General features: G+C 44.2%; 1 protein-coding gene across 7 annotated transcripts; it reads left to right on the top strand.

The window, feature by feature from the left end:
- Window positions 1-55,010: 55,010 nt before the first annotated feature.
- On the top strand, window positions 55,011-142,548 carry VILL (villin like). 7 transcript variants are annotated; one of them, XM_056519686.1, is made up of 20 exons: window positions 55,011-55,138; window positions 86,183-86,252; window positions 89,547-89,621; window positions 98,781-98,977; window positions 100,632-100,740; window positions 107,658-107,768; window positions 109,621-109,820; window positions 111,215-111,293; window positions 115,151-115,249; window positions 117,948-118,101; window positions 118,825-118,925; window positions 120,544-120,681; window positions 124,493-124,651; window positions 126,751-126,930; window positions 127,053-127,198; window positions 129,315-129,459; window positions 131,819-132,007; window positions 135,613-135,678; window positions 137,323-137,607; window positions 142,404-142,548. In XM_056519686.1, the coding sequence occupies exons 2-20, from the start codon at window positions 86,190-86,192 to the stop codon at window positions 142,515-142,517; spliced, it is 2,610 nt and encodes an 869-aa protein (XP_056375661.1). In that variant the 5' UTR covers window positions 55,011-55,138; window positions 86,183-86,189; the 3' UTR covers window positions 142,518-142,548. The 7 variants fall into 7 exon arrangements, with proteins under 7 accessions (XP_056375661.1, XP_056375663.1, XP_056375662.1 ...); XM_056519688.1 differs by lacking the exon at window positions 55,011-55,138 and adding an exon at window positions 77,979-78,090; XM_056519687.1 differs by lacking the exon at window positions 55,011-55,138 and adding an exon at window positions 86,033-86,056.
- Window positions 142,549-144,179: the final 1,631 nt, after the last annotated feature.

The following is a 144,179-nucleotide window of genomic DNA, read 5'->3' as shown; positions in this document are numbered from 1 at the left end:
CCCCCAACTCTTGATCTCCCCAGTGGACCAATCCAGGGTTGGGGAATGAAGTTGAAGCCAGGGAAGTCCAAGGAGAATTTCCGAGGTGCAATTGGGGAGGACCAAAAGTTCAATCCTCTCGTGATGAGATCCGATGCTCATTAGAAGGGGCTCCGTGCGGAAGCGTATGGTACAGTCCAATCTTTCATTGTTTACACAATTGATGTAAAGGGGTCTGGCGAGACTGGTCACTGGGATGTTGAACCTGTTGACGAGAGAGGCCAAAATAACATTTCCTGCAGATCCAGAGTCCAAGAAGGCCACGGTAGAGAAGGAGAAGGCAGAGGCAGACATCCGCACAGGCACAGTAAGACGTGGAGAAGCAGAGTAGACATCAAGGACTGTCTCTCCTTTGTGCGGAGTCAGCGGACGTCTTTCCAGGCGGGGAGGACGGATAGGACAATCCCTCAGGAAGTGTTCGGTACTAGCACAGTACAGGCAGAGGTTCTCCATGCGGCGTCGTGTCCTCTCTTGAGGTGTCAGGCGAGACCGGTCGACCTGCATAGCCTCCACGGCGGGAGGCACAGGAACAGATTGCAGGGGACCAGAGGAGAGGGGAGCCGAGGAGAAGAAACGCCTCGTGCGAACAGAGTCTATATCTTGGCGGAGCTCCTGACGCCTTTCGGAAAAACGCATGTCAATGCGAGTGGCTAGGTGAATAAGTTCATGTAGATTAGCAGGAATTTCTCGTGCGGCCAGAACATCTTTAATGTTGCTGGATAGGCCTTTTTTAAAGGTCGCGCAGAGGGCCTCATTATTCCAGGACAATTCTGAAGTAAGAGTACGGAATTGTACGGCATACTCGCCAACGGAAGAATTACCCTGGACCAGGTTCAACAGGGCAGTCTCAGCAGAAGAGGCTCGGGCAGGTTCCTCAAAGACACTTCGGACTTCCGAGAAGAAGGAGTGTACAGAGGCAGTGACAGGGTCATTGCGGTCCCAGAGCGGTGTGGCCCATGACAGGGCTTTTCCGGACAGAAGGCTGACTACGAAAGCCACCTTAGACCTTTCAGTGGGAAACAGGTCCGACATCATCTCCAGATGCAGGGAACATTGGGAAAGAAAGCCACGGCAAAACTTAGAGTCCCCATCAAATTTATCCGGCAAGGATAGGCGTAGCCCAGGAGCGGCCACTCGCTGCGGAGGAGGTGCAGGAGCTGGCGGAGGAGATGACTGCTGAAGCTGTGGTAGTAACTGTTGTAGCATAACGGTCAGTTGAGACAGCTGTTGGCCTTGTTGCGCTATCTGTTGTGACTGCTGGGCGACCACCATGGTGAGGTCAGAGACAACTGGCAGAGGAACTTCAGCGGGATCCATGGCCGGATCTACTGTCACGATGCCGGCTGGCGGGTAGTGGATCCTCTGTGCCAGAGAGGGATTGGCGTGGACCGTGCTAGTGGATCGGTTCTAAGTCACTACTGGTTTTCACCAGAGCCCGCCGCAAAGCGGGATGGTCTTGCTGCGGCGGTAGTGACCAGGTCGTATCCACTAGCAACGGCTCAACCTCTCTGGCTGCTGAAGATAGGCGCGGTACAAGGGAGTAGACAGAAGCAAGGTCGGACGTAGCAGAAGGTCGGGGCAGGCAGCAAGGATCGTAGTCAGGGGCAACGGCAGGAGGTCTGGAACACAGGCTAGGAACATACAAGGAACGCTTTCACTGGCACAATGGCAACAAGATCCGGCAGGGAAGTGCAGGGGAAGTGAGGTGATATAGGGAAGTGCACAGGTGAAGACACTAATTGGAATCACTGCGCCAATCAGCGGCGCAGTGGCCCTTTAAATCGCAAAGACCCGGCGCGCGCGCGCCCTAGGGAGCGGGGCCGCGCGCGCCGGGACAGGACCGAGGGAGAGCGAGTCAGGTACGGGAGCCGGGGTGCGCATCGCGAGCGGGCGCTACCCGCATCGCGAATCGCATCCCGGCTGGCAGCAGAATCGCAGCGCCCCGGGTCAGTGGATCTGACCGGAGCGCTGCAGCGGAGAGAGTGTAGCGAGCGCTCCGGGGAGGAGCGGGGACCCGGAGCGCTCGGCGTAACAATGTCCACTTTTTGTTGGCATCATAAAATGGACATATTTAAACTTTTTGAAATAATTAGAGGAGTTCAAAGTAGAAGAACAAATTTACAAAAATGTCATGAAAATTGCTAAATCTGAAGGGACAGATGTTACAGAACTACAACTGCCAGCATGCCTGGGCAGTCCAGGCATGCTGAGAGTTGTAGTTTGGCAACATCTGGAGGGCTACCGTTTGGGCACCACTGTAACAGTGGTCTCCAAACTGTGACCCTCCAGATGTTGCAAAACTACAACTCCCAGCATGCCCAGACAGCCTTTGGGTGTCTGGGCATGCTGGGAGTTGCAGTTTGGCACCCACTAGGAAGGGCAGCAGTAAATATCGCTTACTGCCCCCTTCCTTCCCCCCCCCCACGTCGTTTCCCTACCTGCACCTGTCTCCAGCGACGATCTGCGGTCCCCACGCCATCTTCTTCTCAGGTACCGGCCTCCATCTTCTCCCCCCGTTCTGCCCGACATGCAGGGGTGGGTAGAACGGGGGGGTTGCCATGGCAACCCACTGTCCTGCGCTGCCATTGGTCAGAATCGGTTCTTACCAATGGCAGGGGATAGGAGGAGATCGCAGCACTGCAACCTCGCTCCTATCCTTCAGGATGATCGGGGCTGTCACTGACAGTTCCGATCATCCCTATTTTCCGGGTGATCGGGTCACCAGAGACCCAATCAGCCCGGAATAGCAGAAAATCTCATGTCTGAATTGACATGCGATTTTCTGCGATCGCCGACATGGGGGGTCTCAGGACCCCCCTCGGCGATGTGCCGGGATGCCTGCTGAATGATTCCAGCAGGCATCCCGGTCCAGTCCCCAACCGGCTAGCGGTAAAAATAAATATTGGGGTGAAAATCACACAATTCTGAGAAAATCGTCACACACAGGTACAGACAATATATTATGAACTACACTAACTTTACAACCCCTGTAGCATAGTCAAATAAAAAAAATTCCTGCAATACCACTTTAACTTCTTATTAGATCAGTTCTGTCTTGATCAGTTTTCTTTCATAGGTTATTTCATAATCCTTCAGAGTAAAAAAGCGAGGCAAACCCATTTACATATACAGTAGTATGTGAACTTTACACAGATATTTAATTAGAAAACTATCTAAAACAAACAAGTGAATTATAACCCTAGATATGTTAAAAAAACATACTGTGCTTGATGTTCACAGTCATAAATGATAGAAACTGTGACAGAGTCACACATCATTAGAGTCATTGATTTCTGTAAAGGTCATGGCACAAATGAGTGTAAACTACAAGTGATAATATTCTTTATAGTATATGAGGGATATATACACTGCTCAAAAAAATAAAGAGAACACTTAACACAATGTAACTCCAAGTCAATGACACTTCTGTGTAACCACACTGTCCACTCAGGAAGCAACACTGATTGACAATCAATTTCACACGCTGTTGTGCAAATGGAACAGACAACAGGTGTAAATTGTAGGCAATTAGCAAGACACCCCCAATAAAGGAGTGGTTCTGCAGGTGGTTACCACAGACCACTTCTCAGTTTCTATGCTTCCTGGCTGATGTTTTGGTCACTTTTGAATGCTGGCGGTGCTTTCACTCTAGTGGCAGCATGAGACGGAGTCTACAACCCACACAAGTGCTCAGGTAGTGCAGCTCATCCAGGATGGCACATCAATGCGAGCTGTGGCAAGAAGGTTTGCTGTGTCTGTCAGTGTAGTGTCCAGAGCATGGAGGCGCTACAAGGAGGCAGGCCAGTACATCAGGAGACATGGAGGAGGCCGTAGGAGGGCAACAACCCAGCAGCAGGATCGCTACCTCCGCCTTCGTGCAAGGAGGAGCAGGAGGAGCATTGCCAGAGCCCTGCAAAATGACCTCCAGCAGATCACAAATGTACATGTGTCCACTCAAACGGTCAGAAACAGACTCCATGAGGGTGGTATGAGGGCCCAATGTCCACAGGTGGGGGTTGTGCTTACAGCCCAACCCCATGCAGGACGTCTGGCATTTGCCAGAGAACACCAAGATTGGCAAATTTGCCACTGGAACCCTGTGCTCTTCATAGATCAAAAAAGGTTCACACTGAGCACATGTGACAGGCGTGACAGAGTCTGGAGACACCATGGAGAACGTTCTGCTTCCTGCAACATCCTCCACCATGACCTGTTTGGCAGTGGGTAAGTATTGGTGTGGGGTGGAATTTCTTTGGGGGGCCGCACAGCCCTCCATGTGCTTGCCAGAGGTAGCCTGACTGCCATTAGGTACCGAGATGAGATCCTCAGACCCCTTGTGAGACCATATGCTGGTGTGGTTGGCACTTGGTTCCTCCTAATGCAAGACAATGCTAGACCTCATGTGGCTGGAGTGTGTCAGCAGTTCCTGCAAGAGGAAGGCATTGATGCTATGGACTGGCCCGCCTGTTCCCCAGAATCCGATTGTAGGGAGGTCATATGGGCACGTAGAGACCACTACTGAGCCTCATTGTGACTTGTTTTAAGGACATTACATAAAAGTTGAATCTGCCTGTAGTGTGGTTTTCCATTTTGATTTTGAGTGCGACTCCATATCAAGATCTCCATGGGTTGATTTCCATTGATATTTTTTGTGTGATTTTGTTGTCAGCACATTCAACTATGTAAAGATGAAAGTATTTCATACAATTAGTTTATTCATTCAGATCTAGGATGTGTCATCTTAGTGTCCCCTTAATTTTTTTGAGCAGTGTAGATGGGACAAATATATACAATAGTAGAAGAAAGTAGGGAGAGCACTCCTATTAACACACTAAGTCTAGGTTCAGACTATGGAATCTCCGGGCAGAAAATTTCCACCCGGAGATTCCGAGTGCGGCCAGCGCTGACTGAATCAGTCGGCGCTACGACTGCGTGGACACTGCAGTCTCCAATAGACTGCAATGTGTTCCGCGCGGATTTATGCCTGAAGAAAGAGCTATGCCATTCTTCAGGCGGGAATTTCCAAGCGGATTTTCCGTTCACAAATTCCACTTCACAAATTCCGAAGTGTGAATTTGTGAACGGAAACCCATTCACTATACAGTACATTTTAGCAAGCGGAATTTCTGCCTGCAATTTCAAAGCGGAATTGCAGGCGGAAATTCCGTAGTCTGAACCTAGCCTTATACTATGAAGCCAGTAAGGAGGATAGGTACGTCGTGCAGCACAGAGATACAGTATGGAAGTGACACCTGCGGGGTGCATGTAATCAAGGTAAAGCATAAAAATGTAATACTATGAAGAAACGATAGCATGCACTTACAGCAAGACTAGTGTCTAGACGTCCGGAGATCCGGGATCATGGGACAATATATCAGGTCTCGCCGAAGCGCACAGAGGCTCTGTGCGCACTTCTTCCGGCCTCTCCAACTACGTCATCGCGCTGAGTCCTTTATGTCATGTTACTGTGAAGGTAACCATGGCAGCATATAAACAATGATGCTCGACTAATGCGCAGAAATATTGGTAGTGAGTAGAAATAAACCAAGAAAAAGTGTGAACCGTAGTAGCATAGCAAGACTCCACTGAGCTGAATAAATAGAATATATAAACTGGGCAATCATATTTTACTTAAGAATGGAGACAGATCAATGTGATCGTTGAAACCAGCGGGACCCTGGACATTACATTTTAAAATCCATCAAGTCTCTCTCTGCAATAGCAGGGCATGCCTATCTCCCCCTTCATTTAGATGTGTCACTCGTCCTAAGGATAGGAAATAAGTTTCAGATCGCGGGGGGTTAGACCGCTGGGGCCCACCGCGATCTCTTGTACAGGGCCCCGACAGCCCGCGGGAAGGGGGCGTGTTGACCATCGCACGAAGCGGCGGCTGACACGCCGCCTCAATACAACTCTACGGCAGAGCCGGAGACTGCCGAAGGCAGCGCTCCGGCTCTGCAATAGAGTTGTATTGAGGGGGGTTCTCAGCTGCAGCTTCGTGCAGTGGTCAACATGCCCCCTTCCCGCGGGCTGTCGGGGCCCCTATACAGGAGATCGCGGAGGGCCCCAGCAGTCTGACCCTCCGCGATCTGAAACTTATCCCCTAACCTTCGGATAGGGCATACATTTTTCACCAATGGATATCTCCTTTAATGGGTGATATTGTATGGGCAAAACTAAGTGCCAAATGTGTACACGTTTTCGAGAACATCTTTATGCCTTAAGGTTTGGGAAGGGTATCCCAAGATTAGCTGAACATCTAGCTATATGTCATGTTGCAGAGAGGCTCGATGGATTTTAAAATGTAATGTCCAGGGTCCTGCTGGTTTCAACGATCACATTGATCTGTCTCTATTCTTAAGTAAAATATGATTGCCCAGTTCATATATTCTATTTATACAGCTCAGTAGTGTCTTGCTATGCTACTACTGTTTTTAATTCACACCTTTCTTGGTTTCTGTCTTCTCACTATCAATATTTCTGCGCATTAGCCGAGCGTCATTGTTGATATGCTGCCATCTTCACAGTCACATGACATAAAGGACGCAGCGCGATGACATACAGGGTGGGCCATTTATATGGATACACCTTAATAAAATGGGAATGGTTGGTGATATTAACTTCCTGTTAGTGGCACATTAGTATATGTGAGGGGGGAAACTTTTCAAGATGGGTGGCGACCATGGTGGCCATTTTGAAGTTGGCCATTTTGAATCCAACTTTTGTTTTTTCAATAGGAAGAAGGTCATGTGACACATCAAACTTATTGGGAATTTCACAAGAAAACCAATGATGTGCTTGGTTTTACCTTAACTTCATTCTTACATGAGTTATTTACAAGTTTCTGACCACTTATAAAATGTGTTCAATGTGCTGCCCATTGTGTTGGATTGTCAATGCAACATTCTTCTCCCACTCTTCACAATTGCCTTCAGATGACGCAAAGATCAAAGTCTAAGGGGGTCAGATCGGGAGACCTTGGAGGCTATTCAACTGGCCCATGATGACCAATCCACTTGATGTGTTTTTCCCTCTTTATGCACTGAAGCTGGCACGTTCCCTGAGTTTTTACAGCAAGATGGTGCACCACCACATAATGGGTGTCAGGTCCGAGCATTCCTAGATGAACAGTTTCCTGGAAAGTGGATTAGTCGTCGTGGGCCAGTTGAATGGCCCCCAAGGTCTCCCGATCTGACCCCTTTAGACTTTTATCTTTGGGGTCATCTGAAGGCAATTGTCTATGCTGTGAAGATACGAGATGTGCAGCACCTGAAACTACGGATACTGGAATCCTGTGCTAGCATTTCTCCTGCGGTGTTGCTATCAATGTGTGTAGAATGGGAGAAGAGGGTTTCATTGAAAATCCAACATAATGGGCAGCACATTGAACACATTTTATAAGTGGTCAGAAACTTGTAAATAACTCATGAAAGAATAAAGTTACGTTCAAACCAAGCACATCATTGTTTTTCTTGTGAAATTCCCAATAAGTTTGATGTGTCACATGACCCTCTTCCTAGTGAAAAAACAAAAGTTGGATTCAAATTGGCTGACTTCAAAATGGCCGCCATGGTCACCACCCATCTTGAAAAGTTTCCCCCCTCACATATACTAATGTGCTACAAAAAGGAAGTTAATATCATCAACCATTCCCATTTTATTAAGGTGTATCCATATAAATGGCCCACCCTGTAGTTGGAGAGACCTTTAGAAGCGCGCACTGTCACATGAAATGACCGGCGAAGTCTCTGAGCGCTTCGGCGAGACCTGATATACTGTCCCGTTATCCCGGACCTCCGGACACCTAGACACTAGCCTTGCAGTGAGTGTATGCTATCGTTTCTTCTTTCTCTATTTTTTTTTTTGCAATGAGATTACAAAACTATCCTGACTTCAGATATGAATCCCATGAATGTGCAATATTCTAATAAATATATTTGTTTTAGAAATACCAGTTATTACTAACCTGTAGGGCAGCGGCAGTTCAGTTGAGTTGATATTTTACAAGGCAGATCAGTTTTCTTGCCATAGAGGTTTAGCGTAAGATAGTAGTCAGACCTTCCCCAGTTCTAATAATACCCTGCGGTTGTACAGGGGACACATTGGGTTAACACAAATACAGGTAGTCTTTCTGCTTTTAGTTAATCCAGATAAAAGGCACGTCACACTCTTGTATAAGGCAGAAAATAAATCCAGTACTTTAGCTGTAGATAACCAAAGCAAGGGAATACTCTGAAATAAGGGTCCCTGCCTTCCTTCTGCTCAGTACCTTTATACGTTTAAGCAATTACTGTTCACCTACTTCATTCACACCGTATGGCTCCCAGCGGATATCCTCACACTTGTACGACTCCTGATGCTTTGCAATACCTACATCTGTGGGGTATAGGTCGTTCTGGTGTAGCTCACTCAGTTATTCTGATGACTATTCTGTATATTTATGCATTTACTTATGTGGGCACAGTATATTAATAAATGTACTTATGGGGCACAAAATATTAATAAAAGCATATACCAGGCACAGTATATTCATATATGGGGGTACAAAATATATGAAAAAACTCATATATTGGGCACAGTGTATAATTAATTCATATATGATGGCACAGTGTATAATTACTTTATGGAGGCACAGTACACTGTGTGGCAGGGTTATTTTCAGAGGTACACTGTGTGGCAGGGTTATATTCGGAGGTACACTGTGTGGTAGGGTTATATTCGGAGGTACACTGTGTGGTAGGGTTATATTCGGAGGTACACTGTGTGGCAGGGTTATATTCGGAGGTACAGTGTGTGGTAGGGTTATATTCGGAGGTACACTGTGTGGCAGGGTTATATTCGGAGGTACAGTGTGTGGTAGGGTTATATTCGGAGGTACACTGTGTGGCAAGGGTATATTCGGAGGTACACTGTGTGGTAGGGTTATATTCAGAGGGTACAGTGTGTGGCATTATTATATTTAATGGGGATAATGTATGGCAGTATTATATTCAGGGTTACAGTGTGTGCCTGAGTTATATTCAGAAGGTACAAAGTGAGACAGGCTTTTATTCAGAGGGTAAAGTGTGTGGCAAGGGTATATTTCGAGGGCACAGTGTCTGACAGTGTTATATTCAGAGGGTTCAGTGTGTGGCAGAGTTATATTTTATTTATAGAGTACTGTATGTAGCAGGGTAATATTCAGTGGGCATAGTGTGTGGCAGGGTTATATTCAGGGGGCACAGTGTGTAGAGGGTTATATTATGAAATGTCTTCATATAGAGGATAAGCCAATGGTATCTGGGCATCAAACTCTCTAGGGGGAAGATGTAGCTGGAAGAAGTCCTTTTTGTCTGGACCAGATGAAAAGGGAAAAAAATGACTGTAGAGAAGACGTCACCTTCTGTCTGGCTGTGTCCCATCACTGCTGTAGTCATGTGTAAGATATGCCCTGATAGGTGAAACCAGAACTCCGAGTGTGGTGTCCCAGTATGGGATGGTGTGGCCCCATACTTTCCTTCTGCACTGTCAGGCAGAGTCCCTGCATGTCCCCAGGGCTACTCTGCAGCCTATCCCCATTATATATATAGGTTTACCTCATTTAATGTACTGTTGCTTTAATGTTTGTACCACATGATTGTTACCCAGAGGGCTCCAGTGACCAGGTGACCCCCCCCCCCCCCAAGTTTCCTATGGGCTCCTTGCACAGCCCCCCTATATAAGAAGGGGAGGGGCTGCAATCTCTCTCTTAGCACATTGCTACTTCTGTTGAGGCCAAGTGCAGTCATCTCAGTGTCTGTGTCCAGAGCACTGGAGGCCTCAAGCCTAAAGTCCTGCAGCCACACGTCGGTCATCAGTAAGTCAAGTCATCTTATTTTCAGTCACCATCTCTGTCAAGTCAAGTCCATCTGTAGTCACCGTGGCCTGCACTAAAGTCAGTCTAACTACTGCAAGTCCCAGCAAGCCTGCGAGGTCCCCTGTGTCACTGGTCACCTCCCTGGGATATTTGGCTGTACTGCAAAGACTATATCACCTGTCTTGCCTCAGTAAAGCTACCGTTATCCTTAATCTGGTGTTGAAGTCTTCATTGCCCCTGCCCAGCCTAGGATCAGCGGTATTACCTTAGAGTGGTTAAGGCTAAACCACGCCCTGGTGTCACGACAAGAAGGGGTTAATACCATCTGCCCCTTGAGTCATAACATCTGCCCTGTATATACCCTGCGCCTCACACAGCACACCACACCAGCATATCCTTAGCACTGCTTAGATCATACTTTGGTAATTTCTGGGACATTCCAACCCTTGACCCCATCTTATGTATTTCTCACAGTCGGGAAGTGAAAAAATTGTGGCAGACACAGTAGCGGATCCAGAGTCTTATCGGGAGGGGCAATATCAGGCTATATTTGCACGGGGGAATGTCTGCATGCATGGAAAATCTTAGCAGTTTGAATAGTGGCAAGGAGGGCCCTCAGGGGGGTTGGGGGCCTCCTTGCCCTGTCCCTGGATTCACCATTGGGCAGAGCGTGAAACACAATCTTCCTACATGATATATAATTGCCGCGGATAGCAGAGACCTATAAGAGAGCAATGGCTACAGCATTCAAATTTACAATCTACAAGTTCTTATACATGTTGTGCAGTATACTACGCAACTTGTGTAGGAAAATGGTGTAGCGCTTCAACATCACCGCCACAGCTCCCTTAGATGTCTTGCTGGCTTGTCATTACACACAAGCTACTTATCTAACATATGATATTATTGATCCTTTAACCTCAGTAAATCCCATGAAATTTCAATGACAAATGCCAGTCACTCCTAGGTCAATGAGTGATATAAGGAAAGGTTAATGACGAGGGAATACTGCTTGGTGATCAATAATATATCACTGCTGAGGTGTTGTCACTATAATGAGATTTTTTTTCTATTACGTTGTTGCTTTGCAAACACATAATTTTTAGCTACTATATAAATACTACTATACTCTGTAAGTCATTTTCTGTGACTATGAATTTAAAGAGGGCATGTATGTTCTTCTAAGATGTCTGTTTTAGTAAATGCATGTATTCCCAATAAAATAATTCTGGAACACTTTTTCTTATAGCTCTGTGTTGCTCCCTCTTATCACTACTAGGGGTGACAGACTGTCATATGTTATGACTCCCCAGATCACGACACCAGCAGTTGGGGCAATGTGTTGCTCCACAGCAAAGGCAGCAATGAAGTGCACACTGCAAGGCTTTTATACTGTTCTCAGATGACATCAGATTTATTGCTAAAGACGAAACAGGCTTATATGAATCTACCACCATGTCTTGGTTAAAGTGTGCCTGTTTGCATACTGTTTATAACTGTTTATATAATGTAGAACATAGCATTATGTGTATATTTGTAATATATATTGGTAAAAAATATTTTTTTGTGTGATAAAATGTTGTCCCTGCAGCTATTGCCTGTGTGTCTCTGTGAGGAGACCAAATACAGGAAGTGTAAGCAGGACAAGAGGTGCTCTGTGCCGGCCCCTGGCTTGTCAATCATCCTGCTGTGTGAGCCAGAGATGTGAAAACGGTAGCATGTCACAGAGCCTCAGTGCACAGAGTCCGTCCTGTCCTCAGTGTACAGTGCCCCGCTTGTCCTCAGCGTACAGAGCCCCGCTTGTCCTCAGTGTACAGAGTCCTGCTTGTCGTCAGTGTGCAGAGCCCTGCTTGTCCTCGGTGTACAGAGCCCTGCTTGTCCTCAGTGCACAGAGCCCTGCTTGTCCACAGTGCACAGAGCTCTGCTTGTCCTCACTGCACAGAGCCCTGCTTGTGCTCGGTGTACAGAGCCCCGCTTGTCCTCAGTGTACAGAGCCCCGCTTGTCCTCTCTGTACAGAGCCCTGCTTGTCCTCAGTGTGCAGAGCCCTGCTTGTCCTCGGTGTGCAGAGCTACGCTTGTCCTCAGTGTACAGAGCCCCGCTTGTCCTCAGTGTACAGAGCCCTGCTTGTCCTCAGTGTGCAGAGCCCTGCTTGTCCTCGGTGTACAGAGCCCTGCTTGTCGTCAGTGTGCAGTGCCCCACTTGTCCTTGGTGTACAGAGCCCTGCGTGTCCTCAGTGCACAGAGCCCTGCTTGTCCACAGTGCACAGAGCTCTGTTTGTTCTCACTGCACAGAGCCCTGCTTGTCCTCGGTGTGCAGAGCCCCGCTTGTCCTCAGTGTACAGAACCCTGCTTGTCCTCAGTGTACAGAGCCCCGCTTGTCCTCAGTGTACAGAGCCCTGCGTGTCCTCAGTGTACAGAGCCCTGCTTGTCCTCAGTGTACAGAGCCCTGCTTGTCCTCTGTATGCAGAGCCCTGCTTCTCCTCAGTGTGCAGAGCCCCGCTTGTCCTCAGTGTACAGAGCCCTTCTTGTCCTCAGTGTACAGAGCCCTGCTTTTCCTCAGTGTACAGAGCCGTGCTTGTCCTCAATGTACAGAGCCCTGCTTGTCCTCAGTGTACAGAGCCCCGCTTGTCCTCGGTGTACAGAGCCCTGCTTGTCGTCAGTGTGCAGTGCCCCGCTTGTCCTTGGTGTACAGAGCCCTGCTTGTCCTCATTGTACAGAGCCCCGCTTGTCCTCAGTGTACAGAGCCCTGCTTGTCCTCAGTGTGCAGAGCCCTGCTTGTCCTCGGTGTACAGAGCCCTGCTTGTCATCAGTGTGCAATGCCCCACTTGTCCTTGGTGTACAGAGCCCTGCTTGTCCTCAGTGTGCAGAGCCCTGCTTGTCCTCGGTGTGCAGAGCTACGCTTGTCCTCAGTGTACAGAGCCCCGCTTGTCCTCAGTGTACAGAGCCCTGCTTGTCCTCAGTGTGCAGAGCCCTGCTTGTCCTCGGTGTACAGAGCCCTGCTTGTCCTCAGTGTGCAGTGCCCCACTTGTCCTTGGTGTACAGAGCCCTGCGTGTCCTCAGTGCACAGAGCCCTGCTTGTCCACAGTGCACAGAGCTCTGTTTGTTCTCACTGCACAGAGCCCTGCTTGTCCTCGGTGTGCAGAGCCCCGCTTGTCCTCAGTGTACAGAACCCTGCTTGTCCTCAGTGTACAGAGCCCTGCTTGTCCTCAGTGTACAGAGCCCTGCGTGTCCTCAGTGTACAGAGCCCTGCTTGTCCTCAGTGTACAGAGCCCTGCTTGTCCTCTGTATGCAGAGCCCTGCTTCTCCTCAGTGTGCAGAGCCCCGCTTGTCCTCAGTGTACAGAGCCCTTCTTGTCCTCAGTGTACAGAGCCCTGCTTTTCCTCAGTGTACAGAGCCGTGCTTGTCCTCAATGTACAGAGCCCTGCTTTTCCTCAGTGTACAGAGCCCCGCTTGTCCTTAGTGTACAGAGCCCCGCTTGTCCTCAGTGTACAGAGCCCCACTTGTCCTCAGTGAAAAGAGCCCTGCTTGTCCTCAGTGTACAGAGCCCTGCGTGTCCTCAGTACAAAGAGCCCTGCTTGTCCTCAGTGTACAGTGCCCTGCTTGTCCTCAGTGTACAGTGCCCTGCTTGTCCTCAGTGTACAGGGCCCTGCTTGTCCTCAGTGTACAGAGCTCTGCTTGTCCTCAGTGTATAGAGCCCTGCTTGTCCTCAGTGTACAGAGCCCTGCTTGTCCTCAGTGTACAGAGCCCTGCTTGCCCTCACTGTACAGAGCCCTGCTTGTCCTCAGTGTATAGAGCCATGCTTGTCCTCAGTGTACAGAGCCCTGCTTGTTCTCAGTGTACAGTGCCCTGCTTGTCCTCAGTGTACAGAGCCCTGCTTGTCCTCAGTTTACAGAGCCCTGCTTGTCCTCAGTGTATAGAGCCCTGCTTGTCCTCAGTGTACAGAGCCCTGCTTGTCCTCAGTGTACAGAGCCCTGCTTGTCCTCAGTTTACAGAGCCCAGCTTGTCCTCAGTGCACAGAGCCCTGCTTGTCCTCAGTGTACAGAGCCCTGATTGTCCTCAGTGTACAGAGCCCTGCTTGTTCCTTCAGCACTTTCTGTTTTCTGTCTCTGCACAGACACACAGACAATAGCTGCATTTTTTCACCCAAAAATGTACGCATTTTTTAATCATTGTATATTACAAATATACACATAGGAGGAGATTTATCAAAACCTGTGCAGAGTAAAAGTTGACCAGTTGCCCAGACCATCCAAGCAGATTGATGCTTTCATTCTTCAGAGGCCTATATAAAAAGGAAAGAAGTGATCTGATTGGTTGCTAAAGGCAACTGCACCGCTCTTCCTTTACACTTATTTTGATAAATCTCTTCCATAATGTTATTGTCTACATTATATCAAAAGTGTTTGCAAATGATAGGTACATTTTATTTAAATTAGCCTGTTCAACCTTCAGAGCTCTATCTTGCTCAGGATTTCACTCAATATTTACTTGAAAATAGAGCATCAAATAAAGTTCTTTGGAAAAAAAAGAATTCACAGACCTGATTAGCTTTTTTTCCTTTATATTCTTTAATTTCTTTGTTTTACCACGACACAGGTTTTTACTATAGTAATATGTTTACATGTAGTGAGAGCACATGCCTTAGGGTTATGGCCCCGAAACGTAGGGTCACACTCTAGTATGAAACAGCCGCTTTTACTGCAGCATCGTTCTGAGCATTATACCCTGTCCTTTTGGCTTTTACCTGCACAAAGAAAATAAAGTAACTGATGCACCAGATGCGGGAAGTGGACTCTTGTTATTCATCTTTCACGTTATTATAATACGAAAAACTTGAGTGGTGTGGAAACAAAGAAATAACAGAACAAATAGGAAGAACCTAATAAGGTCTGTAAGTTCCTTTTTTCTAAACAACTTAATTTGAATGAATTATACTCTATTTTCAAGTAAATATTAAAGACCACACTGTTCCCATCTGTATCAGTCCTAGTGTCCTTGACACCACTGAGAATGAAAAAACAAAGGTGGTGGAGGGAGGACTTCTAATTGAGGCCAGGACACCAAATTTCCTACTGCTAAGCACCTGTAAGGCTAGGTTCACAATGATGTTGCCTTCCGTCCCGCTCAGGGCCTGTTCAGCTCTTTTTTTTTTCTTGAGCAGAAAGGACCCTGAAACGGGTCGGAACACGACGGACACTGCTGGGTCCCAACGGACCACATTTACTTAAATGGGGTCTGTCGGGGATCCAGTAGTTTAGAAGAGAAAAAATTTGTGCTTGCACAGATGATCTTTCTGGGCAGTCCAAATTCTGTTGACCATAGGAATGTGTTCTCACGTAGCAATGCTCCACAGCTAATAGCCTGGCCTGAACGTTCTAGATGGTGGGCAGATCATCAAAATGAGCATCCTGCTTTTCTCAGACAAGCGATGTGCCCCCACTCAAAGTCGGCCAGCTGGAAACAAAATGAGGAGATTTATCAAAACCTGTGGAGAGAAAAAGTGGTGCTAGCAACTGATCAGATCACAACTTTCATTTTTCAGAGGCCATTTTAAAAAATGAAAGAAGAAATCTGATTGGTTGCTATGGGCAATTGCGCCACTCTTCCTCTACAATGGTTTTGATAAATTTCCCCCAATGTCTTTTTTGTTAGTAAGTCTTAGATGCATGTCTAGTAGTAAGAATGATCTCTCACCAAGAGGTACACTGCTCAAAAGTAGCCCAAATGTGAGCCTTTTATAGGGCAGTGGGAGGTAGCACTTTTATGCCATTTTTTGGCAATACCCAGTGTGTAATCATTGTCTAAAGTCAGAGTCAGATTTGCAGAATCCTAGACATAGTACTAGTTTATGTAGTACTATATTGCTATTGGGTTGAGATTTGCTGGTAGATCATACTAATAGGATAACATGAAAGAGAGTAAGAAGAAAGTTCCAAGTTACAATGTACTGGTGACGATAGTAAAGAAAATAAACACAGGCGGAATTATTTCAAGGAGCGGAGATTAGAAGAAACATCAGCTGACATTTAATCCCTTTCTGCATGTAATAATGATCTTTACATAATGGCTAAAATATGTCCCTGGGGCAACTGTATTGTGTTCCACAAGTTTCTCTATTTTAACTTGTACAGCAAGTCTCAACCCAAATCCATCACATAAGGGAGTAAATCTCCATATCATATTCTAACAGTAAAATCTGTACACATCTAGAGAATAGTTTATGGTTAGAGCAACACGGACCATCAACTGTAGCCCTACAACAGCACTTCGGTTGGGGCACAGGCCAAGCAAAAAGCCATTTTCTCAAGTAAGATAATAAACTGAATAATACAGTATGTCTGGGAAGATCTACCGGTAAGTCTAAGGATAGAGACTGTTTTTAAGCATCACAGGCTATTCACACACATGCTGCTTTTTAGGCTGGTGGCTATGGGGAACATTTATCATTGTTGGTCTGCGGTGGGCTTTTTTACCCTGTTTCTACTGGCCTATACTTTGCACTGTTGTGCAAAATTTATAATGTGAGAAGGCTCAAAAATAGTGATCCCAAGGATCGGCGACCCAAGTGAGGGGTGGACTAAACCTACGTTTATTATATACTGCTACTCAGCCCAGAATGGACTGAGTAAAAAAGTCCACTTTTTATACTGAAAGTTATTAAAACTTAATTTTTATTTAAACATAAATCGTGTAGAAAATGAGCTGTTATTGAATTAAAAACCCAGCATCATCAGCACTCTATTCAGTTTGTATGTACATGTCCAACAGGACTAGGATTCAACTTAATAAAACAGCACACCTGCAGAATGTGCTGTTAACGGTGCTGATGCTGTTATTAAAATTCACAATGCCCTCCCTAACATGTTTCATCATAGTTGTGACGTCTTCAGAGGTTAAGGGGCACTGACTGCACCAAGAACATGCACTTGTCTCAATTGCAGCTTAGTTAAGCTGATCATACTATGTCTATGGCCAACATTACTGAGCAGAAATTAATTTATACAGACATTTACTTACAACATACAGTACATTGTCATCCCACTTGCATTCATAGAAAAAATCTATAGGAATATAGATTAGGATTCAAAATGCAGTAATAGTGATTACTTGCAGCAGTTAAAGAAGCCCACTCCATTATAGAAGCTAATTTGAGCTTGTAGACATCCAGGAAACTTGAGAATGTTACTCTTGTGCAAAATATAGGCTGTAAATTAGGATTAAGACAAGATAATATAAGTAATGCAATGTATTTACAAAGTTTTACAATGCTTTATGTTGACTTTGGGGGGAATTTATCAACTGATTTCAGCTGGGACCCGCATCGCGAGAGTGTGCTCCCTTTATATACAGGATGTAAATGTATGTCATGGTGCACAAAATACCAGGGCATTAGGACATACATTTATGTCCATTGCCTGTAAATGGGCACTTTCAGATCTGAAAACTTTTTATATGTTGTTACTGATGAAAATTAATGACCTTTTGTAAAAAAAAACAAAAATCCCGCCACTAGGGGTTCTAATACCTACTGGGACCAGTACTGCAGCAGCATCATGCTTGTCCATGAGTCATGGACAAGAGATGACTCATGGACAAGGTTGTATAAGCAGACACACCAATCACCTCCCACCAGCACAAGGAGGGACATGACCCCTTCCCCTGAGAGGATTTTAAACACCTTGAGCTAATGAAAAGAGATATTTTTATAATAAATTTAGGTGAGAGAGGCATAAAAATGAGATGTACATGGTCAGAATTAGATATTGAGTTACATATTATATTTTTATTTGTGCGTGGGATCTGACAGGTACGCTTTAAAGGAGTAGTGTACAGAAAAGTATTCCCAGTCCAGTGTGCTCGTTCCCCCCTAGCTCTGCTACAGCTGTTTGGTCCTCCGGTCTGGTCTTCTTCCTTCTTCTATGTGCACGGATCATCATGTTGTGCTCAGCCTATCACTGGCCGCAGCGATGTCCCGCCTCGGCTGGTGATAGGCTGAGCACAGTGTGACGATCCGTGCACACAGAAGAAGGGTGGACTGGAGGATCAAACAGCTGTAGCAGCGCTACGGGGGAATGGAGGAAGGTGAGTTAAAGTTTCTTTTTTTTTTTTTTCATCCCGGGCACAACAGATATTTTTCTGTACGTTACTCCTTTAAGGGGTTAATAATCCTCTATGAAAGCAAAATGCAATATGTTTTGTATAGTATTTCCAAAAGCATGGTCAGCTTAAGTGTAATCTGATGTTTTTTCTACTCTCCAAGCATGTGTTACTTTCATGGTATTATTACCTTGCCTGTTAATTGATGTGTCTCATCCACTATGCGTTCTAAAAATCCAGTTTTATTTGATTCGGCATCTTTTGAATGAATGTTTATTAGCTAAGAGTAGATGTGACCTTGTTGTAAACCCCTGACTTTCATATACCATTGTGCAAATATGACTCGTGTATTTGTTTACCTGTCTACCATGGAAATGGGACTATTTTAACAGTATGCTTTATCATATTTTAATGGCTTAGAGCCTTCCATGGAAATACATTTAAGGGGTTGTCGCTCCTTGTTGTTTTCTGCTTTTCGGCTCCTCTGGCCTGTTTGTAGCTGTCAGAGGTGGTCGGCAAAGCCGAAAGCAGCTGAAGAGGGGAAGTTACGCAATTTGCATAACTCCCATTGACTTTAGCCCCGCGAGCCACACTGTTTATTTAACTCCCAAAGTTATGTAAACAGAGTAGTTGGCATGGCTACGCCATTTCCGCAACATTCATAGAAGCCAATTGCGTAACTTCCCTGCTTTGGCTGCTTTCAACTTTCCAGACCATCTGACAGCTACCAACAGGCCAGATGAGCCAGAAAAGCAGGAAGTAATGGGGAGGAACAACCCCTTTATATATAAGTTTTTAAATATAACTATATAAAATTCAATTTAATTCTATCAAGGGCGGAAGAATTGTCCCCTCACACATATTGAGGATAGGCTATCAGTTTAAAAAAGCATACCTTCCGATCCCTGAGCCGCTCTCCCCCCAAATCTCCACTGCCACCAGTATGGGAAAGAGTTCCAAGAGCGCCAGGTTTCTAACAAAACCCGCGGTCCTCCAAGACTCAGGCCAAGCCCCCATGCACCATGGTCCCTGCAAATAGGCACCAAAACCATGGCTACCCAACACGTCCGTATAAAGCTCCAAATCCATTAGACACTTGCTGCCCCATGATGTCCAACCTACCATTGTAGCAGTCCAAGAATTCCACCCACACAGCCAAGTCAGCCGTCAAGCGCACATAATGCCTCATCCGACTCACTCCTGCCATCGCCAACCGCCGACAAAACACCTGCCCCATTGGCATGATCCGACAGGCAAAGTTAAGGTGACCTAACAAGGACTGCAGGTCTTAACTGCAACTTTTTTGCCCTGGACGTGGCCACCACTGCCCCCCGCAACTCCAACAACTAGTCCTCTGGTAGCCTACATTCCATGGCCATCGTATCAATGACGATGCCCAAGAACTTCAGCTGTGTAGCAGGCACCTCCTTTTCATCAGGCTCCAGTGGCACCCTAATGCAGGCCGCCACTTGCTCCATAGTCTGCAGCAGGACACACCGCCGAATCCCTCGGATCAATAAACAGAAAACCGTCTAAGTAATGCAGTACAGAGTCCACCTGAGACTCCGACCGCACCACCCAATCAAAAAAGGTGCTGAAACACTCAAACAGTGAACAAGAAATAGAGCACCCCATGGGCAGACAACAGTCCACAAAAAAATCACCCTCCCAACAACACCCAAAAAAAAACAACTATCCGGGTGTACTGGCAGAAGCCTAAAAGCCGCTTCAATGTCAGTCTTTACCCAGGCGAAATGTAAGACAAAGCACACAGGGCCAGGTCTATGCCATCATTCACCGACCCCCCCCAATGGATAGGAAAGGTGATGAATGAGCCGAAAATTATTCGGCTCTTTCTTTGGCACCAAGCCCAGTGGAGATAACTGCAAGTCCGGCAGGGGCAAAGCCGAGAATGGGCCCACCATCCGGCCCAGACCCACCTCCTTCAGCAGCTTCTCATGTACAACCTCCAGATAACGGAATGCAGAACCCCAATTCCGCGCCTCACCTCAAGGGCAAACATTGGTATAAGGGATATTAAAACCAAATGTAAAACCATCCCGTAATAAAGCCACGTCCCACCTATTTGGATACTGTTTGAGGAACGGCACCATCCTTGCCACTGTCACTGGCATCTCCCCTCTTCTGGTCAGTCTCTGATCCGCGATCCTTTCCTTTTTTTAAACACCGGGACAAGCTATGAGCGTCCCCGCAACCAGAGCACTCGTGCTTAAAGCGGCACCCATTGCCAAATCGGCACTGCCCTTCATTAAATTGCAAACAGCAACCTTTTCCTGCCCCCACTGAAAGGCGGTTCGGACGAACCGGCGCCGTCCTGAAAGGACTGCCCACCCCCCTGCGGAGGGGCCATCAGCCGCATCCAAAGACCTATGTTTTTGTGGTCCCAGCGCAAAGAAGGCCGAACCGCCTTTCGCTGCCGAAATTGTTCATTGTACTGCAACCAAGCGGTAACCCCATAGACCTGGTAAGCTTCCCCCACAGAGTAACAAAAAAGGCCCAAGAAATTCTTGTGTGCCTTTTTCCTAATGACGCTGGCCAATATGGCAAAAGCCTGCAGCCAATTGGCAAACGTCTGCGCTATCAGCCGATATCTTCTGTGCTCCTCCTCCTTTTTTGATTTGTCACCCTATCAAGGTTGAAATTTTTCAGCGGCAACAAGGAGAAGATCTCTACGTACTCATCCTTCCAAATCTTTTCCCTGACCTCCACCTTCAAATGAGCACAAAGTGGGCCCTCGAAGCAAACATAAACCTCCCCCCTTGCCGAGTCCGACAAGCCCACATCCTCCAAGCCCTAACCAATGTCACAGGAGCCGCAGGCACTTCGGGCCCACCACCTGATGGTGCCACAGGCACCACCCCACTCCGCATAACCCCTGAATCCCAGACCGCCGCCGGGGACCCCCTACCAGCTGCTGCCCTATTCTGCAACAGCCCCTTCACATCCTGCAGTAAAACACCACGTAAGCCGTCCACAAAGCCTCCCCAACACCCCCCCCCCCACCCACACACACACCCATACTGGAACCAGTGGTCAACTCACCAAGACTCTCTGGCCCCTGCGAGCCAGCGGCTGTAGCTCCCTGCGATCCTGGACATCCCCGGATAGAAGATCTGGAAGTAGAATCCTGCTGTGAAGACCTGCCGTCCATGGCCTGGGCAGGCGGCCCCACAATCGACCTCAGACTGCAGGTGCCGACCACTGCTTGCCTCAGAAGAATGAGCTGACACCAGGGCAGGAGATCCAGAGCACCTCTCCCCGTCACTGGAGAGCTTACTGGAGCTTGCATCCGATGCACTGGAGGCGGGCCCAGCTCCCTCCCCATCCTTCAGCCTGCTTCTCCTCAGGCCCAGTCCCTGCACGCTCATGGGAGGACCGCCAGCTCTCTCTCCCCAGAGGAGCCGCGGCATTGGTAGAAGACCCGATCTGCCGACCGCAGGCCACAGCTGCAGGGTCACGTGCGCCCCGCCGGGCCACTGGAGAGACGCTCCGCCTTCGTTATAAGCACCGGTGCACTGACTCATCAGTGCAAGGCCCAGCTGTATCTTTGTGCTCCTTTCCGCAGACCCCTCCCCCCCCCCGCCTCAGAGATTCCTCCCCGCTCCCTTACCACCATCCTGGGGAAGAATGCCGGCAGAGGAAGCAGGAGGGTCTCGAGCAGGGCTCTCATGGTGGTGACGGTTGCTAGGTATGACCTCCGGACTTGCGGGTACTCGACCGCGGGACCCCCAATCCACTCGGGGCCCCGCTGACAGGAGAGCCCAGCAGCTGCTCCTCTAAGGACCCGGGCCCACGTACCAAGGCTTCCTCCAGGACCCGCTGCAGCAGCTCCTCCAACGCATCCGACATGCCAGGTCAGGAAATCTCCACAAAGCTGAAGCAAAACTTCTTATTCTGCTGGCTCTCCTCAGTACACTGAAACCCCCTTTCCTAGCCTACTCTTTATATCAACTCCCACCTGACCCCTCCCCTTGCCTTTCCTGACATATCCTTGACCCCATGTCCACCTGCATGCTTCTGATCCGACCCCTGTTATGCACCCCTCCATTTCCATACTGTCCACTCCAGGGTTTCCTTTATCTGTCTTTGCTCCCCCCCCCCCCCCCCTACTGTTAAGCTGAAGTATAGTATTAGCCACGAGGAGGCCTTTCTATGACATACACTATGAGCCTAGACCCGATAGACTACTTGGTCACCAGATTAGACCATTGTTCAGAACAGTTTCAAATGGGTGTGCTGTCTTGTCAACCCTCCAGTGTAGCATTAGAGAGAGTGTTCAGTGCGGCAGTCAGCATCACCCCATAGCGAACAAGATTGTCTTCCAGCAACTTGGAAAAGCTCACATTTGTCAAAATGAATCAGGCATGGATCAGTGAGGAATTTAAAACTCCAGTCCCAGATGGCACTTCTACCACCCCTGCTGTCCACTGGATACTACAATTCCCACAAGTCCAAAACTACCTGCTGTCCTGTCCGCTGGCTACTACAACTACTGCCAGTTCACCATCACCTTTGCTGCTGCTACTACCAGACAGGGCTACACATACCATGCCCATGATCCACAAAAAAGGGATATTTTTTTGGTTTTCATTCACAAATTCGGAGGGACCCCACCAGAGTCTCCCCCATAAAAGCCCTGTGAGGAGTCTCTTCTCCCTCTTAGTTCATGAGTCTTTGCTTAGGTGCAGTCGAGTCTAAGAGTGTGTCTGGAGTCATAGGAGGCCTCAAATCAAGTCTGCAGCCACAAGCTACAAGTCTACAAGTAAGCTAAAGTTACAGCTTAGTCTGTCTCCAGTAAAGTCAAGTCAGTCACTGTCATCTATTGTCAAGTCAGAGTGATCTGAACTAAATTGTCCAAAACCACCGCAAGTCACAGCAAGCCCTTAAAGGGGTACTCCGGCACTTAGACATCTTATCCCCTATCCAAAGGATAGGGAATAAGATGCCTGATCGCGGGGGTCCCGCCGCTGGGGACCCCCGTGATCTTGCACGCAGCACCCCAGTTAAAATCAGTCCCCGGAGCATGTTCGCTCCCGGTCTGTTTACCGGCGACCACAGGGCCGGCAGTGTGTGACGTCACGCCTCCGCCCCCTTGTGACCTTACGCTCCGCCCCTCAATGCAAGCCTATGGGAGGGGGCATGACAGATGTTACGCCCCCTCCCATAGGCTTGCATTGAGCGGGCGTAATGTGACGTCACATAGGGCGGAGCCTTGACATCACACTGCTCCGGCCCCGTGATCGACAGAAATCAGACCCGGAGCGAACACGCTCGGGGAACTGATTGTATATGAGGTGCTAGACCCCCAGCAGTGCGACCCCCCGCGATCAGGCATCTTGTCCCCTATCCTTTGCATAGGGGATAAGATGTCTAAGCGCTGGAGTACCCCTTTAAGGTCTCTGAAGTCACTGGTCTTCCCTGTGGGCCTGGCTACACTGTATAGACTGTACCATCTGTCACTCAGTAAAGCTACCATTGTCAGTAACTTGGCGTCAGAGTCATTAGTGCCCCCGTGCCTAGCCCAGGATCCAGCGGTATACCTTCGGGTGGAATTGAGGATACACCACGCCCTGGTGTCACGAATACAAGGGGTTAATGCCATCTGCCCCTAGGGTTATTCCATCTGCCCTGCATCACACCCCATACCACATTACTAACACATTGACCTTCATAGAAAACCAAAATCAATTGCTTATACATTTCAGTGATGTCAGAACTAAACTACACTACCAGCATTCCACTACCATATCATAACACTTTACACATCTATGATGTCTGCGATATGTCAGTTTTCTCCAGCCTTTCATTATATATTAATCCTACTTGAGTAATATTCTCCATTCTCACACTAAAAAATGCATGGAAATCTTATTTCTCCGAGTTATTTATGACACATACTAGATATTGTTCTGCTAAGTCTTGTTATGCCATTGTTAAGCCAGAACACATTAAAGGGGAACTCCGGTGGAAAACATTCTTTTTTAAATCAGAGGGTGACAGAAAGTTGAACAGACCTGTAAATTACTTCTGTTAAAAAAGCTTATTCCTTACAGTACTTATCAGCTGCTGTATAATGCAGAGGAAGTTCTTTTCTTTTTACATTTCTTTTCTGTCTGACCACAGTGCTCTCTGCTGACACCTCTGTCCATGTCAGGAACTGTCCAGAGCAGGGTAGGTTTGCTATGGGGAATTGTTCCTGCTCTGGACAGTTCCTGACATGGACAGAGGTGTCAGCAGAGAGCACCGTGGACAGACTGAAAAGAAATGAACTTCCTCTGTATTATACATCAGCTGATAAGTACTGGAAGGATTAAGATTTTTAAATAGAAGTATTTTAGAAATCTGTTTAACTTTCTGGCACCAGTTAATTGAAAAAAAAAAAAAATTTATGTTTTCCACAGGATTACCCATTTAACCCCTTAAGGACACATGACGTTCTCATACGTCTCCATTTCCGAGTCCTTAAGGACACATGACGTATGAGAACGTCATGTGTTTTACTGGCCCCCCGCAACCATCTGGAGCGGAGCCGGTGCCCGATGCCTGCTGAAATCGTTCAGCAGGCATCGGGGCATATCGCCCAGGGGGGTCATTATGACGCCCCATGTCGGCGATGGCCGCAGATCGCTGGACAATTCAGTCCAGCGATCTGCGGCGGATTCCGGGTCAATCGGGTCTCCAGTGACCTGGTGACCCGGAATTGTTGGCTGATCGGGGCTGTCTCTGACTCACCAGAGCCAGCAGGGGTGAGGTGGCACTGGTGCCACCTCACGATCGCCCTGATTCGTCGGCCGGATTACCGGCCGACCAATCAGGGCACCTGCTGCGGGTGTCACTCCCGCAACCCGCTCCGCCCCTCTTTCGGGGGACGTGAGCGGGTGCGGGACGTGCACCCCGGGTGCTGGGGACCCCGATCCCCGGCGCCCCTGTTGGGATCGGGGCCCCAGGAGCAGCGGCGGCGGCGGGACTGACCTCATGCGGCTGGATCGTTGGAGGTGAGTGACAGCCTCCTGCTGTTGCTTAGCAACAGCTCCCAGCATGCAAAAAGGGCATGCTGGGAGCTGTAGTTATGCAACAGCAGGAGGCAGACCACCACAACTCCCAGCATTCCCTTATGGGCATGCTGGGACTTGTAGTTTTGCAACAGCTGGAGGCACATTCTTTCTATGGAAAAGTGTACCTTCAGCTGTTGTATAACTACAACTCCCAGCTTGCACAATCAGCTAAAGTGCATGCTGGGAGTTGTAGTGGTGCATCTGGTGGTTGCATAACTACAACTCCCAGCATGCTCGTTGGCTGTCGGTGACTGCTGAGAGTTGTAGTTTTGCAACAGCTGAAGGCACACTGAGTTAAGTAGCAAACCAGTGTGTCTCCAGCTGTTGCATAACTACAATCCCCAGCATCCACAGCCAAAGTAGTATGCCTCCAGCTGTTGCATAACTATAACATCCAGCATGCCCTTCCGCTGTCCGTACATGCTGGGGGTTGTAGCTTTTGCAACAGCTGAAGGCACACTGGTTGCAAAACACTGAGTTTGTTACCAAACTCGGTGTTTCACAACCAGTGTGCCTCCAGCTGTTGCAAAACTACAACTCCCAGCATGCACTGATAGACCGTACATGCTGGGAGTTGTAGTTTTGCAACAGCTGGATGTCCCCCCCCCCCCAATGTGAATGTACAGGGTACACTGACATGGGCGGAGGATTACAGTAAGTATCCGGCTGCAAGTTTGAGCTGCGTCAAATTTTCTGCCGCAGCTCAAACTGCCAGCGAGAAACTACTGTGAACCCCCGCCCATGCGACTGTACCCTAAAAACACTACACTACACTAACACAAAATAAAATAAAAAGTAAAAAACACTACATATACACATACCCCTATACAACCCCCCTCCCCAATAAAAATGAAAAATGTCTGGTACGCCACTGTTTCCAAAACAGAGCCTCCAGCTGTTGCAAAACAACTACTCCCAGTATTGCCAGATAGCCGTTGACTGTCTAGGCATGCTGGGAGTTTTACAACAGCTGGAGGCACCCTGTTTGGGAATCACTGGCGTAGAATACCCCTATGTCCACCCCTATGCAAGTCCCTAATTTAGGCCTCAAATGCGCATGGCGCTCTCACTTTGGAGCCCTGTCGTATTTCAAGGCAACAGTTTAGGGCCACATATGGGGTATCGCTGTACTCGGGAGAAATTGCCTAACAAATTTTGGGGGGTATTTTCTGCTATTACCATTTTAAAAAATGTAAGATTTTTGGGAAAACAAGCATTTTAGGTAAAAAATATATATATTTTTTTACATATGCAAAAGTCGTGAAACACCTGTAGGGTATTAAGGTTCAAATTACCCCTTGTTACGTTCCCCGAGGGGTCTAGTTTCCAAAATGGTATGCCATGTGGTATTTTTTTTGCTGTCCTGGCACCATAGGTGCTTCCTAAATGCGGCATGCCCCCAGAGCAAAATTCGCTTTCAAAAAGCCAAATGTGACTCCTTCTCTTCTGAGACCTGTAGTGCACCAGCAGAGCACTTTTCACCCCCATATGGGGTGTTTTCTGAATCGGGAGAAATTGGACTTCAAATTTTGGGGGGTATTTTCTGCTATTACACTTTTTAAAAATGTAAACATATTTGGGAAAACAAGCATTTTAGGTAAAAAAAATATTTTTTTCTTACATATGCAAAAGTCATGAAACACCTGTAGGGCATTAAGGTTCAGGTTACCCCTTGTTACGTTCCCCGAGGGGTCTAGTTTCCAAAATGGTATGCCATGTGGTTTTTTTTTTGCTGTTCTGGCACCATAGGGGCTTCCTAAATGCGGCATACCCCCAGAGCAAAATTTGCTTTCAAAAAGCCAAATGTGACTTCTTCTCTTCTGAGACCTGTAGTGCGCCAGCAGAGCACTTTTCACCCCCATGCGAGGTGTTTTCTGTATCGGGAGAAATTGGGCTTCAAATTTTGGGGGGTATTTTCTGCTATTACCCTTTTTAAAAATGTAAAATTTTTGGGAAACCAAGCATTTTAGGTAAAAAATATATATATTTTTTTTACATATGCAAAAGTCGGGAATCACCTGTAGGGTATTAAGGTTCACTTCACCCCTTGTTATGTTCCCCGAGGGGTCTAGTTTCCAAAATGGTATGCCATGTGTTTTTTTTTGCTGTCCTGGCACCATAGGGGCTTCCTAAATGCGGCATGCCCCCCAAAAACCATTTGTCGCTCCTTCCCTTCTGAGCCCTCTACTGCGCCCGCCGAACAATTAACATAGACATATGAGGTATGTGCTTACTCAAGAGAAATTGGGCTACAAATAAAGTAAAAATTTTCTCCTTTTTACCCCTTGCAAAAATTCAAAAATTGGGTCTACAAGAACATGCGAGTGTAAAAAATGAAGATTTTGAATTTTCTCCTTCACTTTGCTGCTATTCCTGTGAAACACCTAAAGGGTTAATACACTTACTGAATGTCATTTTGAATACTTTGGGGGGTGTAGTTTTTATAATGGGGTCTTTTATGGGGTATTTCTAATATGAAGACCCTTCAAATCCACTTCAAAACTGAACTGGTCCCTGAAAAATAGTGAGTTTGAAAATTTTGTGAAAAATTTCAAAATTGCTGCTGAACTTTGAAGCCCTCTGGTGTCTTCCAAAAGTAAAAACTCATAAATTTTATGATGCAAACATAAAGTAGACATATTGTATATGTGAACCCAAAAAAAATATATTTTGAATATCCATTTTCCTTACAAGCAGAGAGCTTCAAAGTTAGAAAAATGCTAAATTTTCATTTTTTTCATCAAATTTCGGGATTTTTCACCAAGAAAGGATGCAAGTTACCATAAAATTTTACCACTAAGTTAAAGTAGAATATGTCACGAAAAAACAATCTCGGAATCAGAATGATAACTAAAAGCATTCCAGAGTTATTAATGTTTAAAGTGACAGTGGTCAGAATTGCAAAAAACGCTCCGGTCCTTAAGGTGTAAAATGGCCTGGTCCTTAAGGGATTAATGTCCAACCCTGAAAATATCATATTGTGAATATTCTGATCTATACCAGGTCATTCCTGCTCTCTATTGGCAAAGATAATGTTTCAAGAGGGAATAGTTCTTTCCAAGTCTATACATGATGACTAGTGTTGAGCGGCATAGGCCATATTCAAATTCGCGAATATTCGCGAATATATGGACGAATATTCGTCATATATTCGCGAATATTCGCATATTCGTAATATTCCCGTTTTATTTTCGCATATGCGAAAACTAACATATACGAAAATAAACATATACTAAAGTACCATATGTGAAAATGCGCATATGCGAAAAATAACATATGCGAAAATAAGCACATTCAAAAGTAGCACACGCATAAATTCGCATATGCGAAAAGTAGCATATGCGAAAATTAGCATATGCTAATTTTCGCATATACGAATTTTCGCACGCCAGTCTCACACAGTAGTATTAGGCTGGGTCCACACTACGTTTTGTCCCATACGGGAGCGCATACGGCAGGAGGGAGCTAAAAGCTCGCGCTCCCGTATGTGACCGTATGCGCTCCCGTATGTCATTCACTTCAATGAGCCGACCGGAGTGAAACGTTCGGTCCGGTCGGCTCATTTTTGCGCCGTATGCGCTTTTACAACCGGACCTAAAACCGTGGTCAACCACGGTTTTAGGTCCGGTTGTAAAAGCGCATACGGCGCAAAAATGAGCCGACCGGACCGAACGTTTCACTCCGGTCGGCTCATTGAAGTGAATGACATACGGGAGCGCATACGGTCACATACGGGAGCGCGAGGTTTTAGCTCCCTCCTGCCGTATGCGCTCCCGTATGGGAGAAAACGTAGTGTGGACCCAGCCTAAGAGCCTTCTTTACACCACACAAGCTGGAAGCAGAGTGGGGTGATCACTGTGATGTGTACTGTGAAGAAAAAAAAAACAAAAAAAAACCAATATTCGTAATTACGAATATATAGCGCTATATTCGCGAAATTCGCGAATTCGCGAATATGTGATATTCGCGAATAATATTCGAATTGCGAATATTCGCGAGCAACACTAATGATGACCAGGAAAACCTTGGAGAGGAAGGGAGGACCCTCTGGCTGACCAGGTGATAGCTTATATGGCTAATAGAAACTTTGCCATGTTTAGGACACAAAGGCCTTGTATTACTATTAGTGCTATGAAGATGTCTAGATCACACTGCAATAATACTATCTAGGGAGCTAAGCTAAGACTAGGCCCCATTAAAGGGGTACTCCGCACCTAAACATCTTATCCCCTCTCCAAAGAATGGGCTGGACAAAAGTATTGTCACCCTTTCAAAATTGTGGAAAAATAAGATTGTTTCAAGCATGTGATGCTCCTTTAAACTCACCTGGGGCAAGTAACAGGCCATATAAAAATCACATCTGAAAGCAGATAAAAAGGAGAGAAGTTCACTTAGTCTTTGCATTGTGTGTCTGTGTGTGCCACACTAAGCATGGACAACAGAAAGAGGAGAAGAGAACTGTCTGAGGACTTGAGAACCAAAATTGTGGAAAAATATCAACAATCTCAAGGTTACAAGTCCATCTCTAGAGATCTAGATTTGCCTTAGTTCACAGTGCGCAACATTATCAAGAAGTTTGCAACCCATGGGACTGTAGCTAATCTCCCTAGGCGTGGACAGAAGAGAAAAAATGATGAAAGGTGTCAACGCAGGATAGTCCAGATGGTGGATAAGCAGCCCCAAACAAGTTCCAAAGATATTCAAGCTGTCCTGCAGGCTCAAGGAGCATCAGTGTCAGTGCAAACTATCTGTCAACATTTAAATAAAATGAAACGCTATGGCAGGAGACCCAGAGGACCCCTTTGTGACACAGAGACATAAAAAAGCAAGACTACATTTTGCCAAAATGAACTTGAGTAAGCCAAATGTTATGGTTCACACTCCGGCCAGACTCGCTGGCCGTGAGCGCTCTCCTCCTATATCTGCATCTGCCAGCGGGGCTGGGATTTGCATCGTGGGACGCGCCCCAGCCCGTCACTCATCTCCGCTCATTTCTGCCTCCTTGTAGTGCCGGCGCGCATGCCCCCGTCCCCTAGCGCACGTGCCGGTGCTCTAAAATTTAAAGGGCCAGTGCTCCCTTAATTAGTACTTGCACCTGCACCTTTCTTTTAAGTTTCTGCACCTCCCCCACTCACTGCCGGATCTTTGTTGCCCTAGTGCCTTAGAGAAAGCATTCCTATATTCCTGCTTATCCGCATTCCAGACCCTTTGTTCCGTGACTTGATCTATTGACCTCCTGCTACGTTCTAGACTACGCTCCTGTGCTTCCTGCCCTGACCTACTGCTATCCAGACTACGAGTTGCTGTATCCCACCTGTGCCTAGAACCTCCTCAGCTGCCAGTGTAGTCGAATCGTGCCAGGGGTAGGGACCTAGGTGCCGCCTGCCACTGCAAGTACATCCCGCTTTGCGGCGGACTCTGGTGAAAACCAGCGGCAACTTAGACTCTGCTCCCTGGCACGGCCCATGTCATCTGCCACACAGGTCCAGTGGGTCCACTAATACTGTCTCTGTTCCAGCTTACTGCCATGAGTCTTTCACCAGAATCCTTCTGGGAAAATGTATTGTGGACAGATGAGACCAAGATAGAGCTTTTTGGTAAAACACATCATTCTACTGTTTAACAAAAATAAAATGAAGCCTACAAATTAAAGAACACAGTACCTACAGTGAAATATGGTGGAGGTTCAATTATGTTTTGGGGTAGTTTTGCTGCCTCTGGCACTTGGTGCCTTGAATGTGTGCAACAAAGTGCTGGAGAGTTCTGAAGTGGCCATCAATGAGTCCAGTTCTAAATCCCATTGAACACCTGTGGAGAGATCTTAAAATTGCTGTTGGGAAAAGGCGCCCTTCCAAGAGAGACCTGGAGCAGTTTGCAAAGGAAGAGTAGTCCAACATTCCGGCTGAGAGGTGTAAGAAGCTTATTGATGGTTATAGGAAGCGACTGATTTCAGTTATTTCTTCCTAAGGGTGCAAAGGGTGTGTAACCAAATATTAAGTTTAGGGTGCCAATAATTTTGTCCAGCCCATTTTTGGAGTTTGTTGTGACATTAAGTCTAACTTGCTTCTTTCCCTCCCTTTTTGGTTAAGTTCCAATGTACATAAACGTGTATAGCAAAACATGTGTTACTGCAATCCTTTTCTGTGAGAAATACTTCATTTTCTTAAAAATTTCGGGGGTAGCAACATTTAAGGCCATGACTGTAGATACCTCCATCTACTTTATTGGGCTGAACCTAGACTAATTGTGACTATTTTTCATCCATGTTGAGTTACACATAGAAACACGGAAGCAATGGATTAAACATAGTCACAATTAGACTATGTTCAGAACATTAAAGTCCGTGGAAACATTGGGAACAAAGTGATATAGACGTCAGCATCTTTTATTGACAGGTTGTATAGCTCAAGGGCAGGCAGAAAAAGAAATCTGAATGGGGCCTTACATACAACCTACTGGTTAATGCTGGCCAGAGTGGATAATCGGAGTAACCAGGAACCCAAAGACTTGAAAATACTGACATACTTTAGCATAGATATATAGTAAGTGCGACATTTGTACTGCCGTATTTGGTAATACTGTAAGTAACATACTGTATAGCTGGAGAATATACTGTTCAGAATCTTAAACCTGTAATACCGGTTTCTCTGTAGGAGTCAACAGTAAACACATTAAAAACCCTCATATTACTTTCCTTAGCCACACCTTGCTGTTGAGCACTACAAGCCTATGTAATTTCTTAGATCCTCGGTTTTCAATCTATGGTATGTATACATGTAGGAGAAGGTCATGTAGTTTAGTTTGTATAATATAAAGGAAGCAAGCTTAGAAAATGTAGTAAAGAATGTAGTACATCATAAAATGATAAATTCTTAACCAAGGTTACTCAAAGGGGTTACCCATCATAAGGCTGATTCTAGTACGTACCTGCCAGACAATAATTGACATGGCTATGTTGTGAGATTACCATAACACTGAGGCTATATTTTTGTGAACTGGTATTTCCTTTTGGAGTTCATTCCCTCAAACTACAAGCTTCATGATTCCTTGTTTGTAAGTGTGAGGTCACTTTTCTCCCTTCCCACACATCAGCCATTGAAACACATCTGTGATCCCTTCCATGCAATACACCAGTGTATTCTGACTAGGGTGTCTCCAGCTGTTGTAAAACTACAATTCTTGCAGAATGATCTTCTTCCCACCCAGCGGTGACTTTAACTATTGAAGCAAAGACAGGCTTCCTCTGAACACCTGACTAGTGATGTAATGTCTCGGGCCAAACTGCAATCATTTTGTATGCTGTTAAAAATAAACATTGGGGCAAAAATAACAAAAGAATTGCAAGACCACCATGAAAAACAGGTACAGACACTATATTATGGACTACACTAACTTTACAGCCCCTGTAGTATTTTCAAATAAAAAAAATCCTGGAATACCCCTTATAAAAAAAAAAGTTGAATAAAATGTCTGGCATGTAAACAATTTCTTTTTAATGGCTGTGTATTGAGTTGGTTATTGATTTTCATTGACACATCTGAAGAGATTGTGTTTTGATTCTTAGAAAAGCCACACCACTTAAACGTCCACCGTTAGTCAGCATCTAGGGTGAAGATGCCGGTTTATAACCAATCATATGTCACTCTCTATTTCCAAAGATAATGATTCAATCAAAAGTCAATCTGCACAATAAGAGCAAAGGCCACTTATCAAAGTCTGCATTTGATTGGCAGGAAGACTTGACAAAATGAACCCCCCGGGTGATCAGGTGACAACCTACATGGTTGACAGGAAGTGGCTTCCAGACCACTACTTTGGTTTTCAATAGAAATAAACTACCTAGTAGCTCTCTAATTTGGAAGTTCTAAGTGTGGGACCCTCTTTAAGATGTCTGTTTGCCCAAATGTCCAAATGTCATTCATTTATGAATTTTGATTGAAAATGGCTTTTTTGAGGCGATGTAAGCATTTCTATAGTATATTTTTGGATTTCCTTAAGTCAATTGTATTTTTAGCTAACAAAGTAAATGGGGGCCAGGATACCAGTCCTGCAACCTCTTTATTTCTATAATCGAAGAGGGTCCAACCCCTAAGTGATATGCCAGTACTGATGATAAAGATAAGGAAGATGAGAAGCCCCTTCAATCTTCATGCCTTCTCTGCCCCTGAAAGGTTTCCATTATACAGGAAACCAAGGAGCTCTTGTTGGTTGTTTCATCATTCTTTCTCTTGATCTCACTATAAAATACCTTCACATCCTTCCATCCTTCTATTTTCTGTCTTTCAGGTTGTAGTGACTGCATTTTTGTGACAAGATAATGATATCTGTTCTACTGGAGTATTTAGAAAAAAGTCTTCTGATATGGTTGGTATTTAGCTATTGGAACAAACACAAAAAAAAACCAATAGGGGTGGAAATTTGGCAAAACGTGTAGAGGAAATAGCAACCAATCAGATTGCTTTTTTTTATTTTTCAGAGGCCATTTTAAAAATAGTAGAAGGGATCTGATTGGTTGCTATGGGCAACTGGTCAACTATTCCTCTACGCAGGTTTTCATTACTCTCCCCATAAATTCTCAAACTCAAAGTAATTTCTGCTCTGTTCACATTACATTAAAGCCTTTTCATATTGTATATGCTGGGAACACTCCTGGTGCATAGGTCAAATGTATCCATAGAGCTCTATTCATTTGACAGATGTCTTAAAGGAGTACTCCGGCGCGCACTTTTCTCATTTTATCCCGTCAGGGCTGCAAAATAAAAGAAAACACACTTTCTCTTACCTGCCAACGAGCCCCCGGAGCTCCGGTACACTCCGGTACAGGTGTTCGGTCCCCGGGCTGTATTCTTCTTACTTCCTGTTAGCCCGGCACGTCACACGGAGCTTCAGCCTATCACCAGCCGAGGCGGGACATCGCTGCACCCAGTGATAGGCTGAAGCTCCGTGTGACGTGCGGGCTAACAGGAAGTAAGAAGAATACAGCCCGGGGACCGAACACCTGTACCGGAGTGTACCGGAGCTCCGGGGGCTCGTTGGCAGGTAAGAGAAAGCTTTTTTTTTTTGCAAACCGGACGGGATAAAATGAGAAAAGTGCACGCTGGACTACTCCTTTAATGTGTCCTTTTGGCATATGTCAGACTGACATACTTTAGTATACTTTGTTCTTGTTATGTAGAATTGTAGACTTCACTATTCTATGCATCAAATTAAAGGAAACATAGCCTATGTCTTAGCCTTCCATTGGGAATACACAACTACCTCTGATGGAAGGCTCAAGTATGATATGAATCGGGCCTAACTAAGGAACCTATTACATGAGGCAATTATCAACCTATAAAAATTTAGGTTTTGACCTGTTGACAAACCCTCAGTTATTGGCCACACTAGGCCCTGTGTAATAGGGAATGTATGGTCGATAAATCATAAAAGTAATGGCCCACAGGAATAATCCAGGGATTGTTTGCCGAGAGGTGTAATAGACTCATTAAATGAGCACCGATCTCGCTGATTGGCGCTCACATCAGACAACAGTCTGCCCATCTAATACTGCCTCAGGTAACATGAGCATTTACAATAAAAAATTGTTATATATTGCACAGTGAACATGACTTGGCAGATTTATGCACAAAATACTTATATTTTCCAAAAATTATACAACATTACAGATTTGTCTAGACTAGACAACACTATACAACCTCTTCTTGTTCAAAGGGGAGCTATCCATAAGGGCATTCGGGCACTTTGCAAATAGCAGGCAATAGGAGGCTTATTCTTCAGCACATACTGTAAGACCTGTTCTAAACCTCTGAGGTGGAGATGGTCATAGCTTCTATATTTGGTTTCTTCTAGATTCCTTCCCTCCCACTCTTTGTTCTGTAGCTTTAGTTAAGAGAGTGATTCAGGTTTTATAAGAACAGGTGAAAGAGGAATGGAATTAACCTAGTAATTGCCAAGATCCTGTTAAACATCCTACTTAAAGAATGTAGCAAGGGGGGTGAACTGTAAATGAGCTGCACTTAATCCATTACAAAAGATGTTATGTTTTGCACTGTAAATTACTGATACTGATCTAAGTGTACACATTTTGTGAGGATATTGCATTGTGCTATAATGCTTATGTTGTATGCCCTGCAGATTGGGCAACCCCTGGAGAATATAGTAGGAGCTGGTGAACTGTTGTCTCCTTGGTGTCGCCATGCCTGTATTTGTTGATGACACCTATAGGAGACGGTGGTGCCTGTCAGAAAGGGCCATTACTTGTTGCCTTCCATTTACTAGTGGCCATTGTGGAAGTGTTGGTGGGGTTGTGACATGTCTATATAACTATCTATGTGTTTGGACCCTTTACTGTGTGTGCACACAAGAGTTAGGCATGTTAGGCAACTGGGAGGACCGTGTCACACTTATGGGCACCCTTACTTATATGGTTAAGTTCAGTTTGCTGTTTAACCTGTTGGGGACGAAGGGCATACAAGTACTACTTAGGGACCAAGGATGTACCTGTACGCCCGTGGGAATTCCGGTCTCGCCATCACAGGACATCGCCTATGGGGGTCCTGAGACCCCCCTTGTCGGCCATCGCCGTGGTAAATTCTGACAGGTGAATCACGGCTTTTCTGGGCTGATCGGGTCTCTGGTGACCTGATCGCCCGTAAAGTAGGGATGATCGCAGCTCCGATCATCCTAAAGGATAGGAGTGAGGTGGCAGGGGTGCCACCTCCTCCCATCCCCTGTGGCTGGCTGGTCAGGACTGACCAGCGAATTGCAGGGCAGGGGCGGGGGGTGAAAGTTGAGATCCCCTGCTCTGCCCACCCCTGGAAGTCCGGGCAGAGAGGGGGAAGATTGCAATGGCTTCGGGGGCTGTTGAGGCGGGGGACCGGCGGCAGATAACTGGAGGACCAGCACAGAAATCTGGAGCACCGGCAGCAGCCTGCATCGTCGGCATCAGCTGCAGCAGTGAAGATCTCTGGTAAGTGATCTTCACTGCTGCCTTTTGGAGTTTCACAACTACAACTCCCTGCTGGGAGTTGTAGTTTTGCAACACTTTGCAGTGGTCTCCAAACTGTGCCCTCCCAGATGTTGCAGAACTAGAACTCCCAGCATACCTGGACAGTCTCGGCATGCTGGGAGTTTTAGTTTTGCAACATCTGGAAGGGCACAGTTTGGAGCTCACTATACAGTGGTGTCCAAACTGTAGCGCTCCAGATGTGGCAAAACTACAATTCAAAGCATGCCGAGACTGTCCAGGCATGCTGGGAGTTGTAGTTCAGCAACATCTGGCCCTTCAGATGTTGCTGAACTACAACTCCCAGCATGCCTGGGCAGTCTGGGCATGCTTGGAGTACAAGTTTTGCAACATCTGGAGGGCTACAGTTTGGAGACCACTACACAGTGGTCTCCAAACTGTTCTCCTCCAGTTGTTGCATAACTACAACTCCCAGCATGCCTTTCGGCTGTTTGGGGATGCTGGGAGTTGTAGTTCGGCCCATGGTTGGGAAACATTGTCTGTTTCCTAACACAGTGTTTCCCAATCCGTGTGCCTCTAGCTGGTGCAAAACTATAACTCCCAGCATACACTGACTGACCATGCATGCTGGGAGTTGTAGTTTTACAACAACTGGAGGCACACAGGTTGGGAAACACTGAGTTAGGAAACAGATAGTGGTGCAGAAACTGCGGTAATCTGTTACCTAACGCAATGTTTCCCAACTCGTGTGCCTCCAGCTGTTGCATAACTACAACTCCTAGCATGCAGCTGAAGAAATGGGGTTACATATTTTGGGGGACATTTTCACCTATTACCCCTCGTGAAAATGAAAAATTTGGGGTAACATCAGCATTTTAGTGAAAATTTTCATGTCCCACTTTAACGTAAGGTCGTCAATAACCTGTGGGGTGTTAAGGCACACTATACCCCTTGTTACATTCCTTGAGGGGTGTAGTTTCCTAAAAAGTGTGCCATGTCTTTTATTTCTTTTGCTGTTATATCACCATGGGGGCTTCCTAAAAGCGACATGCCCCCCTCATCCCCCCCCCCAAACCATTTCAGCAAAATTCACTCTCCATAATCCCATTGTCACTCCTTCACTTATGAGCCCTCTAGTGCACCCACAGAGTGCTTCACATCCACATATGAGATATTTCCTTACTTGAGAGAAATTGGGTTACAAATTTTGGGGGGCTTTTTCTCCTTTTACCCCTTGTAAAAATAAACGTTAGTGTAAAAAATGAAAATTTTGAATTTTCGCCTCCACTTTGCTGCTATTCCTGTGAAACAATTAAAGGGTTAACAAACTTTCTTAATGTCATTTTGAATACGTTGAGGGGTGCAGTTTCCATATCGGGGTCCATTATTGGGAATTTCTAACATAAAGACAATGGTCACTTCAAAAATTAACTGGTCCCTGAAAAATTCAGATTTTGAAATTTACCACTAACATAAAGCAGAATATGTCACAAAATAACAATTTCAGAATCAAATTCATAAGTTAAAGCATCTTAGAGTTATTGGTCAGATTGCTCTGGTCCTAGTCATAATGGGCTTCGATCCCCAAGGGGTTAAACTTTGGCTCATCCTTAGACCTACTCTAGGCTAGCTACCTCAATGCCTGTTATTGCATTTATACAGTCTGAGAATAGTATCAATGACTAGTTACTAAAGACAATGGCACTACTAACCACCTTATGGTAGTCGAAATATACACTGCTCAAAAAAAAAGGGGGAGCACTTAAACAACACAATGTAACTCCAAGTCAATCACACTTCTGTGAAATCACACTGTCCACTCAGGAAGCAACACTGATTGACAATCAACTTCACATGCTGTTGTGCAAATGGAACAGACAACAGGGGGAAATGTTAGGCAATTAGCAAGACACCACCAATAAAAGGAGTGGTTCTGCAGGTGGTGACCACAGACCACTTCTCATCCTATGCTTCCTGGTTGATGTTTTGTCACTTTTGAATGCTGGCGGTGCTTTCACTCTAGTGGTAGCATGAGACGGAGTCTACAACCCACACAAGTGGCTCAGGTAGTGCAGCTCATCCAGGATGGCACATCAATGTGAGCTGTGGCAAGAAGGTTTGCTGTGTCTGTCAGCTTAGTGTCCAGAGCATGGAGGCGCTACCAGGAGACAGGCCAGTACATCAGGAGACATGGAGGGGGCCTTAGGAGGGCAACAACTCAGCAGCAGGACCGCTACCTCCACCTTTGTGCAAGGAGGAGCACTGCCAGAGCCTTGCAAAATGACCTCCAGCAGGCCACAAATGTGCATGTGTCCACTCAACAAACTCCATGATGGTATGAGGGCCCAACATCCACAGGTAGGGGTTGTGCTTACAGCCCAACACCATGCAGGACGTTTGGCATTTGCCAGAGAACACCAAGGTTGGCAAATTGTGCTCTTCACAGATGTAAGCAGGCTAACACTGAGCACATGTGACAGACATGACAGAGTTTGGAGACACCGTGGAGAATGTTCTGCTGCCTGCAACATCCTCCAGATTGACCGGTTTGGCAGTGGGTCAGTAATGGTGTGGGGTGGCATTTCTTTGGGGGGGCCGCACAGCCCTCCATGTGCTTGCCCGAGGTAGCCTGATTGCCATTAGGTACTGAGATGAGATCCTCAGACCCCTTGTGGGATCATATGCTGTGCGGTTTGCCCTGGTTTCTTCCTAATGCAAGACAATGCTAGACCTCATGTGGCTGCAGTGTGTCAGCAGTTCCTGCAAGAGGAAGGCACTGATGCTATGGACTGGCCCGCCCATTCCCCAGACCTGAATCCGCTTGAGCACATCTGGGACATCATGTCTCACTCCATCCACCAACAGACTGTCCAGGAGTTGGTGGATGCTTTAGTCATGGTCTGGGAGGACATCCCTCAGGAGACCATCCACCACCTCACCAGGAGCATACCCAGGCATAGTAGGGAGGTCATACGGGCACATGGAGGCCACACACACTACTGAGCCTCATTTTGACTTGTTTTAAGGACATTACATACAAGTTGGATCAGCCTGTAGTGTGGTTTTCCGATTTGATTTTGAGTGGGACTCCATATCCAGACCTCCATGGGATGATAAATTTGATTTCCATTGATAAAATTTGTGTGATTTTGTTGTCAGCACATTCATCTATGTAAAGACAAAAGTATTTCATATGATTAGTTCATTCATTCAGATCTAGGATGTGTTATCTTAGTGTTCTCTTTATTTTTTTTTGAACAGTATAGTATACATATGATAGTATTCTGGCACTTTTATTGTTATAGTTTATTACAGTTAAATATTACTTATTAACATAAATGTTTAAGTGTTTCCATTGCTATGCATCTGTTTATTAGGCAGAACATTCTGGAGCTTCCTCCCATTAGTTTACTGGTATAAGCTGCTGTCTGTACTCCTGTCCAATAGATGGTAGCCATGACATCAAGAGAGTTATTCTGGGTCATTATACTGCCTAGCCTGTGGGGTCCCTTTCCTGGGCGCTCTGTTTTGGGGGGGCCGCACAGCCCTTCATGTGCTTGCCAGAGGTAGCCTGATTGCCATTAGGTACCGAGATGAGGGGGCTGGTACCTTAGTTAATAACTTTGGCTGTCAGGCTACGAGGCCAGAGATTACTGTATAAGAAAGAGTTCTGCTATTACCATGAGAGTAATAACCAAAAAAGAGGGGCACAAAGTACTGACCTATGGTCCAACCTTGTCTCTGGTATACAGAGAAATTCAAATAATACCCAAGAAAATTACACAGAGACATAAAATAGCGAAAAAGTATATATAGTCTTTATTATTAGTGACTGAATTTAAAAACAGAATTTTAAAAGGAACGACAGTGGACAGACTACAAAGGCGTCTGGATGAGGGACAGAAGCAAAGCTGGGCTACAGAACATCAATAAGAAATGGGAGATACTAAAGTGACCCCCATCCAGGTGTATATACATGTAAAAGGTATAGGCTGTACAGAAATATACTAGCAGTTAAATACCAACATATGTAAACATATACACTCATGATAACTATATAGATGTTAATCCCGTATTGCACAATGCCCAGGGAGAAAAAAATTACCGCAAAACAAAACAAAATAAAGTATGCAATTATAAGAGTGGTAAAAGGGTGAAAGAGTAAAGAGCCCAGGAACCGGGATTAAACCATACACCAATGTTCAGCAATCACCAAGGTCCTGGAAAATATGACTCAAATATTAATCACCCAGCTCACATCACAAGGGCATACAGCGGACATCTTACCCTAATGCAGAACGCCACCCCTACAACGTTGTTTCGCAACAAGCTTCCTCACCCTTTTACCACTCTCATAATTGCATACTTTATTTTGTTTTGTGGTCATTTTTTTCTCCCTGGGCATTGTGCAATACGGGATTAACATCTATATAGTTATCCTGAGTGTATATGTTTACATATGTTGGTATTTAACTGCTAGTATATTTTTGTACAGCCTATACCTTTTACGTGTATATACACCCGGATGGGGGTCACTTTAGTATCTCCCATTTCTTATTGATGTTCTGTAGCCCAGATTTGCTTCTGTCCCTCATCCAGACGCCTTAGTAGTCTGTCCACTGTCGTTCCTTTTAAAATTCAGTCACTAATAATAAAGACTGTATATACTTTTTCACTATTTTATGTCTCTATGTAATTTTCTTGGGTATTATTACCATGAGAGGAGGCAACACAGTTCCTCATGCCTCATCAGGTTAAGGATGTCCCCCTTTCCTTTTCCCCTTGTGGCAGATTGCTTAAATACTTGGTGGTATTCTCAATAGTTCCTGGTACAGAGGTATCACTCTGCATATTTAAGTCATTCCTAGAGAGACTATGGAGGACATGTGTTGAGGCACATGTTCTTTCAGGCTACAGTAAATCTCAGCTTTGGTGATCATTTAAGTACTACCGAGAATAACAAGTTGACGCCAGTGGAAAGTTATGAGATCCATGGTATTGACAAGTAGTAGGGCAGCCTGTGTACTTAGTATTCATTTGTAATGGTTAGGTCCAACAAGAACCCACATAGGTTACAGCAAACTGTATGAACACCATGGGGGTAATTTACTGATATGATCCCGACTGTTTTCCTTGGGTTATACGTCCAAATTGTGTTGCACGCAATGTGCGTCAGAATTTGCAACCATTTTACTCAGAAAACCCAAAAAGAAGTGCGGCATCTGGGAACGGGGGATTGGTTGACAAATCCAAACACATTTACTAATGTTCCTACATAAATGTGGTGGATTTCAGCTCAGGAAAACCTGACAGCTCCTAGCAGTTAAGAAAAGCAAAATGCAGGGAAAATTTGTAACTACCATAGAAACATACCTGTTGGGAATCAAAACCCACAAAGAAAACTACACTCTATTCTTAGTAAGTCAGGGCCCATGTCATTTTGGCACACTAAATTTAGGTTCTCTAGTCTTGGAAAACTGTGTATGGAAGATACTTTTGTTCTGCCATGCATGCCAGTCTCACACAGTAGTATTAGACACCACACAAGCTGGAAGCAGAGAGGGATGATCACTGTGATGTTTACTGTGGGAAAAAAAACTAAAAAAAAAAACGAATATTCGTAATTACGAATATATAGTGCTATATTCACGAATATTCGCGAATTCGCGAATATGCGATATTCGTGAATAAAATTTGCATTGCGAATATTCGCGAGCAACACTAATTAGAAAGTGTCATTATACAGAAATCTCACCCCCATGTATGTGGTGTTATAGGGAACAAAAGGCAAAGTTACCCAGTTATGATTTTAACAAAGCTGGATTTTTTTTTATTCTAGGCTTATCATGACATTGTGGACACATAGTTCATAATATGTATAGGTAGGCTGGTTTGATCAGTGTTTTTCTTTCCTGCTTGTTTTATAGCTGATGATGGATATATTAAGCAAACATTTATTCATGGAGGACATTGGAGGACATGTTTGCTGAGCAGCAGTGAACAAAAGAAGCATCTTGAAAAATACTTGCTTTTCAAAGATGGACAGGCGGTGTTTATTTAACTTATCGAACAACAAAAATCACTAAAGTGTACCTCCCCTTCAATAGGAAAATAATATAATGCAGCATAAGTCAGTTATGTTTCTTCTATATACTTGAGGGATAGTCTGTTTTAGGGGCTATTTACACAAACAGTATACTGGGCATATTTAATGCACAGTATTTGAGTCTGTATTCAGTCAATTAGTTTACATAGACATGTCTACTCTTTCTGTGGACAACGCACAGAATGCAATGCTGTCTTTGAGACGGCACATTTCTGAGCGGTCCGCATTTAGGGGCAATGTCCTCACAGAGATTTTCCGTGCGGACATTACCGTGTTAACATAGTCTTAGACTTCCTTCACATCTGGCATATTAGTTTTCATAGTGAAGTTTTTTTTCTCCAAAACTTACACAGAAATCCAATAGTAAATGAAGGTTCAGGAATAGCCTCCCATTGCCCATCAAGCAATAGTTTCAAGGAAGAAAAAAGAGTGTTTTAGGACTGTTTTCTTCCACTAAAGAAGGGGCTCCAATGTATAGTCAAGATAAGCTCCCTATGCTGCTGAGGCTAAATAAATAATCTACAGAAACCAGGTAATAAGGAACAAGTGCAAGGACAAGCGATATACCAAAGTAATTACAGTGACCCCCTGACCTACGATGGCCCCGACATATGATGAAATCGACATACGATGGCCTCTCAGAGGCCATCGCATGTCGATGTCAGCATCGACATACGATGCTTTTTCATGTCGGGGCCATCGCATTAAGTGCTATCCGGCAGCGCCAAATGCTTAAGCTGCTGCCAGATAGCAGCTTAATGTTCCCCGTGTGGTACGGTAAGTATTACTTACCCCTCCACGATGCTCCGGGGTGCCCTCTGGGTCCAGCGCTGGTCTTCCGGTGTCTTCTCGGCCCTCTCCGATGACGTCAATACGCTGCTGCGCATCCAATAGGAATGGCGTACGCAGCGGCGTAATGACACCGCTACGCAGGCCCAGTAAGGCCTTGCGGAAGACAGAAGAGGACCGGAGAAGACAGAAGAGGACCGGAGAAGACAGCAGAGGACCTGAGAAGACAGCGGAGGACCGGAGAAGACAGCGGAGGACCGGAGAAGACAGCGGAGGACCGGAGAAGACAGCGGAGGACCGGAGAAGACAGAAGAGGACCGGAGAAGACAGAAGAGGACCGGAGAAGACAGAAGAGGACCGGAGAAGACAGAAGAGGACCGGAGAAGACAGAAGAGGACCGGAGAAGACAGCAGAGGACCGGAGAAGACAAAAGAGGACCGGAGAAGACAGCAGAGGACCGGAGAAGACCAGGAGAGCCCAGCGGAGGCCCGGGATCACCATAGGGAGCGGCGGGGACACCATCTCGAGCGGCGGGGACAGGTGAGTACAGCTTCCTATACTTTACATTGCACGAATCCCTCAACATACGATGGATTCGACAAACGATGGCTCGTTTGGAACGAATTACCATCGTATGTTGAGGGACCACTGTATTCCCATTCTCCTGGTTTAGGTAATCTATCAGCACTATTAGGATGCCTTGATCCTTTTCTTGTTGTATCCAACAAAATGGCTCAACCGAACACCAACCAAAAATACATTGATGTCCATGAATACTATTTACTGAAAAACCCCTTTAAGGTAAAGGAACACAAATGTATGTATGAAAAAGCAAATACACAACTGCATACAAAATACATGATAGCAATCATTCCCTGAGGCATAATTATGTACTACACTCTCTGTCCCAGGCTATATGTCATACATAATACATGGTTACTCCTAATCCAACTTATCCTGTCAAAAAAGAATATGATGTCTGCACTGCAGAAGCTGGATAGATGTCACGATGCCGGCTGGCAGGTAGTGGATCCTCTGTGCCAGAGAGGGATTGGCGTGGACCGTGCGAGTGGATCGGTTCTAAGTCACTACTGGTTTTCACCAGAGCCCGCCGCAAAGCGGGATGGTCTTGCTGCGGCGGTAGTGACCAGGTCGTATCCACTAGCAACGGCTCAACCTCTCTGGCTGCTGAAGATAGGCGCGGTACAAGGGAGTAGACAGAAGCAAGGTCGGACGTAGCAGAAGGTCGGGGCAGGCAGCAAGGATCGTAGTCAGGGGCAACGGCAGGAGGTCTGGAACACAGGCTAGGAACATACAAGGAAACGCTTTCACTGGCACGATGGCAACAAGATCCGGCAAGGAAGTGCAGGGGAAGTGAGGTGATAACACTAATTGGAACCACTGCGCCAATCAGCGGCGCAGTGGCCCTTTAAATCGCAAAGACCCGGCGCGCGCGCCCTAGGGAGCGGGGCCGCGCGCGCCGGGACAGGACTGACGGAGAGCGAGTCAGGTACGGGAGCCGGGGTGCGCATCGCGAGCGGGCGCTACCCGCATCGCGAATCGCATCCCGGCTGGAGGCGGTATCGCAGCGCCCCGGGTCAGTGGATCTGACCGGAGCGCTGCAGTGAGGAGAGTGTAGCGAGCGCTCCGGGGAGGAGCGGGGACCCGGAGCGCTTGGCGTAACAGTACCCCCCCCCTTGGGTCTCCCCCTCTTCTTAGAGCCTGAGAACCTGAGGAGCAGACTTTTGTCTAGGATGTTGTCCTCAGGTTCCCAGGATCTCTCTTCTGGACCACAACCCTCCCAATCCACTAAAAAAAAGGTTTTCCCTCTGACCTTTTTAGATGCCAGAATCTCTTTGACGGAGAAGATGTCCGAGGAGCCGGAAACAGGAGTGGGAGGAACAGATTTGGGAGAGAAACGGTTAATGATAAGTGGTTTAAGAAGAGAAACGTGAAAGGCATTAGGAATACGAAGAGAAGGAGGAAGAAGAAGTTTGTAAGAGACAGGATTAATCTGGCACAAAATTTTGAAAGGACCAAGATAGCGTGGTCCCAACTTATAGCTAGGGACACGGAAGCGGACATATTTAGCGGAGAGCCATACCTTGTCTCCAGGGGAAAAAATGGGAGGAGCTCTTCTTTTCTTATCCGCGAACTTCTTCATGCGTGATGAAGCCTGTAAGAGAGAATTTTGGGTCTCTCTCCATATGATGGAAAGATCACGAGAAATTTCATCCACAGCGGGCAGACCAGAGGGCAAGGGGGTAGGGAGGGGGGGAAGAGGGTGACGGCCGTACACCACGAAAAATGGGGATTTGGAGGAAGATTCAGAGACTCTGAAGTTATACGAGAATTCGGCCCATGGTAGAAGATCTGCCCAGTCATCCTGGCGGGAGGAAACAAAATGTCGTAAATAATCACCCAAGACCTGGTTAATTCTTTCTACTTGTCCATTGGATTGAGGATGATATGCAGAAGAAAAATTTAATTTAATCTTGAGTTGTTTACAGAGAGCCCTCCAGAATTTAGACACGAATTGGACGCCTCTATCCGAGACGATCTGCGTGGGCAACCCGTGAAGACGAAAAATGTGTACAAAAAATTGTTTAGCCAACTGAGGCGCTGAAGGAAGACCAGGAAGAGGGATGAAATGTGCCATTTTGGAGAATCGATCAACGACCACCCAAATAACAGTGTTGCCATGGGATGGGGGTAAGTCAGTAATAAAATCCATACCAATCAGAGACCAAGGCTGTTCGGGGACAGGCAGAGGATGAAGAAAACCAGCGGGCTTCTGGCGAGGAGTCTTATCCCGGGCACAGATAGTGCAGGCTCGCACAAAGTCCACAACATCCGTCTCCAGAGTCGGCCACCAATAGTAGCGAGAGATGAGTTGCACAGATTTCTTGATGCCCGCATGACCTGCGAGATGGGAAGAGTGGCCCCATTTGAGGATTCCGAGGCGTTGGCGTGGAGAAACAAAGGTCTTTCCTGGAGGAGTTTGCCTGATGGAGGCTGGAGAAGTGGAAATCAGGCAGTCAGGAGGAATGATGTGTTGCGGAGAGAGTTCAACTTCAGAAGCATCCGAGGAACGAGAGAGAGCATCGGCCCTAATGTTCTTATCGGCAGGCCGAAAGTGAATTTCAAAATTAAATCGGGCAAAGAACAGAGACCACCTGGCCTGGCGAGGATTCAGCCGTTGGGCAGACTGGAGGTAGGAGAGGTTCTTGTGATCGGTGTAAATAATAACTGGAAATCTTGATCCCTCCAGCAGATGCCTCCATTCCTCAAGTGCTAATTTAATGGCTAGAAGCTCTCGATCCCCGATGGAGTAGTTCCTCTCCGCCGGAGAGAAGGTCCTAGAAAAAAAACCACAAGTAACAGCATGCCCGGAAGAATTTTTTTGTAGAAGGACAGCTCCAGCTCCCACAGAGGAGGCATCAACCTCCAATAGGAAGGGTTTAGATGGGTCAGGTCTGGAGAGCACGGGAGCCGAAGAAAAGGCAGACTTGAGCCGTTTAAAGGCGTCTTCCGCTTGAGGAGGCCAAGACTTGGGATCGGCATTTTTTTTGGTTAAAGCCACGATAGGAGCCACAACGGTAGAAAAATGTGGAATAAATTGTCTGTAATAATTGGCGAACCCCAAAAAACGTTGGATAGCACGGAGTCCGGAGGGGCGTGGCCAATCTAAGACGGCAGAGAGTTTGTCTGGATCCATTTGTAGTCCCTGGCCAGAGACCAAGTATCCTAGGAAAGGAAGAGATTGGCATTCAAACAGACATTTCTCTATTTTGGCATAGAGTTGATTGTCACGAAGTCTCTGAAGAACCATACGGACATGCTGGCGGTGTTCTTCTAGATTGGCAGAAAAAATCAGGATATCGTCCAGGTATACAACAACACAGGAGTATAAAAGATCACGAAAAATTTCATTAACAAAGTCTTGGAAGACGGCAGGGGCGTTGCACAGGCCAAAGGGCATGACCAGATACTCAAAGTGTCCATCTCTGGTGTTAAATGCCGTTTTCCATTCATCCCCCTCTCTGATGCGGATGAGATTATAAGCACCTCTTAAATCCAGTTTGGTAAAGATGTGGGCACCTTGGAGGCGATCAAAGAGTTCAGAGATGAGAGGTAGGGGGTAGCGGTTCTTAACCGTGATTTTATTAAGACCGCGGTAGTCAATGCAAGGGCGTAGAGAGCCATCTTTTTTGGACACAAAGAAAAATCCGGCTCCGGCAGGAGAGGAGGATTTACGGATAAAGCCCTTTTTTAAATTTTCCTGGACGTATTCAGACATGGCAAGAGTCTCTGGGGCGGACAGAGGATAAATTCTGCCCCGGGGTGGAGTAGTGCCCGGGAGGAGGTCGATAGGACAATCATAAGGCCTGTGAGGAGGTAGAGTCTCAGCTTGTTTTTTGCAAAAAACATCCGCAAAGTCCATATAGGCCTTAGGGAGACCGGTTACGGGAGGAACCACAGAGTCACGGCAAGGGTTACTGGGAACCGGTTTTAGGCAGTCCTTGGAACAAGAGGGCCCCCAACTCTTGATCTCCCCAGTGGACCAATCCAGGGTTGGGGAGTGAAGTTGAAGCCAGGGAAGTCCAAGGAGAATTTCAGAAGTGCAATTGGGAAGGACCAAAAGTTCAATCCTCTCGTGATGAGGTCCGATGTGCATTAGAAGGGGCTCCGTGCGGAAACGTATGGTACAGTCCAATCTTTCATTGTTTACACAATTGATGTAGAGGGGTCTGGCGAGACTGGTCACCGGGATGGTGAACCTGTTGACGAGAGAGGCCAAAATAAAATTTCCTGCAGATCCGGAGTCCAAGAAGGCCACAGCAGAGAAGGAGAAGGCAGAGGCAGACATCCGCACAGGCACAGTAAGACGTGGAGAAGCAGAGTAGACATCAAGGACTGTCTCACCTTTGTGCGGAGTCAGCGTACGTCTTTCCAGGCGGGGAGGACGGATAGGACAATCCTTCAGGAAGTGTTCGGTACTAGCACAGTACAGGCAGAGATTCTCCATGCGGCGTCGTGTCCTCTCTTGAAGTGTCAGGCGAGACCGGTCGACCTGCATAGCCTCCACGGCGGGAGGCACAGGAACAGATTGCAGGGGACCAGAGGAGAGAGGAGCCGGGGAGAAGAAACGCCTCGTGCGAACAGAGTCCATATCCTGGCGGAGCTCCTGACGCCTTTCGGAAAAACGCATGTCAATGCGAGTGGCTAGGTGAATGAGTTCATGTAGATTAGCAGGGATTTCTCGTGCGGCCAGAACATCTTTAATGTTGCTGGATAGGCCTTTTTTAAAGGTCGCGCAGAGGGCCTCATTATTCCAGGATAATTCTGAAGCAAGAGTACGGAATTGTACGGCATACTCGCCAACGGAAGAATTACCCTGGACCAGGTTCAACAGGGCAGTCTCAGCAGAAGAGGCTCGGGCAGGTTCCTCAAAGACACTTCGAATTTCCGAGAAGAAGGAGTGTACAGAGGCAGTGACGGGGTCATTGCGGTCCCAGAGCGGTGTGGCCCAAGACAGGGCTTTTCCAGACAGAAGGCTGACTACGAAAGCCACCTTAGACCTTTCAGTGGGAAACTGGTCCGACATCATCTCCAGGTGCAGGGAACATTGGGAAAGAAAGCCACGGCAAAACTTAGAGTCCCCATCAAATTTATCCGGCAAGGATAGGCGTAAACCAGAAGCGGCCACTCGCTGCGGAGGAGGTGCAGGAGCTGGCGGAGGAGATGATTGCTGAAGCTGTGGTAGTAACTGCAGAAGCATAACGGTCAGTTGAGACAGCTGTTGGCCTTGTTGCGCTATCTGTTGCGACTGCTGGGCGACCACCGTGGTGAGGTCAGCGACAACTGGCAGAGGAACTTCAGCGGGATCCATGGCCGGATCTACTGTCACGATGCCGGCTGGCAGGTAGTGGATCCTCTGTGCCAGAGAGGGATTGGCGTGGACCGTGCGAGTGGATCGGTTCTAAGTCACTACTGGTTTTCACCAGAGCCCGCCGCAAAGCGGGATGGTCTTGCTGCGGCGGTAGTGACCAGGTCGTATCCACTAGCAACGGCTCAACCTCTCTGGCTGCTGAAGATAGGCGCGGTACAAGGGAGTAGACAGAAGCAAGGTCGGACGTAGCAGAAGGTCGGGGCAGGCAGCAAGGATCGTAGTCAGGGGCAACGGCAGGAGGTCTGGAACACAGGCTAGGAACATACAAGGAAACGCTTTCACTGGCACGATGGCAACAAGATCCGGCAAGGAAGTGCAGGGGAAGTGAGGTGATAACACTAATTGGAACCACTGCGCCAATCAGCGGCGCAGTGGCCCTTTAAATCGCAAAGACCCGGCGCGCGCGCGCCCTAGGGAGCGGGGCCGCGCGCGCCGGGACAGGACTGACGGAGAGCGAGTCAGGTACGGGAGCCGGGGTGCGCATCGCGAGCGGGCGCTACCCGCATCGCGAATCGCATCCCGGCTGGAGGCGGTATCGCAGCGCCCCGGGTCAGTGGATCTGACCGGAGCGCTGCAGTGAGGAGAGTGTAGCGAGCGCTCCGGGGAGGAGCGGGGACCCGGAGCGCTTGGCGTAACAATAGACAGGAGAAATGTTAAAGAAGGTGCAACGTCAGTATATATATATATATATATATACATATATATATATAATATATATATATATATATATATATACATATACAGTATCGCACATAAGTGAGTGCACCCACGTGACAAGCATGTAATACAGTGTTTAATGTTGTGTTCCCTCAAAAGGCTATGTTCACATGGGGAAATGACCGCACAGAAAATTTTCGTGCAGACATTCTCCTGACAGCAGAACACAGGCAGAACGCGCCAGTGCAAGGACTGTTCGGAAATGCTCCGTCCCACAGATGACAAGGCATTTCTGTGCCTACTCTGCAGAAAGAATTGACACGTTTGCAAACTCCGGTAGTGGGATTTCCGCAGCAGATACATCTGCTGTGGAAATTCCGCTGAGTGCATATCACAGCAAATTTCCATTGATATCGATAGAACACTGCTGCTGTGAAATATCCGTGCGGAATTCTAATGCGGAGTTCCGCACGGAAATTCTATCGTGTGAACATGGCCTAATGAGTCACATGAGAAAAAGGAAAATGGGTAATTGGCCCCAATTTGGACATTTCCACTTTGGGTTGAACTCACTTTTTTTGCCAATGTTTAGACATTAACCCCTTAAGGACGGAGGGTTTTTCAGTTTTTGCATTTTCGTTTTTTCCTCATCACCTTCTAAAAATAATAACACTTTCAATTTTAACCTGAAAAAGGGTTAGCAACTGGGACCCACCGGGTGTGATGTGCGCTCACCTGCTGAGTGCACCTCATACCTCAGGAGACGCTTATGTGGTGTCCCGGTACCGTATTGCATACCGTACCTTGGTTAGGGGTCTCCAAAGTCAGAGTTCCTAGGAACTGTGGGGTTCCGCTTCTTTAGTCATCCCCTAGTCACTCCTCATATAGTTAATATATTGCTAAAATAAATGTAAATACTGTATAGAAAGTGTATACTTACCTTGCATAGCGTCGCAGGGCCTGCGGGTTATGTGACTGTAGTTTAGTCTCTATGGTAGGTAAAAGGACCTTTGGAGGTTCTGGGTCATGTGATACCCACAATACCCTGTAAAGCTGATTGACAGATGGTGGCGACCAATCCTAAAACGGACAGCCCCTGCCCATATAAGGGAGCCTCAGCCATCTCTTGTTCCTGAGCTGCAGAGCAAGCAGAATCTCTTTCCTCGTGGGCTGCTGATGAGTAAAAATCTGCGCAGCCATCATTGGCAACCACTGGGCCAAAGCCTGCCAGCCTCGGCTCGAGTTCTTACAAACTTCCCCGCTACTTCTAGCAAGGACCCTGGACCTAAACATAACCCTAAATCCAGCGGATCTGCGCATACTAAATCCTACTAAGATAAAGAACTTACAAAAGTCCCAACCATACGTCAATCTCAGCTAAGCTGTACATAGACTTTGTTATAAAGACTGTTCCTGTATTCGCATGTTACAGAAAATCTTCAGTAAAGTTTCTGAAAGTTTTCAGCAAAGCTCTGGTTGTGGACAATACTTTATTCTGCATCTACCTATCGCTCTTGGGAAATGGTGGCGATAGGCCAAGCCATACAGCATTTAACCCTCACCCTGGCATCACGACTGACAAGAGTTAATTATAACTGTGATATACCTCACAGCAACACCCCAACTGCCATACACCCCCCCCCCAAGGCACCACACTTATGGACGTTCATAAACGTCCATCTGCGTTAAGGGGTTAATGTCTGTGTGTTGAGTTATTTTGAAGGGACACAACATTAAACACTGTTATACAGGCTGTTCATTCACTACTTTACATTGTAGCAGAGTGTCATTTCTTCAGTGTTGTCATGTAAAGAGATATAATAAAATATATCGAAAAATGTGAGGGGTGGACTTATGTGAGACACTGTATAATACATATTCTTATAAAATAGGCAGGCAACAGGTCAATCTATCCATCTGTATGATCACTAGACTGCTTATTTGTTTCTTAAAGGGGTACTCCGCCCCTAGACATCTTAACCCCTATCCAAAGAATAGGTCCCGCCACTGGGACCCCCCGTGATCTCCCTGCAGCAACCAGTGTTTATTTAGAATGCTGGCTGTGGCGTGGGAGGCTTGTGACGTCACAGTCATGCCCCCTTATGACGTCACACAATGCTCCCTCAATGCAAGTCTATGGGAGGGGACGTGGTGAAGTTCGCTCCGTGCACCAGATGACAGGGGGTGCCGCAGCAGAGATTGTGGAGGGGTCCCTGCGGAGGGCCCCCCGCGATCAGACATCTTATGCCCTGTCCTTTGAATAGGGGATAAGATGTCTAGGGTCATTGTTTAGGGACAATGGAAGGCTGCTGCTGAGGAATTCCGCAATGTGCATGGGCTCACAGTTATTGAAGGTATATGGTGTCCTTATGATTGTGAGTAGAGATGAGCGAATCGAAGCTGACAAACCCGAATTCGTTATGAATTTCAGGGAATATTTGATTTGCAAGGAATGCGAATATCGCCACGATTCTATCGCGCGAATTGCTTCATTAAACTCCATTTACTGCAGTGCAGGCTCCAGGGCATCTAAAATGGCAGATCCACATGTCAGTACATGGGGCAGGGGATGCTGGGAAGGCAGAAGGGAAGTAGGCGGGATGACCCTGAATCACATGCAGGATGCAGCCTATCAGCAGCCAGTCACCCCTGTGATGTCACAGCCCTATATAATCGGAAGCCATATTGCGGCCAGCCACTTCATTACAATACACTGCAGAAGGATCATAGGACACAGAGCCTGTGTGCGTGTGTTACAGCAGAGAAAAGCGCAGTCCAGCAGCGTTTAACATCCTCCTAGTCACATCAACGTTCTCGCGGACGAAGAGCATTTATTTTTTCACTGAAAAGGATTTTTACTGCAGCTGCAGGCATTAACCTCTCAGTCACTTTCTTTGGCATAGTATTATAGAGAGGGGCACATAGCTGTGTGTTGCCTCATACATTTCAACAAGCTGCCTCAACTTCATAAACCTTAGCAGAGGAGGCAGGAATAATTTATCTGCGCAATTCAGTGTCTTTGTTCCACAAAAAATCATCTGCTGGCTACACTAGTCTGTAGACGGTATAATACCCAGCAGTCCATTCCTAATAGTCTGTGACAAAGTGCAATTTTGTGTTTAGTACAAAGCTTTTTTTGCTGCAGCACTGTTGTGTACTGCTGGTGTTAAAAAAAACCAAAAAAAAAAACATGTTTTTTTAAGGGTACTGTAGCGCATTTTTCTGCCCTCATAAGTGTATACCGCATATGTACATCTAAGTAGTGTACTATTTTGTACCTGTTAATCTGTCAAGGGCCTACATACTGTAAATGGACAGACAAAAGTAATCACCGGCTGGTGTTTTACAAAAATACAGAATTTTTAGGCGTACTGTAGCAAATTTTTCTGCCCTCATAAGTGCATACCACATACCTACATCTAAGTAGTGTACTATTTTGTACCTGTTAATCTGTCAAGGGTCTATATACTGTGAAAGGACAGTCAATAGTACCTGCTGCTGTTCTAGACAAATACTGTTTTAAACGAAGTGAAGCGTATTGTACTCCCCCTATACGCAATGAGTATGTCAGGCAGAGTAGTGAAATTTAAATTTCAAAATCCTTAATTTAAATTTCAAAATCTTAAATTTAAATTTCAAAATTTTAAATTTAAATTTCAAAATCTTAAATTTCAATGGTCTCCTCATGCTGCTGCCAACTCTAGGCTGTGCCATTCAGCCACTATATGGTCTCCTCATGCTTCAGCCAACTCCAGGCTGTGTCATTCAGGCAATATTTGGTTTACTGATGCTGTTGGACCTGGGTCTGGGAATAAAAATGTTGTTATGGTACCACTAGCTTCCCAAAATCTTCAGTTTAAATTTCAGAATTCATCTTTTAATCTTAGGGATTGTGAAGCCCTAGTGTCTCCTCATGCTGCTGCCAACTCCTGGCTGTGCTATTCAGACACTATGTGGTCTCCTCATGCTTCAGCCAACTCCAGGCTTTGTCATTCAGCCAAATATGGTTTACTGATGCTGCTGGGCCTGGGCCTGGACCTAAACATTTTTGCATGGTAGCACTAGCTACCATACATCTTCAATTTAAATTTCAAAAATCATCTTTTAATCTTATGGATTGTGAAGCCCTAGTGTCTACTCATGCTGCTGCCAGCTCCAGGCTGTGTCATTCAGCCACTATATGGTCTCCTCATGCTGCCAACACCTCCACGCTTTGTCATTCAGCCACTATATGGTGTCCTCATGCTGCCAACACCTCCACGCTGTGTCATTCAGCCATTATATGTCTCCTCATGCTTCAGCCTCATCCAAGCTGTGTCATTCAGCCACTATATGTCTCCTCATGCTTCAGCCTCATCCATTCTGTGTCATTCAGCCACTATATGGTCTCCTCAAGCTGCCAACACCTCCACGCTGTGTCATTCAGCCACTATATGGTCTCCTCATGCCGCCAACACCTCCACACTGTGTCATTCAGCCACTATATGGTCTCCTCATGCTGCCAACACCTCCGTGCTGTGTCATTCATCCACTATATGGTCTCCTCATGCTGCCAACACCTCCACACTGTGTCATTCAGCCACTATATGGTCTCCTCATACTGATGCCACCTCCAGGCTCTGTCATTGTGCTGCTCTGCAGCAGTGATTCTAAAAGCGATGCCTGTAATCTGCATGTTCTTCTGAATAACAGTATTATTTCAGTACCCCCAGCACACTCCATATGCGTGTTAGAACACAGCAAACTGTTCTACACCCCTATTGAGGCTCTCTGTAGGCCAGAAATAGCTGTTTTTAATATAGATTTGCCGCAAATAAATTCGGATCAAACCAAATTTTTTCAAATAAATTCGGCGAATCAGCCGATTTGAATTTTTCAAAAGTTTGCTCATCTCTAATTGTGAACCTCATTGTAAATGATGATAATCTTTGTACAGTACAGCAGAATATGTTGGTGCTATATAAGCAACTGTAAATAAAGTATTCTAACCTTGCACCTTCTGCTGGCATGAAGCAACCACAATAGACAACACTGCTTTTGTCATTTACAAGGCCATCCTGAGTTCTCATTTAGGACCTAACAATTCCTTTATGTAGACGAGCCTTTACTCGTCTAGAGTTAGTGTATTAGTGCTAAATTCAGCAACTTTATTGCTGTTCTGTTAACAAATAAAAAAGAATTTAAGCCCCAGAAGAAATACATTCTTTCGTATTTAGCTGAGTCTAACCTTTATGTAGAACTTGCTATGCTAGCTTTGATTTTTTTCCATCTCCTTGTATATCATTTACTACTGCAGTTAACTACTACGCTATACATATCATTTTAACAGTGCAACCTTTGTACAAGAAACCCTGCATTCTAACTAAATACAAATTAGTAATTGACTCACTTAGCAGGAGTTACTCTCCCCCCCCCCCCCCCCCCCCCTGTACTGTGGGCAGGGTGCATGGTAGGAGAATTCTGGGTGGGTTGGCCCAGCAGGTAGGAGGATCACTGCAGGTGAGTCAGGGCTCACGTTACAGGTTTGGGAAGCTGTGCTCCTGTGACAAGTAAAGGTGACAATATTGGTCCTGACAGAGAGAACCTGTGGAGAAGAAATTATATTTGTTGTATAACTAAGGTAAGAAATGGACACTGTGTTTTACATCATTTGTAGTATTCTGCCTGATTTTCTGTGAATGCTAGATAAGGAGAATCATCAACCTTCTCCAGGGAGCGTCTCTTCCACTTCCTTACCTGCGAACACAAAATCTTTCCATAGATGTTATTCAGGGATAGTTTGCCATTTTTCCTGATTTCTGATCTCAAAGTTACATTGTGTTTCCTTGCATATATATATATATATATATATATATATATATATATATATAGATAGATAGATATATAAATAGATAAATATTACTTCTGTGATTCTATGTAAAACTTTCAATAGGAAAAACTATTCTATTACTGTAATGGCTATACTGAATGAAAAAAGCAAATAACTGTTATGGAATATAATTAGGGAACAGTGAGATTTGCTTGTAGTCAGATATGAAGGGTGTCTCCCTATGTGACTCCTTACAGAAGCATGCCGAGGAACCACCACCCAATAGCCCTAGGTGAAGTATTTCCTAAAGGCAAATCTCTCACTACATGTAGGTTTTACTGTGCCTTTAAGTTGGGCGTGTACAGGACTGTGCTGCAGATGGTGTAGATGGGCCAACATTTCAAATTCAATAACTCACATCTGAGGTTTTGTGACCCCTACTGTAGATGTTAAAGGGGTACTCCAGCCCTAGACATCTTATCCCCTTCCCCTATCCAAAGGGAAACCCCCCCCCACGATCGTCGGGCCGCGGTGTTCTGAACATGGAAGCTTGGAGCCCCTGGTATCAGGGCAAGTGCCCAATGTGCTGTGTGCCAGGGGAGGCATCAATGAGTCACACCTCCAAGGTATTTAGATACAGGCTTAGAACAGAATCTGAATATTTGCTTATGAAAAAGGCCAAACCTTTAACCTACGCTTAAAGGAAAAAGGTCACCTGTTCACCCACACTAAACCCAATACACCGGGTTGTAGTGCAGGTAAACAGGAGACCTGCGGGCTCTCTGACTAATATACATACCTTCAGTCCGACGCCCGGTCCCTCTGAAGGTTGGCTTCTATCTGTGCTGAATTGCGCACTGGAGGCGGGCCCGCCGGCTGGATTTAAATATTGCTGGTCACATGAGCGCTCAGTAGGCACAAGTGCTCACGTGACCAGCAACCATGAATGTCCAAATCCAGCCGGCGGGCCCGCCTCCAGCGCGCAATTCAGCACAGATAGAAGCCAATCTTCAGAGGGACTGGGCGCCGGACTGAATGTATATTAGTCTGAGTGTATAATGGTCTCCTGTTCACCCACACTATAACCCGGTGTATTGGGTTTAGTGTTGGGGAAGGGGTGACCATTTTTCTTTAATAAATTTAATATTGTGCTAATATATACATAAAAAATTTGGATTCTGAACACACAGAGGAGGCAGATGTGTATGTTTTTTCCAATTTTGAGTGGCTTTGAAAGTTGCACAAAAATAAAATCTCTAAAAGTATCTGAAGTTGGAGATTCACTTTAAAGGGGTACTCCGGCGCTTAGACATCTTATCCCCTATCCAAAGGATAGGGGATAAGATGTCTGATCGCGGGGGTCCCGCCGCTGGGGACCCCCGTGATCTTGCACGTCTTACCCCATTTAAAATCAGTCCCGGGAGTGTGTTCGTTCCGGGTCTGATTACTGTCGATCACGGGGCCGGAGCATTGTGACGTCACACTCCGCCCCCTCAATGCAAGCCTATGGGAGGGGGCGTGACAGACTGATTTTAAACGGGGTGCGGCGTGCAAGATCACCAGCGGCGGGACCCCCGCGATCAGGCATCTTATCCCCTATCCTGGGAATAAGATGTCTAAGCGCTGGAGTACCCCTTTAACCAATTTATACTACTATGTAAGATTGTACAATGTATTCTGCAGCTAGTAACAGGATCAGCTCGTATGCCCTGATACAGTCAGGCTTTCTAGAACATGTCAGGGATGTACACACCCAGCTGAGGCTGGCAAAGTTATAGCTGAACGTTTTTATAAACAAATATGTTTCCTCCTCCTCCTGTCTTGACGCAGCGAGTGACTATTGTTATTCCGGAATTCATGGTAACAGCTGTCATTGTGTTTTAGGAGGAAGAATGTTTTCCCTTGAGATTTACCTTAATAAAATTAATATGTTATCCTTCCTAATACAAAATAGTGACTCTTGGTTATTCAAAGCAAGGCTTCTACTTGTTACACATTAACCACCTATCCACCTCATCACAATCACCTTATTAACTGGAGAAGGATGTAAAGGGAAAAAAATTCTCTAACTGGATGACTTTTGCAACATACACTTTATAAAGTATAGTTAATGGTACATCCTGGCTCTCTCTTAAAATGTAAGGCCAGTGCATTTCCTTAAATGTGATCATTTCCTAAAGTGACATCCAACAAGTTTATTCTAAAAATGATCTCTCGTTGAGTCCATGTTATTAAGGGGTTGTCTGATCTTGACAATCCCAGTGCATTTGTGTTAGGACCTGACGAAGAGAGTTGTACACCCTCAAAACGTGTTGTGCGTTGTTTACTAATAAATCTATATACTTTTTGTTTTCTAATATCTTGTCTGAAATGTTTATTTTTTTTTTATTTATCATTGCCATCTGAGTGCCAACAAGCATCCTTCTTCCACACGACTCCTTTGAATCGTTCCCAATACTGAACATATGTGATATTAGGTATATCTTATATACCCCCTTAGAGGACCCTGCTTACCCATGTCCACAAACAGCCCAGTTCTTTTATATGTTGTCACGCCTAGCGCTCCGGGTCCCCGCTCCTCCCCGGAGCGCTCACGGCGTCTTTCTCCCTGCAGCGCCCCGGTCAGTCCCGCTGACCGGGAGCGCTGCACTGTCATGGCCGTTGGGGATGCGATTCGCACAGCGGGACGCGCCCGCTCGCGAGTCGCATCCCAGGTCACTTACCCGTCCCGGTCCCCTGCTGTCATGTGCTGGCGCGCGCGGCTCCGCTCTCTAGGGCGCGCGCGCGCCAGCTCTCTGAGACTTAAAGGGCCAGTGCACCATTGATTGGTGCCTGGCCCAATTAGCTTAATTGGCTTCCACCTGCTCCAGACTATATCTGACCTCCTCCCATGCACTCCCTGGCCGGATCTTGTTGCCTTGTGCCAGTGAAAGCGTTTAGTGTGTTCAAAGCCTGTGTACCTGAACTTCTGCTATCCATCCTGACTACGAACCTTGCCGCCTGCCCCCGACCTTCTGCTACGTCTGACCTTGCCTCTGCCTTGTCCTTCTGTCCCACGCCTTCTCAGCAGTCAGCGAGGTAGAGCCGTTGCTAGTGGATACGACCTGGTTGCTACTGCCGCAGCAAGACCATCCCGCTTTGCGGCGGGCTCTGGTGAAAACCAGTAGCCTCTTAGAACCGGTCCACTAGCACGGTCCACGCCAATCCCTCGCTGACACAGCGGATCCACAACCCGTAAGCCGAATCGTGACAGTAGATCCGGCCATGGATCCCGCTGAGGTGCCGCTGCCAAGTCTCGCTGATCTTCCCACGGTGGTCGCTCAGCAATCGCAGCAGATTGCCCAACAAGGACAGCAGCTGTCGCAGTTGACCGCCATGTTACAGCAACTTCTGCCTCTGCTACAGCAGCAACCATCTCCTCCGCCAGCTCCTGCACCTCCTCCGCAGCGAGTGGCCGCTCCTAACCTACGCTTGTCCCTGCCGGACAAATTTGATGGGGACTCTAAATTCTGCCGTGGATTTTTGTCTCAGTGTTCCCTGCATATGGAGATGTTGTCGGACTTGTTTCCTACAGAACGGTCTAAGGTGGCGTTCGTAGTAAGCCTTCTTTCAGGAAAGGCCTTGTCTTGGGCCACACCGCTCTGGGACCGCAATGATCCTGCCACAGCCACAGTCCAGTCCTTCTTCGCTGAAGTCCGAAGTGTCTTCGAGGAACCTGCCCGAGCCTCTTCTGCTGAGACTGCCTTGCTGAACCTGGTCCAGGGTAATTCTTCCGTTGGCGAGTACACCATACAATTCCGTACTCTTGCTTCTGAACTATCCTGGAATAATGAGGCTCTCTGCGCGACCTTTAAAAAAGGCCTATCCAGTCGCATCAAGGATGTGCTGGCCGCACGAGAGATTCCTGCCAACCTCCAAGAACTCATCCATTTGGCTACCCGCATTGACATGCGTTTTTCTGAGCGACACCAAGAGCTCCGCCAGGAAAAAGACTTAGATCTCTGGGCACCTCTCCCACAGCATCCTTTGCAGTCTTCGCCTGGGCCTCCCGCCGAGGAGGCCATGCAAGTGGATCGGTCTCGCCTGACCCAGGAAGAGAGGAATCGCCGTAGAGAAGAAAATCTCTGTCTGTACTGTGCCAGTACTGAGCATTTCTTGGTGGATTGCCCTATCCGTCCTCCACGCCTGGGAAACGCACGCACGCACCCAGCTCACGTGGGTGTGGCATCTTTTGGTTCTAAGTCTTCTTCTCCACGTCTCACGGTGCCCGTGCGGATTTCTCCTACAGCCAACTCCTCCCTCTCAGCCGTGGCCTGCTTGGACTCTGGTGCCTCCGGGAATTTTATTTTGGAGTCCTTTGTTAATAAATTCAACATCCCGGTGACCCGTCTCGTCAAGCCGCTCTACATTTCCGCGGTCAACGGAGCCAGATTGGACTGCACCGTGCGTTACCGCACAGAACCCCTCCTCATGTCTATTGGACCCCACCTAGAGAGGATTGAGCTATTCGTTCTCCCCGGCTGTACCTCTGAGGTCCTCCTCGGTCTGCCATGGCTCCGGCTTCATTCGCCCACCCTTGATTGGACCACCGGGGAGATCAAGTACTGGGACTCTGCCTGCCACAGGAAGTGCCTCTCCCCCCCTCCCAGTCCCGTCTGGCAAGCCTCTGTGCCTCATGGCTCCCGTCCTTGTGTCTCCCTGCCCCGTGCCAAGCTTCACCCTCTGCCCCCCCTCCCCATTCCTACTCCTGCTGTACTGCCTGCCATTGAGGAAACCATCCATTCTTTCCCGGTGTCCTCATCCCAGGGGAGGCAGCCACCGGACAAAAAAAAGGGGAGACCTAAGGGGGGGGGTACTGTCACGCCTAGCGCTCCGGGTCCCCGCTCCTCCCCGGAGCGCTCACGGCGTCTTTCTCCCTGCAGCGCCCCGGTCAGTCCCGCTGACCGGGAGCGCTGCACTGTCATGGCCGTTGGGGATGCGATTCGCACAGCGGGACGCGCCCGCTCGCGAGTCGCATCCCAGGTCACTTACCCGTCCCGGTCCCCTGCTGTCATGTGCTGGCGCGCGCGGCTCCGCTCTCTAGGGCGCGCGCGCGCCAGCTCTCTGAGACTTAAAGGGCCAGTGCACCATTGATTGGTGCCTGGCCCAATTAGCTTAATTGGCTTCCACCTGCTCCAGACTATATCTGACCTCCTCCCATGCACTCCCTGGCCGGATCTTGTTGCCTTGTGCCAGTGAAAGCGTTTAGTGTGTCCAAAGCCTGTGTACCTGAACTTCTGCTATCCATCCTGACTACGAACCTTGCCGCCTGCCCCCGACCTTCTGCTACGTCTGACCTTGCCTCTGCCTTGTCCTTCTGTCCCACGCCTTCTCAGCAGTCAGCGAGGTAGAGCCGTTGCTAGTGGATACGACCTGGTTGCTACTGCCGCAGCAAGACCATCCCGCTTTGCGGCGGGCTCTGGTGAAAACCAGTAGCCTCTTAGAACCGGTCCACTAGCACGGTCCACGCCAATCCCTCGCTGACACAGCGGATCCACAACCCGTAAGCCGAATCGTGACATATGTGTTATGGAGTTGTGTAATGCACAACAAAACCTTGCTAAGACTTGTCGACAGTTGGTCGTCACTGGCAAACTCATTGTCCAAGACATTATCCAAAGCAGGCAACCTCATAGAATAGTTACGTTTGTCTATTTCTTGGATATTTCTGTCTCGATTTTCTCTGGCTAGTAACTGCCATGTTTATTTACTGTATAATGATATCATTTGAGCGCTCTACGGAACAGTTATTCAGCATCTATAGTATGGTACTCTTATGTAGGCACCATATGACAATCTTATGTGGGCACTGTATGGTTATATTCTATATTAATGTATAGTAGTATTATGGTAGTATTATTCAATACTAGAGGGGCACAGACATTTTTCCAAAAAGCTCTACAGACTTCATGAAGGCCTGATACCTTATCTATGCAGTGTGGCACTGTATATTCAAGCAATAGGAATGCTTGGGGACTTCCCATGTAAGAGATGTAATAGAGGACAGGGTTTTTTTTAGGATTGGGCTAAGCCGGGCCAGACATAAGCAGTAAAGGGCTCCCACATTGGAACAGTATAAGGTAGTGGTCTTCAAACTGTGGCCCTCTAGATGTGGCAGAACTACAACTCCCAGCATGCCCGGACAGCCGTTGGCTGTCCGGGCATGCTGGGAATTGTAGTTTTGCCACATCTGGAGGGCCAAAGTTTGAAGACCACTGGTATAAGGGAAGCTTGCTCTTCAATAATAGAGCATCTTCTTTATCTTACAATCCACCTTATGTCCCTCCACTAATCCACCAGTAATTCTGAGCTACATCATTTATTATTCATTATTATATTTACACTCTCTATCATATAGAGAGCAGGATATAGCTTGTTTTGTTTAAAGGGGTATTCCGAATTAAAATGACTTATCCCCATTCCACAGGATAATGGATATATTTCAGGCGTGCAGAATGGAGCCCTGGGCCCTATGTCTTTGGGAGCTCCTTCTGCTGCTCCAAAAGATTTGGGAATTCTATTGATCTGGTTTTACTGAATCAGCAAAGAAAGGGTGGAAAGCAGATTAACCAGCGGCTTTAATTATAGCCAGTGCCCTATAATCTTGCAAAGCAGGTAGAATTCCTTGAGAACTGGTTTGTTCTATTTAAAACTGCATTCAATTACTTTACAGTGAGCCACCTGGGATTGGGTATATCCAAGCATCAAATCTTATCTACAATATAATGACACTAAATATGTCAGTGACTGTTTTTACATGCTTAAGGCATTTAGTAATCTGCAAGATCCAGACTTCCAATGGTCATAAGATTATCTTTGATCTGCGGGGCATCAGTAGATTATTTTACTTTTCCTAGGGTTGCCCTACAGCACATTCCAGTTACCCAGGGGCTAAAGATAGTCATTCTGTTAACTATAGGGAATTTATAGTTTCACTTTTTTCCTCAAACATGGAACTTTGATTTAAAAGTACTAAATGCATGATTAAAAAAGCAAAATAAATAAATAAAGAAAAACCTGTCAAAGTGAAAAGAAAAAAAAACACTGAAAAATTAAACATTCTTGCTTCCAGCTCAGCTCCCTATGCTTCAATCATTTTCTTCCTTTTTCTATCTCCTTGTATCCCCTTTGTTCTGGTGTTCACTTGATTGCAGTTCACTAAGGAGGAGGGGGCACTTGCCAGTACACTTGTCATGGGGGGAACTTTCTTCCTCATCCTCAGTGCAGCATTGGCAAGGCTCTGATTGACAAGCCTGGAGCACAGCACAGAGCCCTGCTTGTCTCTTCTGCACTTTTTGTATATTGTCTCAGTGAGGCCGCAGGCCCAGACAACAAGGGCAATATGGTCGAGACAAGAGAGCTATTTCATAAAAACAAGGGCCCATAATGGTCATAAGTATAGCAGCCTGTTACACACATTTTTTCAGTTTTTTTTTATTTTTTAAACAAAGTATATTACAAATCTTTTAAATATTTAATGCTGCATGACATATTAAAGCGCAACTGCAATGAAATTTAGTGTAATAACCTGCACACAGCCTTTGTATTGTGTGCAGGTGTTGTGTACAGCAATTAGTTTACCTCATATTTGCAGGCCTTCGTGACGCTAAAAAGTGCTTTTACTCAAAGCCACTGACGGTCGGATAGGTGTGGTGCGAGGTATGCGATGCCCCGCCGCTGCCACACCCACCCACACGCCCACTTTGTATCTCAGTGCTTGGACCACTGTGTGATTGACACACAGGTCCCAGCGCATGCGCCCTTCAACTAATGTAACGTGCACGCTACTGCATGTCATCCAGCAAGCGCTCGCTCCCACCGCCGTCGGCCTCCTCAGTGCGCCTGCGCAGAGCTAGGTGCAGAGAGCGCGGGAGCGAGCGCTCGCTGGTGGAGCGAGCGCTTGCTGGATGACACGCAGCAGCGGGCACGTTACATTAGTTGAAGGGCGCATGTGCTGGGACCTGTGTGTCAATCACACAGCGAAATTCCCATGGGCTTAAGGACTCGGGATGCAGGGCGTATGCATACGCCCGGCATCCTGAAGAGGTTTAGATCCCCACCATCACTACATTTTTGAAGCAGTAAAAAGTATGTTAACCTGCAAATTTTTTCAAATTTCTCCACACTATGGTTGTGCAGGGAGTTTTTTTTTAGGTTGATGATAAAAATAATTTATTGGAAAACCCCTTTAAGGGTCAAGAAAATATTCCTAAATACATATTTCACCTAGGACAGACAGTACAAAAAATGAGGGGGGACTTGAGCAATCCCTATGCTCTGAATGTTGAATATTGTACATTATGCTGAGAGCTGTAGTGCATATAGCATGATACTTGATGAAATGTTAGTATGGTACTACGAAAAGTCTGGTTGTACCCAACTAGGGGCTTCACTAGATTTCCATAAATCAGGAATGGGTCCTCTGCAATTGGTTAATAGAAAACATCAGCAATTATACCATAGCATCATAAGAGTAGCATCATATATGAGATCTTCTACATAAAGGGTGACCTATGAACAGACACATAATTTTTACCCAAAAATACACTGCTCAAAAAGGGAACACTTAAACATCACAATGTAACTCCAAGTCAATCACACTTCTGTGAAATCACACTGTCCACTCAGGAAGCAACACTGATTGACAAACAATTTCACATGCTGTTGTGCAAATGGAACAGACAAAAGGTGGAAATTATAGGCAATTAGCAAGACACTCTCGATAAAGGAGTGGTCATGCAGGCAAATGTGCATGTGTCCAGTCAAATGGTCAGAAACAGACTCCATGAGGGTGGGATGACTGCCCAATGTCCACAGGTGGGGATTGTGCTTACAGCCCAACAACGTGCAGGACATTTGGCATTTGCCAGAGAACACCAGGATTGGCAAATTCACCACTGGGGCCCTGTGCTCTTCACAGATGAAAGCAGGTTCACACTGAGCACATGTGACAGACGTGACAGAGTCTGGAGACGCCGGTGAGAACGTTCTGCTGCCTGCAACATCCTCCAGCATGACCGGTTTGGCGGTGGGTCAGTAATGGTGTGGGGTGGCATTTCTTTGGGGTGCCACACAGCCCTCCATTTGCATGCCAGAGGTAGCCTGACTGCCATTTGGTACCGAGATTAGATTTTCAGACCTCTTGTGAGACTATATGCTGGTGCGGTTGGCCCTGGGTTCCTTCTAATGTAAGACAATGCTAGACCTCATGTGGCTGGAGTGTGTCAGCAGTTCCTGCAAGAGGAAGGCATTGATGCTATGGACTGGCCCGCCCATTCCCCAGACCTGAATCCAATTGAGCACATCTGGGACATCATGTCTCGCTCCATCCACGTTTCACCACAGACTGTCCAAGAGTTGGCGGATGCTTTAGTCCAGGTCTGGGAGGACATCCCTCAGGAGACCATCCGCCACCTCATCAGGAGCATGCCCAGGCATTGTAGGGAGGTCATACGGGCACGTGGAGGCCACACACACTACTGAGCCTCATATTGACTTGTTTTAAGAACATTACATCAAAGTTGGATCAGCCTGTAGTGTGTGGAGTTTCCACTTTGATTTTGAGTGTGACTCCATATCCAGACCTCCATGGGTTGATAAATTAGATTTCCATTGATAATTGTGTTATTTTGTTGTCAGCACATTCAACTATGTAAAGATGAAAGTATTTCATACGATTAGTTCATTCATTCACATCTAGGATGTGTTATCTTAGTGTTCCCTTTATTTTTTTGAGCAGTGTAGGATGGTAGTCCTTTATCTCAGTGAGCCTCCAGCTGCCGTAGGATTTTCCATTACTTCTATGATTATAGTTTTCCCCATCCTTAGGTTTATCCAAGTGAGATTAGATCTGAAATGGTAGAAAGGGAATCTTCTTTCCATTTAGATCCAATCTCTCAGAAATCACTGCCAGCTATAGCCTCACCAAACACTATTGTTCTCATTCCCACGCTCTGCCACGGGAACACAAGAGCAGAGTCAAACCTAGATTATGTCATCCACCTGAACTTCAAATATTTGCCAACATTTCTTTGGATACAGTTTCAAAAAAATGCATTGAATACTATGAAGTGTGTTTTATATGTAGTCCAGGCTGATTTACTGCTGACAAAGATTTAAGCTTAAGACATGTTTGAATATTCATTTTAGCTGCAAACAAATGGGTTTAGGTAAATTTTAGCCAAGCACAGTAATGTCAAGTAGTTTTTTGTGTCCTGAAAATCTGCAGAAGGAGATGTATTCTCTAAAACCTGTTTACTTTTTGGACAAATTAATCTGTGATTTGACTATGTCCGTAAGTGGGGTTCTTATGCCTGAGCACAGTACTAGTTATAGTCTTTTTAGAATTTTTTTATTAAATACAGAAGCGATGAGGTATTTCCATTTCTAAAGGCAAATTACATTTTGGCATGGCCAAACATTCAAGTCTACTCTAAGGAAAAGGTGTAAGCCACAGCCAGACATGAACAAAATGGTTGGGCAATGAAAAGACATCACGCCTGATCCTTCTCTCCACCAATATCATCTGTCCGTGGAGAGTCAGCTGGCCACAATACACCTTTGAGAGCCAGCGGCAGGTTCGGTCGACTTTGGTATAATGTGAATGGGCACCTTACGATGATCTCTATGTTATAACATTAAAATGTGTGGGGCTGACCTCCAGCCTAGCGCAGAGGCTGTAACAATGTTTCATTTAAAGGGGTATTCCGGGCTTAACTAACTTTTAACTATCCTGTCCATTATGAAGAATTATGCTAGTTCTACATTTGCTTGCTATACGGCTCTGCCATGGATCGTCTACTTTTTCTTCTTTATAGGTCCCCCCAGGTTTAGCGTTTCTGTTCAGGTCTTGACGTTTGTCTCAAGCTTATTTCACAATCCTTTGCGGCTCAAGGTGGCAGCTGGTATCAGGAGGCTTGGCTATTTCGTGTATTTCCTCACAAGCCAGCCCCCTGATGATGTTTGCGGTCCATCTGTATGTCTGGACGTGCCGGCGTCCTGTGATCTCGGCAATCTGCAGAATGTGGAAATGCAGGGAGCACTGGCACAAGGGGACGTACAGAAGGGAGCACTGGCACAAGGGGACGTACAGATGGATCACAAATGTCATCAGCTGCCACCTCAAGCTGTAAAGGATTGTGAAATAGGCTTGAGACGAACGTCATCAAGACCTGAACAGAAACGCTAAACCTGTGGGGACCGTATAAAGAAGAAAAAGTAGACGATCCACAGCAGAGCCGTGTAGCAATTAAATGTAGAACAAGCATAATTGTTCAAAATGGGCAAGATAGTAAAAAGTTAGTTAAGCCCGGAATACCCCTTTAACATATCAGAGAAAACTGTGAAATAAGAATCAGTTTGGTTCTTTGGTTCTGATGAAGATGTGATCTTGTAATACACAATCACTTGTAATGGTGGAATACCCCTCCAAGGACAGAATCATCATGGTATAATCATACTATTCAACAATGTCAGAAACAATAGTAGAGTAGTGACAACCTGTTATTTATTTTTTATAAAAATGATGGTTGTCAAGCAAAAACTTATAACTTGTTTTTTAAAGATAATGTACTTGACATTTTTTTTTTAAAGAACAAAGTTTTAGGGGTTTGGCCACGTCTTTGCTGGGCTTACTCTGGGTGACCCATGGTTCGCCCATTATAGCATTATAGTAAATAGCAACCATGTGGGCACCAGGAGAAAGGTGAAAAAAAGTCATGAGGTGAGGAAGTGGCACTGAGCTTTCCTAGCACCACGACCACTTTGGTTTACTAAATGGAGGACTTTATGGTGGTGAGAAACTGTTGATCTGTCACTGATCCTGATGACAGACCATCATGTCTTTCCGGAGATAATGCCGCCAAAGACAATGAGATGTTTCACATGAAATGACGTGACTACCTAAAGATAGAAGTCCTGTCAGGAGCCAAGACACTGCTCGTAAATAACTAACTCTTCTCCTGGCTGCTCAGTTGGATATTAGGACAGCCAGAGGAACTATGGACTGGCATGCCTCTACCAACTCATAGATTTGATTATAAGAAAGGAAAAAATATTCTGGGGAAGTATAGAACATACACTTGGCACATGGAACAGGACTTGGATGAAACACAAGCCTTGCTGCATAATAAGTGGCCATAAAATGCAAAACACGTCCGACTGGTGCTGCCTATACAAAGAAGCTGATGAAGCAATGGGATCAAATTCAAAAACTGCAGCAGGTTCAGTTTGCAACAATTTCTGTTACATTTAGTATTTCCTTATGACAGGTCTAGTACATTATGCTCGTGCAGCAGCACTGTACTGTATGGACTGTACACACTCACTGACTGTTGTGGGCACTTGGCTGCCCGAAGCCACAATGTGGTCACTAATGTACAGTCCTGTATGCCCTGTTTGCAGCAATGCTGTAGGAACCGTCCTCATTGTATATAAAATTGTAAATGGAATCTGTAAATAGTGATAGTGAGTACTCCATCAGCCTGGTGTTCAATTCACCAGCGTCTTTCACTTTTCATCTGCACGGCTTTTCACAAATTCCCCCCAAAGTTTTTTCAGCCATTTTTTTTGCTTCTGGTCCATTTATTTCAGATGTTTAAGGCTCAAAATGAGGCTCATACAAGGATACATTTATAAGTGTTTATTTTGCTGTGTATTTTGCTGTAGATGATCATATGCACAGAGCCCTGTATTTTCAGTGAAGATTGAAGGCTGAGCTGCGCGCCAGCATGTCTGTAACGCGCAGCTCCACCTTCAAACATCACTGAACATACAGGACTGCTGCCGGCTAGCCCTGTGTGTATGATCATCGCAGAATACGCAGCATATTTACTGCTGTGTAGATGATTTTGCGCAGCATGAAATACACTGCGTAAGCAGTAGGTGGGAACGTACCCTAAGGTTCTGTTCACACAGGCGGACATAATTGCGAGATAGCAGCGTGTTTCCTCCTGCGAGTTTGAATCGGGTGGACTCTCTGCAGCCAAATACAGTGACATCAATGGGGTCTGCAGCGGGAAACATGCTACTATCTACAATTAAATCTGACGGTGTGAACTGACCCTTAGGCCGATTTCACACTGGCATAACACAGACACAGGGTCATCAGAACTTGCTACCCTATTAAGGGACCGTTCACACGTACAGTATTCTGCGCAGATTTGATGGGCAGGATGTGTTCAGTCATTCAGTTTACACTGAAATCTGCAGCAGAATATCCTGCGCATCAAATCTGCTCAGAATACTGTACGTGTGAATAGACCAGAAAGATACAAAAATGTATCTGTATTACCCTAGTGTGAATCCGACCTTATTGTTTCTTTCCGTTAATAATTAGCTGGGCATAACAATTAAATATACATATTGCTTCCAGTGTTTACAACCTCTCACCTGCTGCTGTAATCCAGTATATCCGGAAATTGCTGCCTGCTCCAGATTTCTCTAGTTTGTTCTGCTATAAATTAGCAATAACTGATGCCTGACATTATATGTACTGTTATTATGGTAGCTATGTGGACAAAGAATCAGCTTCACATGAGCATCTTAAAGGGGTACTCCAGCCCTAAGACATCTTATCCCCCTATACAAAGGATAGGGGATAAGATGTCTGATCGTGGGGGTGCCCAGCGGCGGGATCTCTTGGGATCCTGCAATCTCTCATGCAGACACCCACCTGTGGCAGCTGCACAGAGCAATGATCGCTCCGTGTCTGAAGGGTTACGACTACGGGGACGGAGTATCGGGAAGTCATGACTCCGCCCCCTTGTGACATCAGGCCCAGCCCCCTCAATGCAAGCCTATGGGAGGGGACGTGACAGCCCCAGTGGCAGGACCCCCGTGATCAGATGTCTTAGGGCCAGAGTACCCATTTAAGGGTACATCCACAAATGTGCTGCAGATTTTTTGCACTGATTTTGTGGGAAAAGGAAATGCTGAATTTGCAATTACCAGCAAAGTGAATGAGATTTTCAAAATATTATCCATGTACAAAAAATCTGCAGTATGGACTGACCAGCACTGCAGATTTTAAACAAGTCAAGTTGAGTTAAATGTTCTTCAAATTTTCTCCATGAATAATCATGGGCTGCATAAAATCTATGCAGAAAATATGCAAAAAAAATGCAGAAAAAGATGCACAATTTTCTGCTGCTCACATCACTGCAGATATGCTGCAGATTTTCTGTTGCAGAATATTATACTGTATATTAGTCATAAACCAAATTTCCACAAAAAAAAAACAAAAAAACACCCAAACAGCTGCACAGCGACTTTATAGTGAATAAATGCAGCGGTCAAAAGTTAGCTGCAAGTCAATAGGGGCTCAGTGACAGCATTTCAAAATAGCAGCATGCTGAGACTAAGGCATTTTTCTCTAAAAATGTTGGTGTTTCTCTACCATAGTCTATGGGGGGGGGGGGGGGGGGGGGGGGCAAAAAAAACACCACTAAAAATGCAATGTGGGTTTTGTATTGGAGTTTTTGTATCTTTTTTTTATTTAAAGGGGTATTCCAGCCTTAGACATCTTATCCCCTATCCACATGATAAAAATGATAAAATGTCTGATTGCCGGGGTCCTGCCACCGGGATCCCCCGCGATCTCGGTGCAGCTCACGCAATTTTATGCTGGTGCTTATACCGAGACAGAGACGTGATGTCACACCCCATCGTGATGTCATATCATGTCCCCTCGTGACATCACGCCACGCCCCCTCCATTCATGTCGAATGTAGGGGGCATGACGGCTGTCTCCCATAGACATGAATAAAGGGGGCATGGCATGACATCACATCTCCGTCTCAGGAGTAGCACCCGGCACAGAATGCCGGAAGCTGCACCGAAATCCCCTATCCTTTGGATGTCTAAGGCTGGAATACCCCTTTAAGAGTTAAAAAAAATTATGGACACAGGAGCAGGAGAATTGTTAAAGGAGAAAAATGCAATTTCCACACAAAGGCAAAAGAAACCTATGGAAGAACATGCTGCTTTAAAAAAAAAAAACAATAAATAAATAAAAACCGAAAATTCACAAATACAGCATAAAACCTTTCGTATACAGTGTGCAGTTAATAATTTATCATTGAATTTAACCCCTTTGTGTGCTATCAGCGGTTGACACTCACTGATAATGACCAACATCAGTAATCACACTGCGCTCAGTCATTTAACCCATTAAATGTAGCAATCAATGGTGATTGTGGCATTTAAATAGTTAAATGATATGTGACATGCCTGTTGGTTGCCCAAATTGCACCCCCGCAATGTAATGCAATCAGATGTTATGGTAGCCGGGAGAGGAACTCCGTGGAAAATAAATGTTTTCAAATCAACTGGTACCAGAAAGGTAAACAGATTTTGAAATGACTTCTATTCCAAAATCTGAAGCCTTCCAGGACTTATCAGCTATTATATACTACAGAGGAAGTTGAGTTGTTGTTTTTTCTGTCTGACCACAGTGCTCTCTGCTGACAGCGCTGTCCGTGTCAGGAACTGTCCACATTAATAGCAAATCCCCATAGCAAACCTCTCCTGCTCTGGACAGTTCGTGACACAGACAGAGGTGTCAGCAGAGAGCACTGTGGTCAGACAGAAAAGAACTTCACAAATTTCTCTGTAGTATACAGCAGCTGATAAGAACTGGAAGGGTTAAGATTTACAGTAAGTAATTTACAAACCTGTTTAACTTTCTGGCACCAGTTGATTTTAAAACATATTTTTTCCACCGGAGAACCCCTTTAACTAGGCCTCTATGTCTGCTGTAGTAGGTCATACAGCCCTATAGACAGAATAATAAAAAAAGTTATAGGGGGTCAGGATAGAGCATTTTAAAAGAAAAAGTGAAATAAAACAAAAGATATATAAATTGGGTATAGTTGTTATCACACCAAACCACAGAATGCAGATAACATTTCAGTTTCACTGTAACTTGTACAATGTAAAAAACAAAAACCCCAAAATTAGCAATAATCTTTTTTTTTTTTTTTTTTTTTTTATTGCAAGCCCCCAATTTTTTATTTGTATTTTTTTTTTTTTGCAGTTTAGTTTTGCCATTCTTATTAAGATAAAATGAAATGTAAATAGATGGTACAATAAGTCCTAAAAATGAGTTATAGCTTTTAGAATGCGAGGATAAAAAATGAAAATTGACTTGGTCTTGAAAGGGTTAAAGGACATCAGTGGCAAAAGACAACTTATCGCCTATCCACTGGATAAGGGATAAGTGTCTGATCACAGGGGGTCCAACTGCTGGGACCCCCGCGATCTCCCAAACAGGGCCCCACATATCCGCTCTATGTGAGCTGCTAATGCGTGTTGCGTCGACCTCTCTGCTGTATACTTCAGAAGAAGTTGTGTAGTTCTTTCCAGTCGGACCACAGTGCTCTCTGCTGACACCTTTGTCTGTGTTCGGAACTGTCCAGAGTAGGAGAAAATCCTCATAGCAAACCTCTCCTGCTATGGACAGTTCCTGACACGGACAGAGGTGTCAGCAGAGAGCACTGTGGTCAGACTGAAAAGAACTACACAACTTCCTCGGCAACTGATAAGAACCAGAAGGATTAAGATTTTTAAATAGAAGCAATTTACAAATTGGTGCATTTAAATGAATGAGATGTGGCACAGGTCTGGCCGGAGATACGGCAGCAGTCAGTTTTGAAATTTCCCTCCTGTTCACGGAACGGAGCACAATGGCAATGTGAACTAAACCTTACAGATAAATTAAATCTACTGGGATTTTCTGTAAGGTTAAAAAAAAAAAAAACTAGAAAAAAACCATATGATGACTCTTGGCTTCCATCACTTGAATGGAGGCTTTTGGACACGATAGACCAGAAGCTTTATCTGATGTATATGTCACATATAGTGCACAAATGTACTTGGCCTGTGCATACATAATCTGGACGGGTTGATATGAACACAGTCACATGCATGTGGATACAGTTGCTCTTTACTGAAACGAAATATGTTTATATTGAACATTATTGGATTGGGAAAGAATAGAAATAGTTCAGTTCAATAGATCAGTCTACAACACTTGAACTATTTGTGAATCCAGGCTTTGTGTGGCAAAACGGACCACCTGCCAGGTAACCAATAGTATAATATACACAGCCACGTACAATGTTGACTTCCTGCCAATGCATCCAGCAGAAGAGATTTTAAAGTATTAACCCTTTATTCCCCATTAATACAGGTGGAGATCCTAACCCCGGGCTCACCTGTAGCAGTATTGTGCCATGCGGCCAATTGACTTCCAATAAATTCCTTATAGCCTGTGTACAGTGCCGGGTAGGTGTGTGAATCGCCAATAATTTACCAGGGTGGCGATTCGATATATCGCAATATATCGCGATACTGTAATGTTGGCGATATATCACGATATATCGCGATATTCCCTATTAAAAACTTGGGAAAACTTATTCTAGCTGAGAAAGAACAAGGTCCCGCGAGAGTTGTCCTGTGAGTGCGTACGTTCTCCTTCCTGTTTGTTCTGAGTCTGTAGTCTCGCGGTAGCAGCCTGCGAGTGGGACAGAGCTGATAACAGGTACACTGCCAACTAGTGGTCAGGAGTTTAAGTGTTATAAAAAAATAAGACAGACAAATAGGACTGTGACTCAGTGAGTGAAATACAGTAAATGTTAATTATAATAATTTATAAAAAAAATCGATTCTCAGAATTTTAAAATCGATTCAGTATCGCGGAACAAAAAATCGCGATAATCGCGCAAATCGATTTTTTCTTACATCCCTAGTGCCGGGTAATGCGGTCACTATACAATGATGAACCTGTCAACATAAAGTAACTATTCTGAAGCACCTTACAACTATACATTGTACAGATCTTCCAGGAAATGTATTAATAAATAAACAACAGGGTGTTGCCATTCACATTCACCGGTGGTCTCCTAAGTGTGGGCCTCCAGATGTTGCAAAACCGCGGATCCAGAATGAAGGATAAGTATAATTCCTTCCTTTATATTTCCCACTCCTCTTAAAGGGGTACTTCAGTGGAATTTTTTTTTTAAATCAACGGGTGTCAGAAAGTTAAACAGATTTGTAAATTACTTCTATTTAAAAATATTAATCCCTCCAGTACTTATCAGCTGCTGTGAGCTCCAGAGGAAGTTCATTTCTTTTTTAATTTCTTTTCTGTCTGTCCACGGTGCTCTCTGCTGACACCTTTGTCCATGTCAGGAACTGTCCAGAGTAGGAAAGGTTTGCTATGAGGATTTGCTCCTGCTCTGGACAGTTCCTGACACGGACAGAGGTGTCAGCAGAGAGCACTGTGGTCAGACATAGTAACATATTGGTAGAATTATCAAAACCTGTGCAGAGGAAAAGATGACCAGTTGCCCATACAAACCAATCAGATCACTTCTTTCAGTTTTCAAAGACCCATTTAAAAATGGCAGAAGCGACCGACCGTATTTTTCGCCCTATAGGACGCACCAGAGTATAAGACGCACCCAATTTATAGGTGCAAAATTTAAAAAAATAAAGATTTTTAACCCAATAGTGGTCTTCAACCTGCGGACCTCCAGATGTTGCAAAACTACAACTCCCAGCATGCCCGGACAGCCGTTGGCTGTCCGGGCATGCTGGGAGTTGTAGTTTTGCAACATCTGGAGGTCCGCAGATTGAAGACCACTGCATAGGAGGTATTACTCACCTGTCCCCGCCGCTCCGGACCCATCACCGCTGCCCTGGATGTCGCTCCATCGCTGTCGCCGTGTCCCTGTCGCTCCGGAAACGTCTCTGCTGACGGCCGGGTATCTCCATCGCCGCCATCACGTCGTTACGCACGCTGACGCACGTACGCGACGACGTGATGACGAGGAAGGAAAGCGCCGGCCATACAGGGGATCCCTGAACGGAGAAGACACCGAGGAGGCAGGTAAGGTCCCTCCCGGTGTCCTGTAAGCACTAACTCGGCTATTCAGTCGAGCTGTTCGGGACCGTCGCGGTGAAATCGCAGCGGTCCCGAACAGCCCGACTGAACAGCCGGGTTAGTGTCACTTTCCCTTCAGACGCGGCGGTCAGCTTTGATCGCCGCGTCTGAAGGGTTAATACAAGGCATCACCGCTATTGGTGATGTCTTGTATTAGCCGTGGGTCCCGGCCGTTGATGGCCGCAGGGACCGTCGCGATAGGGATGTATTTGCCATATAAGACGCACCGACTTTTTCCACCCAGTTTTGGTGAAGAAAAAGTGCGTCTTATACGGCGAAAAATATGGTAATTGGTTGTTATGGGCAACTGGTCAATTTTTCCTCTGCACAGGGTTTGATAAATCTCCCCAATAGCCCATAAGGTTTAAAAAAGACCAGAGTCCATCACGTTCAACCAATATCCCTAATGAGTCCCTACTGAGTTGATCCAGAGGAAGACAAAAAAAAAAAACTCAGGCTGGAATTCCACTTGGTTTTTTTTGGGGGGGGGGGGGGAATGCTTTATTTTTGTCATTTATAGCCCCCTTAACATTTTTATTCATCCATTTTTGGTTTTCTTTTATTCCTGACCATAAGGTATATATATACCTCTTACAGTGAGAATTTTAAATATTCTTAAAAGTCTCCCATTTAGTGTCAGTATTCTTGTATTTGAGGACATTATCCCATTTTATATTGTCTTCTCTGAGTTGATCAAACTTTTGCCTTCCTAAAGTTCATTGTTTTTGTGGCCCCTCAAGAGGTTCCCTTATTGAAGAACAAGTTATAATGTATTATATTATGATCACTATTTCCTAGGTGTCCTTCTACCTGCACATTAGTTACTCTTATCTTCTGGCTCTTCCATTATGTTTGGTGGCTTATAACAAACCCCTATCATCATTTTTTTTATTTTTGTCTCCATATATTTCTACCCAGAATGACTCCACATTATCGTTTCCCTTCCGTATATCCTTCCGCAGTGCGGCCTTCAGACTGGATTTTACAAAAAGATGAACTCCTCCCCCTTTCCGTTTTGTCCGATCCTTCCTGAATAGACTATATCCCTGTATGTTGACCGCCCAGTCACAGCAATCGTCCAACCAAGTCTCTGTTATACCCACTATGTCATAATTCTCGTCAGACATTTTCAACTCCAGTTTGTCAGTTTTATTGGACAGACTTCTGGCATTAGTCAACATGCAATTCAATGGTGTATGTTTTTTTTCCTATGACGCCTATCCCTATTAACTATTCTAACCCCCCCCCCCTCCGCTCCACCCCCAGGTACATTGATAAGTCCCAGCTCTCTATCTACACTATCTTTCCCCTCTATGTTGTAGGTTCCCTCTCCCTCAGTCCCTAGTTTAAACACTCCTCTACCCTTCTGGCCATCTTCTCCCCAAGCACAGCTGCACCATCCCCATTGAGGTGAAGCCCGTCCCTACGGTAGAACCAGTATCCGACAGGGAAGTCGGCCCAGTTCTCCATGAACCCCTCCTTCCTACACCAGCTTCTGAGCCACTTGTTTACCTCCCTGATCTCCCGCTGCCTCTCTGGTGTTGCTCGTGGTACAGGTAATATTTCAGAAAATATTACCTTGGAGGTCCTTGCCTTAAGCTTGTGGCCTAAGTCCCTGAAATCATTTTTAACCCCTTAAGGACCTGTGCTTTTTCCGTTTTTTCATTTTAAAATTTTCCTCCTTAACTTTAAAAAATCATAACTCTTAAAAATTTCATTTTCATAAATTCTATATGATGGCTTATTTTTTGCGTCACTAATTCTACTTTGTAATGGCATTAGTCATTTTACCCAAAAATCTACGGTGAAACGGGAAAAAAAATCAATGTGCGACAAAATTGATGAAAAAACACTATTTTGTAAGTTTTGGGGGCTTCCGTTTTTACGCAGTACATTTTTCGGCAAAAATGATACCACATCTTTATTCTGTAGGTCCATACGGTTAAAATGATACCCTACTTGTATAGGTTTGATTTTGTATCACTTCAGAAAAAAATCATGAATACATGCAGGAAAATGTATACGTTTAAAATGGTCATCTTCTGACCCCTATAACTTTTTTATTTTTCTGTGTTCAGGGTGCTTTTTTGCGCCGTCATCTGAAGTTTTTAGCAGTACCATTTTTGTTCTGATCAGACTTTTTGATCACTTTTTATTCACTTTTTTTGTGGTATAAAAAGTGATCAAAAATGCGCTTTTTTGGACTTTGGAATTTTTTTGCGCGTACGCCATTGAATGAGTGGTTTAAAAAGCGGTATATTTTTATAATTCGCACAGTTCCGCACGCGGCGATACCACATATGTTTATTTTTATTATTATTTACACTGTGTTTTTTTTATTCTTGGAAATGGCGGGTGATTCAAACTTTTATTAGGGGAAGGGATAATTGAAAGGGTTAATGATTTTTTTTACACTTTTCTTATGCAATATTATAGCTCCCATAAGGGGCTATAACATTGCATTTACTGATATTTTACACTGATTGATCCATCTCCATAGGAATGGATCAATCAGTGTTTTCGGCGATTGAATGCTCAAGCCTGGATCTCAGGCTTGAAGCATTCATTCGGCGATCGGACAGCACAGGAGAAGGTAAGAAGACCTCCTCCTGTGCTACAGCTGTTCGGGATGCTGCAATTATACCACGGCGATCCCGAACAGCTCCCTGAGCTAACCGGCAACTTTCACTTTCGTTTTTAGCCGCGCGGCTCAGCTTTGAGCGTGCGGCTAAAGGGTTAATAGCACGCGGCACAGCGATCAGTGCCGCGCGCTATTAGAGACGGGTCCCGGCTTCACTATAACGCCGGGACCGCCGCGATATGATGCGGTCCTTAAGAGGTTAAAGACACTCCACCTACCTCTTACTTTGTCATTGGTGCCAATATGTAACATGACTTCCGGGTCCTCTTCAGCCCCATCCAGCAACCTGTCAACCCGATCTGAGATGTGCCGGACTCGAGCACCAGGTAGACAACACACTGTTTCGGTGATCCCGGTCTTTGTGACAGATCACCCTGTCTGTCTCCCTAATAATAGAGTCCCCCACTACCAGTACCTGTCTGGCCTGCCCTGCCCTCCTCCTTCCCTCCTTACTGGAGCAGACACCCCCCTGGCGGTCAGAGACAGAGCTCTGCTGCAGTACTGCTAGCTCTGAAATGGCATCCCCCCCTCATCTGTCAACCGGGCAAACTTTTAGGGGTGTTCCAGATCCGGACTAGCCTCCCTGACACTTTTCCCTCTACCCCGTTTTCTAACTGTAACCCAGCTAACTGCCTGACTGTCCTACACCTCCGTCCCACTATCCTCCCCCACCTCTACCCCAGAGAGTACTTGCTCAGTGAGCAGGAGACTCCTCTCCAAGTTGTCAATGCATCTCAGTGTTGCCAGTTGCTCCTCTAGATCCAGGATCTGGGCTGCCAAATGAACATCTCGCACACATCTCGCACAACAATATGCACCCTCAAACTGCTGTTCAAGGATTGCATACATTGCGCAAGATGTACACCAGACTGCATATTCCAACATGGAGGCCATCGAGTTATGGGGATTTCACAAAGTAATACTCACAGCGGTCTCAAACTCCTGCTTTCAAACTGTTTTACAACTCTCTTACAACTGCCTCTCTTCCAAAGCAACACTCAGACAGAGCAAGCTCAGAACTGAGTCCCAAACTAAGATTTAAGCACCTGTGACTAATCTACCCAACCCCCTAGAGGTAGAGTAGAGAAAAAAATGAAAAGGCTGTTTAAAATTCTATCAGTGATCCCTCTATGTGCAAATGTAAGTACTCACACAAGTCACTCCAGCTCCACAGATTCACTCTGCACAGCAGATATCTCCTGTTTTACAACTCTCTTTCAACTGCCTCCCTTCCAAAGCAACACTCAGACAGAGCAAGCTTAGAACTTGTCCCAAACAAAGATTTAAGCAACTGTGACCAATCTACCGTCCCCCTAGAGGCAGAGTAGAGAAAAAAAAAAGTGAAAAGGCTGTTTTAAATTCTATCAATGATCCCTCTATGTGAAAAAAAAATTCAAAAAGCAAAGAACTTCATCTGGAGCATACAGCTGCTGATAAGAACTGGAAGGATTAAGATTTTTAAATAGAAGTAATTTCCAAATCTGTTTAAGCCTAGTTTCATTTATTAAAGGGGTACTCCGCCCATGGCATCTTATCCCCTATCCAAAGGATAGGGGATAAGATGTCAGATCGCCGCGGTCCCGCTGCTGGGGACCCCAGGGATCGCCGCTGCGGCAGCGCGCTATCATTACTGCGCAGAGCGAGTTCGCTCTGTGCGTAATGACGTTCGATACAGGGGCCGGAGCAGCGTGAAGTCATGGCTCCGCCCCTCATGACATCACGGCCCGTCCCCTTAATGCAAGTCTATGGCAGGGGGCGTGACGACCGCCACGCCCCCTCCCATAGACTTGTATTGATGGGGCGGGCCGTGACGTCACGAGGGGCGGAGGCGTGACGTAATGATGCTCCGGCCCCTGTATTGCCCGTCATTACGTGCAGAGTGCAGTAATGATAGCGGGGTGCTCCAGTGGCGATCCCCGGGGTCCCCAGTAGCTTTGGATAGGGGATAAGATGTCTAGGGGCGGAGTACCCCTTTACACCTAGCCTGGAGATTTTTGTTTGTTTGTTTGTTTTCTTTTATTTATTTATTTATTTTTTGCATTTTTGGGACCTATATAGGTGTTTTATGCAAATTATGTCTTTTCTTGCCAGGTTCAAGTGTTTTGAAGTGTTTATGTGCATCAGAAACATGTAAATAAATTGGACATTTTTCAGACATAAGAAGGTCTCAAAACATGTTCCAAACACTTGGTTTTTATAACTGATATAATTGTGGCAGTACATTTTCTGCTGTTTTAGAGGAAATTTAATATATGTAAATTGGATATTTTTGAGGGGAAAAAACTGACATTTTACTCCTCATAATACACTTAAAAAATGCATGTATGCGGTTGCTAATGACAGCGTACTGCAGCTGCAACCCTGCAAAACATACCCTGATAATGTCCAGTTAGTGAGGACAGTGTCATCATGTATAGGCACAAACCTTATTGACAAGATGAATGGTAACACGTATTGACAATTTATTAATATTTTTCCAGGAGTGGTAACAGAGGAATAATACAGTTTTCACCTAAACAGGGTCCTTTTTAATAAATAGCTAACCAACCAAATAAATAACTAAATAAATAAATAAATAATGATCGATAGAGATGAAAAAGGCAGCATGGCAAATCCACACTTGAAAAGATAAAGCTCTCAGAGAAAATAACAAATAAGCAAAAGAAAATCCATATGTGATAAAAAGGCATTTCACAGAAATGTACCAACTGGATAAGATCAATAGAATACTGTACTGTAAATATAGTATTGTACTTAAAAAAAAAAAAAAAAAAAAAAAAAAATATATATATATATATATATATATATATATATATATATATATATATAAACACGATACATAATTTCAAAGTATAATAAAGCACATAAAAATATAAAATATCATCATAAGGCTGTTTTCACCTGTGTGCAAGTCCCAGTCCAACTGGGTCTAGAGACCCAAGATAAAGGCATCGTAGTGATCTATGATTCTGTCAGTTCCAGTCATAATACCCATGATCTACTTACCTCTGTAATGCTCCGGAGTCCGACATACCATATTATGCCCGTGTGAAAGCAGCCTATCTGTGTTTTTTTATTATTAGGTTGTTTAGGCTAAAAAAGACAAACACATAAAAACTCCTAAAGTCAGAGCTGTACAGGATACATAGATATCGAGACAGCAAGGAGTGCTGAGAGATTTCGGCTTTTATGCCTGCATATTTATAAGTCTTATTTATTGCGATATCAGTAGAGGCTCTTAATACATTTGGTGCATTTTAAAGTCTCAAGGTAAATATATGGTTTCTTAGAGCAGGGAAGCTTTATAGTAATATCTGTGCAGAGTTTTAACAAATTAGCCTAGATCCCAGATAAGTAAACAAGGCTCAACCTGTCTCAGCAAACGAGACTTTCCAGTTTTCCAGGCCTAGGGTGTCCTTGGTAGATTTCTTTTGGCATTTCCCCCCTATTAAAGGAATGTTTTTTCATTGCAGCACTAAATTGGTCTAGGTGTGGTGTGCAAAACAATTCGGCTCCCTGCCTTGGTGTATGTCTAGTGGCATTTGCACCAATTTATTTACTGCACATCAAAATAGGGAGGATTTCTATACTTGATCATGGTGTCCATTGTTTCAAACCTTTCTAAGCACAGTGTTTAAGGATAATAATGTGCAGAGTTTCTTGTTTGAATATATTGAAATAAGAGCTGGAAGAATGAAGCCCAGTTGAATATAAGGGCATCTGGGATGTGTATCTGACATAGCTTTCAGTATATATAGAACAGTGATGTCATGACGTTAATAGCGTTGTACTGGGAGAACTTAGGACCACCATCAGGAAATAAGTTTAAAGGTTCCATCCTCGATTTATACAAAACAAGTCCATCTCCACTTTCATTTGCATCTTTTTTTCCTATCATTGTACAGTCAGCACATAATGTATCAACAATAAGGTCTAATAGATTATTACTCAACCCTAATGGCCATGGGTTTGTAAAACCGAAGCACTAACAGTACAGTGGTCCCTCAAGTTACAATATTAATTGGTTCCAGGACGACCATTGTATGTTGAAACCATTGTATGTTGAGACCATAACTCTATGGAAACCTGGTAATTGGTTCTGAAGGCACCAAAATGTCATCCAAAAATAGGAAAAAGTGAGAATGAAAGAAAAATAAGTAGATAACTAATACAGATAAAGCAAATCCTTACATATAAAAGTAAGAAAGATCTGCCGGGAGCTGTAAATCACTGTCTATGTCAGTGTTTCCCAAGCAGGGAGCCTCCAGCTGTTGCAAAACTACAACTCCCAGCATGCCCGGACAGCCAAAGGCTGTCCGGGCATGCTTGGAGTTGTAGTTTTGCAACAGCTGGGGGCACCCTGCTTGGGAAGCACTGGTCTATGTAGAGGACAGGAGCTTCTTCGGGGTACAGTACAGTACACACAGTAACATGGAGCCGCCCTCACCAGGTATCTAAAAGAGCAGCTAATCCTGGTACAGGTAAAGAGTACAGAACATGTAATACCTCCCTGTACTGTAGGGAGGCGCTACCAGACACCAGTCAGTGCATACGCTTCAGTAATACAGGAGTTTTACCAGTAAATGCCCATTCTGATTGGTCAGTTCATTGACACGTTTCACAGATCTGGACTGTCTGTATATTGTATGTTGAGTCTGGTTTTAAGTTACAATGGTCCAGAAAAGACCATTGTATGTTGAAACTATTGTATGTTGAGGCCATTGTAAGTTGAGGGATCACTGTATATGATACCTACAGTAAAATGTTACAGTTTATCTCACATTACATGTCACTGTAGCTATGTTATTTGCAGTATAATAATATTGAGCACTGAATTGAACTTTGGTATTAAGTGATCCGAAACACGTCTTTTTGCATTTGCAGTTCAAATACAGTGGCACTACAGTATAACAAGCATGTATTTACATATGGTTTTGCCTCTGTGAGGGTAACCCTGCTATTGGCTGCACCATTACCTCCCCATGGAACTAGGTTCTTGACTCTTTATCAAGTGTTAAATGTTAGTGGGACTGATGGGGTAATGTGTCTCCTTAACCCCTTAAGGACGCAGGACGTAAATGTACGTCCTGGTGCGGTGGTACTTAACGCAATAGGACGTACATTTACGTCCTGTGCATAACCGCGGGCATCGGAGCGATGCCCGTGTCATGCGCGGCTGATCCCGGCTGCTGATCGCAGCCAGGGACCCGCCGGCAATGGCCGACGACCGCGATCTCGCGGGCGTCCGCCATTAACCCCTCAGGTGCCGGGATCAATACAGATCCCGGTATCTGCGGCATTGCGCGATTTGAATGAATGATCGGATCGCCCGCAGCGCTGCTGCGGGGATACGATCATTCAGAACGCCGCACGGAGGTCCCCTCACCTTCCTCCGTCCGGCTCCCGGCGTCTCCTGCTCTGGTCTGAGATCGAGCAGACCAGAGCAGAAGATCGCCGATAACACTGATCTGTTCTATGTCCTATACATAGAACAGATCAGTATTAGCAATCATGGTATTGCTATGAATAGTCCCCTATGGGGACTATTCAAGTGTAAAAAAAAATGTAAAACAATGTAAAAGTTAAAGTAAAAAAAATGAAACATCCCCTCCCCCAATAAAAAAGTAAAACGTCCATTTTTTCCTATTTTACCCCCAAAAAGCGTAAAAAAAATTTTTTATAGACATATTTGGTATCGCCGCGTGCGTAAATGTCCGAACTATTAAAATAAAATGTTAATGATCCCGTACGGTGAATGGCGTGAATGGAAAATGGCGTGAACGGAAAAAGAAAATCCAAAATTGCTACTTTTTTCATACATTTTATTTAAAAAAAATTCTAAAAAATTTATTAAACATTTTTCATATGCAAATGTGGTATCAATAAAAAGTACAGATCATGCGCAAAAAATGAGCCCTCTTACCGCCGCTTATACGGAAAAATAAAAAAGTTAGAGGTCATCAAAATAAAGGGATTATAAACGTACTAAGGCTGGGTTCACACTACGTTTTCTCCCATACGGGAGCGCATATGGCAGGGGGGAGCTAAAACCTTGCGCTCCCGTATACCTTTCTATGCGCTCCCGTATGTCATTAATTTCAATGAGCCGGCCAGAGTGAAACGTTCGGTCCGGTCGGCTAATTTTTGCGCCGTATGCGCTTTTACAACCGGACCTCAAACCGTGGTTGACCACAGTTTTAGGTCCGGTTGTAAAAGCGCATACGGCGCAAAAATGAGCCGACCGAACCGAACGTTTCATTCCGGTCGGCTCATTAAAATGAATGACATACGGGAGCGCATACGAAGGCATCGGGAGCGCGAGGTTTTAGCTCCCCCTGCCGTATGCGCTCCCGTATGGGAGAAAAAGTAGTGTGAACCCACCCTAATTTGGTTAAAAAGTTTGTGATTTTTTTTAAGCGCAACAATAATAGAAAAGTATGTAATAATGGGTATCATTTTAATCGTATTGACCCTCAGAATAAAGAACACACGTCATTTTTACCATAAATTGTACAGCGTGAAAACGAAACCTTCCAAAATTAGCAAAATTGCGTTTTTCGTTTTAATTTCCCCACAAAAATAGTGTTTTTTGGTTGCGCCATACATTTTATGATATAATGAGTTATGTCATTACAAAGGACAACTGGTTGCGCAAAAAACAAGCCCTCATACTAGTCTGTGGATGAAAATATAAAAGAGTTATGATTTTTAGAAAGCGAGGAGGAAAAAATGAAAACGTAAAAATTTAATTGTCTGAGTCCTTAAGGCCAAAATGGGCTGAGTTCTTAAGGGGTTAAGGAGACTGCCAAGTTGGTTAATGTACACTTAATGGCGGTGTAATGCTGGACTGGGAAAAATATGCAAACTAGCTCTTCTCCAGAAGGAAAATAGTGGGGCTCTCTAGTGCCACCTCTTGGAGAGAGCTTTCCTGAAGGTCAACGCAAATTTTTTTTCATTAAAGGACATCTGCAGCGTGATTAACACTTATCCCCTATCCACAGGATAGGGGATAAGTGTTTGATCGCGAGGGGTCTGACCGCTGGGACCCCCTGTGATCTCCTGTACGGGGCCGCGGCTGTCCCGTGCAGGGGGCGTGCCAGCCGCAGCATGACGTTGCAGCCGGCACTCCTCCTCCATACATCTCTATGGGAGAGGCGGGGAGGCAGCGTTCGTGCCTCCCCCATAGAACTGTATGGAGACGGGTAGGAGACGGGGCGTCACCGTCGACCTCTAGGTCAACGCTACGCGCCTTAGCGCTCACCATGAGCGCTAATGGCGGCGCCCCGTTAGGGAGATCTCCGGGGGTCCCAGGGGTCGAACCCCCCGCAATCAAACACTTATCCCCTATCCTGTGGATAGGGGATAAGTGTCATACCGCGGCCTTTAACTGATGCCAGAAAGTTAAATAGATTTGTAAATTACATAGCATAGTTGTATGTTATGTATAATGAAACAAATGTTATGTAAACGGTAATTTGTACGAGATTAAGATAAAAAATATAAAAATTTAAAAAAGATTTGTAAATTACTTCTATTTAAAATTTTAATCCTTCCAGTGCTTACCAGATGCTGTATACTCCAGAGGAAGTTCTTTTCTTTTAGAATTTTTCTTTTCTGTCTGACCACAGTGCTCTTTGTTGACACCTCTGTCCATGTCAGGAACTGTCCAGAGCAGGGTAGGTTTGCTATGGGGATTTGCTCCTACTCTGGACAGTTCCTGACATGAACAGAGGTGTCAGCAGAGAGCACTGTGGCCAGACAGAAAAGAACTATACAACTTCCGCTGTAGTATTTAGCATCTGATAAGTACTGGAAGGATTAAGATTTTTAAATAGAAGTAATTTACAAATATGTATAACTTTCTGGCGCCAGTTGATTTAAACTAAAAAAAAAAAAAAAGGAAGGAATTACAGCATTTTTTTTTCTTAAGCCTTTGAGACCATGCCAAGTTATAATACTGTGTAATATGCTTCTATTACCTCTGTGCGATGATTTGTCCCATTTTCATGCTAGGGACCCACACCATGAATTGCTGTAGTGCAAGTATTTTTATTTTACTGTTGTCTCTGACCTTTCCTAGCATTCCCTGTGGCTAGAGACAATATGTCATAAGTCACATGGTCTCCAGCAGGTGTGGCTATGTTGCAGCTGGTGGTTGGTTAGCAATGCTATAGCCACACCCCCTGGAGACCATGTGACTTATTACATACGAGCCCGGATTTACTTAGAGTGGAGTGGAGTTTTCTTTTGTGGGTTTTAATTCTCTGCAATATTTTCCACAGTATTTACTAAGGTTTCCCTATATTTTGCTTTTTTTTACACATGCTCTGATCTGTAGGGTTTTGCTCAGCTCAAATCCACCACATTTTCTGTGGAAACCTTTGTGAATATGTTAGGTTCTTGTGAAAATGTCGGGGACATGCCCCTTTTCGGCGGCCATGCCCACTTTTCCTGGCAGCCACGCCCCTTTTGGGGTTTTCTCAGTAAAATGGAGAGTTAGTTGTTTTTTTTTCCAATTCTGGCGCAAAACATTTCAGGTTTACAGTAGTAAATCAGGGTGCTGTTTCTAATAGCATGGAATGTTGGGCAAGGTCATAGACAATAATAAAATAAAAGGCTGGCACTACAGCATTTCCAGGAGTGGGTCATGTGCATATAACAGGGTAAAGCAGCGTATGGAGGTAATAGAAGCATATTACACAGTATTATAACTTGGAATCATAGACTTAAAGGCTGAAGGAAAAAAATCCTGGAATATCCCTGACTTCTTAAAGTTTTAACTCATGATTACTGATATAAGCTAAGCCAGAATCTAGTCCAAAAGGATGATTTGCCCATCTGTAGATATCTGTTCCAATGTTCTTCCCCTTATCAGTACAGAGTGTTGGTTGGTAGAGAGGTCTTTTTTGAGGCACTGAGGGGTTAAAGTGTCTCCATGTGGAGACTCCAAACTCGATCTGTGGAGGCTTATAGGCCATACATCAGGTGGACACTTTTCTGACTTCCTGGTTACCACTAGTGCACAAAAATATCTGCTATGTCTGCAACTGCCACCAATTGGGGAGCCACATACAGGGGGCCCACAGCCATTACTCCACAGCCATTGGTTTGGATAATGTTTTTTCTTTTATAATAAGTTTTCATATTCAAATAAAAAATGTATGCAGCGTAAAATGTCATGTTCCCTATCAATAATGTATCATTGTAACATTTCTTAAATCTTGTCTTTCAGTTACAAAATGAGCAAACAACCACTTGCTAACATAAGTAGGAAGCCCGGCTTGCAAATATGGTCCATCGAGGTAAGAAACTCTTATGTTACGTTATTCAGAAGGATATTTTTAGCAGAATTATTAGTCAACTTTGTAGTTGTTTCTGTGTTGACTTCCTCATAATCCTAGATAAAAAGTTGTCCAAGTACCAGAAGCAGTTGGCCTATTGTTAGCTGCCATTGTGTGATGACATCCATTGGCTTCTGTTGGACCTCATGAAACTTACAGGGGACAGGTATGGCATGCCTATAGGGTATAATGTCACATAATAGTTCTGTTACAGATCTATATATATTTTTTTGGGGGGGTGAAACGCTGCAGGGCCACCACCACACAGCTGGTGACCCGGTGTAGCCCGCCTACTGACTGTCAGTCCGAGTCTGCTGGCACTCCCCAGGACAGTGGCACCTGGGAAAGCACTGCTTTCTGGCTCTCCAAGCAAAGTGTGCAGATAACACCATGTCTGTGATGAACACGCTCCTGCCCAGTGTCTGCTCCAGGAATCCCTCCACCTCACACAGTTACCATACCTGGAGGCTGGTTCATAGAAGACATGACAAGACGCATAGCACAGCATAAAAAGGGAGTGATAAAAAGGGAGATACAGATAACAGTGATAAAAAGGGAGACACAGGAGCAGCAGTATACACCCCTTAGGTGAAAATGAAGGACACACAATCTAACGGATTCACTGACCGATGGGGTACAAAATCGCCATATCTCTCAGGAATGGGGGGGAGTGAATCAATAAAATAAGAACACCCCTTCACTCAGGGCATCCTAAGTTATCAGGGAGTATTTAAAAAAATCATAATGTCTAGGGAAGCCACAGGTCCTCTCGGGTCAATGTTTGTCCCTAAAAAACCCTTTAGGGTCTGCTCTAGGTTTATGCAGGTCTTTAAGTGATAGAGTACCAGGGTCAAAGACAGCTTAACAAGCATTGTCCATCTTTATCCAGATTCCCATGAGCCTTTGAAGCAAAGTGGGCCTGAATCTACCCAGTTTTGCGTGTCTGCTTGTGCCATGTGTCTGAATATGATGTTGACAAATAGCAACATTGCATACTGACAGTACTTCTAAGCTTAGCTGTGCAATGTGGACCTGACCATTCAGGATATCTGGCAACAGTTCTTATCACGATGGCCTAGATAAAATCTCTTAGGGGGAGATTTATCAAAACCTGTGTAGAGAAAACTTTGCCGAGTTGCCCATAGCAACCAATCAGATCGCTTCTTTCATTTTTGAAAAGACCTCTGAAAAATAAAAGAAGCGATCTGATTGGTTGCTATGGGTAACTCAGCAACATTTCCTCTGGACAGGTTTTGATAAATCTCCCCCATAATGTATACAGATTTACACTGCTATGGCCTAAGAAAAATTTATGTTTTAAAGCACATTACATTTTTTGTCTAAATGAAAGTTTAGGACAATTGATACATAGATAAACCTAAGATCTATTTTATATTTCTCTGTAAATATAAAATAGACGCAACTCTAAAAACCTCATAGATACAGTAGGATGGATAATGGGTAAAGAGGAAGGTTGTCACAGACATTTGTTCCCAATGGGGGAGAATTATCAAAACCTGTTCAGAGGAAAAGTTGCCCAGTTGCCCATAGCAACCAATCAGATCACTTCTTTCCTTTTGCAGAGGCCTTGTTAAAAATGAAAGAAGCGATCTGATTGGTTGCTATGGGCAACTGGGCAACTTTTCCTCTGGACAGGTTTTGATAAATCTCCCCTAATGTCTTTAGATTCTTTCTTCTGTTAATGTCTATACCTAGAAAAGTTACATTATCATTTTATAAAGACTTTTTTTTATGTCTTGAGTTTCATGAATGTCATAGGGCACCATGGACTCCTGCTTTATATAACTCTTGGAATAGGAATGAAAGAGTGTTTTATGATATACACAATGGGAATTTACATTGATGTGTCAACAGCGTGTGGATACAGCCAGCTGAAAGGAAAGGCTATTATCCTGTATCAGGCTGCACATCTCTGTTTATACGGCCTTTATGGAGAGGAGACTGTCATAGTTCCATTATTATCTTTGTAGACACCTGGCGTATTCTGAAATGATTGTCTCAAAGATAGGCAGTCGGATACATAGATAGACTGTAAAGATCTCGTGTGTTGTGTTCACAGATTCTTGCATTTCATTCTATAGAACTAATCTTCCAGTATTCGAAATGGAGTCATTACACATTATTCATACACAATGGCCCACAATTACTATTGCAAACCTGACATGTTTTGTGGGGTTGTGCGCCAGATTCCATTGGATAGGGGATAGAATGTTTTTGCTCAGAATACCCCTTTAACCATTGCAGTTGATTTTGCTTTTATACTGAAGATATCCTGAAATGTATTTTTACACAATAACAAATATCTGTTGTGAGCCTTTCTACAGCATCATTTGTTTGACACATTAGTTAGCGTTGGGAAATGTCTGTATCTTTTACATTCAGTAATTTAAATTTTATGTGGCATTTAGCAAATGTGTTACAACTTGACAGAAAGTCTGAACAATTGTTCCAGCTCGCTGTTGCCATATTTTTTGGGAAAACACAACTGGTCTAACATTCTGATACTTATGTTGCAATATTCATAGAAGTTTCTAGTCTCTTGGTGCCCAAGGCAAAAAGTAATATAGTTCACCTGTCTACAAACTGCACATAGAGACTGTATATCTATCTGTCGAAATGTTGCACCCTTGTTGTCCCTTGGCTTTGCCATTCCCCTTCTTTTACGAAAAAAGAAACTGATATACATGTTAGAAATATGGAATCACATCAGTAGTGGCAATAGATTGATGCTTTACTCATTTTCCCTAGAAATTGATACATATTCTAACAAGGTTAATGAAACTCACAATTATGTAAAATATTAATATTATACAAAAAAATATTTTATTGCACTGTTACCTGATGGTTCAACAAGCCTGCAGCAGATCTGGGGATTCCGTGTGGCATATTGTGTTGTCATCATAGGTAAGGGGCGTAGCTGTAGGGGTCGCAGGGGTAGCAGTTGCACCCTTATGCATGAGGGGGTCCAAAGGCTTTTCTGTTACATAAGACAACACCAGCATAAGAAATGGTAAATTGGGGATGCGTTACAGATTCTGCACTGAAGCAAATGATGTCTTTGACAAGGTTTCATAGTTTTTCGACTTCCATGTAGTTGTTTCGGAAGACAACACCATTTGTATTCAGCAGAAAACCCCCACAATATTAAAGTATCTGCCATTAGTTTGCTATTGTCTCTAGTATTTATTACAGACATTGCATTGTATTTACGTGTATGACTGGTCTCTTTTGCAGAAAATGCAAATGGTTCCCCTTCCCGAAAAAGCCTATGGGAGCTTCTTTGAAGGTGACTGCTACATTATTCTATTTGTAAGTATACATCATAATGACAATAAACAGCATTTCATAGGAGTGTTATGTATATATGAATGCCATGTTAACGTCACAGCTTTATTGAAGTAGAAAAACTAACAAAAACATTCAGCAGACACCTTCAGGCTATCTGCACAGGAGACAGGTGTTTTATCATGTGTGGGATTTACACATGGAAACTCCCAAACCCACACAGCTGCCATACTATTCCAATCGAAGCAAACGAAGCCCCAGGCAACAATATTCAGAAATGCATAAATATAGACTTATGTGTTTCCCAAGTTTTATTCCGAAATTAAAGTGAAAACATGAATGAGGTTGTATCATAAAGACAATCCCTATTTATAGTGACAGCCGGGAAGTGAGACATACTCTGCCCTGAACTACATCTAGCAGTAACTCACGACCACAGCGGACCCAAAGGAGGGAGACATGCTGCAATCTAAAAATTTTACGTGTCTGGGAATTATGTCAAAAGTTAAAAGGGTTCTCCGCCCCTAGATAGGGGATAAGATGTTTGATCGTGGGGGTCCCGCCGCGATCTCTCTGCTGCACCTGGCGTTCGCTTAAAGCGTTGGGTGCAGCGTCGGAGACTCATGATGTCACGGCTGTGCCCCGCTCGTGATGTCACGGCCACACCCCTCAATGCAAGTCTATGGGAGGGGGCGTGAAGGTCATCACGCCCCCTCCCATAGACTTGCATTAAGGGAGCATGACTGTGATTTCACGAGCCTCCGTCACGCCCCCTCCCATAGACTTGCATTAAGGGAGCATGACCGTGAGTTCATGAGCCTCCGCCCCGCATCGCCAGTCATCCGGCACGGCGCGAAGTTCGCTCCATGCACTGGATGTCTGGCGTGCCGCAGCCGAGATCACTGGGGTCCCTAGCGGTTGGACCTGGTGATCAGACATCTTATCCCCTATCCTTTGGATAGGGGATAAGATGTCTCAGGGCAGAGTACCCATTAAATGCAACTGGCAGAACCAACCAGTTTCTTAAAACTTAGTTTTGTAACTCTTTTGAGATTTTCAGATGCCTGAACGTCCATAGAACATTTTTCACCTTTTGGGATGGCACATTATTTAATTTCGACAAATCTTTGTTTTATTCACAAGTACGGGAGCAATTAATTGGCTTTAAAGAAGTTTTATGGGACCTTCTTTTATCAATATCTGATTGTAGGGGGCCTGACACCTGGCCCTCTGCCGATTAGCTGTTTGCCAGAGTCATGGTGCCTGCATACACGATAAAGCAGAGTCAGAAGCAGACAGCTCCCTACACTGTGTAGTGGCCATGTTGAGGTACTGCAGCTCAGCTCTCATTGAAGTAAATGGGAGCTCAGATACAGATACCCAGCACTACACAATGTATTGCCCTGTCTGCGTCCTGCTCTGTTTCACTGTGTAGGTAAGGTTGTGGCTATAAATCACTATTAACAGTATTATGCAAGTGGAATAATGTACGGAGGATGCAGATTGTGTCTTTTTCTTCTTCATGTGACCGTTGGAGGTCCTTGATGTCACTACAATGTCACTGACAGGTTTCCATGAAAACAGCCACTATGGAGAGATGCTCAGCTCGAAGGTGCACTTGCACTCCTTAGTAACATAGTTCATAAGGTTGAAAAAAAGACCAGAGTCCATCAAGTCCAACCTATAACTTTAATGAGTCCCTACGAAGTTGATCCAGAGGAATGGAAAACTCATAATAGAGGTAAAATGAAAAAATGAAAAATGAAAATGAAAAACTCATAATAGAGGTAAAAATTCCTTCCCGACTCCAAATATGGAAATCAGAATAGATCCCTGGATCAACCTTCTGTCCATATAGATCTAGAATCCATAACCTGTTATGTTATTATTCTCCATAAATGCATTCAGACCCCTTTTAAATTCTTTTACAGAGTTCACCATAACCACCTCCTCTGGCAGAGAATTCCACAGTCTCATAAGAACCCCCCGTCTGTGCTGGTGTAGAAACCTTCTTTCCTCTAAACGTAGAGGATGCCCCCTTGTTATGGATACAGTCCTGGGTATAAATAGATCATGGGAGAGATCTCTGTATGGCCCCCTGATATATTTATACATAGTTATTTGTTCTCCCCTAAGCCTTCTTTTTTCTAAACTAAATAACCCCAATACTTTCTTGTACACTGGTGCCCAGTACTGTACACAGTATTCTATGTGTGGTCTGACTAGTGTTTTGTACAGCGGTAGAATTATTTCCTTGTCGTGGGCATCTATGCCCCTATTGATGCACCCCATGATTTTATTTGCCTTGGCAGCAGCTGCCCGACACTGGTCACTACAGCTAAATTTACTATTAACTACGATTCCTGAGTCCTTTTCTGTCAGTCGTCCCAAGTGTTCTCCCATTTAATACATAATCCCAGCCAGGATTTTTCTTCCCCATGTGCATTACCTTACATTTATCAGTGTTGAACCTCATCTGCCACTTCCCAGCCCAAACTTCCAAAGTATCCAGATCCATTTGTAACAGTGCCCTGTCCTCTATAGTGTTTACCGCTTTACAGAGTTTAGTATCATCTGCAAAGATTGCTACTTTACTATTCAACCCCTCTACAAGGTCATTAATAAATATATTAAATAGAACAGGACCCAAGACTGACCCCTGTGGTACCCCACTAGTAACAGTCACCCAATCAGAATAAGTACCATTAATAACCACCCTCTGTTTCCTATCACTGAGCCAGTTTCTTACCCACTTACACACATTTTCCCCCAGTCCAAGCATTCTCATTTTATGCACCAATCTTTTATGTGTCACCGTATCAAATGCTTTCGAAAAATCCAGATATATGACATCCAGCGTATAAGGGAGTTACAAAATGGGCTGATGTTGCTCACTTATTCTTTCCATGTCTACTGTAGACTACAGTGGAGCATATGGCATGACTGTAATGCCTCCATTTTATAAGTTTCTTCTCTCTAGTACTGCTCTGAATATAGTGAGCATGACATCCTTATTCATGTGGTCAACAAGGGTTTCCCCATCACTGTCTAGACTTTATTAGCAATTTTAAGGATAGATAATTAAAGTTCTATTTCAAGTACAAATAATATGGTGGCACCTACCATTGTTAGTAGAAAGAAAACAATGGTTAAAGTCATCCTTTCCACTCAGCTGTTTCTCCTTCTCCCATAGACTTGTATATAACCACTGCTTCATACATCCTCCTATTAGCAGCCCACTATATTAGAGGAATCAGTGGGGGTACCAGCAGTCATATCCCCACCAATCTAACTTCATTACAAATCCTATGGAGTAATGCCACCATATCACCACCTAGTGGTCAACAAAGTCCTTACAGCTGGTTTTTACCTTTCTTAGATCTTTTTTGATCTTTCAAAAAATGTTTTGGATTCGGATATATCAGATAGATGTACAGTCTTTATATATTATACTCAATTACATGGAAAGCACAGTGTTAATGGCCGACATTTATCATTGTCTTTAGACTGTTTTTTGTGTCTAAAAAAGGCGCAAAAAAGGCAAAAGCAGGGTTTATTTGCGCCTTTTTTGTGCCTTTTGGTTTACACGTTTCTGCTGATTTTGAGTTGCAATCCACTAATTTTGGCAATATACATGATATGGAAGGGTTTTATGAACTGCGCTTTTTTGTGAAAAGGCGCAAAAAAGGCACAAAGCCACTAGTCTCAAAAACTACACCAGCCCAGACTTAGATTAGCATTTTGGTGTATGTGAAGAGAGAAATTTCAGAAAATGTTTACCTGCACAAAATGCTCTGCGACCATTAATAAATTTGGTGCTCCTACACATTACCAGCACACAAAAAAAGGTATAGAAAAATGTTTCACTTACACCTACAATGACAAATGCCGGCCAATGTCTTTAAAAGGTATTCCCATCTCAGCATGTTATAACATGCTGATCAATAGAATATGAGCACTGGGACCACGCTTATCCAGAGAACGGGAATTGTCCCTGAAATAAACAGCGCAGCACTCATGCGTGGCCAGTTCTCCATTCATTCTTTGTGGTGCTTCTGAGCATTGGCTGGTTTGGTGCTCAGCAGTGTCCAGAAATACCATAGACAATGAATGGAGCACTGGCAGTGCATGAGCATTGTGCTTTATTTATCCTGAGGGACATTTCACCCCCATTCCACAAATTGGTGAGGGTCTGACTACTGGGACCCCCACCAATCAGCATGTTGTCCCCTATTCTGCTGAGGTGGGAGTACCACTTTAAAGCGCAACTGTCATGACATTTTGCTGCAATAACCTGCACACAGCCTTTGTACTGTGTGCAGGTGGTGGTTATAGCAATGTTTTTACCTGAAATTCTCATGACTGCAAAAAAGGTTTTATTCAAAGCCACTGACGGTCGGATAGGCGTGGCGCGAGGTACGCGATGCCCCGCCGCCGCCACGCCCACCCCCACGCCTACCCCCACGCCTACCCCGTATGTCCGCGCTGGGACCTCTGTGTGATTGACACACAGGTCCCAGCGCATGCTTCCTTCAGCTAATCTAACCTGCGCGCTGCTGTGTGTCATCCAGCAAGCGCTCGCTCGCGCCGACGTCTTCCTCCTGCTAGGTGCAGAGCAGCGCGCTTCCTCTCTGCACCTAATATCGAGAGCTAACCTGATTGCGCGCTGCTCTGCGCAGACGCACTGAGGAGGAAGACGGCGGCGGGAGCGAGCGCTTGCTGGATGACACACAGCAGCACGCAGGTTAGATTAGCTAAAGGGCACATGCGCTGGGACCTGTGTGTCAATCACACAGAGGTCCCAGCGCGGACATACGGGGTAGGCGTGGGGGTAGGCGTGGGGGAGGGCGTGGCGGCGGGGCATCGCGTACCTCACGCCACGTCTATCTGACCGTCAGTGGCTTTGAATAAAAGCCTTTTTTGCAGTCATGAATGCTGCCAAATTTCAGGTAAAAACACTGCTATAACCACCACCTGCACACAGTACAAAGGCTGTGTGCAGGTTATTGCACCAAAATGTCATGACAGTTGCGCTTTAAGCTCATCATGACAGGGTAGCAATTTGTGAATTACAGTTACAGTAAATAAAGATTAGTTCTACCGACTTTTGTACGATCTCTTCTGGTTTTTCAAGTTAATCCCGATTATGCTGAATGCTGCAATACTGCAAACACATCGCAAACAAGAGGAGTGCTGTTTCTGGGAAAGAAAAGCACACCTCCTTTTTATCGCTTTCTAATGACATACAAACCCTTTAAACTTTATTTACATATAGCTGAAAAACAAACTTTATTTAATGGTAAAAAATCTATCTCCCAATGTGTGTGTATTGGTGTTGTACATGCGATCTCCTACAGATGATGAAATAATAAGGGTGAAGGGAAGGACAGAATGTGCATATTTACTAATGGTGAAAAAGGATCCTGAAAGGATTAAGAGGAATCCTGACATGCCTTAAACAAACGCTGCACCGAACGAAACACACAGTTTCGGCAAATATTGTAGAGCTCCTTTGTTATATACCTGCAGCATGAAGAACACCTGTCACTGAAATAACATGAAAAGTACAAAATATGTCTCATTTAATGGGAAATAAACAAGGTTCCAGGAAGGACACAACAGTAGCCTTTGTACAAGACCAGTTTATGGGCCACTTGATTTACAGCTTAGAACTTAATGGAACATACAGGGGGAGATTTATCAAAACCTGCGTGGAGGAAGAGTGGTGCTGTTGCCCATAGCAACCAATCAGATTGCTTCTTTCATTTTTCACAGGACTCTTCAAAAGTGAAACAAGCGATCTGATTGGTTGCTATGGCAACTGCACCTCTCTTCCTCTACAGAGAGGAATCCCCCCTACAGTGTCCACCCCTGGGCTTGCTGGACTGACACTAGTTGTGATGACATAGGAGCTCTTATGATATAACAGCAGCTTTCCTGGAATAAACTAACATGTTACCTGTCTGAAACCCACTTGTGAAGTGACAATGATTTACCAGATGAAAATACACCTGTGATGTCACAGCTGCTTATCTACCTATATTATGTCATCACAACTGACCTACCTGAAAAACACTTGTGATGTCACAGCTGCTTAGCTACCTATATTATGTCATCATAACTAACCTACCTGAAAAACACTTGTGATGTCACAGCAGGTAACATGTCTTAAAGGGGTACTCCGGTGCTAAGACATCTTATCCCCTATCCAAAGGATAGGGGATAAGATGCCTGATCAGGGGGCTCCCGCTGCTGGGGACCACCGTGATCTTGCACGCAGCACCCCAGTTACAATCAGTCCCCGGAGCATGTTCGCTCCAGGTCTGATTACTGGTGATCACGGGGGTCGGAGCATTGTGACGTCACGGTCCGGTGTGATTTCACGCTCCGCCCCCTCAATGCAAGCCTATGGGAGGGGGCGTGACAACTGTCACGCCCCCTCCCATAGGCCTGCATTGAGGGGGCGGGGCGGGCCGTGACATCACAATGCTCCGGCCCCCGTGATCGACAGTAATCAGACTGACTGATTGTAACTGGGGTGCTGCGTGAAAGATCACGGGGGTCCCAAGCGGCGGGACCCCCGCAATCAGGCATCTTATCCCCTATCCTTTGGATAGGGGATAAGATGTCTTAGCGCCGGAGTACCCCTTTAAACTCACCTGTGATGTTACAGCAGCCTATCTGATTGAAATCCTTATAATGATATAGCAGCTTACTTGACAAAAAAAGTTGTGATGTCACACAATAGCTCACCTTACTGAAACCCACTGATGTCGTAGCAGCTTACCAGAGAGTGACATCACTCGCTTAACTAAATAAAACTATTCACTTAGACTAAAATCCACTTTGTCAAAATATTTCGTCTGACTGAAACAGATGCAATTCATTTCACAGCAATGTTAAATAAAGCACCTTACTTGACTGAAACACACTGTATCAGTATTAAAGGAGACAAGAAAAAATACCGGTGCGCACCTCGTGCTGATAAACCCAGGATATATTGGTAATAGTAGAAAGGAGAAAAAGGGGGCCAACAAGTTGGACCCTTACCTCAAAGGGTTATGCTAAGAGCATAACATATCAGACATATCATCAATGGGTTATGCTAAGAGCATAACATGCAGACATATCATAGAGAAGTGCAGCCTCCTGGTCCATCCAAATTTTTGGCGAAAATCGGTAAACTTCAGAGCAAAGGAAAGGTCATCAACCTTAAGAAAATTAGGATATCAATTCGGGGCGCAGAATTCAGGATAGGTAAAATTCTTTATTTCCATAAGGAAGGATGCAAAAGAATTTTACCTATCCTGAAGTCTGCTCCCCAAATTGATGTCCTAATTTTCTTAAAGGAGTAGTCCAGTGGTGACTCAGTGGTGAGCAACTTCGGCAATCTCCGGCTCTGCCATTGAGATGTATTGAGGGGGCGTGTCGGCCGCCGTCTCATGCGGGGGTCGACACCCGCTATCTCGGCGGAGAGCAGGGGCCCCGTACAGAGAGATCACAGGGGGCCCCAGCGGTCGGACCCCCGCGATCTCAAACTTATCCCCTATCCTTAGGATAGGGGATAAGTTTTTCACCACTGGACTACCCCTTTAAGGTTGATGACCTTTCCTTTGCACTGTATCAGTATTACAATAACAACAGAGAACCCTCATGCAAAAACTTAAGGGGTTATCCACCATAAGGTGATTTTAGTACATTACCTGGCAGACAGTAATGGGCATGCTTAGGAAGGATCTGTTCTTGTCTTGGGGCTAAATGGCTATGTTGTGAGATTACCATAACACTGTGGCTAGCTGTTTGTGAACTGATATTTCCTGTTTGAGTTTTCTTCTTTTGCCTACAAATCCCATAATCCCATTTTCCTCCCTCCCACACATCAGCCACCCCACCCATTGAAACATAAATGAGCTGCATCCATTTAAAAGACCTGTGGTTTTCAATCAGGGTGCCTACAGCTGTTGCATTAGTTGCAGATTGATCTCTCTCCCACCAAGCGATCGCTCCACCCATTGAAGCAGACAGGCTCCCTGTCATCAGCTGACTTGTGAGTCAGGTCTCGGCCGCATTGCAACCTGGGAAAAATCTGAGACAACAGTCATTTTGTATGCTGTTAAAAATAAATATTGGGGTGAAAATCACAGAAGAATTGTGAGAAAACCATCACACACAGGTACAGACACTATATTATGAACTACACTAACTTTACAGCCCCTGTAGCATAGTCAAATAAAATAAATTCCTGGAATACCCCTTTAAAGGGGTACTCCACTGGGCAGCATTTGGAACAATTAGACACTGCAGCGAGCACACAGCATTCGTAACTAAATTTTCCGAACACTGGCCAGTGGAGTACCCCTTTAAAGGTAACCTGTGAGTAGGTTTTACCCTACATTAGGGCTGGAACAACTAATCAATTAATTGACAACAAATAGATCATGAAAATAGTTGTCAACTATTTTCATAATCCATTAATGGATTGATCGATAAGTTGGTTACATATACATAGCAAACCAATCATCATTATGTGTGTGTATATATATATATATATATATATATATATATATACATATACACAACTGTGGCTCCAGGCAGCCAGTGTACTAAAAATAAGGGGCCCAGCATGCACAAGATCTTCTGCTTCCTCAAGCTCCTCTCTGCAATTATCAGAAGGCCCGGCCATCAGGCTCTGTGCAACGGATTCAGAATAGTGTGGGAAAGTAGGAGGAAGACCATGTGTGCTTGGCTCCTCGTCACTAAACAGGCTGCAGTGGCCTGTAGAATGCCACTGGACAGTAGAATGTACTGCCAACACCCCGGCAGTGCTCCGGCTCTCCTATCGAGATGCTCAACACGCCCCATTTAGGAAGAGAGCCGGGGCACCGCTAGGGATATCACTGGGGGGGGGGGGGGGGGGGGTCCCAGCATTTGGAAACTTGTGAACTGACACTTATCCCCTTAATCTTAGGATAGGGGGGAAAAAATTATATCCCAGAGTACTCCTTAAGGTAGGTCAGCGCTTCTATAAACTTGCAGCTGGAGTCTTCTAGGCAAGCACCTACATTTTATATTTGCCCCTATTTTCATAAAGGATAACTTTTTTCAGCCAAGGTTAGAATGTGGTTATATTTTACTAATCGTAGAAAGAATTGTAGAAATGCTCAATTTCCTCCTCTTCCACAGATCAGGCAGTCCTCCAGTGGCATGTCTAGTGACCTCCACTACTGGATAGGGAAGGACTCTACCCAAGATGAACAAGGAGCTGCTGCAATGTACACAACCCAGATGGACGAGGCTCTAGGAGGAAGCCCGATACAACACAGAGAGGTGCAGGGGCATGAATCTGCAACCTTTAAAAGTTACTTCAAGAACGGTGTTATGTAAGTGGGACTTATACTCTGATACCTGATCCTGTGGCCCTTAATAATAGGTCTGAATTTTTGTATTGCAAATGTCTATCATATGATGCAATTGGTATGATTTTATGGCTCCTGTATAACCTCCTGTATAACCTATTTATTGTAGGTGTCAAGTTAGTTCCCACCACATTTGGGCACTATATTTGGCATATGATATACCTATAAACTATAACTAGATATGTTTGACAATGTAATGTCCCTTTGATATAGATGGCCCGTATATATGTCAGTATACCCTTGTCTACACATGTGCGGTGGCCCGGTACGGGAGTTGTTCCCCCGTACCCTTGCTGCCCTGTCAGGCAGCCTCCTTACAGTGTCCCCTGGGCCCCCCTTACACCTGTCCCCTTATGTATATATTGTTTGCCATGTGTTATACTGTATAATGCATATAGAAAGTGTTATAACTTTGAGAGGTTAACATGTGATCACCAGTTGTCATGTGAGTGTAACCCAGGAGGTATCAGTGACCATGTGACTTAAGGGTGACCTATGGGACTCCACCAGAGTCTCCCCTATAAAAGCCCTGGGAGAAGCAGTTCTCTATCTTAGCTCTTACTCTCTTTCTGCTGAATTGTAGTGCAGTCAAGTCCTAGAGTGTGTCTGGAGTCCATAGGAGGCCTCAAGTCAGTCCAACAGCCACAATTCTACAATAAGCTACAGCATTGTCAGTCTCAAGTCAAGTCAGTCACAGTCATCTATTGTCAAGTCAGAGTGGCCTGCACTAAAATTGTCCAAATCTACTGCAAGTCCCAGCAAACCCTTAAGGTCTCTGCGTCACTGGTCACCTCCGTGGGCCTGGCTACATTCTATGGACTGTACCATCTGTCACTCAGTAAAGCTACCGTTGTCCGTAAGTTGGCGTCAGAGTCATTATTGCACCCGTGCCTAGCCCAGGATCCAGTGGTATATCTCCTGGTAGTACTGAGGATAAACCACACCCTGGCGTCACGAATACAAGGGGTTAATGCCATCTGCCCCTAGGGTAATTCCATCTGCCCTGCATATCACACCCCATTCCACACATGTACATAACTTCATACAAAAGCTAAAAAATATGTATAAACCATGTCTTATGCAAAGAAAAAGAGAAAAAAGATCAGCTCCCCACAGTTCAGTTCATATATGGACACCGCAGCATAGGTGCTGGAAGCCACGGATGAAGGAGCCGCCTCTCCTCGCGGCAATGGAGATAGAAAGTAGGTAGGATCCAGCTCCCAGAAAAAATGCAGTAAAACTTAACGTTTAATTAGAACATGTTACAAACTGGTCGCCACCATAGTGGCAAGTGACATGTCACTCCTTAAAAACAAGTGAAACGCCGACTAAGGGCACTAGCTTGAAACGCATCGGCGTTTCGCTCGTTTTTAAGGAGTGATATGTCACTTGCCACTTTGGTGGCGGACAGTTTTTAACATGTTCTAATTAAACGTTAAGTTTTACTGCATTTTTTCTGGGAGCTGTATCCTATCTACTTTCTATCTCCGTGTCTTATGCAGCCGGAGTCAATGGTTCATCCATTTTTTGTCTTTTTCTTTTTTCATTATTATATATTTTTATGTTAATATAAAATATTCTTCTAGTCTGAATTTTTTACTTTTATGTCTCACTCCAGATACAAGAAAGGAGGAGTCGCCTCAGGGTTTAAACATGTGGAGACAAATATGTATAACATACGTCGCCTACTTCATGTAAAGGGAAGAAAACATGTCATAGCCACAGAGGTATGTGTGTGCTTGGGTGCAGTTTGGCCTGAAGTGTCAAACATGGATATTGAGATGGTTTTACTCCCATGTAAAAAGTGTTAATGTAACAGATCCACGGAGTATACAAAAATCTGGTGTCCTTTCCTTTCATGACTTATATGAGACAGTATATGGTCCTTTTTCTAGAAATATAAAAAATGAAAACAAAAAGGCATTGTAAAAATGTTTAATGTGACAGAGCCATACTTATCACCCTGGCTCCTGGCTGTATCTCCGCCCCTAGAGCTTTTATAACTAGAGGTAGGACTGCACCCGACATTTCTGTCCACAGTATACATATACAGCCATCTATATATCTGTATATGATATATTCCCTTACCCCAAGGAGTTCATTAGGGCATTAAGTAGCACTCAAAAGCATTCAGGTGCTTGCCCATGCTCCTAAAAACCTTATAAGAGCTGATCTAATTTAAGCAGATATGGAGCATGGAAAAGCTAGATGAGAAATTGTGACCTAGCTTTTCCATGCTCCTGAATAGCATATTTGCGCATATCTGTTTATAATAGCTGGCCTATTATAAGCAGATATGCCATTCAGGAGCATGGAAAAGCTAGGTAAGAAATTGTCACCTAGCTTTTCCATGCTCCTGAATGGCATTTTTTTTTTATAGAAGGTGAGCTCATGCTGGCTGCCTTACCTAGTCTTTGGGATAGTATCCTCCTGGGGTCTGTCACAGAAGCTGCTGCCGTCTTTAATTAACGCCAGCAGCACCACCCCAGTTAAAAATTTAAATTGCGCCCCTTACTGTTGGAGTACCTGGGCCCCTCTTCCTACACACACTCTTACCAGTACCTGTCTTGTCATGATGTAACAGCAGATAATGAGTGCAGCTCTGGAGGTGACCATAAGACATACTGACACACACAGACATCCTATATACATACAGATTACTTGCCTGTATCCTCCTGTGCACACCACTGTAGGACCTGCAAGGTCATGTGACTCACAGGAAGGTCCTTAACCCCCCCCCCCCCCCCCTGTTGTTTAGTGATGAAGAAAAGATTGCTGGGCACAGGTGATGGATTCCTTCCTGCACCCGGGGAACATGCTCCCCTGATATGAGGGAGGAGGGTGGTGGCAGCAACAGGGCCCTTATTTTTTTTAACTCACTTGGGCCCCTGATGGCAGCCTTGGCACCTGTGGGGGCAAAGCAGCAGCAAGCTTCCACATAAGGGCAGGGGGAGGATTCTGTCATGTGAGGACGCACAGCAGTGATGTGCAGGATAACCACTTATTACCTGACCTGTCTCCTGGGCTGTGAGTTTTGCAAAGGGCATTCCTGGGAGATTTCTCCATGCAGCACAGGTCCTTTCATGCTGTTAAAAAACTTTTAACATCCCCTGTGCCCAGACTGCAAGAAAAATAATTAAAACATTTTTACTCACCTTCCTATGTTTCCCCATTGCACCGATATCGGCGTCCCATTCCTCAGGCAATGCTCTGCTTCATGCTTCTTATCCTCGGAACATCATACTGCAGTCACCGTATCCCCGGCCACAGCAATGTCCCGCTTTGGCTAGTGATAGCTTGAGCGCACTGTCATGTAAGAAGCTCTGGCCCACCTTCTCCCTGCGGCCCGGGCTCCTTACATTATAGTGTGCTCAGACTATCACCAGCCAAGGAGGGACATCTCTGCGGTCGGCGATACGCTGACTGCAGTGTGACGTTGTGAGCCTAAAAAGAAGGGAGCCAAGCAGCGTCGGAGGACCGGGACGCCGATATTGGCGCAATGGGGGAACGTAGGAAGATGAGTTAAAGTTTTTTTTGTTTGTTTTTGCAGCCCGGGCACAGGGGATGTTAAAAGTTTTCCACCAAATTTCTCCTTTATCCAGTATTCCAGGGCAGTCAATGGACGCCAGCCTATTTTAACGTAGGGGCCTGGAGCTGCAGCTCCATCCGCCCCTACATTAATCCGACCCTAACATGGGCTGCAGTGCATAGGTAGGTCCTGCAAAGGAGTTACCTAGGGTCCATGGGTGGGACAAGATCTCATACTGCCCAAGGTAGCAGTTATAGAATGCACCCCCAACTCTAAGCCTCCAGATTTACCATGATGGGTATCAGATGGACAATCATTTAAAACTGCAATTTAGCAAATTTTGGAAGGTTTAGTTTTCATGCTGTATACTTTACAGTAAAAATGACATGTTTTCATTACATGACTGTGGGTCAATACGATTAAAATGATACCCATGGTTACATGCTTTTCTATTATTGTGCTGCTTTAAAAAAATCTCAAACTTTTTTAACAATATTAATATGTTTAAAATTGCTCTATTTTGACCTCCTATACATTTCGCATTTCTCCGTATACAGGGCTATATCAGGGCTCATTGCTTATATTTAACTTTTTAATCGCTTTTAATATAAAAAAAAGCAACAATTCTGGACTTTTTTTTTTTACGTTTACACCTTTTACTGGATGGGATCTTTTACATTATATTTTGATAGTTCAGACATTTAAGCACACAGCGATACCAAATATGTTTATTCATTTTTTTTACGCTTTTTTGGGGATAAAATAGGAAAAGGGATCCATTTAAATTTCAATTGGGAAAGGGGCTTTTTCATATTTTTTAAACTTTTTTTTACAATTTTTTTGACACTTTTATAGTCCCCGTGGAGGACTATTTATAGCAATCATTAGATTGCATATACTGAACAGTGCTGTGCATAGGCACAGCACTGATTAGTATTATCAGCAATCTTCTTCTCTGGTCTGCTTGAAGTCAGACCAGAGGAGAAGACCCCAGGATAACGGCCGGAGCAGGTAAGGGGACCTCCGGCCACCATGTTGGATGATGGGATCCCCTTGGCAGTGCCGTGGGTGATCCGATCATCCATTTAAACGCCCACATTGCCGCAGATGCCGTGAATAGTACTGATCATAGCATCTCAGGGGTTAACGGAAGACATCAGTGTAATCTCTGATGTCCGCCATTACCGGTCCGGTGCTTGCGTCATGTACAGGACGTAAATGTATGTCCTGCTGGGTTAAGTACCAACGCATCAGGACGTACATTTACGTCCACTGTCCTTACAGGGGTACTCCAGTGGAAAAAAATTTTTTGAAATCACCTGGTGCCAGAAAGTTAAACAGATTGTAAATTACTTCTATTAAAAAAAATCTTAGCTACTGTATGCTACAGAGGAAGTTCTTTTCTTTTTGAATTTTAAATTTTTTTTATTTTTTTATTTGTATGACCAGAGTGCTCTCTGCTGACACCTCTGTCCATGTCAGGAACTGTCCAGAGCAGGATACGTTTTCTAGGGGGATTTTATCCTACCATGGACAGTTCCTGACACAGACAGAGGTTTCAGCAGAGAGCACTGTGGTCAGACAGAAAGGAAATTCAAAAAGTAAAGCACTTCCTCTGGAGCATATAGCAGCTGATCAGTACTGGAAGGATTAAGATTTTTAAATAGAAGTAATTTACAAATATGTTTAACTTTCTGGCACCAGTTGATTTAAAAATAGTTTTCCACTGGAGTACCCCTTTAAGTGGTTAAGGCCCTGTTTTTCACACAGCAACCAATCACAGCTCAGCTTTCTTCACTTTACCAGAGCTCGTTAGCTGAGGTGTGATTGGTTGCTGTGGGAAAATCATTCTATATTTTCTCTCCCACAGTTTAATAAATCTGGGCCTAAAACCCTGCTGAAGATCCATACACCTGTGCTTAAAGCGTACCCATCAGATCCAACCAATTTTTTTTTTTATATATATCACTCAGTACCTAATATATCCCTCAGTACCTAATCCTGACCATGTACATCTAGCACCTTTATTTGTGTCCAGCACCTTTATTTATTTTTTTATTACACTTTTAATTTAACTCACGAGTCTGAATTCCTCTCAAAGGGAGGGGGCGTGGTCTCACTGTGCATGTCTCCGCCCCCTCCCTCAGTATGCTGTCTGCTCACATCTTCCCTAGCATTAGCAGAACTACAACTCCCAGCTTGTCCTCACTGACAGTAGCGGGACACAAGATGACAGTGGGAGGATTTTTCCTCCAGCTCTGAGCCCTGCACTCAGAGCTGTCAATCAAGGAAGTGTGTCCATGACATAGGTGATGACGCATGGACACAGCAGGACTAGTATGTGTCCAAGCAGGCCGGGGGGATAGTTGTTTGACTGGCTTTTTCAGTATGAAATACTGAAAATTTTCTAATGAAAGCAATTGCAAAACCTATTGGTTATGCATGCTTTACAACATACCAAAAGTTTTTGTATCTGACAGTGCCCATTTAACCACTCTGTCCACCCTGGATGTTATTACCATCATTCTATGAGGCTGACCACTTCCAAGCTCAGGCTGTTCACCACCATGAGATTTAACATGCTGTATTGGTTAAAGTAGTCCACCATAAGCCTGCATCTTCCACCTGACTCCTGACCCATGAAACTAACAAAAAAATTAATGTATTTTTTTACACCCTTAATTCTTTGGAGATAACCTCTAGGGAACCATGGCTGAAGTATTGCCCTTTCCTTGGGCTCAAAGAGTTATTGCCAACCTGTAACTGATTCAAATTAAATACAAATAATTCCAGATATACAATGGCAATATAAAACAAATAAGAGGTGCTTCATTATACAGGTACTAGATAGTAGAGTAATGATGAACACTGGGCAGGCAGGAGGGAATGGTTTACTTTTAGTTCTTATAGTAAGAAAAAGAGAGAAAGATAAGACCGGTAGTTTCATCTTTTCCTAAACCTCACCCGCACCCCCATCATCATAGTCAAAGACTAAGCCTACATAAAAGTGGAACCTCAAATCTATACTACAGACGGATGAAGCTATAGGTCCCCACTCCTAAATGTCATGTCTCCCTTTGCTTAGTGCTCATGTCTTGGCACCATTACTAGTATTGTTCTACTCTGTACAAAATACTAATCTAAAATCCTCTGTAGTGATAACCTTTTGGAATTGTTTGTCTACTCAGCGGGGGTAGACTACAGTATTTTGTTTGTTTTACAAGAGCACACTTCTTGAACTGTATCAATGCATCTTGTGTGTGCAACTTGCTATACTTTCTAAGGCTGGGTTCACATCACGTTTTTCAACTACGGTTCCCGCATACGTTTTCATTAGTGAAAAACGTATGGAACGGTACTGAAAATGGTATACATAGGCAAAGCATTGCAAACCGTATGCACCCTGATGCATACGGTTGCGTACGGTTTGCTTGCAATATGGTTTTTAACAGTACTTAAAAAAGGGTTTAACCACGGTTTTGACCCCAGTTTAAAAACCGTATTGCAACTGCATACCTTTTTTTTTTTAACATGGACGTCAATGGGAAACGCACATGTATACGGTTCCATACGACAAAACCGTATGCGTTTTTTCTTTGCACATACGCATTTGCATCCTAAAGTCCCCACCCAAGACCCCTCCCATTAAAAATGGACAAAATTTTCAAAAACGTATGTTTGTTTGTTTTTTATAAAAACGGACGGAACTGTATGCACTTTTAAAAACAGTATACTGTTTAAAAACGCATACGGTTTACTTTTTCCCATACGGGTTTTGATAGAAAACGTATGCGGGAACCGTAGTTGAAAAACGTTATGTGAACCCAGCCTAAGATGTCCAAGTCTTTAGTTAAAGAGAAATGATTTACTGCTCTTAACATGAGCTTAAAAGGGTTATCTAGGAAAAAAACTTTTTTTTATATATCAACTGGCTCCAGAAAGTTAAACAGATTTGTAAATTGCTTCTATTAAAAAATCTTAATCCTTTCAGTACTTAAGAGCTGATGAAGTTAAGGTTGTTCTTTTCTGTCTAAGTGCTCTCTGATGACATGTGTCTCAGGAACCGCCCAGTTTAGAAGCAAATCCCCATAGCAAACTTCTTCTATTCTGTGCAGTTCCCGAGACAAGCAGAGATGTCAGCAGAGAGCACTGTTGCTAGACAGAAAACAACTCAACTTCAGCAGCTGATAATTATTGAAAGGATTAAGATTTTTTAGTAGAAGTAATTTGCAAATCTGTTTAAGTTTCTGGAGCCAGTTGATATTAAATACCCCCTTTAAAAGGCCAGAAGTGTGTACCCCCTGCCCTCAGATACTACAAACAATTATCACCAGTATGGGTGAAGTTGCTGTTGCTGACAGTCGGAATAATAAAATAAAAAAATGTTGTGTTTTTACAACTGCATATGTCAATAATCAATGTGTTCTCATTGTAAACTGTTCATTCTATTTGATAGCACATGGTTGTATTCCAAGTTCACCATGCTGTCCTGCAATAGCAAAGCTATTCTGTTGCTCTCTCCTAATTTCTCTCCTAATACAATTAAAGGGGTATTCCAGGAAAAAACTTTTTTTTATATATCAACTGGCTCCAGAAAGTTAAACAGATTTGTAAATTACTTCTATTAAAAAATCTTAATCCTTTCAGTACTTATGAGCTTCTGAAATTTAGGTTGTCCTTTTCTGTCTAAGTGCTCTCTGATGCCCAGTTTAGAAGAGGTTTGCTATGGGAATTTGCTTCTAAACTGGGCGGTTCCCGAGACAGGTGTCATCAGAGAGCACTTAGACAGAAAGGAACAACCTTAACTTCAGAAGCTCATAAGTACTGAAAGGATTAATATTTTTTAATAGAAGTAATTTACAAATCTGTTTAACTTTCTGGAGCCAGATGATATATATAAAAAAAAGTTTTTTCCTGGATAACCCCTTTAAGTCCAATCAGAGAACAGAGCAGCACTGTGTAAGATCTAAGGGAGATGATTTCAGTCGCTACTTGAACGCTTCTTAAAATGCTGTCATATACCAGCAGGTTCCTCTGTGGGGCTGCAACCTTTTTTTATAACAATGACACAATAGTTATACTTCAATGTAAAATATTGTTTTTTGACTCTTGCAGGTGGATCTGTCCTGGAATAGTTTTAACAAAGGGGATGTTTTCCTTCTTGACCTTGGCAAAGTGATCATCCAGTGGAACGGGCCTGAAAGCAACAAAACTGAGAGGTTACGGGTATGTGAATGAGCAGGCCAGTTTTGTGTACAAGGAAGGGACTCTGATTTGTAGACCAAACAATCTACGTTTAGACTGAACTCCGCATCAGTTTGGATTATTCTGCTCCATCATAGGAAAGATACCAACACATGATGGAATGGCACGGGTCCCATCGACTAGAATGAGGTCTATCATGTTGTCAGCTATTTGTGCTTTTTTGTCTGGTGTTTCTGACAGACTGTGCAAGGGAGGCTCCTAATGGAACTTCTAACACAGATATGAATACAAGCAATATAGAAAAATTCTACCAATGAGGCAAAGATAATTCAAATATAACTTTGACTAGATCCTCATAAAAATGCAAGGTACACAAGAAATAAATGACAAAAGTAATATGGCCCAAACTAATAACCGACAATGTAAATTATCACGCATAGCCTGATAAGGAGGAAGATAAGGATGCAGGTGAGTACCTATCAAAGCTAATCCCAACCTAACAATGTTCTAGACTTAACCTAAGTGTGGAATGGGAAAAAGGGAAAGCTATAAATAAAAGGGGGGGGGGGGCTACCACTAGGATAGATACAGACACGAGTGGTGGCTTATTGTGACACATTTCTTATGCTCCATGTTCCAACGCCTTTCTCCCAGGTGTTGACAATGGGTTCATCAGGGATGAACCCATTATCAACACCTGGGAGAAACACGTTGGAGCATGAGAAATGTGTCACAATAAGTCACCACTTGTGTCTGTATCTATCCTAGTGGTAGCCCCCCCCCTTTGTTATAGCTTTCCCCTTTTCCCATTCCACACTTAGGTTAAGTCTAGAACATTGTTAGGTTGGGATTAGCTTTGATAGATACTCACCTGTATCCATATCTTCTTCCTTATCAGGCTATGCGTGAGGATTTAGGTTATTAGTTTGGGCCATATTACTTTTGTTATTTATTTCTATGTGTATTTTGTACCTTGCATTTTTATGAGAATCTAGTAAAAGTTATATTTTAATTATCTTTGCCTCATTGGTAGAATATTTCTATATTGCTTGTTGAGTATTCTTCACCAAGGGCAGTGGCATCTGAGTCCTCTCATTTGGGGGGCGACCATTAACTCTGGTACCCCTCACATTATATAAGTACAGATATGAATACAGCCTAATTCTGCCACATACATAAAAGTTACTATTTAGATTATAAAAACTTTAGTAAGGCTCTCATTGCTGACGCACATGAGCTTGTATATACCAGCTAGAGCTACCCTTGTAAAGTGGGAGTATCCATGGACACCAGTTTCGAGGAAGAGGTTTATGTTCGGTACCTTAATTCCAATAAAGGAAAATATATACAATGACATTCTAGAAAACTGTGTACTGCCAATCTTGTGGCAACAATTTGGGTAAGGCCTTTCTATGTTTTATTATATAATACCATCAATCAGAATACAATGTTCATGAATAATTTACAAGTTGGATATGGAATAACTTGACTGATCTACCCAGAGGTTCTAACCTCAACCTCACCTATCACCCATGACGTAAAGTGTTATCCAGGTCTTATTGGCTAATACCAGTCTATGGCCCACATATAAAAAAAAAATATGGTGGAAATCTTTCCCAAGGTACTGTACATTTGTTTTTAGCTACAGTCAACTTTCCAGGGGAGTATGCATGAAATTAATGACCTCTTCTTGCATACAGTGGTGCCAAGTTTTATATGGACATTTGTTATGGACCATTTTTATTTACATAACATTGCATATATAACATCAGTGATGAGGTGGCATAGTGAAAAACGTGTGTCCAAGTGATCCAAATGTGTTACGTCTCCATATAAAAACCTAACTATCTATTTACCATCGATCTCTTCTCAGGCTTGCAATATGGCTCAGGGTATAAGAGATGATGAGCGAGGAGGAAGAGCCCAGATTGGCGTCATAGACAATGAACAGGATTCCCCTGACTTGATGCAGATAATGACAGCTGTGCTTGGACCCAGAACTGGGGAACTGAAGGATGCTGTTCCGGATGAGAAGGCAGATGAACAGCAAAAATCAAATGTCAGGCTTTACCAGTAAGTCAAAAACTGCTATTTAGCCAAGAGCTCTGAACCTTGGAGTAAATACAATAACAAAGAGTCAACAAGAGCATATGATTAGAGGTAACCTGCCACATCGATAACGCAGTCTAATCTGCAGGCAGCATGGTATAGAGAGGAAAGAGCTGAGCACATTCATAGATAGTTTTGTGTGAAAAGTTCCAGGATAACCTGTCATTTATTAATGTAAATCTCTGATTGAAAGCTATTTGTGTATAACTATATAGATGTCAATCACTGAACCCACTTGACTGCTTAGCCCACAATGAGTAGAGAACAGGTCCTCTTTAAAATCATTATTTATTCTGATCTTCCTAGTATTGTGTGGTGAACCACCAGTGTATGGCGGGACCACGGGTGTTGCGGTGTAGGTGGTGGGGCCAGATGGTATTAACCCCTGGGGCAAGATGTTATAAACCCCTAGTGTTTGTGACGCCAGAGTGGTTTTTGGTACCGGAACCACACGAACAGTATCTCCGCTATTCCAATGGCTAGTTAAGGAAAGGAGAGTCTACCACCAGTTATAGTTTAATGGAGGCTTTACTGAGATTAAGACAGATGGAATTATCTTCACAGCTAGGTCAGATTCCCAGAGAGGTGGCCAGGAACACAGAAGACCTTGCAGCTTACTAGGACCAATTATACTTGTAATAGACTTGAGACAATTATCTTGAGGCTTGACTATATGCATGACTTGACTATTTATAGTGACAGCAGACATAGGATTTTGACTTACTGTAGCTTTGTGGCCTTCCAGGTAGCTGGTCACTTGCACTGAGATCTATGGTGTTAACTGTTCCTCAGCAAAGATCATAATGGCCGCCCCTTTATATATTGAACTAAAGCCCATTGGTCAAGCTGCGGGTCATAGGTTAAGCTGGTACTCCCTGGGAGAACATGTGACAACAAATCATGTGACTGCATAACATAACATGTGACAGACTTACAGGTCCTTAAGACAACCACTCACAGGTCCTCTAGACTAGCTATACATTAGGATCCTGTCTATACATTAAATCAGTATACACAATGGGGGAGATTTATCAAAACCTGTGCAAAGGAAAAGTTGCCCAGTTGCCCATAGCAACCAATCAGATTACTTCTTTCATTTTGCAGAGGCCTTGTTAAAAATGAAAGAAGCGATCTGATTGGTTGCTATGGGCAACTGGGCAACTTTTCGTATGGATAGGTTTTTGATAAATCTCCCCCAATATTCTGGAAACAGGAGGAGACCCTGCAGGGGAGCCCCTAGGTCACTAAGGGTCCCAACCTGACAGGACCTAAGGGTAGTACAGGACCAGGTCCTGTACTGGGACATTAAAATTGCATGCTACAAATAACTATATTTCTTAATAATATCCTTTTTGCAGTGTGTTCGAAAAAGATGGAGACTTGGTTGTGGAAGAAATTGCAACAAAACCTCTAACTCAAGATCTTCTTCAGCACCAGGTGAAGTTATGCATGCAAAGTAGTTAAAAATGACATACCAACATCCTTACCCCCTCCGCCATGCTTAGCATACATCTTAAAGAGAGACATCTGTTGTAATTCAGGGTCCATGCATACAGCAAAGCTGCCTACATGGGTCCCCATAGATCCACTGTAAGAAAGATAACTCACCCCAGGGCTTTATATACAGTTTACACTGCTCATTGCTGCTTTATCATGCCTCCATGCTGCTGATGTTTAGGCTATGAGCAGAGACATAAAAGTGAAGGATCCCCTCCTCTGTATGTATGTGCAGTGTAGGGCAGACACCAAAGCTGTTAGGCTCCGCCTACCTTTTATGTAAGACTCCTAATACATTTGTACAATAATATTTGAGGAGGTGCCAAGATTAGATGGACGTATCAGTAGATGTAAAAGAAGAGAAAAAAGAGGGACCGCGCCTTGTGTATTACCCAAAGCACCGGGTGGACTAGGAGATGGGAAGGGGGCACCAGCCTTTTGGTTGGCCGCTCACTTTATAGCAGACAGTCAGAGCTTATCACCCCAAGGGGTATAGAGCAAGCCTTGGAAGGAACGAACTGCAAAGCCCAGTGGGTCACAGGGGTGGATCCTGTTCCAAATAGTAGACATGAAGTGCAAAACCGACCCAGAGATCAGGCACTGTTCCAGGTTCCAATATTAAGAAGCTAATGCGGATATAATGGTTAAAGTACCGGTGTTACGCCGAGCGCTCCGGGTCCCCGTTCCTCCCCGGAGCGCTCGCCTCATCCTCGTTGCTGCAGCGCCCCGGTCAGATCCACTGACCGGGTGCGCTGCGGTCCCGCCTCCAGCCGGGATGCGATTCGCGATGCGGGTGGCGCCCGCTCGCGATGCGCACCCCGGTCCCCGTACCTGACTCGCTCTCCGTCGGTCCTGTCCCGGCGCGCGCGGCCCCGCTCCCTAGGGCGCGCGCGCGCCGGGTCTCTGCGATTTAAAGGGCCAGTGCACCTATGATGGTGCCTGGCCCAATCTTCCAATTAGCTTAATTAGTTTCCACCTGTGCACTTCCCTATATCACCTCACTTCCCCTGCACTCCCTTGCCGGATCTTGTTGCACTTGTGCCTAGTGAAAGCGTTCCCTTGTTTGTTCCTAGCCCGTGTTCCTGACCTCCTGCCGTTGCCCCTGACTACGATCCTTGCCGCCTGCCCCCGACCTTCTGCTACGTCCGACCTTGCTTCTGCCTACTCCCTTGTACCTCGCCTATCTTCAGCAGTCAGAGAGGTGAGCCGTTGCTAGTGGATACGACCTGGTCACTACCGCCGCAGCAAGACCATCCCGCTTTGCGGCGGGCTCTGGTGAAAACCTGTAGTGGCTTAGAACCGGTCCACTAGCGCGGTCCTCGCCATCCCTCTCTGGCACAGAGGATCCACTACCTGCCAGCCGGCATCGTGACAGTAGATCCGGCCATGGATCCCGCTGAAGTTCCTCTGCCAGTTGTCACCGACCTCCCTACACTGGTCGCCCAGCAAGCCCTAAAGATCGCCCAACGAAATCAACAGCTGGCATACTTGACCTCCGTGACACTGCATCTTCAGTCACAGATACAGCAAATTCAGTCACAGTTACAGCTGCAACAACCATCTCCTCCGCCGGCTCCTGCAACTCCTCCGCAGCAACCGGCCGCTCCTAACCCCTGCTTGTCCCTGCCGGACAAATTTGATGGGGTCCGCAATGATCCTGCCACAGCCACAGTCCAGTCCTACTTCGCTGAGGTCCGTGGTGTCTTCGAGGAGCCTGCCCGAGCCTCTTCTGCCAAGACTGCCCTGCTGAACCTGGCCCAGGGTGTTTCTTCCGTTGGCGAGTACGCCATTCAGTTCCGTGCTCTTGCTTCCGAGTTGTCCTGGAATAGTGAGATTCTCTGCGCGACCTTTAAAAAAGGCCTATCCAGCAACATTAAAGATGTTCTGGCCGCACGAGAAACTCCTGCTAACCTGCATGAACTCATTCATCTTGCCACTCGCATTGACATGCGTTCTTCCGGATGGCGTCTGGAGCTCCGCCTGGATATGGACTTTGTTCGCACGAGGCGTTTTTTCTCCCCGGCTCCTCTCTCCTCTGGTCCTCTGCAATCCGTTCCTGTGCTTCCCGCCGCGGAGGCTATGCAAGTTGACCGGTCTCGCTTGACACCTCAAGAGAGGACACGACGCCGCATGGAGAATCTTTGCCTGTACTATGCCGGTACCGAACACTTCCTGAAGGATTGTCCTATCCGTCCTCCCCGCCTGGAAAGACGTACGCTGACTCCGCACAAAGGTGACACAGTTCTTGATGTCAACTCTGCTTCTCCACGCCTTACTGTGCCTGTGCGGATATCTGCCTCTACTTTCTCCTTCTCTACTATGGTCTTCTTGGATTCCGGATCTGCAGGAAAAATTTTTTTGGCCTCTCTTATCAACAGGTTCTACGTCCCTGTGACCAGTCTCGCCAGACCCCTCTACATCTATTGTATTAACAATAAAAGATTGGACTGTCTCATGCGTTTCCGCACAGAACCCCTCCTAATGTGCATCGGACCTCATCACGGAAAAATTGACTTTTTTTTCCTCAGGTTCTTTGGCCCCAAGAAGAGGGGGAGACCCAAGGGGGGGGGTACTGTTACGCCGAGCGCTCCGGGTCCCCGTTCCTCCCCGGAGCGCTCGCCTCATCCTCGTTGCTGCAGCGCCCCGGTCAGATCCACTGACCGGGTGCGCTGCGGTCCCGCCTCCAGCCGGGATGCGATTCGCGATGCGGGTGGCGCCCGCTCGCGATGCGCACCCCGGTCCCCGTACCTGACTCGCTCTCCGTCGGTCCTGTCCCGGCGCGCGCGGCCCCGCTCCCTAGGGCGCGCGCGCGCCGGGTCTCTGCGATTTAAAGGGCCAGTGCACCTATTATGGTGCCTGGCCCAATCTTCCAATTAGCTTAATTAGTTTCCACCTGTGCACTTCCCTATATCACCTCACTTCCCCTGCACTCCCTTGCCGGATCTTGTTGCACTTGTGCCTAGTGAAAGCGTTCCCTTGTTTGTTCCTAGCCCGTGTTCCTGACCTCCTGCCGTTGCCCCTGACTACGATCCTTGCCGCCTGCCCCCGACCTTCTGCTACGTCCGACCTTGCTTCTGCCTACTCCCTTGTACCTCGCCTATCTTCAGCAGTCAGAGAGGTGAGCCGTTGCTAGTGGATACGACCTGGTCACTACCGCCGCAGCAAGACCATCCCGCTTTGCGGCGGGCTCTGGTGAAAACCTGTAGTGGCTTAGAACCGGTCCACTAGCGCGGTCCTCGCCATCCCTCTCTGGCACAGAGGATCCACTACCTGCCAGCCGGCATCGTGACAACCGGTCGGTACTATGTTTATTAATACAGAAACCAATGACGCGTTTCGGAGGTGAGACCCTCCTTTCTCAGATTGGCATCTGAGGAAGGAGGGTCTCACCTCCGAAATGCATAATTGGTTCCTGTATTAATAAACATAGTACCGGCTGGTACTTTAACCGTTATATCCGCATTGGCTTCTTAATATAGGAACCTGGAACAGTATCAGTAGATGGTCATCAGTAGATGGCTATCAGATAAGTTTTAGATAAAAGGTGTGAGCCTAATGCCTTAGGACAGTGTTTCTCAACCAGTGTGCCCCTAGCTGTTTCAAAAGTACAACTCCTAGCATGCTGAAAGTTGTAGTTTTGCAATATCTAGAGGCACTCTGGTTGGGGAACACTAACTTAGGCTGTTTTAGCAGAATTTTTTTTTACTGAATTTTAATACACACAACCATTAATATAAGATCTAAAGGGATTTCTTCGGCATACAGATTTCACTCGTGTCCTTTCTTCCCTGTTGCAGGACTGTCACATTCTAGATCAAGGCGGAGTAAAGATTTTTGTCTGGAGAGGGAAAGACTCTAGTCCTGAAGAGAAAAAATCAGCTTTTAGTCGTGCAGTGGTAAGTGTTATACTCCCGTTATGACACAATGGGGGAGATTTATCAAAACCTATGTAGAGGAAGAGTGGTGCAGTTGCCCATAGCAACCAATCAGCTCGCTTCTTTCATTTTTAAAGATGAAAGAAGCAATCTGATTGGTTGCTATGAGCAACTGCCCCACTCTTCCTCTACACAGGTTTTGATAAATCTTCCCCAATGGCTGGAATTACACACAAAAAATAGTGGCCCTGATTTACTAAGAGTGTCGGGTTTTTACTAGTGTGAAATGTTGTTTCAGATTTGCAGGACTCCTCTCTATTTACTATGGGGATTCACAGATTTATAGGTCAGGACAGTTTTCTGAACAGCTTTTTCTTGGTGGAAATTTCCAGCCATTTATTCACAGGATTTTCGGTGAATTCAACAGTAAATAGGTCAAGTTGTGAAACCACGCCCCTTTTGGGATGACCACGCCCCATCTCCCGCCAGTCACACACCTTTTTTTTGCCTTTTCACAATGCAATATCAGGGGTCTCGTATTTTCCTGGCGCACGCTGTCTTACACTGGTGGGACAGTGTGTTTTACTATAAGCACTTTTTCTTCTTTAGCATTTTAGCCCCTGCGTATTTTCCATCACAAGTCACAGAATTATTTCATTGTGTGGATCCCAAAGATTTCTATTGGTAAGAATGGTTAAAATGCCCAAAAAGCACCAATATTAAATACACAAATTAAAGGGGGTTATCCAGGGGAAAACTTTTTCTTATATATCAACTGGCTCCAGAAAGTTAAACAGATTTGTAAATTACTTCTATTAAAAAATCTTAATCCTTTTAGTACTTCTGAGCTTCTGAAGTTAAGGTTGTTCTTATCTGTCTAAGTGCTCTCTGATGACACGTGTCTCGGGAAACGCCCAGTTTAGAAGAGGTTTGCTATGGGGATTTGCTTCTAAACTGGGCGGTTCCCGAGACACGTGTCATCAGAGAGCAGCACTTAGATAGAAAAGAACAACTCAACTTCAGAAGCTCATAAGTACTGAAAGGATTAAGATTTTTTAATAGAAGTCATTTACAAATATGTTTAACTTTCTGGAGCCAGTTGATATATAAGAAAAAGTTTTTTTCCTGGATAACCCCTTTAATTTGTGATAGCCTTTCATGAAAAGAGGCCATTGCCTCAGCGTGCTGCAATTTTGGAAAGCATGGCGTTTCACATGTCCCTATTGACTCTTAGCTTATATCTGGCCACAACGTTTTTGACACAAATACAGAAATCCAATTTAGCGTTGGCCAATTGGGCATTTGCTAGGAGCTTAGTTTTATTAGATGGCCTCAGGGTATCAACACCTAGAACAGTGGTCTTCAATCTGCAGACCTCCAGATGTTGCAAAACTACAACTCCCAGCATGCCCGGACAGCCAACGGCTGTCCGGGCATGCTGGGAGTTGTAGTTTTGCAACATCTGGAGGTCCGCAGGTTGAATACCACTGACCTAGAATATAGCAGTGTATATGATGGTTTCATCTAAGAGGTAAATTTGCGCACTATGGAATAATAATATTGTGAGCGCTTTAAGGGAGTATTATTTGTATACTGCATATATTTGGGCACTGTATGGTTGTATTTTGTAGGCTGTGTGTAGCAGTTCAATATTGGCACTATATGGCAGTATAATAGGGATACAATTATAAGAAAAACTAACAATAGAGAGTAGGGCCCTCTTTTGTTTCTCACCCAAGGCTGCATTTTCTTAAAAACCTTCCATGCATATGCAAGGGTACTCCGGTTAATTTTTTTTAATTCAACTGGTGCCAGAAAGTTAAACAGATTTGTAAATGACAAAAATCTTAATCCTTCCAGTACTTATTAGCTGCTGAATACTACAGAGGAAATTCTTTTCTTTTTGGAACACAGAGCTCTCTGCTGACATCCCGAGCACAGTGCTCTCTGCTGACATCTCTGTCCATTTCAAGAACTGTCCAGAGTAGGAGAAAATCCCCATAGAAAACATATGCTGCTCTGGTCAGTTCCTGAAATGGACAGAGATATCAGAAGAGAGCACTGTACTCGTGATGTCAGCAGAGAGCACAAAAAGAAAAGAATTTCCTCTGTAGTATACAGCAGCTAATAAGTACTGGAAGAATTAAGATTTTTATTAGAAGTAATTTACAAATCTGTTTAACTTTCTGGCACCAGTTGATTTAAAAAAAAAAAAAAAAAAAACGGTTTTCCACCGGAGTACCCCTTTAATTTTTCAATTTAGAAATTTCTGTCCTATTTCTGTCATATTTCAAACCAGTCTTTACATTTTATTATGTTTTTTTTCACCTGTGTCCATTTCACTCATTAAATTCCACCATAACATATCCATTATTTTAAGGGAATATATCTACATGTATTGAGAGATACCATTTATCTACCTGCTAAAATCTGCTATACACTTTCAATAGCAATTATCTCTCCCAACCTCCCCATACACAACCAGACAGCTTTGGTGGCAGCTAAAAAACCTTTTACAACAAAGGGATCAGGCATTGAAAATCCAGATATCCAACCCTTCACTGATATAATATGTTGGTGGAGAACCGTGAGGCCACCGTACACCGCCATACATGCTGTTGGGTCTTCCATACTTTAGAATAGGGTGTATGGGTTCCTTAAGAGATTATAGTTGCATGTTATAAATGATCATAATATTTTTATTATATCCTATTTACAGGGTTTCATACAGGGAAAAGGATATCCTGCTACGACAAATATAGAGGTGATCAATGATGGAGCCGAGTCAACTATGTTCAAACAGCTTTTCCAGAACTGGAGAGATTTAGGAGAAACGCAAGGACTTGGAAAAGCCTACAGTGTGGGGAAGACTGGTACGATGTTCTTTCATTTTATCTGATTTAAATCAGGCCATATAAGTGGGGGATGGGTAACTATTGTTATCATACATCAAAATTTAAGGGGTACTCCAGTGAAAAACTTTTTTTTTTTTAATCAACTGGGGCCAGAAAGTTAAACAGATTTGTAAATTACTTCTATTAAAAAATCTTAATCCTTCCTGTACTTATTAGCTGCTGAATACTACAGTGGAAATTCTTTTCCGTTTGAAACACAGAGCTGTCTGCTGACATCACGAGCACAGTGCTCTCTGCTGACATCTCTGTCCATTTTAGGAACTGTCCAGAGTAGGAGAAAATCCCCATAGCAAACATATGCTGCTCTGGACAGTTCCTAAAATGGACAGAGATGTCAGCAGAGAGCACTGTGGTCATGATGTCAGCAGAGAGCTCTGTGTTTCAAAAAGAAAAGAATTTCCTCTGTAGTATTCAGCAGCTAATAAGTACAGGAAGGATTAATTTTTTTTAATAGAAGTAATTTACAAATCTGTTTAACTTTCTGGCACCAGTTGATTAAAAAAAAAAAAAAAAAAAAAAAAAGTTTTTCACCGAAGTAACCCTTTAAGATGTTTCTGGTGTCAGTCACATATTTGCCATATTTCTAATAACGTTATGGTAGAATTCGCCAAAATAGTTTGGACTCTTCTGCCTCTACTGTATAATTGCTTGTTAGTGTTAATAGAACGATGTTCTGTTCAGCCAAGGTGGATCAAGTTAAGTTTGACATCAATCAGCTCTATGCCAGACCTGATATAGCAGCAGAACAACGGATGGTGGATGATGCTTCAGGGAAGGTCGAGGTGGGTACATATGCTTATCACAAATATACAGTACCTAGGCATTGCAGTGTCTTATACCAAAAAACAGAACAAGTATTGTTGTAATATGCCATAATAACATTCAACTATTGTATTTTTATTTGACATATGGAATAGTAAGATGCACTATACAACACGTACACTGTCCTCTAATAATACTCCCTTTTTAGTCATTGGTATCAGTGAGATATCTCATCATGTATGTCCAGCTTTACTCAAAAGCTATGGGAATATTTTGCTTGGTGCTTTTTATGGGACAGAATTTTTTTTTTTTTAAATGGGTCTATATAAAAAAAAAATTCTTAGGTTCCCTTTGTCTTTACCTATAGTGCTATACGTATTCTAAGCTGATTTTTAGCCAGATCAAAGTTTAAAATTTTCATAAATCAGCTTAGAATGAAGTTCAGGACAGGGGACATAAGGGCTGGAGACTAAGATGACAGGCGGCTTTTCTGACAGATTTTACTGAGAACGGGACATAGTAGCCAGCTCAATATAGTATATAAAAACATGCAAACTATGGAAGAGAAACTGAGCAAAATGCTTGATAAAGACCTATGGGGAAAATGTTTTTGTACCATAATACAGTACGAGTACAATACAAGAATATAAAAAAGGCATACAAAGGTGTCTGTAGCCTTTAACCCCTAGATGACACATGTACGGCATAGTGTACGAGCGCAGGAGCTATTCTGGCTTCATACACTCAACATACATGCATGTCCGCAGCCTGAAATCACAGTGAATGATTGACATCAGCAATGACACTAAAGCCATCCATTACCTCTAAAATGCAGCAGCATTTAAGGGGTTAGTGATAGCACCGATGCCTGTCACATGCCCAAACAGCAGCCCAGCCGGAGGACCCCTGCATACCTCAGTTCTGGCTCTGAGGCAGTCTCAGGCAGACTTTACTAGTGGAGCGCCGCAATGATTGCTTATAATAGTTTCCTAGGGAGACTTAAAAAGTGGGTAAACATTTTTTTTTTTAACAGTCCATCCCCTAATAACAGTTCAAATCTCATCTGATTGCATGTTTTTAAAATTAAATAAATAATTTAATCAATAAATAAACATTTTGGTATTGCAACATGGGAAATTGTCAAAACTAGTTGATCCCAAAACAATTCCAGAATCTAAAGGATTTTTTTTCTCACCTCATGTCCCAGAAAAAAAAAAAGCATAAAAAGTGATTTAAAAAAACATAAATGCAAAAGTAGTACCATATAAGCATAAAATGAACCCCTTAAACATCCCCATAGACAGAGAAAAGGCTATAGGGGTCTGAATAGGGCAATTTTAAGCATACTTATTTTGTTTAAAAAATAAATTAAAATAAGAAACTTTTTTTTAAAGTAGTACAGTAATAGGAAAGTATGTAAATGACTGCTGTTATTTTTAAAAGTGTTTATTTCCCCTGAAGCAGTACATGGTATCAACTGAAATCAGTGGGGTGTCCCATTAATGAACCGTCTTGCTAGTTCCTCCAAAGAGATAGAAATGCTACTTGCTCTGGCCTACAAAAGGAGTAATAGAGAAAGGTTTACAGAAATTATCATTGCCATATATCAATTCAAGTTTTTGTCAAATTTGTTCACAGGTCTGGAGAGTTGAAAATCTGGAGTTGAAAGAAGTTGATCCAAAAACGTATGGTAGATTCTATGGAGGGGATTGTTATTTGGTGCTGTACACATACATAAAATCCGGGAAACCAAATTATCTGCTTTACATGTGGCTGGTGAGTAAGGCACAAAGAACAACACATTGAACATATAGAATAATTGTTCACGTCTGTTCTCAACCTGATTTCTTGTAGTGTATTACTAAAAATAAAAAGACATCATAAATCACCTGAATATCTACAAGGATATTTCATTGTTTTACAAGTGTAATTCTGCAGACACAATGTTTCTGGTTGCTACTTGGGGTCAGCACCATACTGCCGTAATCCAGTGCTTCCCAGTATTTTGAGATTTGTATGGTTTGCATAGACTGTACAGTGATATAAAGACTTCGCCTTCCAAAAAAGATGCTTTGTATATATAATGTGCCAGCAATGGATACAGAAGATGTGAGCTCAGGGAAAAGCAAGCTACAAGAATTCTAAATACAGCTCTGGATCAGAATGGGCCATAATACATAATGAATCAGTACATTATACATTAAGTGACCCTATGTGTTTTAAATTTTATATGCACATTACTGTATATTCTTGAGTATAAGCCGACCCGAATATAAGCCGGGGCCCCTAATTTTATCCCAAAAACCCAGGAAAAGTTATTGACTCGACTATAAGCCTAGGGTGGGAAATACATCATCCCCCCATGTCATCATCCCCCCTGACATCATCCCCCCCCTTCATCATCACCGCCTGTCATCATTCAGAACCCCGTCATTAACACCCCTGTCATCATCACCCTGTCATCATCCCCCTTCATCATCACCGCCTGTCAATCCCTTCATCAGTGGTCTTCAACCTGCAGACCTCCAGATGTTGCAAAACTACAACTCCCAGCATGCTGGGAGTTGTAGCTTTGAAACATCTGGAGGTCCGCAGGTTGAAGACCACTGCAGCCTTCGTCATCATCCAGACCCCCTTTAGTTTTCTACTCACCTACCCTTGGTGGGAAGGAAGGGTGAGCTGTTCCGGGCCATCTATGCTGCAGGGACCGTCCGGTGGGGAGGGTTTGTCGTTCCAGGCTGTCCATCTTCACCGGGAGGCCCTCTTCTCCGCTCCGGGCCGGCCCCGGACTAGTGACGTTGCCTTGACGACGACGCACAGGGACGTCGTCATCAAGGCATCGTCACTAGTCCGGGGCCGGCCCGGAGCTGAGAAGAGGACCTCCCGGTGAAGACTAACCCTCCCCACCGGACAGTCCCTGCAGCATAGATGGCCCGGAACAGCTCACCCTTCCTTCCCACCAAGGGGAGGTGAGGGGAAAACTAAAGTGGGGTCTGGATGATGACGAAGGCCGCAGTGGTCTTCAACCTGTGGACTTCCAGATGTTTCAAAATTACAACTCCCAGCATGCCCGGACAGCCGATGGCTGTCCGGGCATGCTGGGAGTTGTAGTTTTGCAACATCTGGAGGTCCGCAGGTTGAAGACCACTGAGAAGGGATTGACAGACGGAGAGTCCACTCGAGTATAAGCCGAGGGGGGCGTTTTCAGCACGAAAAATCGGGCTGAAAAACTCAGCTTATACTCGAGTATATACGGTATATGTAGATTTTACTGTGAAAGTATTCAAAGCTGAACAGATGCATCTACCATTCTTTAAACCTTTATAACTGGGCATTACCCTTCCTCTTGTAAAACAGATGCATCCTACAGTTACAGTCAACAGTATTGGCACCCCTGAATATTTAATGCAAATAAAAATTGCTCCTAAAATCGAGTGTTTTTTTAAACTGCTTGGATGTATATAAAGTCATATGTTTGATACAGACAAGTGCAAGACACAGAAATGACGCAGAAATTTGGTAGTTAACAGTGATCCAAAATTGAAAACAATGCCAGGACTGGTCACACATGCCGTGTTTTGGGTAGGAAATGAACTGATGCCAGAAAGTTAAACAGATTTGTAAAATTACTTCTATTAAAAAAAAATCTTAATCCATCCAGTACTTATTAGCAGCTGTATACTACAGAGGAAATTATTTTCTTTTTGAATTCCTTTTTTGACTTGTCCACAGTGCTCTCTGCTGATACCTCTGTCCGTGTCAGGAACTGTCCAGAGCAGCATAGGTTTGCTATGGGGATTTTCTCCTGCTCTGGACAGTTCCTGACATGGACAGAGGTGTCAGCAGAAAGCACTGTGGACAGACAGAAAAGAAATTCAAAAAGAAAACAATTTCCTCTGTAATATACAGCTGCTAATAGGTACTGAAAAGATTAAAACATTTTAATGGAAGTAATTTACATATCTGTTTAACTTTCTGGAGCCAGTTGACTTACAAAGACCTAAAAAAAATTTTTTTCCACTGGAGTACCCCTTTAATCCCATCCATGTCAAATATTATATGTATGCTTTATTTCTTGGAAATGACTGCATGTCTGTTGACAGGTGAACCTTTTTTATTGAATGCATTTTGACTTGCTATATAAATATTCTAAGGATACAAAGTTGGTCCATATTCACTATATTCACTATATACTAAACATTCAAGGGTGCCTAAAATGGTGATCACCCCTGAGTGAGCACTGACTGGACAGCATCAGAAGAGGAATGCTGACACCCAATTGTTCATTTATTCATAAACATATTTCCAGGAATGGCACAATGCAGATATCTAGAAATAAATACCCCATGATATTTTTTTTTCCTGAAAAATGTGAATATATACCACAACAAGTATGCAGACCTAACAGGCCCTCTAATGCTCATTATCCAGAATGTTGAAGCACAGTTTCATCTTGCCAGGATGATCGCATATTTTGGAATAATGATATTTCTATGATACTTAAAGGGGTAAACAAACTATTCCCAACACTGGAGCTCGTGACATCATAGCCTCGCCCCCTCATGACGTCACGACCCGCCCCCTCAATGCAAGTCTATGGGAGGGGGCGTGACGGATGTCACGCCCCCTCCCATAGACTTGCATTGAGGGGGCGGCGCGTGACATCATGAGGGGGCGAGGCTATGATGTCACGAGCTCCAGTGTTGGGAATAGTTTGTTTACCCCTTTAAGTTTGTTCCAAACGCTGAGCAGCGGAGTACCCCTTTAAGTTCATAAACAAGCAGAATCTGACAATGGAAAAAAGGTGGTGGATTATAATGACTGAACAGTGAGTCATTAAAGAGTACCTGTCACCAAAAAAACTTTTTATATTTTGTTAATCAATGTATTAGAAACAACTTTCTAATACCATGTGATTAACAAAAATGTATCTTTATATATATTTTTACTTAAAAAAACTGACCTGTCTCCCTACATGTACCGACTCATACATGCAGCCGGGATAGTGAAAAGCACAGCGCAGCTCCCTTCCTGTCAATCAGACGGGTGGGAACAGCGCTGTGCATGGCAAGACGGACGGTCTGCTGAGCCTGTCAGCACCTTTATTGAATTCAAGCATGGCAGCAGGATCAAAGCACCATCCCCCCGTGACTATAAGGACCCCCTCGGGACTGTGGGGATTGCGCCACAATCACTCCCTCAAACCCCACCCAGCCCCAATGCACACTGGATTACCGGATTACTGGATTACCGGATTACTGGATTACCAGATTACTGGATTACAAGCAGGCTACAGAAGAAGGGCGGAAGTAAGACCAGCCAAGCCTCAGATGATGTCACACCTGCTGGGCCACTCCCCCTTTCTCTCCCAGGAGAGGGCAGCAAACTGAGCAACTAAGAAGGTATTTAAAAAGGTAGTAAAAGGGGTATAGAAAAAAAATAAAGGTAGGATTAGAGTCAGGAAGAGTCAGGGAAAGATGGGGGAGGAAGAATTAGGGAAAGATGAGTTCATGATAGGTACTCTTTAATGCTCAATACTACTTGAGAGTATATAAAGCCTTTATTATACTTTGTTTTTTACTGGTAGGGCCGCCATGCCACTCAAGATGAGATCACAGCCTGTGCCTTTCACACTGTGGAGCTGGATCGCAAATACAATGATCAGCCAGTGCAGATACGCGTCACCATGGGGAAAGAACCAAAACACTTCCAGGCTATCTTTAAAGGAAAGATGATTATATACGAGGTAATATTGATTTGATGGTAATATTAAATGTTGTTTGTGTATTATGACTATCTCTATAGTAGTTGCTTTGTCGGCTCTCAAGATCTTGGAAAAGGGGGAGGACGTACCCTGTTAAGGACCCTATTACACAGAAAGATTATCAGCTGAAAGGGTCAATATCATCCTGTGTTATATGACTAATGATCAGCCAATGAACTGGCAAACACAAGCTTGTAGACTGATCACTTTGTTCTAACCACATCCTTCTTCCTTGGCCGCATGTTTCCCAGTATAAGGGTACGTTCACATGTGCAGATTTTCGCAGCGTATTTAGCTGCGGATCCGCTGGTGAAGGCCCCGCTGTATGCTGACTTTATATGTGCCTGCTGGTGGCGGCAATACGCCGCTACGAGCAGACACACTACAGCGATGTGCTCGGCGTACTCGCACATTGCGGCTCTCCCTGCTCTGAGTTAGGCAGAGAGCTCCCGCGATGTGCGAGTATACTGCGACTCGCACATCACAGTGTGCCTGCTGGTAGCGGCGTATTGCCCCTACGAGCAGGCACATGTAAAGCCAGCATAGAGCGGGCCTTCACCAGCGGATATGCAGCGTAAAATACGCTGTAAATCCGCGTGTGTGTGAACGTACCCTAATAAGGGATGTACAACCAGCAAATGGAACCAAAGGGCAGCACAAATGACCCAGCGATCATTTGTGTGGCCCTCCCTGCATTGTACTCGAACTTTGTACTACTGGCAAAAAGTAGAAAAATGGTCATTGGCATTCACCTATAAAAAAATCCAAACTTTATTTATTCACATTAAAAGATGTCTGGCTGTCGATGGAGATAGAAAAGACCGCATCAAGCGGAGCTGAGCGTGGTGATGGCTACGAGCCTGTTTTGCAGTCACCCGCTTCCTCTGGGGTGGCCATCACCCTGCTCAGCTTCAGCTGATATAGTCTTTTCTACCTTTACCGACAGCCAGCTGTCTTTTAATGTAAAGCAATGACCATTTTTTACTTTTTGCCACTGCCACAGTTGTTTTTCTCTATATAAGTGTGCACCCCTATACGCTGTTCTATCTCTCATATATGAGTGGTATGTTTGGGTGTGTGGTGCAGGGCAGATGTTGTTACCCTAGGGGCAGACTGTATTAACCCCTTGTATTTGTGACGCCAGGGCGTGGTTTAGCCTATAACCACCCGAAGGTATATCGCTGGATCCTGGGCTAGGCACGATGCCAAGTTACGGACAACGGTAGCTTTACTGAGGGTAGACCGTTGGTAAAGTCTATACAGTGCAGCTAGGGCCCAAGGAGGTGACCAGTGACTCAGAGACCTTGCAGGCTAGCTGGGACTTGTAGTATGACTGGGTATTTTAGTGCAGGGCACGTTCACTAGACAGACGACTTGACTGGTGACTGACAGCTTTGCAGGTTTAGCTTACTTGCACTTGACTGTGGCTGTAGACTGGACTTCAGGCCTCCAATGTTCTGTACACACACACTGAGACAGCTTGACTGCACTGGACCTCAGCAACAAGAGCAGAGCTCAAAGAGAGAGAAGCTAGCGCCACCCAGGGCTTATGTGGGGGAGACTAGCAGGGAGCCCATAGGTCACCCTTGTGGTCAGCTGGTCACTGATACCTCCTGGGTAACAATCACATGGTACTTTTTATTAAAGATATAACACATCTTATAATACAAAACATATGTGCAAATGGGGAACAACTACAGGGGGCCCTGGGGACACCGAGGGACAATGCCGGACAGAGCAGGAAAGGTACAGGGCAACACCATCCCATACTGAGCCACCACATATGTGGTAGGTATACATTTTGGCCGTTATTATGGGTACATTTTTGTAGTGGTGCCACCCAGCTTTTTCCTCATTTTGCCTTATAGAAACCTTGTAATATGCTTTTTAAACACGCAGCAATCTACTAGATTGGTTCTCTTTACTGTGTGCATCACATCAGGTCATGTAATAGGACCCTGAGTCTCAAGTGAATATAAGTTTCAGAGACAGAAAGTAGAACTTGCTCTCGTAGATAGACTATTATAACATAAACAAAGGCCATTATGAATGGAATTAAATATGATATAATTTTGCACTAGGGAGGAACCAGTCGCAGTGGGAATACAGAGCCGGAACCTGCAGTCAGACTATTCCAGGTCAGGGGAACTGATGAATACAACACAAAGGCCACCGAGGTCCCAGCCAGAGCCGCTTCACTGAATTCCAATGATGTTTTTGTTCTGAAGACTGATACAGTGTGCTACCTGTGGTGTGGAAAGGTCAGTGAATATTTATATGTGTTCCACAGTCCCCATCTGTAACCCAAGAGCTTATAACATCAGTATATCATACTCCATGTTCAGTTTATCATAATGTTGTAACTGTGTATTATTCCCCCAAGGGCTGCAGTGGAGATGAGAGAGAAATGGCAAAGACAGTGGCCAACATTATCTCCACGCAAGACAAACAAACCATCCTGGAAGGTCAAGAGCCTGATGAATTCTGGGTAGCTCTTGGTGGAAGGGCTCCTTATTCCAGTGATAAGAGGTTAGTGCACATGGATCTTCCCACTTTCTTATTCATTGTGTGCTGACAGACTATACTTTTAGTTTATCCTTTGTAATGCATTTCAGTATTCCAGGACTTACCTGGGAGTTCGAGCCCCTAGGTTTCCCCCATTGGTCAACAGAACAAATTTGCCATAGTTGTCAGATGCATCTTAGGAATAGATAACCAGAACTTATTTTTATTAAAAACAGCACAACACTTTTGCCTAGGTTGCATGTGGTATAAAAACTTGGCTTGGCTTTGATGCTACTGAGCTGCATACCCTACACAAGTTATTTTTGGAAGAAATCTGATCTATTTTTCGAATACAGGAAAACCCTTTTGAGTAGACTCGTATATGGATTAATATTGTAACCTGCAAACCAGTAAATGTATCTTCATTCACTTAAACAACATTTTAATGCAGAAACACATTATATTTCTAAAATATTTTAAGTTTAATACAGAGGGTCTAAGGGGGTAGTGTGTCTCCTGTCTTGGAGTCTTATAAGCCATGCAATGCTCTGTGAGAGAAAAAAAAAAAAGGATGGAATGAAGCTCTCTTCCTAAGAAGAAAATCTTGTTCCTCCCCGCCACCTAATGAAGGTAATCCCTTTAAATAAATGGGCAACTTTCCCTTCTGGTAGAGATTTCCGCTGATCCCCAGTCAAGGGTTTTTATGGGTCAAACAATGATTTCAAGGAATGCTACAGCAGATGAGGAGCAACCTATATTATTTTTGAAAGACAGTTACATTGAATACTTCTTAATCCTAAAGTATCTCTGTCATTAGAAAATAACTTTTGATCTTTCTAAATAAAATTCATATAAAAGTAAATCTAAAGTTAGAGCACTTGCCTACAATATTAATAAAATTGTCCAGCGAAAAGGATATTGGAGGAGATTTATCAAAACCTACGCACAGGAAGAGTGGTGCTGTTGCCCATAGCAACCAATCAGATCGCTTCTTTCATTTTTAAAGAGGCCTGTGAAAAGGTGATCAGGTGATCTGATTGGTTGCTATGGGCAACTGGACAACTTTTCCTCTGGACAGGTTTTGATAAATCTTCTCCATTGTGCCAAAAAGGATTCTTCTTTATTGTATAAAAGCCAGCATACAGGAACACACATGGAAAATGTGACGCGTTTCATGTGTCGTAGTGCACCCTTAGTTGTACCTTTTAGTTGTCATGTACGACTAAGGGTGCACTACGACACCTGAAATGCGTCACATTGTCTATGTGTGTTCCTGTATGCTGGCTTTTTATGCAATAAAGAAGAATCCTTTTTGGCACAATATCCCTTTCCCTGGACAATCTTTTTATTGCTGTTCTGCTTTGTGTGCCTGCCATAGCACAGTCCGGGCGAGGGGACAACTGCACGGTGAGCTGGATTTCTTGTCTACTATATGTTTGCCAACAATATTGTCATATTTCTGTTTTGTATTGGTGGCCGTTTTGGCAAACAGTGGCAAGAAGTGCAGCCATATTGGTTGGTACTTTTGAATCATCTTCTCGGCATCTATTAATAAAAATTTGGATTTGTCCTTGACAAAACAGGAGGGCAGAATAAGAGTTGACTGTCTGTTTCTGAGAAACAATATAATATTTGTGAAGGAGCCCCTGCCCTGGGTGCCAAGTGTCAGATATATATATACATATATATATATATATATATATATATATATATATATATGTTTTTCAATGTTTTTTTAAGCAGACAAATGGTAAAGAATATATATATATATATATATATATATATATATATATATATACACATATATATATTGTTTACCATTTGTCTGCTTAAAAACAGCATTGAAAAACAGCACCAGATCTGACCTGACGATGTTCTTAGCATGCATCAGATTTATCATCAGGTCATGCGCCTTGTTGACGAGTCCCACTGCACAGGTAGAGAGACTGGATTACTGCTCGGGTGGTAAAGTACCGGTAAATCACGTGTAATGTGACAGTGGATCCAGATGTCCAGCAGTTGCAATAGAGGCACCGGCATCAGAATAAAAAATAGAACAGTAACAAAGTTCTTTTTTTTTTTGTCTTATTATTTTCTACTATATGACCAATACTACGTCTTTTTCTAACATTGTGTAAAGATTCCAGGAGACACTGGTGCAGTACAAACCCCGACTCTTTGAATGCTCCAACCAGACGGGTCGTTTCATTATGACAGAAGTTGTAGATTTTACCCAGAGTGACCTTGATGAAGATGATGTCATGTTGCTTGATACATGGGAAGAGGTATGTTTAGATGTTTTTGTTTTTTCTTCCTACAAATACAGGAGTATATCACAGTTTGAAACACTTATGTCATCTTAATAGAAATCTAAAAGGCAAATTACAAATGAAAAAATAACCCCTATACAAATTTAGGTAGATAAAATTGACTGGTAAAGATGTAATCCGACCCTCTGCAAATAGTAATTATTTACGAATCATGTGTATCCCAAGTGATATAATCCAAATGATAGATGTGTAAAAAAAAAAGAAAAAAAAAAGGAGGATAATTAGCTGATCATGGAGGTGCAACTGCTGAGACCTCACCAATCATGAGAGCGGAGGTGAATTTTCCCCCATAATGAATACAACGTGTCATGCCTGCACTGCCAGAATTCCATTCATTATCTATGGGACTTCAGAACATTGCAGAGCGCTGAATATAGGATATTTAAGAATATATCATTGTGTATACCTGTTTTCGTTGACAATATGTGGATTGTCTGCCACCTTGTCTTCTTCTCTGATATAGATACGCTAATAATACATTCTCATATGCAGCCCTGCAACTTACATTTCCCATGATGCCTCTGGGTTTTAAGAGCAGAGGGGGCAGTAGCTCATAAACCACAAGCAGAAAGTAGGGGAGAGCAATATATAGGCTCGTATGAGAAGCACTAGCAATAAAAGGGTACATTCCCACACGGCGTATTTGCTGCGTATTTGCTGCTGCGTATTTCATTTTCTCTGTTGAAGTCAATGGGTAGGAGAATACGCAGCACCAAATACGCAGCAAAATACGCTGTGTGGGAACGTACCCTAAATGTGCATACATATGCTGAAAGTGTTGCGAGGCAGATAAAGTACAGTGACCCCCCGACCTACGATGGCCCCGACATACGATCATTTCAACATACGATGGTCTCTCAGAGGCCATCACATGTTGAAGGCAGCATCAACATACGATGCTATTTTATGTCGGGGCCATCGCATAAACGGCTATCCAGCAGCGCAGACTGCTTCAGCTGCCACCGGATAGCCATTTACGGTGCCCCGTGTGGTCCGCTGACGATCACTTACCTGTCCTCGGGGCTCCGGCGCGTCCTCTTCGGGATCCCCTGCATCCTCGGCGTTCTCCATCACGTCGCTGCACACGCCGTCCCGTCATCCAATAGGAGCGGCGTGCATAGCGTCGTGATGGCGGCAACGGAGAGCGAGGATGCCGGGGAAGCAGAGGCCTTGCCGGAGCGTCGAGGACGCGATGAAGCGATGGAGGGCGACATCCAGGACAGCGGTGACGTTCCGGGGGGTGGGGACAGGTGAGTACAACTTCCTATAAAAAAAAAGCTTATATCTCAGCCGTTGGCTGTCCGGGCATGCTGGGTGTTGTAGTTTTGCAACATCTGTAGGTCCGCAGGTTGTAGACCACTGTCCTATACTTTACATTGCACGGATCCCTCAACATACGATGGTTTCAACAAACTATGTTCCATTTGGAACGGATTACCATTGTATGTTGAGGGACCACTGTACTAGTAGTAAAGGATGAAGGGGAGTATAAGCTTGATAGAGGAACACTTGAGGTCCCAACATGCTTTCACCATCAGCTCCAATCCAAGTGGTTGTTGGCTTTATTACATGCAGTGTTTTTGCCCAAATAGCAACCAGCTAATCAATAAGCAATTGCTGATTACTTGGTTTTTGACTTGCTAAAAGGGATGTGCAACCAACAAATGATGGAAGCAAGGCCCTCCCCGAACATTGGTTGAGCCTAGTAATAGGCTCTTTAAACTGTGCTGACCTGCTTATAGTGAGTGTCGGACCTTGTTATTGGGCCCTTATGAAGAGCTTTAAAACAGACCTGTCAACAGAAAAGCATGGGCATGAATAAATCGGAGTTTCGGGCATACCTTTAAATCTCTATAACGCTTTCCAGTGCTGAGATATAAGCTTTTATTTTTTTATATTATGCAAATTAGTCTGAGAAGCCCAGGCGACATCCCCCAGCATGGCAGAAGTCCAGGTACATCCAGCGCATGTCCTTTATCAGTCAAGCGGGATAGTCGGATGTAAGAGGGCAAGTGGGCCATAATGAAAAGGATATGGGGTGGGCTTACCTGGGCTTCTGCCATACTGGGGAATGTTCCTTGAGCTTATATGTCGCCACTGGAAAGGATTATGGAGATTTAAAAAAAAAGTATACCCAAAACCCTGAATAGCTAACCCTGTCCTGATTTAGCTAAGTGCTCAGTTACACCCATGTTTTTCTGCTGACAAATTTGTTTTAACTCCTGAAGTTTATTTGTTCATGTAAACGTTCAGACTAAAATGATGTTTTTGCAGTCAAACCTGAAAACAACTTTCCTTCTCATGTTCCCCTTAGCTTTTCCTTTGGATCGGCAAGTCAGCAAATAATTATGAGAAGACTGAATCCATTAACTCAGCAAAAGAATACCTGAAATCTCATCCTGCCGGCCGAGACATCGCAACTCCAATAGTTACAGTAAAACAAGGTCATGAACCTCCCACCTTCACTGGCTGGTTTGATGCCTGGGATTCTCTAAAATGGAGTGTAAGTATGATCAATCTCTCTACAGTCATATACCGTATTTTTCGCCCTATAGGACGCACCGGCGTATAAGATGCACCCAATTTATAGGTGCAAAATCTAAAAAAATAAAGATTTTTAACCCAATAGTGGTCTTCAACCTGCGGACCTCCAGATGTTGCAAAACTACAACTCCCAGCATGCCCGGACAGCCGTTGGCTGTCCGGGCATGCTGGGAGTTGTAGTTTTGTAACATCTGGAGGTCCGCAGGTTGAAGACCACTGGTATAGGAGGTAATACTCACGTGTCCCCGCCGCTCTGGACCCGTCACCGCTGCCCTGGATATCGCTACATCGCTGTCGCCGTGTCCCTGTCGCTCTGGAACGTCTCTGCTGCCGGCCGGGTTTCCTCGCTCTCCGTCGCCGCCATCACGTTGTTACGCACGCCGATGCACGTAAGCGACGACGTGATGACGAGGAAGGAGAGCGCCGGCCATACAGGGGATCCCTGAATGGAGAAGACACCGAGGAGGCAGGTAAGGTCCCTCCCGGTGTCCTGTAAGCATTAACCCGGCTATTCAGTAGGGCTATTCGGGACCGCCGCGGTGAAATCGTGGCAGTCCCGAACAGCCCAACTGAACAGCCGGGTTAGTGTCACTTTCCCTTGAGACGCGGCGGTCAGCTTTGATTGCCGCCTCTGAAGGGTTAATACAGGGCATCACCGCGATCGGTGATGTCCTGTATTAGCCGCGGGTCCCGGCCGCTGATAGCCGCAGGGACCGCCGCAATAGGGGTGTATTCGCCGTATAAGACGCACTGACTTTTTCCCCCCAGTTTTGGGGAAGAAAAAGAGTGTCTTATACAGCGAAAAACACGGTATCCATCTTTTATCTAAAAAAGCATTTTTTTATTCTATTAGGGTCTATTCACACGTACAGTGTTCTGCGCAGATTTGATACACAAGTTTTACGCGCAGGATTTGAAGCTGTGTTCAGTCATTTAGTTTACATTGAAATCTGCAGCAGAATATCCTGAGCATCAAATCTGCGCAGAACACTGTACATGTGAATAGACCATTCATAAGATTCCACAAATGTGTTTATATTTTAGGTTAAGTTTATATGAATGCACAAGTTGGATCAAAGATATAAACATACCAGGCAGCGCACACTGTACAGGATCCCAATGTGAGGAGAACACAGTATTGTCTAAGAATAATAGGAGGCACAGGATATTGTGGGGGACATTTATCAAAGCATTTAGTAGATTTTTTTTGCTTAAAATTGGCACAAAAAAGTCGCACGTGCGACTACTCTCTTTTTTTCTGCGACTTTTTGATTGTGCAGTGTCCTAAGCAAAAAATAAAAATCTTGCTCACCAAAGCAAAACGTGATTTTTGACTTGCAGTGGTCAGAGATTTATCAAGCGTGAAAGTCGCAAAAAAGTCGCATCACATGAAAAAACTTACTAAATTTACTCCAGCTCAGACATGGAGCAGAAAAAGCTACTACCAAAGCAAAAAAGAAAAATTGCTTACATGAAAGAAAATTATCAACAGGCTGAAAGCAGTTGATAAATAAGTCGCACATAAGCAAAAAAAATTGTAAGAAAAAAATAACTAAAAAAAGGAATACATAAGCAAACATTGATAAATGTCCCCCTGTATGTCTTGGGGAAAAAAACATGGGAAGGGGAGATTAATCAAAACCTGTCCAGAGGAAAAGTTGCTGAGTTGCCCATAGCAACCAATCAGATCGCTTCTTTCATTTTTTAAAAGGCCTGAAAAATGAAAGACGCGATCTGATTGGTTGCTATGGGCAACTCAGCAACATTTCCTCTGGACAGGTTTTGATAAATCTCCCTCATTGTCTCTTGCGTAGAAGAAAGGATTTAATATTAGAGTATTATAGTGAAAAGTATTTGAGTTTTTACATTTGACCACTGACAAAGGAATGACTAGTCTATAAATTTAATGGTATGTTTTGAGGGTTTTTTTTTTTTTTCCGTGAGAGACCAAAAAACGAAAATTATCCAGAAAAACACATTTCAAATAAGTAATGAATTGATTTGCATTTTACTCAGCAAACTAAGTGCAGTGACCCCCTGACTTATGATGGCCCCGACATATGATCATTTCAACATATGATGGCCTCTCAGAGCCCATCGTATGTTGAAGGCAGCATCGACATATGATGCTGCTGTGTGTCGGGTCCATCGTACAAACAGCTATCTGACAGCGCTGACAACTTCAGCAACTGACAGATAGTTGTTTAATGTGCCCCGTGTGCCCCGTTCTGCCTCCTGTTACTCACATGCTGTCCTGCTAACTCACGCAGGCTTCCACTGTGAGCTCCGTGTAAGCCCCGCCCCCCCAGTGCAGCCATAGCCAATAGCCTGCAGCATCTTGCTGCAGGCATCCAATGAGCTTCTCCCCCTTTCCTTTCCTATAGAGCTGTAGTCGGCAGGATTGTAATGGAGGACATTCTGTCCCCCCTGAAGGTATTTAAAGAACTGTACAGTACTGTATGCGATGTCACACATCACATACAATACATAGACACACTATACACCCCATACATCAATGTTTCCCTATCAGTGTGCCTCCAGCTGTTGCAAAACTATAACTCCCAGCATGCCCAGACAGTCAATGGCTGTACATGCATGCTGGAAGTTGTAGTTGTGCAACAGCTGGAGGCACCCTGGTTTGTTAAACACTCCCCATACACTCCACATACAATGGTCATCCCAGAACCAATTGGCAGTTTCCCATAGAGATATGTATTCAACATACAATGGTTCCGAGGCCCCAGAACCAATTACCATTTTTACATAGACATATGTACTCGACATATGATGGTTTCAACATATGATGGTTTTCCTGGAACCAATTAATATCATATGTTGAGGGACCACTGTATTTGATTCCCTATTATTCTGCAACATTTCTGTCTCCCAGGTGTCTTTTATACAAGTAACAAGCTGAGATTAAGAGCACTCCCTTTAAGAGAGTACTCCTAATCTCATCTCGTTACCTGTATAAAGACACCTGGGAGACAGAAATCTTGCAGAATAATAGGGAATCAAATACTTATTTTGCTGAGTAAAATTCTAATCAATTCTTATTGTATATTTGAAATGCGCTCTTCTGTCTTTCACTGTTCAAATAAACCAACCATAATAAACGGATCCTGCCAGTGTGAAAATCTACAAAATCAGCAAGGAATCAAATACTTTTTTCCTTTACTGTATAAGGAGATATAAAATATAGTTTACAGAATGGCTGTCACTTCTGCTGAGTGACGAAACCCCATGATAATGGACATGTCACTCAACAAGGGACATGTCACTCCACAAACGTCTGTCAAATACAGTATCTGAGAGTAATAGATCCATGGCAACCACATTGTCTAGAATTTACCTCGTTTGTCACCACAAGAAGAAAATCTTATATTCTTTACAGATCTGCATATAAATCTGCCACAAGCTAAAATTAGAATTCTAAGAAAATGTTGCTGACAGACAATGTATACAGAATAGGGCGGCATTGGTAGTAAAGTCCATTAATATATGTAAATATGTTGGTTCTCATTGCTAATTTTTTGTTAAACTATTTATGATCTTTCCCACCAGTCTGACTCCTATGAAGACATGAAGAAGAACCTGGGAGATGTCTCTGCTATTTCTCAGATCAGTGCGGTAAGTCTATTGGATTGTCTTACCAGATAAGTCATTGTAGTTATTGAAGGGCTATGTCTATGTGTTTCAATCCTGTTTAAGATGATTACAAGGGCACAATAGCAGCTCCCCAATATAATGTGCAGATAAGAAACAATGATTATTCAGTCTACATAAAGCAAACGATAAGCTGAAGAAGTTTTTTTCTCATTCATCAGCTGGTCGCTGGGCCTTAAAGAAGTACTCCACTGGAAAACATTTTCTTTTAAATCAACTGGTGCCAGAAAGCTAAACAGATTTGTAAATTACTTCTAGTAAAATATCCCAATCCTTCCAGTACTTTTTAGATGATGTATACTACAGAGGAAGTTTTTTTTCTTTTGAATTTCTTTCCTGTCTAACCACAGTGCTCTCTGCTGACACCTCTGTCCATGTCAGGAACTGTCCAGAGCAAGAGAGGTTTGCTATGAGGATTTGCTCCTACTCTGGACAATTCCTAAAATGGACAGAGGTGTCAGCAGAGAGCATGTTGTCAGACAGAAAGGAAATTCTAAAAGAAAATAACTTTCTCTGTAATAGATAGCAGCTGATAAGTACTGAAAGGATTGGGATTTAATAGAAGTCATTTACAAATCTGCTTAACTTTCTGGCACCCAAATGTTTTCCAGTGGAGTACCCCTTTAAACATGGGTCGGTTTTTGAGAATGAATGGTCCTACAAACGTTCTTTCTGGCCATTGTTGGCCCATGTAAAAGGCCCTTAAGAGAAGCTGTCACTGTGAAGATAAAGTCCACGTTTCAGGCATCATGTTATAGAACAGGAGGAGCTAAGTAGATTGATTGTGGGAAAAGTTCAAGGATAACTTGTCATTTATTCATGTACATTTTTGATGATTCTAGGCTAAGTAGTCAAGTTGGTGATCCTACTAAGAGACTGACAGTGATTGACAGCTCTAGATATGCACACTTATTCACAGATAACTGAGTAGGACCGCCCACATGACTACTTACCCCAGAATGAGCAGATACTTACATTAAGAAATTATCCTGGAACCTTTCCCACAAAACTATATATACATCTGATCAGCTCTGGTTTTTTAATGTCACATGTTCCCTTTACGTTGTAGCCAGCATGGTTTTCTTTATCTGTAGAAATAATATTATGCTAGCTGACAAGGCAGCAGGGATATTTGTAATGTTTACCCAGGGTTTTCCTTATCTGCTAGTCTAAATGTTAACACAGATAGAGTCAGCACTTGAATGCATTCAGTATTGAACTTTTACAAGAGATTGCAGGGTAGATAGAAAATGCCCCTGGCAGATCTGCCCCCCCCCCACCCCCAAATATGTTGTTGGGGTAGCCATTCAGGACTGAAGGGTCTAGTGTCTATTTTGCCCTATACGCACTTTCCATGACCTTTGGGCCAACCCCTCCAATTTTGCCAACAATGCATTTCCTTGACCCGTTATAGTAACTCAATAACAAAGGGTATCAGACCAAACCCTAGCTTGGCCCCATAGTAGCTTCTTGAGATGCCTCTATGGTACGTATGCCCTTGGACGAATTGTATAGTACAATATATTTCTCAGCACTTGGTGGTTTATCTGATTTTCCTTATAGAAAACCAATCCTGGAATCTGTAATAATTTACCATTTTCTTCTTAGGACCTGCAAAACACAAATCTAAACAGCACAAACAAGGCCGGCATCCCAGTAAAGACAGAGAATAAAAACATAAATGTCCCTGCGTATAAGTCACACACCAATGGTGGCCTGCCACAAAGCAACGGTAATCATACCAGTATCAATGGAAAACCAGCACCGAGCCAGAACCTCCCTCAAGTAGAAATAGTGACAGGGAGCAATGGAAATCAGGTCTTCGATAGCAGTCTGCTTCTTAACAAAAATGCAGAAGATTTACCCGATGGTGTAGATCCCACCAGGAAAGAGGTAAGTGGAGTCTCATCATGCCAAAATAGCTGAGCAATATATGTTGGGCAAGAAATATCAGTGTTGATAGGGGATACTGAGAAAAAATTTCTCCCATTCAGCATTTCACGCTATTACTATCGGATCCAGCGCAGCACAGATGGTTTTTGCATTTCGAAATGTGTGTTTGGATTAGGCAAATATATAAGCGGTGCACATGTATAATAGAAAACAGTGTATCTAGAATAAAACACCCATTGGAGCATATTATGTCTTTAAAAAAGTCAACTTTTATTTAGTTTCAAACATATAAATTTTATTAAAGAGAACCAATCAGTAGATTTTCGCATATAGAACGCTTGACAATGTGTCATATATGCTAAAATCTTTATCCTCTTCATCTCCGGGGGACGTTTTTGTCCCCAGGGATGTTGAAGATATGAAGTTATTAAGCTCCCCCTGGCCACCCCGTAAGTAAGTTATACTTACCGGGTCCAGTTGCTCCAGAGTGGCCCCGCCCCCTTATCTTGATTGACAGCCCGCATCATCGCTCTGCTCCCTAAGCAGACCAAGCAGAGCAGGGGCAAGAGCCATCAATCAAGAAGCGGGGGGAGACTTTATAACTTCATGTCTTCAACATCCCTGGGGGCAAAAACGTCCCCCAGGAAGTTGAGGATAACGTTTTTAGCATATACAGTGGTCCCTCAAGTTACAATATTAATTGGTTCCAGGGTGACCATTGTATGTTGAAACCATTGTATGTTGAGACCAGAACTCTATGGAAACCTGGTAATTGGTTCTAAAGCCCCAAAATGTCATCCAAAAATAGGAAAAAGTGAGGATTAAAGAAAAATAAGTAGATAACTAATACAGATAAAGCAAATCCTTACATATAAAAGTAAGAAAGATCTGCTGGAAGCTGTAATCACTGTCTATGTCAGTGTTTTCCAAGCAGGGAGCCACCAGCTGTTGCAAAACTACAACTCCCAGCATGCCCGGACAGCCTTTGGCTGTCCGGGCATGCTGGGAGTTGTAGTTTTGCAACAGCTGGGGGCATCCTGCTTGGGAAACACTGGTCTATGTAGAGGACAGGAGCTTCTTCAGGGTCCTGTACAGTACATGCAATGTCCTAAAAAAGTAACATGAAGTCGCCCTTAGCTGGTGTCCAAAGGAGCAGCTATCCCTGGCACAGGTAAAGAGAACATGTAATACCTCTCTGTACTGTAGGGGGCGCTACCAGACACCAGTCAGTGCATACGCTTCAGTAATACAGGGGTTGTACCAGTAAATTGCCCATTCTGATTGGTCAGATCTTCCGGCCATTGACAAGTTTCACAGATCTGGACTGTCTGTAGCATTGTATGTTGAGTCTGGTTTCAACTTACAATGGTCCAGAAAAGACCAATGTATGATGAAACTATTGTATGTTGAGGCCATTGTAAGTTGAGGGATCACTGTATAACGCATTGTCAAGCATTCTATATGCAAAATCTGCTGACTGGTTCCCATTAAGATCGTCATGTTACAGAAATTCTGTGATGATCAGTTTCCTAATATACCTTTATGCAGTCATAGCTTTGTTTTTCTAAAACAAAGTTCCAAATCCCCTGCATAGACATAGATTTTAAATGATGACAAGTTGGTGTCCTGCAGCCACCAGGAGAGGGAATAAAAGGGGTACTCCGGTGTAAAACTTTTTTTATTTTTTATTTTTTTAATCAACTGGTGCCAGAAAGTTAAACATATTTGTAAATTACTTCTATTTAAAAATCTTAATCCTTTAAGTATTTTTTAGGAGCTATATACTACACAGGAAATGCTTATCTTTTTAGATTTCTCTGATTTCATGAGCACAGTGCTCTCTGCTGACCTCTTCTGTCCATTTTAGGAACTGTCCAGAGCAGCATATGTTTGCTATGAGGATTTTCTCCTGCTCTGGACAGTTCTTAAAATGGACAGTAGAGGTCAGCAGAGAGCACTGTGCTCATGACATCAGAGAAATCTAAAAATATAAGCATTTACTCTGTAGTATATAGCCCCTAAAAAGTACTGGAAGGATTAAGATTTTTAAATAGAAGTAATTTACAAATATGTTTAACTTTCTGGCACCAGTTGATTAAAAAAAAAGTTTTCCACCGGAGTACCCCTTTAAGGACCGTTAATCAATAATCTGTAACCCAGACCTCTCCTATTCTGTTACACTTAACCCTTTCAAATCACAGGTGTGGTAATTGACCTTGTGATGTGGAATATCCTATGGTCCTAGAGCACCATGGAAAGAATACACAGGAGCAGAGACACACTGAGGGGAGTTTGTCTTTCCCTGTGCCAGTCCAGAACTGTAAAATTCAAAAGCACATAGAAAAAATGCCCAGCAGACAGTCTGTATAATGAAGACAGGGCACACGGCACGTGTAGCTGTGTTTGACCAATGCAGCAAAATCGGAGGTGCACTTATCCAAAAACATTTATAAACAAATAATAGAAGGGGTATCACTAAAAATATAATTCTTTAATAATTCGCTTAAAAGCCACCAGATAGAAAGATAGTGGATACCAAAAGTAGAGCAATACAGATAGAATCTTACTGCCCCAATATACACGGACGCAAGATTCTACTCCCAGAACTAATGTTATAATCACATTGGTATTATCATTTACAAATCTTCTCATACCAAGAGTAAGAAGATATAGAAAAAATCTTGTTGCCCCAATACACACGCAAGATAACACTCTCAGAGCTTGTATTAGTCACATTTGTAATGTCATTTACATATATTCCCAACGCGTTTCTATCCACATGCTATTTTCAATGTGCATGGGGACGTCCTCAGGGGAATCTAAGCAAATGTAGCCCTATCTGTATAGCTCTACTTTTGGTAACCACTATCTTTCTATCTGGTGGCTTTTAAGCAAATTTTTTTGGGCAGGGTTTTTATGTGGCCCTTACTGATCACATAATAATATTTCCAAAAACTTTTAGCAAGAAATGTAACAAAACCATCATGCAGAGATACAGGAATGAATAACGCACTCACCAGAAATTCAGCAGAAGTAGCAAGGCTTTTTTCGGCTTGTTAGGGTAACAAAACACAGGGAGATAGTGATGGAACAGGCAGGAGATGTGGAGGGGGCGGCAACTAGTTTCACGCACACAGGCGCTTCTTCTGGCCCGCACTGACGCTGCAGCGTCAGTGCGGGCCAGAAGAAGCTCCTGTGTGCGTGAAACTAGTTGCCGCCCCTCAACATCCCCTGTAGTGATTGGTAATGAATATACCGTATGCGTCACTGATCACATGTATGCCACAGTACATTCATCAGGCCAAGAACGGGGGCACTTGTGTAAAGTGAAGAGCCATTTATACAGTGTATGCCTGGTTTCTCACATACTGGCAGCCAGCGGCAGGGGTCGATGCAAACAAGTGTTATATCAAAACCACAATCTGAGCAGCAGAGAGAGATATGAGGAAATTCCTCTATCTGCAGTTCTTTAGGTTTTACTTTTGTCTACAATTTCATGTAAAAGTATAAGCGAACATATTATAATGACATTAGCAACATGAATGTATGTTATTAAGTAATGTATTATATAACATCAAACTAAGGCTCTGTACACATGGTGTATATGAACTTTATTTAGCAGCACCTATCTTACCTCTATAATTTTTCAATTCATACATTGAATTTGATCCAACTGGCGCTGCACAGTTCATGCCATTTTATTTAAAGGAGAACTCCAGCCACAATTAACGTATCCCCTATCCACAGGATAGGGGATAAGTAGCTGATCGCGGGAGGTCCGACTGCTGGGACTTCCTGCGATCTCCAGAACGGGACCCTAGCTCTCTCAGTGAGGAGCGCGTTTCGTCTACTGGTAGATGATGTGCGCTCCCTCCATTCATTTCTATGTGAGCGGCGATGATACCCGAGTGCTGTACTCAGGTCTTTTCAGCGCTGCCATAGAAATGAATGGTCCCGTTCTGGACATCCGACTGCTGGGACCCCCAGCGATCAGCTACTTATCCCCTATCCTGTGGATAGGGGATAAGTTAATTGTGGCTGGAGTTCTCCTTTAACCTGCATGATTTTTATAGGCATAAAAAGTAGTAACATGTTACTTATTTACGCAGATGAAAAATATCTTTTACATTTTTTTTTATATTATTATTTTTTTTTTACATACCGTGCACACTAGGCACACTTATATTAAAAATACAGACGCAAATTTTTCCAGACACATTTTCTGCAAATAAATATGCCTGAAATTACGCTATGACCATAGCCTTAGACTTCTTTATAGCTGTAGATTTAAAGGGGTACTCAACTGGAAAACATTTATTTTTTATTTTTTTATCAACTGGTGCCAGAAAGTTAAACAGATTTGTAAATTACTTCTATTAAAAAATCTTAATCCTTCCAGTACTTATCAGCTGCTGTATGATCCACATGAAGTTCTTTTCTTTTTGAACTGTCCAGAGTAGGAGCAAATCCCCATAGAAAACCTCTCCTGCTCTAGACAGGTCCTGACATGGACAGATGTGTCAGCAGAGAGCACTGTGGTCAGACAGAAAAGAAATTCAAAAAGGAAATAACTTCCTGTGGATCATACAGCAGCTGATAAGTACTGAAAGGATTACGATTTTTTAATAGAAGTAATTTACAAATCTGTTTAACTTTCTGGCACCAGTTGAAATTAAAAAAAAGTTTTCCAGGGGAGTACCCCTTTAAGGCTGACACACCTGATAGGCCAGTTGAAGACATAATTGTGTTGCACAAAGAAAAGATTGATATTAATAAGACTTTTTACTTTTTCACAGATGTACTTGTCTGATGCTGACTTTTCCAATATTTTTGGGATGCCCAAAGCCCAGTTCTACCAACTGCCCAAATGGAAGCAACAGAACATCAAAAAGCAAAATGGCCTATTTTAGTACATAGAATTTCTATAAATATATAAATATATTTTTTAATCTGTAATCACATTTCATCATGCGGAGAAGGACGTCACATACACTATCATTGTGCTTCAACGTATATGACTACGCAGACCCGACGACCTACGCCATCTAGTGTTTGTTTCCGTTTATGGACTTTGACGTCTCAGACATGGCCTTCCAAATTTCAGCTATTATCACAATGATTATTTTTGCTACACTCCAAGACTTTTCTGTTTCTTTATTGACAGTCTATATGATCAGTTTACCTCAGTAAAACATATTAAAACAGCTTCAGGACCACTGGCCAGCATTACCTACAACAGTGTTTCCCAACCAGGGTGCCTCCAGCTGTTGCAAAACTACAACTCCCAGCATGCCTGGACAGCCTTCGGCTGTCCAGGCATGCTGGGAGTTGCAGTTTTGCAACAGCTGGAGGCTCTTTGATTAGGAAACACTGATCTACCATATGATTTCACAAGTGAAGGAGAATGGACCAGGATGTCGAATGGCATCACTTTCTTCCGTCGCAACTTTAGTTAGTAAGGTTGGATTCACACGGCGGTTTAGTTAGTAAGGCTGGATTCACACAGTCGAAGATGTGCGGACATTCTGCACATTTTGCGAATCCAGCGGGCCCTAGGACCGCTATGGAATGCACAGTCTCATAGACGCCAATGCATTTCCTTGCGGAATCCGCAGAAATAACAGGCATACCAAATCGGAATTTCCACAGCAAAAACATCTGGCGCGGAAATTCTGCTGTGTGAACAGTGCAGCAGAATCCCATTAAATTCAATGGGACTCTGCTGCTGCGGGATGTCCGTGTGGATATTCCGCACAGATTCCGCCATGTGAATTCACACACAACAGATTCAACTGATTGGGGCTTGAATGAAAAAAAATAATAATAATAATAGTAAAAATAAACCTATTCATATGTAGGGAACTGATGTTTAGTTGCAGAAATCTGCTGCATATGAATTCACCCTAAAGCCAACATGGCAAGATTGAAAGACTAGGGTTATATTATGAAGGGGGTTGAGAAAACTGGGGCAGATTTACTAATTCTGTGTCATATTTAGTGTAAGCTTAAACTAGACATTCAAAGGGTGCGTTCACACGTGCGCATTTTTGATGCAGATCTGCTGCAGATTTTGCTGCCCATTAAAGTCGATGGGCAGCAAAATCTGCAGCAGCAAGATCTGCAGCAGATCTGCAGCAAAAATACGCACATGTGAACGCACCCTAAAGGTACTCTATAAGGGAGATTTATCGAAACCTGTCCAGAGGAAAAGTTGCACAGTTGCCCATAGCAACCAATCAGATATTTTCTTTCATTTTTAACAAGGCCTCTGCAAAATGAAAGAAGCGATCTGATTGGTTGCTATGGGCAACTTTTCCTCTCCACAGGTTTTGATGAACCTCTCCCTATGTGTTTTAACTGTGACTTATGTTGTATAATAATTTTGGCACTTCTCGAGACTTGTCCAACGTTTTATCATAACTCTTGGTCTATAAACTTTGCACTAATATTTTACATCAAATTTTTGGTACACTTTGTCCTATTTAAGCTATGCCATGCCCCTTAAAGGGGTACTCCCATGGAAAACTTTTTTTTTTAAATCAACTGTTGCCAGAAAGTTAAACAGATTTGTA

This window comes from Hyla sarda, chromosome 5 (assembly GCF_029499605.1).
Source record: "Hyla sarda isolate aHylSar1 chromosome 5, aHylSar1.hap1, whole genome shotgun sequence".
In the NCBI taxonomy this organism is placed as follows: Eukaryota; Metazoa; Chordata; class Amphibia; order Anura; family Hylidae; genus Hyla; species Hyla sarda.
The sequence above is the reverse complement of the archived record's forward strand: the minus strand, read 5'-3'. Positions and strand labels throughout refer to the sequence as shown.

Coding starts and splice junctions, on each gene's coding strand:
- VILL (XM_056519686.1), top strand. CDS start 86,190: ATGAGCAAACAACCACTTGCTAACATAAGTAGGAAGCCCGGCTTGCAA. Junction 107,769..109,620: donor ACAAAACTGAGAGGTTACGG/GTATGTGAATGA, acceptor ATCTCTTCTCAG/GCTTGCAATATGGCTCAGGG. Junction 127,199..129,314: donor CCTTATTCCAGTGATAAGAG/GTTAGTGCACAT, acceptor CATTGTGTAAAG/ATTCCAGGAGACACTGGTGC.